Source organism: Clarias gariepinus, chromosome 15 (genome assembly GCF_024256425.1).
Source record: "Clarias gariepinus isolate MV-2021 ecotype Netherlands chromosome 15, CGAR_prim_01v2, whole genome shotgun sequence".
NCBI classification, from domain to species: Eukaryota; Metazoa; Chordata; class Actinopteri; order Siluriformes; family Clariidae; genus Clarias; species Clarias gariepinus.
In genome coordinates, this window is record NC_071114.1 from 13,350,442 (window position 1) to 13,494,620 (window position 144,179).

At 38.2% G+C, this 144,179-nt stretch overlaps 9 protein-coding genes across 13 annotated transcripts in view; 5 read left to right on the top strand and 4 right to left on the bottom strand.

Moving 5' to 3' along the window:
• Positions 1-238: 238 nt before the first annotated feature.
• On the bottom strand, positions 239-4,244 carry LOC128543244 (C2 calcium-dependent domain-containing protein 4C). Its single transcript, XM_053513608.1, has 2 exons — positions 4,156-4,244; positions 239-3,271 (listed from the first exon to the last, which is right to left on the bottom strand). The coding sequence occupies exon 2, from the start codon at positions 3,228-3,230 to the stop codon at positions 1,971-1,973; it is 1,260 nt and encodes a 419-aa protein (XP_053369583.1). The 5' UTR covers positions 3,231-3,271; positions 4,156-4,244; the 3' UTR covers positions 239-1,970.
• A 10,371-nt stretch (positions 4,245-14,615) lies between these two features.
• Positions 14,616-42,208, bottom strand: ap3d1 (adaptor related protein complex 3 subunit delta 1). Of its 2 annotated transcripts, XM_053513056.1 has the most exons (33): positions 41,888-42,208; positions 33,608-33,703; positions 33,337-33,417; positions 33,015-33,095; positions 32,135-32,242; positions 31,860-31,989; positions 31,399-31,538; positions 31,235-31,308; positions 30,786-30,835; positions 30,640-30,689; positions 30,335-30,383; positions 28,744-28,889; positions 28,222-28,370; positions 27,477-27,707; positions 27,159-27,390; positions 25,982-26,127; positions 25,564-25,705; positions 24,882-24,953; positions 24,694-24,769; positions 24,133-24,329; positions 23,975-24,048; positions 22,942-23,104; positions 22,521-22,664; positions 20,954-21,007; positions 20,267-20,368; positions 19,921-20,079; positions 19,541-19,588; positions 18,758-18,947; positions 18,059-18,147; positions 17,881-17,966; positions 17,665-17,786; positions 17,376-17,455; positions 14,616-17,112 (listed from the first exon to the last, which is right to left on the bottom strand). In XM_053513056.1, the coding sequence occupies exons 1-33, from the start codon at positions 41,981-41,983 to the stop codon at positions 17,017-17,019; spliced, it is 3,753 nt and encodes a 1,250-aa protein (XP_053369031.1). In that variant the 5' UTR covers positions 41,984-42,208; the 3' UTR covers positions 14,616-17,016. The 2 variants fall into 2 exon arrangements, with proteins under 2 accessions (XP_053369031.1, XP_053369032.1); XM_053513057.1 differs by lacking the exon at positions 20,954-21,007.
• A 320-nt stretch (positions 42,209-42,528) lies between these two features.
• Positions 42,529-53,271, bottom strand: hdgfl2 (HDGF like 2). Its single transcript, XM_053512497.1, has 16 exons — positions 53,050-53,271; positions 50,105-50,181; positions 49,554-49,692; positions 48,596-48,766; positions 48,101-48,223; positions 47,678-47,746; positions 47,421-47,601; positions 47,196-47,274; positions 46,586-46,886; positions 46,380-46,504; positions 46,228-46,295; positions 46,070-46,140; positions 45,453-45,554; positions 44,675-44,828; positions 44,262-44,388; positions 42,529-43,374 (listed from the first exon to the last, which is right to left on the bottom strand). Exons 1-16 carry the CDS (start codon positions 53,119-53,121, stop codon positions 43,278-43,280), a joined length of 1,956 nt encoding a protein of 651 aa, XP_053368472.1. The 5' UTR covers positions 53,122-53,271; the 3' UTR covers positions 42,529-43,277.
• Positions 53,272-56,321: 3,050 nt separating this feature from the next.
• ubxn6 (UBX domain protein 6) lies at positions 56,322-65,948 on the top strand. The gene is made up of 11 exons (XM_053513939.1): positions 56,322-56,500; positions 58,967-59,121; positions 59,758-59,822; positions 59,918-60,046; positions 60,123-60,220; positions 60,307-60,382; positions 60,863-60,947; positions 62,144-62,363; positions 62,500-62,630; positions 63,564-63,712; positions 63,819-65,948. The coding sequence occupies exons 1-11, from the start codon at positions 56,418-56,420 to the stop codon at positions 63,942-63,944; spliced, it is 1,317 nt and encodes a 438-aa protein (XP_053369914.1). The 5' UTR covers positions 56,322-56,417; the 3' UTR covers positions 63,945-65,948.
• Positions 65,949-66,407: 459 nt separating this feature from the next.
• Positions 66,408-86,204, bottom strand: chaf1a (chromatin assembly factor 1, subunit A (p150)). Of its 2 annotated transcripts, none has more exons than XM_053513941.1 (16): positions 86,116-86,204; positions 84,985-85,035; positions 83,507-84,126; positions 82,744-82,794; positions 82,363-82,607; positions 82,214-82,274; positions 80,653-80,721; positions 80,299-80,516; positions 79,765-79,936; positions 79,556-79,636; positions 78,390-78,485; positions 75,696-75,939; positions 72,521-72,662; positions 69,330-69,636; positions 69,118-69,202; positions 66,408-66,931 (listed from the first exon to the last, which is right to left on the bottom strand). In XM_053513941.1, exons 2-16 carry the CDS (start codon positions 85,031-85,033, stop codon positions 66,834-66,836), a joined length of 2,538 nt encoding a protein of 845 aa, XP_053369916.1. In that variant the 5' UTR covers positions 85,034-85,035; positions 86,116-86,204; the 3' UTR covers positions 66,408-66,833. The 2 variants fall into 2 exon arrangements, with proteins under 2 accessions (XP_053369916.1, XP_053369915.1); XM_053513940.1 differs by having other exon boundaries at positions 85,849-86,165.
• Positions 86,205-87,956: 1,752 nt separating this feature from the next.
• Positions 87,957-91,889, top strand: scamp4 (secretory carrier membrane protein 4). The gene is made up of 7 exons (XM_053512520.1): positions 87,957-88,034; positions 88,403-88,419; positions 88,746-88,874; positions 88,987-89,143; positions 89,231-89,332; positions 90,212-90,329; positions 91,184-91,889. The coding sequence occupies exons 2-7, from the start codon at positions 88,413-88,415 to the stop codon at positions 91,364-91,366; spliced, it is 696 nt and encodes a 231-aa protein (XP_053368495.1). The 5' UTR covers positions 87,957-88,034; positions 88,403-88,412; the 3' UTR covers positions 91,367-91,889.
• A 2,827-nt stretch (positions 91,890-94,716) lies between these two features.
• On the top strand, positions 94,717-104,999 carry pias4a (protein inhibitor of activated STAT, 4a). The gene is made up of 11 exons (XM_053513735.1): positions 94,717-94,820; positions 95,674-96,058; positions 96,161-96,245; positions 96,618-96,659; positions 97,246-97,336; positions 97,699-97,827; positions 98,304-98,409; positions 98,525-98,598; positions 99,130-99,290; positions 99,378-99,526; positions 101,864-104,999. Exons 1-11 carry the CDS (start codon positions 94,794-94,796, stop codon positions 102,133-102,135), a joined length of 1,521 nt encoding a protein of 506 aa, XP_053369710.1. The 5' UTR covers positions 94,717-94,793; the 3' UTR covers positions 102,136-104,999.
• Positions 105,000-108,429: 3,430 nt separating this feature from the next.
• On the top strand, positions 108,430-118,493 carry map2k2a (mitogen-activated protein kinase kinase 2a). Its single transcript, XM_053513243.1, has 11 exons — positions 108,430-109,076; positions 109,691-109,901; positions 109,985-110,131; positions 110,332-110,409; positions 111,105-111,156; positions 114,389-114,513; positions 114,696-114,909; positions 115,930-115,994; positions 116,118-116,179; positions 116,480-116,525; positions 116,787-118,493. Exons 1-11 carry the CDS (start codon positions 108,988-108,990, stop codon positions 116,895-116,897), a joined length of 1,200 nt encoding a protein of 399 aa, XP_053369218.1. The 5' UTR covers positions 108,430-108,987; the 3' UTR covers positions 116,898-118,493.
• A 5,468-nt stretch (positions 118,494-123,961) lies between these two features.
• zbtb7a (zinc finger and BTB domain containing 7a) overlaps positions 123,962-144,179 on the top strand; it is a 21,020-nt gene continuing 802 nt past the window's right edge. The window contains exons 1-4 of one of the 3 annotated variants that reach the window (XM_053513177.1): positions 123,962-124,100; positions 131,287-131,793; positions 132,170-132,999; positions 137,924-144,179. The exon at positions 137,924-144,179 is cut by the window's right edge and continues 802 nt beyond it. In XM_053513177.1, the coding sequence (XP_053369152.1) occupies positions 131,365-131,793; positions 132,170-132,999; positions 137,924-138,392 (1,728 nt within the window). In that variant the 5' untranslated portion in view covers positions 123,962-124,100; positions 131,287-131,364 and the 3' untranslated portion in view covers positions 138,393-144,179. The other 2 variants (XM_053513178.1, XM_053513179.1) reach the window with 2 other exon arrangements.

Consider the following 144,179-nt stretch of genomic DNA (forward strand, 5'->3'; position numbering starts at 1 on the left):
TATGATATTATCATGACACCTAGGTGTCGATTCAATCAGACGGTAATTAACATTCAAGAATGTACATCTAGAAACTTACCTGTTGTTACAATTGCATGGTAGCCATAGTCAAACATGCTGCTTAGTTTATTTTGAATGTACTGAACATCAGTTTTAATTAGCAAGGTGCTCTGAGACCCTTTTAATCACACATAACTTTATTTTACTTTATAACCAAAGTGTACAATTCATACCACAACCTGCAGTTTTCCATTGAATGCTTAGCAGCATATACATCAGTATGTTGTAGTATTCATGCAAAAATGTGGACAGCATGCCACATACAGTAGAAAGCACATCAAATTTTCCATTCTACATTTCACAGTTTAATCTACAGGTTTTTGGTCACAAAATCAATTCACATAAATTACAAACACAAAAAACTAGAATCCAGCATTAAACATGAAAACAATTTACACATCAAGTATATTGGATTGGCACTTAAAAACCTGTAATAACAGGAAGACTTGAATAGAAGAGAGACTCTCTGATCAAAACCTATTTATAACAAAAAGGATTAACATTAACTGAAAATATCAGCACTGTTTTAAAAACCACAATGGTTTTGAAACTGTTTTTTAATCACAAAAAGAAAAACTTGACAAGTTTCAGCTTGTTTAATTAAGCTGCCTTCCAGGAAATAATAACGGGATAATTTGCACACCAGTGTGCTCTGTTTGAGGAGATTTTAATGAAGGCTGTCACAACAACTGCTGAGCTACAGTCAAGGGTTTTCTTAATAATTTAATATTTTACCAAAACCCAGTCAAACAGTCTATCATTTACGTTAATAATTGTACTCCTATTTCCTGAGAGTTTAGTTAATGACAGTACCACCATATGTCAAATAATATATTTTTACTATGTGTCTTAAAAAACAGAAGTATTCATTACTTAAATTATGTTACCATTAGTTTTTTTTTTTTTTTAACTATAATGCTGCTTAAATTAACTTTCCTTAGTTCCCCATTGTCACTCTATCCATTAAATGTATTTTGTGCGCAGGAAAAAAAATCCATTTACAAAACGAATTTAAAAACAATCAATCTGTAATTTCATATTTTCTATATAACAACCAAAATTAGTCACAACAAATGAATAAAGTCATAGTCAGTATAACACAGTCCAAATAATTTTGGTGAAAACATGCAAATGTTCACCTCAATCATTAAGGCTTTTGGGTCTCACAAAACCGTTCAAAAGTGTTAAGCATACGACAGTGTCGGACAGGGTGATGCAATGTCCTCCAGGTTGTTTATTCATCCTGCAAATTAGCTGGATGATGCATCCAGGATCAAAGCTGACATTTGCACACTGCATCATTGTAGGAGTTCAAAGGCCCTGGCATTCATAGAAGATTTTTTTTTCCTATCAAGAGGCAAATGTTCTGTCTGCATCACTTTACACAACAAGCATAGAACAATAAAATAGCACTGCACATCTTTTAAACACCTGCAGTATATGCTTTTACACAGTTCACAATACCAAAATCTGTGTGAAAAATTGGTTGCTCTATGATCCCAATGAGACCCTAAATATTTTACTTTATGCTTTGATCAGAATGATATGGTTTTGTACTGTTCAATAAAAGTAATTTCTAACATACCTAAAGTCACTCATCCTTATTCAAACTTTCAAATATTTAAAATAGGTAAAATAAGTATGTTTTTTTAACACTTTTCACTGGCAGGGTTTGTTTTGGTATATGACATGCAAAGTTGAGACAATTTCTGTTCTATTTATACCAGATTCAGATTTATACATACACATTATTAAAGGCTGAGCTACAATGTAATTTGTAGTTATTAATAAACATGTCACTGTTAAATGAACTGCTGCTAATACTACACGGTAACAGGATTAGCTATTTACTTTAAGCTACATTAGTCATCCTTTCAAATCACTAAGCCCTCATGAGCTTTTATACAGGCTTAAAGACCAGACAACAGCTTCCCCAGAGGAACCTCTCTCTCTCCTACTAGGCTGTCCCTTTTCAGGCTAGTGCCCTTGTTCACCACTTTGATCTTCAGAGCTAGGCTTTTCACCTGAGCCGAGCTCACAGAATCAAAAAAGAAATCCTCGTTGAACACGGGATTGCGGCTGTTCTTGATTATAGTGCTTCTCTGCTTTTGCTGCTTGCCTGGGTTGAGGTAGAGTGACACACAGCAGTTAATGCTCTTTATGTCAAATGTCTGGTCGTAAAGGTCCTCGGCTGCAATGACGCGGATGCGCAAACGCGCCGTTCCTGGGTCATAATCAGCGCAGAGCCGGAGCACGCCTCCCTTGTGGAGGTTGATCAAGTGCTCCTTTTGTTGTCGGTCCTTCCCATGCTGATGTTCCAGAGGACCACCACCTGCAGGAGAGTGGAGCCTCCTAGGTACACTGGGGCTGGGTTCTGCGGAGCTGCACTCATCTGTGGAGAGTGAACTATGCCGAGCGAATGTTCTCTTTGCTTTGACCACTTTGGCCTGAGTCTCATGGGTGAAAATCTTGAGCAAGGAGGCAGAGCGGGACAGCAGGGGCGAGCTGAAAGGGGAGGACTCAGCCGAGGAGCATGTGTCACTCTCGCCCCCACTAAAGTAGCGATATGGGTTGATATGGGATGTGCTGCAATCGAGAGGGTTCAGATGGGTAACTTCAATGCTGGTCTTGCCTGCCGACTTTCGCTGGGTATTGGGGGAAGTGACAGGGCTTGTGTGGTCACAATGAAAGAGCGACTCTTTCCGGCGAGTGTGGGGACTCTCCATTAGTGTAGCAAATCCATAGGAAGTCTGAGTCTTTGGAATATATGACAAAGACATAGCTGTCTGAGACTGAGGGTCAGCATTGGTGTCTCCAGCAATGACATCATCCGCACTCTCGATCTGAATGATGTGGCGGTTGGCAGCCCTTAGCAGGTTTTTGGTGTCTCCAGCTAGTTTGCTAACCAGACGAGGACTTCGAGGGCTGCTGATTTTGTTGCCGATGGTCTGCTCGGAGGAGGAAGGCCGTAGACATTCCTTGGGCTTCACGTCTGGTGTTTCAGTATCTGGTGGGCAGCTCACCAGCTTCGGAGGGATGAAGAAGTCCGGGATCTTATCAGGCGTGAGAACATTGCTGTAGATGGGTGCTTTGTCCTGTTTGTCTCCAGTCTCACCTGGTCGGGGAGCATTGTTTTCCACTGAGCTCCGGATTTTCTCCAGAACCCACATGATTCCTCAGGATTTGACCACTGAAGGACAGGTGGGCGTTTCTGTCGGCAACATTAGGTAGATTTGCTTAACATATGGGAGCATATAATTCATTTCCAAAAGAAATCAGCTGGTAATAATTTTTTATGTGATATGCCGAGTCATTGAGTGTGTGCATATATATTTTTTCAAGTCTCAACTCAGTGGGTGCAGGGGAAGGTGAATAGAGACATGGTATGATTGCTAAATATTATTTTTCCCACATGTGTGGCAGGAAATCAATTCTTTAGAAAACATGAATATAAAATACATTACAATAATTACAATAAAGTGAAGAAAATTAGAGAAATAAAACAACTCTAATAAAATGTACATTTTTAAAACTGTATAGACATAAATATAACCGAATCATAATGTCATTAAAAAAAACTCACAGCTACGTTTAGGCGGTTTGTCTTTAGATTACTTAATACATTATTGGTGATGACTCAAGGAGGAATGTTATGTTTGTTAAATATATTCGTCAGCTATTTATTAAAATGCCATTATGTAAATATGGTTTCATCATGCACACAATACACATCATGAAAATAACTGATATGACTATTTTTGAGTGTAAAGATTGAATGTTATAAAAACAATGCAAACGTTTTGTCTCTAAGAAATCCACACATTAGTTCCAAACTATAATCAATAAGAATAATCAAATATATATATATATATATAAATTAGACGAGAATGTTGTGTTGTATTGAAAACTACTTTAAAATAAATGAGCTCTCTAATTTATTATGGACCTTAAAAACTGAGTATAACGTTACTAACATATTAAACAGAAGGTCAGGTCAAGTTTACCATGAAATAATATCCGACTAAAGTAAGGAGGTAAGCACAGTACACACCACAAGCCCCACAGACAGACACCTGTTGCGTTCCACAGACTTGCCTTACGGTACAGCTCTCTCTCTCTCTCTCTCTCCTCCCGCGGTGAAGCCCAGCTCACTACCGGCTCATCTCACTCCACCTGAGCGTCTCTCACTCCAGCACTTCGCGTTCGAAAAGTGACCGTTACCTTTTTATATCCCTGAGGCGGCCAATCAGAGAGCTCCCAATACATACGATCAACAGCCAATCAGCGTCAGGATCTGGTCGGACTGCGCGCGAGCAGCTGGAGCGCGGACCAGGCTGAAGTTGAGCGCGGTGCTGAGTCACACTGCATGCTGCGCTCAACATGTTGTTACTACACTTTACTGCAGTTATCACATTAGCCAGTATAGTTAGTATGATCATGATACAGAGCTCACTTAATGCTGTGGTTAACGCTATCAATGAAATGCATAAGGTTTATTTAATTATGAACAAGCTGAAGAACTTTATTGTTTTTTTTATTTTAATAAAACAAAAAAGAAATTGTGGTTAAAAGCCGACTTTAATTTAATGTCTGATTTTTACTTCCAAAATCCACATGCAAACTTACAAATTCTTTTAATGACATGTATTGCCTGTGTGAGGCTTCAAAAGTCATGGAGTCGGCCTTATTTCCTGAGCTAAACAACAAAAACAAACAACATTCATTTAACTTTTCTACCGTTTATTTTTATACAGGGTTGTGAGGGGCCTGAGGCAGGGTACTCCATGAATATGGTGCCAATCCATCACACAAAGGACAATTTTAGAATGCCAATTAACCTAATTAGCATATTTTAGGACTGTGGATGGAAACCAGAGTATTCTGAGGAAATCCAACGAGCATATAAAATACAAGCAAACTGCATTCACACTCGAGACCCGAGGTGGAAAGCCACAGTGCTAATCACCATGCCACCTTGCTGCACAACTACAGTTATTAAATGAATCTTAACCATGAGACAGAATTTTCTGGCAGAGGTTTTTTATGTGTTATTTATCCCAATTTCTCGCAGCCTAATATGGGCAATCAACCTACTTCTACCACTCTCTTCGCTCACTGGCAAAAAACAACACGTACACACATGAAATTATGCTTTAGCGCACATTTACTCTTTTTATGTGTTCATTTAAGCATAAATTTATCTTCTTTAACCTTTAAACCGTCTTCACTTTATTTTTCTTCACTAATGGATTTTACGTGCAACAACCACACGACATTGTGAATTGTTAACTGATCAGAATAAGTGCTGTCCTATACAGTAAGTCTTACAGTACATTGTTGATGGTAGGTAAAATCCTCTTATAACACTATTTTGGTGATTTCGGCAGGTACAAGCAAAAACCCAAAGTATATCACCATCACGACCAACAAACATTAGTATAGCATTAGCTATTAAGCAAAGATGAATCTTAAGAAAATTAATAAAATTAGATAGTTTCCCTGAACTGCATGAGAAAAAAGGAATAGTGGTCGAAAGTAAGAAATATATAATATTGAAATATTGAATATATTTATTAATACTGTATGTATATATTTATATAGTATATTTATGTAAATAAAAGAAGGTTTGTTATAAGGGTCAGAACTCATTCTTTCAATAATATATTTATGTTTCATACATTGGAGAATCAAAAACCAGTCTCTGTCTGTCTGTCTATATGTCTGGCCAGCGAAGTTTGTCACAGTATCACGCAAAACTGATAGAATTTAATAAAACTTTGCCAGTCCTTCTGTAACTGGCTGAATTTAAATCTGGGCCATAAATAAAAATGTTAAGTAGAAGGGAAGTAATGAGCAGTTTTGTGCCAGTTTACGTCACAGCATCTAGTACTGGGCGAATATAGTATTTTTTTTCGAGGTGGGTGTGGCTATACTCATTACTCAGCAGAGAGAATTAATTCAACGCTTTTTCCCCAAGGTAGGCATGCCAAGTGTGGTAGGCATCATATGTTCCGAAACCATGCCGCTAATAACAAGCAATCATGTGGAATGCCACTATGAGATTAAAAGGTTGTTAGAGAAAACATATCTGCAGCAGTCCAAGGTGAGGGCATGTAAACTACCCAAACTAAGAGTCCAGTGTTGTGTGTCAAAATCAAAATGTTAAGTTAATGTGATGTTATGAACAGTTATGTGCTGGATTTACTATTTACTGAATCTTTTTTTAAATAATTTCCTGATAAACTACTTACTCAATGTAAACAAACACCTGCTCCAATATAAAATGAATTGGAAAAGCTAAACTGAATATTTGCATTGGGATTACATAATTTCTTTACCTCTGAAATGGTATAAGTAAATTTTTACACGCTAGAGCCATTTTAAGACAAACCCTAATTTTTATCCAAACTATTTTTTCAATTTCTCATCTGTGACTCACCCTCCGATAAACGAACAGGAAGTGTATTTGGCTGGTGACGAAAACTTAGGGTAAACAAGGCATAAGAGACTCACCTTTACTAAATTTTATTTTTTTGTAATAATAAGTTAGACAGAGAGTTCTGCCATAGAGACAGGCAGATATGTACAGTACATGGGCTTCAACCTGAAATAATAACATCACTGATTATATTAAAGTTAATCAGCTTATTTTTAGCTTTAACCTTTCAACTATTTCTAAAACCCTTTTTCCTATCAACGACAGGTACTGTATTAACCCTAGTATGAAAATATCACAATCCTGACTATGATTGTGTTGATTATCCGGTCTACTTGTTTGAGATATGCAGAGTGAGTGTGATTAATTTACATGTAAACATGATGCAATTTAGTTATAAATTTAATGGCAAGGTTGGCACTGACAGGAAGAAATGACTAGAATGAAATTAATTTGATGAACTCATGTGTGGCAGGATAATGTAGAGTGTAAGGTCTTTGCCTTACATTGCCAGGGATCTGGTTTTGATCCTGAACATTCCATTTTTATTCCAGGGCTTTGACTATACATAATCAAGTCGGGTTGGCTGTATAAAAACAAACTATATTAATGCAGCTCAGTTCATTCACATAGAACCAATGTTCAGTGGAACCTCGGATCGCGAGTAACGTGGTTTGCGAGCGTTCCGCAAGACGAGCAAAGATTTTTAATACATTTTGACTTCGAACAAGTCTTGGTTTACGAGATCAGTTGTGATCACAGTGAGCCACTGCTGAATTGTGGGTAATTGTCTTCCATGCTGGGTCTCACTGATATAATAAACATCCGTAAACGTGAGTAATGTTTACTATAACACTGTGACGACGTGTGTGCGCCCATCATATATTAGATATTATACAGATGTGTCTGTAAGTGCGTGTGTATTGTTTCTTATAAATCTTATAATGTATTGCTTCTTACAGCAATGTTCCTTGCTAATTTTTTAGACAAAACTGTCTTTCCGTTAATTGTGTGTGTGTGTGTGTGTGTGTGTGAAAATCAAATAAGAGAGGAAAAAGGTTTACTGTGTAAGATGAGAAGGGGGAGACGGGAGAGGCTGATTCCTTCTTTCCTCTTACTTTAGATTTACACACAAACACACATACAGCACCTGCGCGCATAAATTGAAACACTTATCTATCAGGATTTATTAATTTTTTAAAGGTAAATGCAGGTTGATTTGTTTTATTTTTACTTTATATTTTGTATTCATTATTTTTATGTTTTTTTCTTTGGGCTGTGGAACGAATAATTTGAGTTTCCATTATTTCCATATTTTCTTACGGATGGGTTTTGATTTACGAGTGTTTTGGAATACGAGCCCGCTTCCAGAACGAATTATGCTTGTAATCCAAGGTTCCACTGTATAAATTTAAGTAAATTCAACATGTTTTTTTTTGGTATGTATATATTTACATTCATTAGATAGATATATTTATAATTCAAAGGATATTACACTTTATGGGGCCAGGAGTAGCTCAGTGGTTAAGGCATTGGACTATGGTTCAGAAGATCCCAGGTTCAAACCCCACAACCATCAAGTTGTGGGGTCATGGTTCAGCCCTTGAGCAAGGCCCTGAACCCTCAACTGCTCAGATGAGATTTAAAAAAAATGTAAGTCGCTCTGGATAGGAGTGTCTGCCTGGATAAGAGTGTCTGCCTAAATGTAAATGGCATCCTGATAGTAATTGTCTAAGTTTCTGATGAATCAGAATATACTGTACACTGATCAGTGATGACATTGATAGTGAAAGGTGACGTGAATAGCACTGGTTATCTCATTACAGAGGCACTCGTGAAGGGGTGGGATATATTAAGCCGCAAAAGAAACTGTCAGTTCACAAGGTTTGTGTTAAAAGCAGAAAAAATTAAATACATTGAAAAAGTTAACATTGGCCATAATAGAAAGGTATTAGAACACTTGGGTCATCGCAGCTTGCTACATATGGGGCTGTGTAACCATCTTTATAAGCACCTACAGTGGGCACATGATCAGGACATCACAGAGCAAAAGAAGGTGTTGGCCTGGTCTGATTAATAATTTTTTCTCTTACATCATGTCGATGGCTTTATTTACCTAAGGAAGAGATGGCACCAGCATTGGTAAAAGGAAGAAGACAAGCTGACAAAGGCAGTGTGATGTTTAGCTGGAAAACCTTGGATCATCTCATTCATGTGGATATAATTTTGACATATCCCATGCACCTAAACATTGTTGCAGACCAAATACAACCATTCATGGCAGTGTTCCTTAATGACAGTGTAAAAAAGAAAGTGCATAAAGTGACGCCCCATTATGCACTTTATAAGGTTCTGGAGGCAGTGTTACGATCACATCGGTCATCCCTAGGTTCAGCAATGCCATGTGACTATAAAATGAAGTCAGCTGATGACCTAAATATGCCATACGACCAGAGTATCACATCAAAGCAGCTTTAGGAGCATCAATAGATCCTAGATCCTTTTTACTGGTGAAGAACTTTTTATTTCATCAAAAAGAGTGAATCTAGTAGACCATCTTCCTGGACTTCCTCTCACAGACTACCGAGTTCAAATGACCCAAAAGAAAAAAAAAGTCAAGAAGTGTTATGTCTGGTTCTGTTATACTGTACGTTTTCCCGTTAGTTTTGAATAATGGGACCGCCCTGTAAATATTAATTTGCATGTCAAATTGCATGTGTGGATACGTCAATAAAACCTACTTCAGCGATCTGCACTTAGGAAATTTTGAGTTTTGTCAAACTTAATATGACCATTAAATTAACCCGAAACACACCAAGATCAGCACAGTCTTGATCCTGCTGCTAAATTATGATAGTATTGCATGCTGTAGGTGTAGGGTAGGTTTCTAAAATTTATCCCTTCTAGGATCGAAGCAAACAATTAAAACACAGTAATTTAAACTGTTTATCTGTTTATTTGTTATGTGCATTACTTTCTTTATTCATTCATATACTTAATTGTAAAATATGACTTCATTCATTTAGGGCAGACAGCATGAAATCATGAAATGCATTAAAAAAAAAAGGGGGGGGAGAGAGAGAGAGAGAGAGAGAGAGAGAGAGAGAGAGAGAGAGAGAACCTCATAGCAAAACAAATTTGGACTTGAAGCAGAACATCCAATCATTCTTCCCTGGTCATCAGTTGCCCTGGAGACCAGGTCATGTCTATAGCAACAAACAGATGTGTACAGGTAAAAAAACAGATCTATAAGAGTCTGAACCTGAGGTGGAAGTAATTTCAACAGTGTAGGTTCACACTCAAAACGTATAAATGAATACAATTATATATATATAATATAAGAAAGAGAGAGAAAGAAAGAGGAAGAGAAAGAAAGAGCTTCAAGTCTATATATTATTCTGTAAAAATAATGATAGAGTCAGCAAAGTGATTATGATACCCAGAAAAGAATGGGAAGATGAGCGGAGAGGTTAATGCCTTACTGTTACATAAGGTCACAGATACTCCAGGAATGCACAGTGATGAGGGGGGGAAAAAGTTACAAAAATGATGGGATGTGCTTTTATTAGAAATTATCAACCAAAGGGTGTTGACCTTACCACCTTAAGAAACTGTAGCATGCAGCGCCCTCAGGCTCAAAGACTTTAGAATGTCTGAAGTCTCAGAGGAACACCTTCACTCGTCATTCCTGTTCTGTAGTGTGCTGTTGTTAAAAAATAATAATAAAGCATAGACATTATGCACAATCAGAATAATGAATTTAACAGTTCTTTAAGCATTACACTGTATATAATATAAACACCATGTCCAAGTATATGTCCAGTGACATGACAATCCAGGTTACAGGGGATCTAGAGCCTATCTCTGGAGACTTCGGTGCATGCACCGGAGTACACCCGGGACATGGTGCCAATCCAATACAGGGCACACGCACACACACACGCACACACACGCACACACGCACACACACGCGCACACGCGCACACACGCGCACACACGCACACGCACACGCGCACACACACACACACACACACACACACACACGTTCATTCACACACTACAGGCATTAGCCTAATCATCATGTGGGAAGAAACCGGAGTACTCTGAGGAAACCCACCAAGCACGGGGAGAACAAGCGAACTCCATCCACACAGACTCCAGGTGGAAAACACACCCAGACCCTGTTGGTACATGGTGACAGTGCTAACCACTAAGCCACTGTGGTGCCAATCTTATACATAACATGAAAAACGTGTAATTAATCTGTGTAATAACATTTCAAGAATTATTACAACTACACAATAAAATAATGACCTTTTTGAAAAAAAAAGACTCCAAATCTTTCATTTAACAAACATTTTTTTGCTTTGCTTGTTTTTTTTATTTTTTCATTTCAAAAACAGAATCATCAAGACAAAAAAAAATAGATTTGCTTTTTTAATAAAAACACACTCTCGAACATGTCATGTAGTAGACGAGAATCAACAGGAGTCAAACCTGGTAAAAGGGTTACACGTGCAGAGAAGGAAATCAATGGCCTGATTCTTGGAAACAGTCTGTTTTGTTCGCTTTCTATAGGACCTTTTTTGTCAGAACTGTGAGTCACACAAAATGATTTAATAGCAGCTACTTTGAGATCAGCCAGGAATACACTGCGTGTTACAGTAAAGAGGGTTATTACGCAGTTCACTATGGAAGAATTAACCACCTATTCCATGAAGGAAAGGCGAACATCAAATGCACCTTCTCGCAGCGAAATGTCAAGAGTCTTCTCACTGTCACGCATAAGTCTGAAGCCCCTCGCACAAAAACCAAAACAGGACAACAAGAGCGGATGCTGGAGCAAATAAGCTTGACCTGCGGAAGTGATGGTGAGACACAGCGGGCACAGAGAGACATGTAAAAAAAGACCTGAAAATTCACAGTTCCTTTGAGTAATATGTGCAGCAAGAACTGGATCATGAACCTTCGAGAGCATGAATAAAATATCAAGAACATTTTACAGTTGGGTTTATTGTCTTGCTTCAGCGTTCATTAAACTGTCTGCTGGAACTGCTCATGCTTTGGACTTGACCAAAGACTTAAAGTTTGTCCCCAAGCCTAAATTAAGGTGCTTCAAGGCAATTCATAAAACCCCAATCTGTTAAACTAATTACGCTCACAGTGTGGCTGCTGAATCTTACTGCGATGCGGAAGTGCTGATCAGCGGAAGATTGCAAGTTCAAATCCTACAGTAGCACTAACAAGCTGGCTCCTTCACCAAGACTCTTAACTGTCATTTGCTCGGTTGTAATCCTCTCTCAACTATATGCCAAAATGTTTAACTAATCACAGGCTCTGACACGGAACGAGTTGTTTCCTTAAGGACGTTCATCAATGCACATGCATCTGTTGCTTCTGTAACATAGAAAACAAAACATATTGCCCAGTTTTCCATCAACTGAATGGAATTAAATTTGTATTTCTTTCATAGAATTTACCTAAAATCAGCTGTTTTTATACCAAAAATCATACATGTCCATGCATTGTCTCCGAGCTAGATATTGAGCTAGATATGCAACACATCATCCTAAAGATTAAGACTTGTTTGCAAACCATTTTTAATGACTTCTTCCTCCTGTGATGAATCCTCCTCCTCGCAATGGGATGAGGAATTTCCCCATCAGCTCACTTTAAGCTAAGAATTATGTGACAAAGCCTGGCCTCATGTCCACCCCAAAATGTCACATTGTCCTCTAAAAACAAGTAAAACATTTAGTTATTCATTAACAAATGCCGGTACCTTAATACACATGTTGCACAGCAACTTATTCACAGAAAAAGACTTCACTGACAAAAACAGAACAGTCACACTGAAGCGGTAAAAATAAGGACCAACACTGCCATCCTATGGCAAACTGCCTTATGTATGTTTTAAACAGACACAGTTCAGGTGACTTCATTTCACTGCCACATAACATTGCTGAGCCTATAGACCTGACCAACTGAAGTAACCCCAGATCATAATATTCAAAAAGCTTGTACAGTGGAAACGTGCACTGCATCATGCTCTTCCCTTCTTACCCTAATGCACCAATCACTCTGGAATGCTGGACTCATCTGATCACATGACAATGACAATGTTTATTATGATCTCATAAACAAGTGGTCTTCTTATGACCACTTAGCAGTTTCCTCCCGTTTACATTGTGTGGACATACCCTTACTCTTACTAGATCTACTGTTGATTTTTTTAAACATGCGACTTTATTAAGTGATCTCTGATCATGATCATTTTTTTCTAATGACTTAAGTTCTTTCATGAAGTTGACATTTGAACACTACCCTCCCAGGTTTAACAAAAATGTGTTGGACACTTCATAACCCAACTCTATTAATTTCAGCAATCTTAAAGGCTTTTAAGTGTTTATTTTTTTTAATACAAATGGCAAAATATTTTAGGCCAGGAAAAGTATATTATTTTGTATTTTTGTCCTTGAATAGACATGTACAGTAGCATAGTGAAGCTTGGTGAAACCAGGAGACAGACCCAAAACAAGAAGAAATACAACTGATTGCGTAGTTAAACCGGAGCATAAAGAAAAGAACACTAACAGGATGAAACTATTACACTACAAATTCCTGATGATTCCGGTTGCCACATTTAAAAAATGCCTCACCTGACATTTTGTGTAGGATTACGGCTCTCTTTTACAGCATCACTCTGAGGCTCATCCACTGGAGAGTGCAGACTGAAAATACACACACATACTAATCTCTATTTTAAATGTGCACAAAAACAGCCCTTCGTTTACACAGCTGCAACCAACAGAAAATAAAATGAAATGCACAAACAGGCAAATAGTAATGAGATGGTGATAATAAGCGAGCCAAACAAAAGAAAGAAGGTGGCACACATTAGTGTGCAGACAGAGAACAGGGCTTTCTTTGTAAAAAGTTGGAGTGCCACATGTGAGAAGACTGAAGGTAAGAGGCGAGTTAAGAGAGTCTGTAGGGAATCTGATACAGCTCTGTAAACACAGAATAGATTCAGTACAGAAAGGTCAAACTCAACAACACACCTGAAGATGACCAGATCAAATGATCAAACGACTGCTGTCTGTCTGATGAAAACTACTTCACAGTGACAGTGTTGTTTTAAAGCCATCGTAGCACCATGAGTAACAATGTGTGTATAGTAAATTTTGAAGGCATGAAGATCAAAGCTGGTGATTTCATTATCAGTGACAGATAAAAGATTCTAGGGTTCAACCCTAGATGAAGAAGAGCGGCTAATAGCTACATGCTATTTCTACAGAGAAGCTTCTGGGGCGAATTAGCAAATCAATTTCCAGTACAAGTCTACCTCACCCAAGATATTAGAAATACATCCCCAATTTTTTTTATTCACACCCAGAAACACTTGAACTATGAGATCTTTTTAAAACATGCAGTTCTAACATGGACATCATTGGCATAACTTTAGCTCTCCAGTACAACTGTACACACAAACCTGCTCAAGGTTGAAATGAGACCTGTTTAAGACAAATATGTAATTCAGACTGTTCAAGAAATTCATGATACAACATACACTACAAATTCAAAAACGTAGTTTACAGTACTGATTTAAACATGTACATAAAAGTGAAGTACGTGGTATAAGGAATAACAGAGATGATATTTTTACATATTGATGAAGCCTGAAATGTTACATATCCCTTACCTGAAATGGGATAAATGGCTTCAGGTTACAGTCTGGAGTAACAAACAAACAAATTATATACTCAAAAAATTTATCAGCAGCAAACTGTAAACTCATAATTAAATTAAATACAAGCATGTATTTATTATTAAGCCTGAAACAAATGTATTGACAAGGTATTTGGTGCTAACTTTTTGGATGGTGTTTCCCCTGGCAGCAGGTACAAATGCTTTCTGTAATTTGCACAAACTTAAACATTAAATAAATATAATGTTAACTATAATGGGCAAGTCACAATACTTGATTTACCAAACTAAACTGCATTATTTATACTTTTCCTACTGCCAATAATCAATCATCTCTAAAGCACACTTGTCTCACAAAAATATTTAATATTTCATCTTTTATCTAACGGCAAAAAGAATTAAAGAAAACAAATTGTTCAGAAGTGGGGAATTTATTGGTACACCACCTTCACACAACAAAAGAAAACTACAGCAGCCTACGTCTATGATAATTCTGCTGGGTAAACCTCTCAATTAAAGGGAATGTAAATAGCAAATCACTGGTCATTCTCATTTATTCTTGAAACATTATATTACATCATACAGTCAGAAAATACATAGTGGAAGGAGTCAGTACCTTCACAGAAAGAGCACTGAGAGTACATTGAGTGATACAAGCAAAATCCAGCAAGATTTGCGCTACAGTTGATCAGGAAAGATGGCGTTTGGGGAGTCGGGATGGGAGTGGGGGGGAAGCAGGTTGGTATCCAGTACATGGGCTGCTTTTATGAGCTGGTTACACCCTATCTCTGAGTCTTTAACATCAACAAAACCCTGACCTTCTAATATGATAATTTAATGCAAAACTTAAAATTTAAAAGCATTCCTTTTTTTCCCCTAAATTGTATGTACTCTTAACAAATAAAATACATTATACAATCCAAAGTGTGGTATGATGAAGCCCACTTACACTTAATATACTGTATATATTTATATATAAAAGAAAACTAAGAAGAGCAAAAAAAAAAAAAAAAAAAAAAGGAATGAATGCTAGGGATGGTTTATGGATGCATTTCCTTAGACACCGACAAAAAGAACAAAATCACAATTTCTACTCATGCAAGATTAATTTGAAATAAACTTTGCACAAAAAGTTTGTCTTCGTTTAAAAAAATAATTATAGATGCTTCTCTGTATGCCACGGTTTAGCCTGTGTTCATATAGATTACACTTTCCACTCAGACATATCCACCAAAAGTTGCATTCACATGCTGAAGATTAAGGAAATACAGATACTTTGGGACGGGGGACATGCCTTATTGGCTGGTCATTTACATGAACACAAGCTGGATCTTATCGGCCAACAGTTGCCCTTAACTAAGATTTTTGTCTAGCTATTTAAATGCTGAATAGCATTCGTCAGTCGAACAGAGCTGTGCAATAGTTCTTAGTTTGAGGGCTTTCAGAAGACAAAGTATCTGGTTTCAGCTGGATGTTAAATCAGTGTGCTACAGAGTGCTAGAGCAGGTCACCAGAACCAGGAAATACATTTGTGCAAGTTCTTTGATTAATCCGTACACTGGAGTGGGAAAAGGTTTATAATAGGGAAATTTGTGTGAAAAAAATGCAATTCAGCGCAATGGGCAAGTGAAAAACTGAAACAGGCATGATTCTGAACTTCGTTCGATTTTCAGTAAGTAAACAGTGATGCAGAAATAACTGAAACTAAGGGCATATCTCAAAAACAAGAAAGAGTGAGCGAGAGAGAAAGAGAGATAGAGAGAGACAGGTTACCGCTATGCACAATACTGACTGAAATGATTTCATCTGATACTTTTGGTTCAAGCACTGGGTTGTTTGGGTTTGAAATCCTTCATCATGTATTTGGAACCTTCTGATGGACATTTATCCGGTTTCCTGTTACGATGTTAAGCGACCAGCAGTAATGCCCTCAGTAAGTAATTCTCCCATGTGTTAGTTACACTGTTCATTATTTGCAAACCTCCACAGCATCTTTTAGTGTATAGTAAACTTGTAAAGCTGTGCATTTTACAATAATGTGGAAAACTCTTACTACCATAAGAGTAAGTGTTGTATTTGATTTATTCTGTCAGTGTAAACACAGACGAATCTGTAAAAGCCATTCTATTTTAAAAGAAGAAAAAAAAAGTTTATTGGTAACAAGTCTGAGTGAACTGAATGGTCCCAGAACTAACCAGACTTTCAAATCAAAAAGTGCATTAGGTGACATTTGGAACCATGTTTCCAGGGCGTGTATATTACAGGTACTTGGGCAGGAGAGTGATTAACTAAAATTTAGATTGGTAGATTGGAAAAATGTGGGCATTGCTTCAGGCATAAAACTTAGAGGCAAAAAAAAAAAAGTTTTGAATGCTCCCTGAAAATGGCATTCAACAGAGTGAAAGACAAATAGACTCACAGACACGCACATGTGCACAAACACACAGGCTGAAGGACAGAAACTCAAGTTTAAGTCGAAGATTAAACAAAGATGTAGCGACTGAAATGAAAGACTATACAAAAAAACTTAAAGAACAAATAAATCCAGTTAATAAACTAAGAGTCAGACTATTAAGACAATGGGAAAGCAGGATGGGGTGGGCGAGGTCAAACACCAGACTGACACACGAGAAGATTAGAAAAGACAGAAATAAAAGAGAAAAATAAAGCGAATCAAGAGTTCCAATAAATATAAGGTAGGTAGAGATGAGGGGAAACCAGCCTCAGTATTTTTAATACGATTCAGAGTGTCAGATTCAGCAAGAGGGTACAGGAGTGGGTGGGCAAGGGCACCATTGGTCTCTTAGACAAAATCAGCATTGCGAGAAGGTCTGCTTTATCTCTTCCAGCACGTTCCCCAGCAATGAGGGCTCATCACATTTAGCGTCAATGGAGACTGTCTGATCAGCCTAGGGCAAAGAGAGTTAAACTTTAGACTACGCTTACACATAAATGGATCTTTTTTAAATAGATTTTATTAAACACTATGGATGTTATGTCTGTACATTGTACATTCATTTTGACAAACATTAAAAACCTGATCAATTGGTGGTATTTAACTTACCTCTCCTCGTACAAAACACATTTTATTTACAATTCTGTAATAATGACAGGCATGCAACAATTCTTTTTATTTTTTTAAATAAAATGAAGGAAAGAATTGAGAACTTACAGTTTTAACCAACAGACATACATGGTGACCCTGGATTGACCTGCTATACATGGAGGCACAGGAGTCGATCCTCTCCACAACTGTTGCAAAATAATAATAATAATAATAATAATAGACATGAGAGGGTTAGAAAATCCTATGAGACTAGGATAAGGCTAAGAAATATTCAAACCTACAAAGTATTTAAACAACTTCTCCAGTATTATTAATCGGAATCATTATTTACCATCGACACATTAGATTTTGTGACCAAGAGTTTTATTTGATAAACAACTTTCGCAACACCTACCAGAGAAATGGTGATGGAAGCAGATTCTAGCCAACAGGTGGTGAAAAGGCATGTTTACTTCCTCCAGCTTCAGAGAGCTGCTCTTTAGGTCTCCGGACTCCAGCAGCTTAGCGTACGCATCACTGTTTATATAAATTAGATCCGTTAAATAAAATGCTGCCAGGTAAACAAAAATCAAGATTCGATTCTACTTAAACGTTTCTGCTCACTACTGACCTGTAGCATGGAGTTGTGATTAGGTATGATGTGCAGGTAAAGTGCAGTTTGAAGTCCAGTTTCTCATGAGTTGCGGAATCTTCCGACTGAGACAGGGAAACACAGACGAGTGATGTAGATTAGTGACGAGTGCCATCCTTGTGTAAATGCCTCTTGTGTGTGAAATGACAAGTTTTACCTTTACTATGAAGGTGAGGGTTCCTTTCAGTTTCTGTGGCATGACAATGCTCTTCACTGAGAACACGAAGCGGGCCTCATTTGATACTCCTGAAGAAAGAGGGGAAAAAAAAGCTTTGGCTATAATTTAAATAGTGAAAAACCTCATCTAATTTTTTGATACTTTGAGCATAATTTATACTTTATAATTTAGTCTTTTTTGTCTAAATTTGCAACGACGTGCGTTTTCATAACATTTACAATGTGTGTGTGTCGGTGCGTGCATTCTATAGAGCAGTGTCACATGAAGCAAAGCATAATGTGCAAAAAAATAAAAAAATAAAAAAATAAAAAGAGCCTAATGTTTCAATGCCCTACTCAGAACAATTAATAGGTTATCCTGTACAGGGTCGCAGGAGGCCAGGAGCCTATCCCAGGGGCCTATCCAATGGGACTCAGGGCACACCATGGACGGGGTGCCACTCTCTCAATATAACTAAATTATATTGTTTAAATGCTACTTCTTTAACACCATGCAAATATTTTGATTTAGTCTTAGCTGTTCCTAGCTATATTTAATCTGTCTATTTCTTTATTAAAAGGGAAAAGAATAATTTTTCTGTTTATACTATCAAGAAGTCTTTGAGTCAGAGAGTGGCCGTGGGAAAATGTATCTTGGTATGAAGTCGCATAGCAGGTCAAGTTTTGTTCTTGATCGTACCTGGTGGCAGTTGAAAGGGCACGACAAGCCCATCGTGGGGTCCAGCTCCATCTGGCCGCTGCAGTTTAGAGTTGAGGGAGTCTAGCACATTGAACTCCATGGACTTCAGGAAACTGTTGCATTTGTTTTCAAAGATGACAGACACCACAACCTGACTGCCATCCTGCAAATTTCCCTGAATATCATACACCTGGAAAAAAAGAACCACAGTGCACTTTCAGAATGAAGAAACGAGGTACTACATTTTTCACATTTCAGAACATCTTAAAAAAAAAAAAAAATCAGAAAAATCTAAGATTAAAATTCAGATTCATAAACCTAATCTAAAAGGAAAGGTAAATATTTTTTAAATAGTACAATCTGCTGGGAAAACACTGCTGTATTTAATATGAATGAAATGCACTATAAGCGTAATCAAGCACACAGTTCTGAAGCACTGCACACCAAACACTGCTCTTTACTGAAGCTGGAGTTTCTTATCTGCCAGTACCTGATCAGCATCCTCCTTCATCTTTAACAGGGAAGGGAGACAAGGAACAGGGCAAGATTTAAACGGCAGAATCCCATAACACGACAGGTCTATCTACCCACTAGCTTAGCAACGTGTTTCATTCATTATAAATAAGATCTTTAAGTCACCATAAACAAATACACATCTAGTCAGCAGGACTAACATCACATCACACTTCTAGGTTCCTAATTGACTGAATTCATTTCGAGGAATTGTAGTGTGGGTATGAATATGACTTTAAATCAGTTAACTCAATTCACTGATATACTTACCATTTTAATGTACGTGTTTTCAGCCAGGAGACAGTAGTTTGACATGGGCTGTAAATAGGGGGTGGGGAAACAATGTTAACACATGGAAGTAACAAAAAACAGGACAGCTAAGCAGCACATACAACATTTTCCTGACAGTAAAATTTAAATCCACTTGCAGATGCTAGATTTCTAATGTAAATCTGGACTACCTTGCCTTGTGTTTCTATGACACGTTCGGCACAATAGTCCTCAAATGCAAAAATACAATTGCCAATCTGTAACCAAACTGATTTAAAGAGAAATCTAATCTCCCTGCTTTCACACTTTAGTTCACTCTCACTACTGGTAGTGTGCATTTTAACACAGCAGTGCCAGAGGGGTGCTGGAAAGCAACTGACCGGCAGAGGCTCCTCCTCCTCCTCCATGGTGCCATTCTGTACCGAATCCCTCCCGTCTCCCTCACTGTGGTGGTGGTGATGGTGATGGCGCTTTTTCTTCTTTTTCTCCTTTTCATCCTTTTCCTTTTTTTGCTTTTTCTTCTTATGCTTAGATGATTTCTGAATGAGAAGCAAACAGATGAAAAGGTTACATGGATTACTGCCCATGTTCAATACATTTACCACCGTTTTATTCTCCTAAATCACAACACCGTGTACAGATAGTTTATGTGGTTTAACAGGTTATGTCTCCAATTCTCGGTCGTATCATTAGCTGTAACTAATAAAATTTGAAACTGTGACCCACCGTCTCTTCGGTTTCTTCATCTTTGGGCTCGTCTGATTCGGAATCTGGAGCTGCAGCTACGCTCGTCTCAGGTGCTGGGGTCGAGGGTGAAACTGCTACCTCCTGAAAAAACTCTTCAAATTAGCACATGTGACTAAAGAAGCCATTTAAAATACTAATAAAACGTATGCATTATGAATGATATAATGAACATGCACATTAAACATCTGCTCTTGCAGCAGTGTTCCTGCTTAATTGACTTAATACTGGTCTGGAAAATGATGCTGAGAAAAAGGGAGAAAGGACTTAAAATAGTAAGGAATAAAATGTCTCATAAATTTGTCTAACAAAATTTCACTGAAATACAAGTTATATCTGTTATCAGCAGAAATCAACAGCTGCTTACAACAGTCTGGATCAAGCAGAAACGCCAGCAACATTCCTGACTGCAAAAACATGGTTTACAGCAAAGCAAGACACAAGACAATGTTAATGAAAGCTGGTCAAACACGGACAATTACAGGAGTAACAAACGCACAGCCAGCACAGAAATTTACGACCAAGATCCCTGTAAATAATTGTTGAGGGACCAAAGACAGAGTGAGACCTTGGCACATTGACAAGGAGAGAGGATGGAATTACAAGGTTTTTGTTAGGAGGAACAAAGATAAACACCATGATGTGAATGAAAGGAGGGTGAAACCGGACCTTGGTAGGTGGGGGAACAGGAGCACTAGAGAGCCAGAAATCCAAATCGGAGGCCTAGAACAAAAAGGGCAAGATAGAGAATGAAGTTCAACCAAACAGCTCTAAGGTATATTAAAATACACCATTTCCACATTGTGTGGTTGGGTGTTGTTCTGATGTCACAGGAGAACTCTTATAAACAAAAAGTACTACTTTTTTTCCCCTCTTACAATTGTTCAGTAACGTTTAACACCATATTAATGAGAAATCCAAAAAAAAAAAAAAAAAAAGGAAAAGAGTAAAAAAAAAAAAAGTAAAAGAGTATGCAAGCGTTGGGACTCCAGACTGCACTGTAGAAAATTTTGTGTTAAATCAAAACTAGTTATTGAAAATCATATGTTAATGGTAAGCAGCAATATGACATTAAGAACGGAATTCCCTTTAAATGCAAAAACACCTCTGTGCCACATTTTATGAGATGCTTCTTTATGAAAATCTTTGCAGTATCAAAAACCTAATAACCTAATGCTTAACATAAACCTATAACCATGAAAAATTCAATATATTACAGAGATACTGGCACCAAATAAATCAGGCAACAAAAAAAAGAATTACAACACTAAGAAAAATTTCCTTAACTTCAAATAACCCAGGTAGGGTTTGATTGATTTTAGCACTTATTGCATAGACGCTGGAAATACTACTCAATATACAGTACTGTGAAAAAGTCTTTAGCATCACCCCCCTCCCCTTCATTTCTTCATAATTAGCTTCCAAGATCAATGTGTTCTTGTACTTTTTGAGGAAAAGTTATCAGGTCATCTTTAAGGATTTGTTTGTCATTTTGTTCTTATTTTTAGTCTAGCCCCTGTACCTGTTACAGTGGATTTTTTTTTTTATTGTTGGGCCAATGCTTGTTAAGTAGTGACCTACGAATCAAGCATTTAAAGAACAAAAAACATCTAACTCAAGCTATGAACCAGTGAGAAACAGGTAAAGATGATGAACGATGATTAGGCCTAGTGATTAGTCTACTAGAGATTCTGAAGGGAAATGGGGGGGAAATGAGGTTGTTGCTAAAGTTGTCTATGTCTAATTATGTCTATAATTTTTTTATCATTAGGCACTTAATTTCCTACTAATAACTTCATAATTTAATATGAAAAAATGAAGGGTGGCGCATGATCTTTGCACAGTACTGTAAACACATGTAAGGATAATTTCATCTTTATCACCACATACAATGATTTCCTAGAAGTTCTTATAATCTGTCTATTTAAAAAAAAGATGAGAAGGAAAAATATCCATATGCATGAAATTTATTTTTTTGTAAATCATTACTAGCTGTGGTCACTAATCAGTGGGTTTAGATTGGTGCGACAGTAATTAATTTAGAGTGATAATTAGTTGATTGTCAAAAAGGACATTAAATCTTGATAACTAGCGTATTACACAATTCTATTTATGTGATTATTAAAAAACAGGTTAAATTCTGCTAAACTCTGCAATGTGTTGGTATTTTTCCAATGGAACAGTTCTTCCCTAAAGTTAAACATAAAAAAAATCCTGAACTGCTGTAAAGTAGTACCTCGGCAGACGTGGAAGTAGGTGGGGCTGCCACAGCACTGGTGTCTTCTGATTGCACTGGATTTGAGTGAGGCTCCACTGGCTCTTCCTCCACATCATTTTTGTGTTTCTTCTTCTTTTTCTTTTTCTCTTCTTCTTTGCTCTTCTGTTACAACAAACCACAAGGTTGATTGCAGGTTTAGGGATAGATACATTAGCAATTGTAAATGTATGTTAAAAAATAAACACATCAGTAAAACATATAAACCTCCAATCTGACTTAAAGATTTTATTTCATAGAAATGTATAAAATTATTTATAGACATAACGCCTTCTAACCAATAAAAATAAATAAATAAATAAACCATGCTCTGCATAGCAATACATAGCAATTTTCTACATAGCAATAGCTTTCTGCTTTGTCTTAATCTATTAAGTCATACCTTCCTGTCCTTATCCTTGTCCTTCTTTTTCTCTTTCTTCTCCTTGCTGCTCCTCTTCTTAGGCTCCTGTTGGACATTTTCGCCATTATCATCTGCCCCAGGGCTCTTAAGAACCTCGGGACGGTGTGTCCTCACTGGCAACTTCTCACTGTCTGCCAGGGGCCTAGACACACACGCACACAGACACATCCCCTCAGTGTTCCATATTTAGAAGACTAACTTTTCTACACCAAGCGCTACAGGAATCAGTATTCTACATCTCAGTACTAAGCGGAAGCAAAATAAATGAACAAACTAAAATTGAAAGAGTTAGCTTTGATGAACACAGATAGGCAAGGATGTTGAGCAATCTTAACTAAGCAGTCATTTAGATGGAAATTTTGCTGGGACAAACTGTATTACAATAAAACAATTTCAAATTGCATTCATGAGTAATAACAGACTTTTACTGGAGTAGGAAACTGCACATCAACCCACTTACAAGCAGTAATTTCACTATAAAATTTACATCAATCCCAGCAACTAGTTTTCCAGCACAGATGATAAAACTAAATGAGTGCTTTCCTATAAGCAGCACAAAGACGTCCCCAGGTCGACTACTATTTCCAATACCGACAGCAATAATTTAGAAAAGTGGGGAAAAAAGCAGGAATTGGTAACTGGGTAGTCCATCAAACTAGCTTGTGGACCTAGCACTCACCTGCAGTTAGCACCAGAAAGCAGACTGGCAGGGAGACAAATGGGTGTGCACAGAAGTCAGAAAAAAGAAGCCAGATCAAAGTGTGTGTGTGTGTGTGTGAGAGAAAGTGGACATGCCAAGGGCTGCCTATACTGGTGCCCTTGACTGCATGACTGAGACTTGAGACCAACAGATGCACTAGCAAATAATTTAAAGAAAAAAATTAAAAATAACTGTAACAAAGAGATTAAAGAATAATGACGGAGTTTTAATGCCAGGTTTTAGTATTAACTGAGAAAGTGGGCTGGTAAAGGGCTGACTAGTTAACTTATGTTTATGATAGACGGCACATACTTGTCTAAATCGATGTCCAGGGCTTTGTGTGGATCATTGGGGTCTTTGTCATCATCATCACTTGGTAAGGCATTCTGCAAGAAGATCAGAAACATAATCAAAATGCAGGATTCTACCCTTTTAAAATTATAATAGTCTCAGCGTACTGTCTGCAGTACCTCTGGCATCTCCTCTGTGACGATGTCGACCTGGTGAGCAGGTCTGATATCTTCCTCACTCTCAGGGCCAGAGTCATCTCTCTTCCCTTTCCCATGCTTCTCTTTCCTTTTCTTTTTCTCCTTCTTCTTCTTCTCTGCCTTCTCCTTCTGTCGACGCTCCTCCTCCAGCTTCACGTATTGGTCAGACATGGGCATCCCTGAGAGAGGGAAGTGGACATCAAATGTATAGCCAACTATTTTAGTTTCCCTAAAGTACTTCTTTTAAAACCACAAAAACTAAAGATAAAAAAAAAATAAAAAAATAAAAAAATTATATATATATATATACATATATATATATATTCATATTTATGCTTGAGAGCATTGTGGTGCTTTTCCAGAAAGTGATTCACACACTAACTCAAAAAAAAAAAAAAAAGATTAATGAAGTAATAGTCAGTGACTTCCAGCTGTGTGATATGGAAGTTTTTTTTAAGGTTTTTTTATTATAAATATTCAAATACTTTTAAAAATATGTGCATCTTTAATGAGAGACAAGTGAATATTCACACACAAGCCTACCTGGGACTTTGAGTGGCACACTGAGGTCAATCTGTACCACTGGAATGTGCTCTACACCTGGCATGTCCTGATACACCTGCATGATCATACACACAAACGTTTGTTTTCGCGAGCATTAAAACTGAAGGCACCTAATCATATTATACAATACATTTAATCTGTCAGTCAGTTTCTTTACTCTGCTGTACCTTCTGAGTGGATGGAGAAGATTTAATGTAGAAGGGGTTGTTGGCTTGTTCCTGTTTCCTGGCTTCCCTTCTCTGTTTGGGTTGAAAGAGGCAGGAAAGAGATTAGTACAAAACCCCAGCACATTTACGGCGCAGATAACTGTGATGGTTTAAAGAAATGAGTTCATATTTAGGTAGGAACGAAAACTTAGTTTGCAATCTCAGTTCAGGACACCTTACAAACTCCTGCAACTCATTAAGTTAATCACTTGTGTTAAAAACAGACTTGTTAGTATGCTGAAGATTCAACAGAACAAAAATGGCATATTATTTAAAAACACTGCTACACACCATCATTGTAAAACATTCTTGTTTTGCTTTTCCCCCGTCTTAAAGTGGGGGCAACAGGGTAATAAGGTCAGCTGTGACGTTTTAATTGCAAAACAAAGCTGATTTGGTATAAAACTTTACCTAAACCATGATCATCTCTTATTTTGAGCTTTTCTGATTACCTTGGGATGTCTATTATTACCATATATGTTCATAAAACTTATTTTTGCATGTCTTTCAACAGTTTTTGTAAAATAAATTTTTACAGATTTCAAAAATCTTTCAAAAGGTGTTATCAAAACACATTTGAGACCCAGTTCAGCTTTGTTACAAGCTCTTATGGATAATCATACTACAGTTCAGGAATACACACCCGTGCTAGCTCTTTCTCGTCCACTTCAGTGTGCCGTGGTCGAGAGTGCTTTGCCTCTTCCTTAGCAAATAAAGTCTTGGGCTTCTCATCCTCAGACTCGCTCTCAGATGGAGGTTCATTGATCCAGGCATCCAGGTCTAGTCTGCAAAACCAAACACAGCATGTTGAATTAGTGGATGGCTTTTCAGTGGCCTTTGGATAATGCGATTCACTTATGGGTGGATATAACAAGAAAAAACTAAAAATAGAAATGTTTATGTACCCTGCTGGTAATAAGAAGGTAATAACTTCTCTCTGCCTACTATTGATTTCAGTATCTTTGACATGATTATATTTGCAAATAAATTAACAAAATTATATTTGATTACAGAATTTGACTTTAAAGTCATTGTGTGTGGCATCTCATTTGGAGACTCACCCTTCAGGCACAGGCACTTTCTTCTGAGCTTTAGGAGCCACAGGGTTGAGTTCCCCAGCAAATAGGGCAGATACCTCCTCAGAAACTTCTACATCCTTTTGCTGTAGCTTCTGAATATATTTCACCAGCTGTAGAATGCAGGATGCCTGGAACAAAACCAAGAAATCACATTATGTACCACCTTAACTGCCATAACATTAAAACTTTTACGATCTTGTTTAAATGGCACCTGTTAAGAGGTGGGATATGTTAGTCAGCAAGTAAACAATTTGGTCTCAAGGCTGATGGGTTAAAACTAGAAAAAAGGGGCAACTGCAAACCCTTGTTCAGACCGCCAGCCCAAATCCAATTTTGGCATATGCAGATTTGCAATCAGATTGCTTTTATGTAGTCTGAACAGTGGAGGAGGAAAAGAAAAACACATTGCATCTGATTTTTGTGGATCTAATTTAAACCACGTCCAGAGGCAATGTGACGTGGAAGTTCAAGTCCACACGATCTAGCGATATTCTACAACAATCCATGGCTACAAAACTAATGGGTAAACAATGGGGGAAATTAACATTTGTTTTCTTCACACCTGTGTGATGGAGCACATTTGCACACTGCTCATATGTTGCACATTTGTTTTACACATAAGGACTAACTTGCACTTTAGAACATAAACAAGAACACTGCTGACGTACACATTTCATTTCATACATCATATTCCACTCATACTGCTGCTGTCAGACCTACTTGCCATATTTTTAAACTCCATATTTTTATTATTTTTTCTACTTCAGTTTACAATTACACTTTCCAAATTCTGTGTATTTTATATTTTTTCATTTTAATGATATTTTATTTGTAACTTTGGTAAACCCGCAAATGTATATATTTATATATATGCCATGCAGTTTTTAATTTTAACTATCTTGAATTTGTGTTGTTTTAGGGCAATTTTCCATTGTACATTTTTAGGTAAGGGACAGTCATATAAGCATTTCCACTGTATATCATATTGTGTATGATTGTGTATGTGACAAATAAGAATTTTTTTATTTGACTAAAATGTAGAACAATAGTCCCTAAAATGTCTAGCTGATGATAGCATTTGGGGGATGCCTCAGTGCAGAAAAAAACTTGAGGGTCAATGAATGAATGAATGAAATAAAGAAGAAATTTCAGGCCTTACCCTTTCCTGCACTTCCAGGTTAGCACTCTGAACAAACAGAGGCAGTCTCTCTATTAGCAGCTGGCTAGCCTCCTGTGCAACCTGACTGTCTTCTGTCCCCTCATGTTTCTGCAGTAATGTTGCAAACAGCTTTGCAGCATTCTGCACATACACAGCCTGGATATGGCCTGGCAGGGTTGCCACTTTGGGCCTCAACATGGCTTCCAGTGTCTGCATTGGGTCCTCAAGGTGCCTAAGGAAATAACAAAAAAAATAATTGCTCTGAAATATTTTAAAATCCTAAACTCCACTCTCCAACCAATTTAAAATGTGACATACTCTGAGAACTCCCCACAGATCCATGCGGCAGCATAGAGAACCTCACAGATACCATTACGCTGCATGTTTCCTGTCAGCAGGTGTGCGTTATCCAACAGCATTGCCATCTGGGCCACAGCGAATACTCGGATGGCCTTCACACGGATAGCCACATCCAGCATCTGCGAGGCAATGAGATGACCATGCCGGGTGCCCTCAAGCCGTGTTAGCTCCACCAGAATGCTAATATACCTGAGAACACACACAAGCAGAAAATTAATGAGCCAGTTAAGGGACAAATGCTTAGATAGAGCCCTCAGATTAACTATCTGTAGTGTTGAAGGAACACAAGTCCTGGTCCGTACCCTAGACAAGTACCTGTGTGCGAGTCCCATAAAAAAAACTGTACTTATTAAAAAAAGAAAGCCCGTCAGCTGGTGAAAACATTTATGTGGCATTCTCTTAATAGTACACAACACTGAAGCAATTGTAGCAATTGTAGCAATTGTAGCAAGGTAACAAACTCACTGAGGCAAGAAGAAAAAAAATTGTTTTGAAGGGATCTTCTGGGGCCTCTTCAATCCTCTTGTGGGTGACATCAGATAGTGTGTCTTCTCTTTTACAAATGTACAGTGTATTATTAGGTCAAGGATGACAAGTGTATTAAATGAAATGCAAATAAAAAATTAGTTGCCTGTTGCAAATAGGTGACCAGGGTGTCGTCTGTTTAATCTCCAGGGCTCTGTTGTGTGTGCAGGGTCCTTACCACTCAAAGTTAGTGATGTACTGGTAGTTGCTCTGGCTGCAGATGTCGATGATCTTGGTTAGCAGCTCATCCCTATACGTGGTGCCTTCAGCCTTATCTACATGCAGCATCAACTTCTTTACAATTTCCATTAGGTTCTTTTTAGAGACCTGCAAACATATGACACATTGTACAGCATTGAGTAAAACAGAGAAACAGCACATGGGCAGTTCTGCACTTCATACTTTAAAACACACCAGTTTCTTGTAAAGAGCAGGGGGTTTGCCATAGAAATGTATTTCTCGAAAATATGAGGGAGACCCCTACAAACAATGAAACATTTACTTGTAGGATTAAGGTAATCAAGGTCTTATTATTGTAAAAGCCCAAGTCTATGCATTTAACTCTTTCTGTAACACCATGTAAAGTGTGTATCTTAAGCTAGTGAAAGAGTCAGCAGGTGCATTTTATCTGGTAACCTGCTTAGGTCTGAAACCAAAAACATTCAAAGCAATGAGAAACAAAAGAAAGAGGCTGCCATACCATGCCATAAAGAAGGTCCAGAGCCCTCAGGCGAATGGACTCGTCCTTGTCATCCAGACACTGCAGAATCAGGTCCTTGTGTGACTGCACAGACTTCGGGTGTGTCTTAAGGATCTTGGACATAGCCAGTAGACCCAAGTACTTCACTGTAATCAGAAGCACACTTAGCAAGGAATAAAAGAGATCTTGTGCAAAACTAGCTTTAGACATATCTACCTATTTAGGACTGCTCTCCTACAGTACATGTTTCTATTTTATGTATATACAGTATATTACATTAGTCACTGTCTTCCTGCATTAGAAATATGCTAATATTTTAATAGAAAGACAGAAATATGTGTACACTATATATGACTAGAAGCTATCAAATTTGACGAGATATACAGAAGCTATGAAAAGTTCAAATGCTTAAGGCCACACCATATTTAAACCCAAAGAAATACACAAACACATAAGATGAAGAGACACACACCACAACATATACACAGACACGAGACAAACACAACACAAAAATACGAGGACTTGAGGTTTTGTATGGAATTGTTTCACCACTGGCAAATGCTGAGTCATCAGACAGATCAAGGCTAGATGCAACTGGATCCCTTAATCAACTCAACACCAGTGAATAGTCTCAGCAACGTGCATCGTGTAATCCTGGAATATGGTTTAAAATTAATTTTTCATGGAGAAAAAAATGCATGCAAAAATAAATCGCAACTCACACTTGCGCAACACTTACTTGTTACATACTTCACATATTCACTACAGAGGGATAATCCTGTATTTTTAATAAAAAGCTTATTCATAAGATCACATTACTATTATTATCATTTTTATTATTAGCTATAGAAATAGCAGCAGAAGCAAGTGTGTATACTTGTTTTAACAAGTGTGAAGTCCACCTCAACAATTCAACAAATAGCTAAACTTTTAGCCTAACAATTATACTTAACCAGCTTCCATATCTTAAACTCCAGAAGATCTGATCCAGTTTCTCATTAGGTCAACTTAAATTAGCAAAATAGTTAAGTGAAATAATTAAAGCCTCCAAGTGTGACAATTAAATTACCTGAAGTCACTATCAGGAATCTATGCGGCCTATTTTAACTACCACCCCTATAACATCTGTTCTATTCACAGGCAAACGAGAGATAGTCTTCTTACATTCTCATGAATATATTCCTCATTGTCTCCAAATTTAGGAATGAGAAACTCTTGTAAGAGACTGCTGATAACCAAAACTACTCAGTCCAGGTATTGCATAGCTACTCTATTCACTTCACTCAGTGGGAGCCTGATAACTCAAACCCTTCAGGAGGTGCTATTGCTCTGATCTGAGAGATGCCGATTTATGAGAGATGCTGTATACACTCTCTATTAACCTACATCATCCAAACTAGAGAACTTTTTCCACGACAGGTGGAACTCATGAATTCTTCTTTTGCAGAGTCATAACTAAAGCACGAAGGCAGCTTTGAGTTATTCAGGATGGAGGTCTCCAGGTCCTCCACATGTTGGGCTTTGGGAGCTAACACACAAACACGCAGACAATGAGAAAATGACACACTGCAGGCATTGACAGAAGGCTCACAGTTCTGGTCCGAGTCTTCGATCAGGATTCGCAGTTTCTGCACACAGAGCTGTGAATGTGAGGAACAAATAAAAATCATCAGAACATAAAAGAGTCATTTATTAAAGCATATTAAAGCATTTTTCTTCTCATAAATACCCTTTAATTTTAATTCTAAGGTTACGAATTTGCTTAAAATCACTTTTTTGAAAATTCAAGCAATTTTGAATTATTATATTTAAAATACTTGGCTTTAGATGACTAAAGTGTATGGTATCTGATACGAAAGAACTCCATAAAAACACACCCAAAGACCTAAAACTCACCTGAATGCTAGCGCTGTGGTTGGGCATCCCAGAAGACAGAGAAATCAGCACTGCATACAAGAAAACAGTACAATAATACTGTAAATAACCGACATTAAACGTTCTTTATATTAGAATTATTTTGACTGTGGGGAGCATACACCAACCTGCTATTACGGTGTTTACACACTCGTACAGCAGTGACATGGCCGAGGTACTGAAAGAGAAGTGAAGAAAGGGCTACAGTCAGTAACAAGGAAAATGTGTATAGAATTTATATCTTAATTTATTCTCATCAAAATTAAAGACCTGTTATTTAACGCATAATGCTTTGTTTACCCATTAGGATAAAAATTTATATGAACTTAAAAATATATTTTCCATTCCGCTGATATGAAAAAAGAAAAATCTGGTTAACTAAATAAGCAAACCTGCACTTATTAAAGCACTTCGGATTCTCATGAGAATTCTTAATTCATTCATATAAATGAAACAGAATGCCTTTCAATGAAAAGTTCCCGAACCAGTGATTTGCATGTACTAAAAAATATATATAGCGATGTGCCTCATTCACCTGAAGTTAATTATACCGTATATGCCGCTCTGCTAAAGTTACCTGTGGATGAGGTTAGTTAAGGGCTCAATCAGCTTCTTTCCTAGACGAGGCTCCAGAGGTGTGAGGGCACCAAACTAAAACAAATTCACACACATGCATTTATGTTATGCCTCTCCAGATGCATACAAAAATACATTGAAAAAGAGCAGGCATCCTCGACATACCAGTTTGATGATCTTGATGAGGACCCAGTTGTTAGTGGAGGAGGTCATCAATTTAAAGAAAAGGGGGGCCAAGGACAGGTAGTTCTTGGGGTTTCTTCTTGCCAACTCACAGATGACATTAACTGCTGCTGACTGCACTCCTGGTATAAGGAGAAGCACATATTTCCATAAAGGAACCAGAACTGGATTACAGTATTGGAAAGATTAGCCTCAGGTTTTTCTTTTGTTTCTTAGTACACAAGAAAAGCTCTTCAAAAGCAAGTGTGTGTATGTAGCGTACATATGCAGTAAATAAGGATTAAGTTTAAAAAGAATTGGCTAAAATAATAATGTACTTTTCATGCATTGTGTGGCAAGAAATACTGTTTGTTGCATGCCTGCCTGCAGAACTGCAAAACTCCTCAAGCTTTAATACACAGGTGTGATGTGAATGAATGAAGCACTAAGAGAAACCTCCGCACCTGGGTCAGGGTCCTCCAGTTTCTCCTTGAGACGGGGAAAAGCAGGGCGCAGGGACTCAGGGTACTTCAGGAACACTTTATACATGATAAGCACTGCCTTCTTTCTGATGTATGGCTTAGTGTGGGACATCTGAGATGGGGGGAGAGAGAGAGAGAGAGAGAGGGAGAGAGAGGAAATTAGGAATTGGTCAGAGGAAATGTGCAAAACACTCATTTCAAGTATTAAGCAAATTAAGCAAATTTTATACTTTCAAAATATTAACAAAAAGCCACACCAAAGTCATAATGTCATTGGCCAGGTCACGAGCCAGGTCAGGGGTCACAAAGCAGGAGAGGCCAGTCAGAGCCACGCCAGTGTCATATTGATTTGGACTGCTAAGATCCTGGAGCAAGGAAGGAAAATAAACAAACAAAAGCATTTCACACACATGTAAAGTTAAGACACTTTGCCAAGAGAAGATTCCCATTTAGCCTTTTTTTTGGGTTTTGTTGTTGATTCCAAATCTGTTCCACACTTTTTAACGACAAATAATACAGCTCGACTTCAGGGGCTTGTAGACAACACCACATCACTGTCATGACAAGTAGACCAGCAACTCAATTTTTTTTTTTTTAACAGTATTGAACAACAGTGCTGGTGTAGTGAAGATTATGTTGAATAAATAAATTATGTTATTTTAAAACAAAAGGTAAAAAAAATAAATCAAATTGTCTGCTGTCAAAAAAACGTTATGAAAACAAAGCATTGTAAACTCCTCCACAGTTATAGTTACACTTAATTGTTAAATAATAATATAATAATTGTTTCTTACACAATAGTCTCATCTGTACAGCCTCCATTAATATTGGTCACATCTGACTGCATCATGGTACAGCCCTGCTAGAATTAATGGCTGATTCTTAAAATGGTTCACTGGTGACCTGAATGAGCTCCAGCACCTCGTCAGCATTAAAATGTTCTATGATTTTTATTCTGTTATCACGCAAGTAGCTCATACCTTGCTGATTCTGCCTGGGTGAGCTTGAAGGTGCACTGTTTAACGGAATCCTTCTGCTTGCCCAATAATAATACGACAACATGCTGAGCGTCCTTCACTGAGACTCTGTAGAACTCAACCTATGTAACAAAATAAGTGAAAGGACTGTATAGCTTACCTTGCGAATCTGATTTGTGGTCAGCATGATGACATCCGTGCCTTCATGAAAACATTGTGAGGCAGCCAAATACCCAATTCGCTGAGAATAAGAGTAGATAGAATTTTAAAATATATTAGGAAGCTCACTGGGTAAGTAAAACCCCCAGTGTACAAAATTAATAAGATTGTTTCCTAGTTAAAGTATTTTTATTAAAGACTAAAAAAAACAAAAGCATACATTCATTATTCACTTTTAACAAAGTTTCTCGAATAGCGTTTCTACATAGCCTAAATCTGACCCGAAAACCTGATATGTCTGTTCAGAATTTCTCTTTTCTTACCTTGTATGTGAATTTGGAAGAACTCATCACCTCGACAATGTTGAACGCAGCCCAGCTGACATCATATCCAAGCATCTGCAACTGTACAAAAAATAAAAAAAAAAAATAAAAAAAAAAATCACCCACACAACTAAAAATGTAGCCATACAAAATGCTTGTTCACAAAGACAGTGTTACTGGAAAACACAAATCCTGCACACAAGCTATGTAATGTTAAAGCTGTACAGCAGATGTTTATCAAGCATGCAAAGGACAGACTGGTGGGACTTACGTAGGTGAGCTTGCATACTGCATTGGCTTTGACAGCAATGTTGTCCTGTTTGAGTTCCTGCTTGATCTCGTCGATGCATGTGGAGATGTATTTGGCCTACGGACAGCAGAGAAAGTGATGCATTAATCTGGGTGATACTGATGGAGCACTTCCTTCTTATAGTGAGACTCAATAGTCTAGGAAAGCATTTTGCTTTTTATTGTTAATATACTGATTTAAAACTCATATGATAAAGCACAAGTAAATGTTTATTTAGCTGTAAGATTATTTAATTAATAGGAACCTAGTTCATTTTAGATGCAGAGGTCTCATTTGTGTTCTAAAGGGAGTATTATCAAGTCTTACCAAGGAAATGAAACTTAATGAAAGATTAGTAAAAAATTTAACTTTGAGAATAAATTAAGAACGGTAAACTTTAATAAAGCCTCACGATACTGTATGAAAATATATTAATATTATATACTGATATTTTGATAAATGTGACAATATGTCTTTGATTTATCATAGATATCATGATGTATTACAGGGATTCTAATTTGTTAAAATTGTCATTTTTCAATATATTTTTTTTAATTGTTCAAATTAATTATTAATTAATAATCAATAAATTGTATTTAACCAATTAAAAATGAATTAAAAAAATTATTTCTTCTTAGCTCACACTTCTTTTAAACTGTACACCACAAGATGGCGCACTTGCAGTTTAGGGGTGGTTAATCTTGGACAATTTATTTGCTTGTTTATAAAATATATAATTCAGTTGTAGCACATTTCCACCCATCACTATTAGAGCACTCTCACAACAAGGTGACTGATTTCGCAGAGTGGACATTGGTCTTGTTTTTGAATGAGGACTGAGAGACAAGCATTTTTTGACAGTCTTTTTGTATTTTCTTTATTTTCCTGCTTGTTTAAACTATTTCAGTTGTATTAATTTAACGCTCATAAATTTGTTGGGATTGTGCCACTAGAAGTGCTAAAATAAAAGAGGAAATGGTACTTGCATCTTACCATTACCATTATTAATCATTCATGTTTATTATTTATTGTTATCAGTTGACAAAAAAAAGTTATTTAACTACTTTTTAATAATTATAAACTGACAAAAGAAAGCTAAGACTATGTTTAATTGTTGCACTAATATTAAAAAAAAAAATGTTAAAATCTTTAAAAATTTCTCATTGATCATTTTTATTGATCATTTATATTTTATTCAGAAAAAAAATATTATAAAATTAAATAGACTTTTAATAAAGAATCGTCAACCTTTGTATATGCAGCAGGTTATGATTGGCATAAACACATTACACTTCAAAGAAATGTCTCTGAAAAACGTGCTTGGAGTAACTTAGATCTGAAGTACTGTACTAAACAGTATTACATACTGCAACAAGATCATGGGTCTACATCAATCTATAGCCTACAGTGTAAATGTTAGGTTGAGTATTAACTTCTTTAAAGAAAAAAAAGAAGGAAAAAAAAAAAAAAAACCTTTAGGGTCAGTTTTCTTAAAAATACACAATATAGATAAATTTGTAGACACCTTTTTTTTAAGCATGAGAATGCCCCATGAAGCGCAATGCAAACTTGTCCTTATTGTAAGTCACTCGTAGAACCCACAGCACCACAGTAGATATCTCATTCTACTAGGACATGAAGAAAAATGCATATATCATGATCAGCCGTCCATACACCTTTGGCCATGCAGGGTACAAGGGAAAAATTATTTTGTATTTTCTGGGCAACCTTGTGGTCGTTAATATTAATCATTAGCTGTTTCTTTTGTCCATTTTGCAAACCTAGTTGTAATGGTTTACTCATTATACTTATTTTGTAAAACATTTAAAATAAACAACATCTTATGAGGGCTTATAATATTCATGTCAGTGACATGGTTAAAAGAACATTTAAGCCATTGGGCCAATAAACAATGTGAGCTTGATTTTAAACCCGCAGCAGTAACACCATGACAAAACCTTCTGTCAGCACAGATGAAGACCTTGAACAACCCTCCCCTCTCTTTCTCTCCTTCTTCTTCCAGTCTGTCTGTTCGTCTCTCTCTCTCACACTCACACTCACACACACACACACACACACACACACACACACACACACTGTATGGAGTGAGGGTCATGCGTCTTAAGTCATGAGACAGCACACAGACAGAATGAGGAGAGAGAATGAGGCATTATGGGAATAACTGCAGTCGTGCACGAGTTCCCAGCTGCACATGAGTGGAAAAGAAAAGGCAAGGGTCCACAGCTGCTTCTCTCCAGCATCCCTGCTGTGTCCTTATTATAGTACTGTGCTTTCTATGTGACGAGATAAGAGTCCCCTAACTGTGAAAACAAACTCAAACACCTTATCAGCTACACAAGCTGAGTCTCTCAAGTAAACGAGTTGAACCCTTCTTTCACTCACAGTACAAACATCATAAAGTGGTGAGATTTTCAGAACACGTCAGACGCCTTGCATTTCCCACCTACTGTGGGGTGAAAAAGTAACACTCTGGCTATAAAAATCTGACTTCTCCAATGAACAGACAGTACTTATCTGGGAAAACAAACAGAAAGGGCTTGGCTCTACAAAAGCTAAACAAATGGACGTTCAAACACACCCACACAAGGAAAAGACCTGAGGTTTAATTTAGAAGGGGATGAATATTTTAAAGTTCTGTCCATGGTTGGCTAGGTAACGGACACTGTATCTAGGTGAGCTGGTACAGGTTACACAGGTGGAGTCTTTCATGACATCTGACTCCAAATGTCTCTGGATGAAGCAGAGCGAAGAGAGACACTACAGCCAAAGGCCTTGACGTGTAAAACAGACCATGTTTAAAACACATTACATTCTTAAATGTAATGTTTCTTTAATAAACAAAAAAGTTTAACAGTCCACAATGGATGTGAACATGCACACTATGTAGCGGTTTATGGACATCTGATCATAACAACCATATGTCAGCTTTCCTCAAACTGTTGCCAGAGTGTTGGATGCACACAATGAGTCTGTATGCAGTAACATCACAATTTTAAACTCCTTCCAGCATGACGATATCCCTGTGCACAAAGCAAGCTTTATAAAAGACACGCAGTGCCAGGACTGAAGTAGAGAAAATTGAGTGGTCTGCACAAACCCCTGATCTCAACCCCACTGAACTTCTTTGGGATGATCTGCAATGCTGACTGGGCACCAGGACTCCTCATCCACATCACTAAGGATGTTTTCACATTTGACATGATTGATTTTGTACCAAGGTTTGCTCTACTTTCCACCCTGCCTGCTGGCCAGCATTCACATTGTTGTTTAACACTCTCTGATACAGCAGCTGGCAGCATCCATGTACAGTACCTGGTTTGTGAGTTACCATTAAACATTAGAAAAGAAAAGAATGAGAAAATATATATATATTTTAAACTTTGGTTTATGCTTAATCCTCAGGTACTAAGTGGCTACTATATCTGATTCGATCTGTGCCCAAGTACGTATATTGTTTAAAACTACTTTTTCCAGAGGACTCGGATCATTGGAATCTCGGAATTGTGTTCTCATTAATTAAAATGAACCAGATTTTTTGATGTTGAGTGTTCTCGGAAACGATCCCTGTGCCCTACCGTGAAAATCACTAAATCAGCATTAAATCAACTCTCCAGGGTTAAGCCTATATGACAACCAAACGCCACGAATCAGGGATCCCAGTGGTCACCTTTAGGAAATGGTTATATGTATTGTAACTACAATGTGCAATTATAAGTATGTCTATGCTTAGCTGAGTTTCATAACCAAAATAAATAGATGAAAATGCCTGCTGATGTTGGAGTTTTGCATTCTGGGCGTCTAAACAACTCTTTAACAACCAACAATGCTGAATGATCGGTTATTTAAAGTGGGTTTGTGCACCAGATCTCTCGACTCCACAGTGAACCAAAGCTAAACTAGATCCTGAATAAAACACTTGAGACAAGCCCTTCATGTAAAATTATCAACAGTGGGGTTAATTAACAATTACTGGCAACATCTTTAAGCTGATCATTTTCCAATAATGTGTATACACAATATTTTATTCGTCTTGCAACAACTTTATTACTACATTCTTTATTCATTAAAAGTAGAATTTTTTTTTTATGATTTCATTTGAGGCTATAGTTAAATGGCACACCTACTGCACAATACCTTAGCAATACTATAGAACCTGTTTGAGCAAGTAAAAATAAAATAATTCTGCGATGTGCGTTGCAGCTGGAACTGCTGTCAGAGCCGTTTTACTGAAGCTAACCTAACCTTTTGACCAAGAACAGGACATTGTTTTTTTAACTACCGATACGTGCACGTCAGACTCAACACAGCGAATGTGAAAATCCTCCGAAAATTATGCTATATTAAATATCTGCAGCAGCTAAAGTAAAGAACAGAGAGCTAATTTTAACAACCACCATGACAAGAGTGGGTATTTGTAGAAGGGCGCAAACTGAGCTTAATTATCTGCATGTGGATTACAACTTTATGCCACAATATAAAAACATGAAATGTTTAAAATGGATATCATTCTGTCACACTGGCATAATAGGCCAGTTATGAATATTGGTTTTATACAAAATGCAAAAAAATGTGAACATAGCGTTAACGAGAGACATCAGTGTGGGAATAATGACTGGAATTGTCAAAATTAGCCAGGTAGATCCTGATTTTAAATCTGATGTATCTGAAAGCAAAATTATCTGAAATGATTCCTTCATAGCTACAGCCAGAAAGCGATCAGAAACCATTTCTGGGGCTTTTTTTTTTTTTTTTTTAATACAAGCAGCATTTTTCAATTACTGACCAACTTGGTGCTGTACTAACAGTTAACTATCTCTTTCATTTCTTTTTTAATAGGTTAATAAACATCCATCTTTTACATTTTCATACATATTGTTTGTTTGTATTTAGCTCTCCTAAATATCAGGTTAACATCGTGCATAGGAAGAACAATTGTTAAAATTTAATTTTCTGCCAAATCTCATGGCACGAGGCCTAGAGATACACAATACTTTAAAAATAAAAAAACTGATTTATTTATCCTTCTGTCATGGGTGGATGCACTGAGCGATGTTCGAAATAAGCAACGCTTAACATAACTGTCACTGAAAAACGAGCAGGAGCTTAAGAGCAAACGCTGAAAGCATTGCTTGGCTGCTGGAATAAAATGGATTAGTGCTTTATTGCATTAATATTGCTAAATTATGTAAATTAAGATGGATAGTTAACCGCCTAAACGACGCTTATTGTGACAGCCTGCAGCGCTGAAGGATGAGCGCTTCACCGTCACGTCACATCCTGCAATTTTGCCTCAGGCATGCGGCGCTCCTAATGAGGCTATAGTTGAACACGCGCTGGGGACAAATGAAGCAGTGCTGATACACATGCAGCTGAGCAGGCTGATAAAATTACAGGACAACCTGGCCTACATTACACACCGCACACCCAAAGCCAGATGCACTGTCGTTACACGGACATAGATGTGGAAGGACTGCATCGCTGTCAGCAAGGCACAGCTGAACGGTCATGTGATAAATAAATAAAAATCTTTAATGAAACCTTTTTACATAGCATTCAGCAGTATTTATATACAGAAATTTTTGATACAGGAATTTTCAGGAAATATACAGAATACAATTTTAAAGATCTAGCCTTGCATGACTGAGTCACATATTTGTCCTAAGACTTCACAGCTAATATTAAGGCAGGAAATGTAACCTTGTATCAGCCATTATTTAACAGTAATCTGATCGATTTAAAAATGAAGATAATTCTGTTCACCTGTAGGGTATTATACATGATAATTACTGATGTACACAGAAATCACATCTATAGATCTTCCTTCTATGTGTGAACAGCTGGGCCTGAATGTTAAAACAGACTCAAAGTGTGAAAAGGGCAGCATTACCAGAAAGTTTAGGGACTTAAAGGATGAGTCAGCGATTTTAATCCAAAATACGTTTTCTGTGAAATTCAGCAAATATCTCCTTGCAATTGGCTAATCTGTTGGATGTGCAGGCTAAAGAAGGAAAAAAAAAAAAAAACAAAGAAAGACCTGCTTTCTTTAAATGGGGAAAAAAAACAAAGCAAACACACAAAACTAGTCTATCCGATCAGCAACAGAAGGAACAGTAGGATGCTCAATGATTCCTATGGTTTTATATTAATATACATTCAGCTAGCCCGGTCATTGATGTCACTGCCTTAGCAATGCACATCACTTAATTTGGGAGGTGGAGTCTCTTAAGGTGTACTGAAGAAACAAGTGCATTTGTTCAGCATGAATTAAATGTCTTGTCGTTCATAGTCTGTGTATTTATTGTGTATTCTGCAATCGTCTCAGGTCACTTTGTGCAGTCCCATGTACTGTACAACTGTATTGTCGTGTGAAGAACCATGGGACTAAAGAAGTTACAAAGAGGAATAACAGTATCCCCATTTGACTTCTTTGTCCTTCATTTTAAACGTCTCAAAAAATAATAAAAATTTATAAGTTATTCCATCAGTAACCTTTCCTTTGCTAAGTGTAAACAGGTAAAGAGTCAGCTTGTGCCGCCGCCGTTCTATAAATTTGTCCTACCCACGCTCACTAAAAATATATCATGTTTCACTGCTTTAGCCCTCACCTATAAATCCATACTACTACTTCAAGTGACTTATGGGTTTATGTCAAGTAATACAAGTTTCTCTCTGTTTTTTATCATTTGTGCATTTTGTTTAATTTGCACAGTTACGTTAATGGTACAGTCGATTAGAGAATTGACAACGTTAAATCAACATGTCAAAAAATTCCTACTAGTGTTAAAGTGATAGAGATTATATCCGGATAACGATCAAACCATGTCACAAAGTGCTACCTTTGATAAAACTGTACTATATATTTTTCGCTACAACCGTTCAAAACTATACGGACAATACATGTTGGGAACATAGCGTGGATTGATGTTACTATAAATTTGTGCTACTGCGTGGAAATTCTGGCAGGGTAGGAGAGGAAAAAAAAGATCGAATTTTTTTACTTCCTTCTTTAAGAAATAAGATTTTATATATTATCTGTGTTTTTAGAAAACTCAGATTCTTCTTCTTTGTGGCGTTTCAAACCAAGAGGTTACATTACTGCCAACTGTAGGTCTAATTCTTCTTCATCTTCCCGGCATCTTAAAGCCAATTCTAATGCATCCTTCCCTAATCTTGTCTTGTTCGCTTTCTGCTTCAGAAAAATGATTTTTCGTGTATAACTTTTTAATAAGTGAAAGATTCTGACACCATCATGAATGTGCAAAAGATCATGTCATCTTCATGCGAATTCATGATGTTCACACCATGATCTCACTCAGCTATTTCAAGCGATTTCTTGAACAGAAATTTATTTGTTTCCCCTGAAATGGACAGGCGTCTTTACCGGCCTCAGCTGCTTAGTGTAATCTTTAGCAATATCAGAATTATGATCACACTATTTTTACGGTTAAACTGAGCTGCACAAAGAAATAAAAAGGTCAAAATCATTACCTTGAATAATTGAAAACATCTAACTTGAACTCTCTGTCCTAGGTGCTTTCCATTTTAAACCCATTTCCAATTTTACATTTCCATCCTGAGAATGCCACATACACTGATTTGCACACAGACAAGCCCAGTGACTGACTGGCTAACATTTCCGGATAATAACTGATTGATGTAAATGAACAGAACAGCTGTCAGGACAGTCAGCTGTGCTCAGGTTATCCCAGCTAGATGAGCTCACAGGCCAGCAGGCTACATCACCTGATCTAGGTGCTACCTATAGGCAGCTGTATCGGAGAAAGAAGGATCTGCTCGGGTATCAGTTATCTGGATGGACTACACTTTGTTCCCGTGTTCATTCAGAAACAGAGTTAGCTAATTCATTCAGCTAACGTTTACGTGCTCGTTTCATTCCACTGACTAAACTCCGATGCTAACCCCAGACGCAGATATCTTTCCTCTTATGTACCTCCGTCTCCCATTCATGTGTGCAAAATTTCCAAACATTTCAGTATGTCAGCATTAAGCGGCGGCGGTTTGTTTATTACTTCATATCCACCAACGGGAGGAAATCAGTAACCGAAACAGAGGAAGTTAGCAAGCTAGCGCAGGTAGCCGTCGCTAATAGGAACCGTTACGTTTAGTGCGTTAGCTCAACGGCTTTCCATTCTAGCTTAAAGCAAATGACACGTCCTCACTCAGACATATGGACAACTGCAATTTTTATTCACTATACATAATTAAAACCTAATACATTACCTCGTCTTCCTTGTGGTTCCTAATGCCACGTACTAAGTCCTGAAGGTTTTTGTCGAACATCCGATCGATGCTCCCTTTAACCATCTTCAAAGCCATGACTGCTACTGCTGCTGCTGCTGTCCGGGGAGACCAAGCGGTGTTTTCCGATCTGACAGGCCTCCTAGACAGGCTTTCATCCACCTGAGCACCGTCCTCACAGGAGAACACAATCAGCAGTTAATCCTTACCCGGAGAAGGCGAGGCCAGCTGGGACCGTCCTCCACCTGGAACTGCAAACTCACCGACTGGCAGCGGACCCGCGTAGGAAATGGCTGACAAAATGGCGCCCGGATCAGCTGACCAAGCACGCGGCTGAATCCCAAATACACACCCGTTCCCTACTCAAGCGCACTTCATATGCTCTGGGATTGTAGTTTGCTCAGTCTCAGTGATGCACTTATTGCGTCTAGGCAATAAGGTTTCGCTTGGGAATTCTAATCAATATCATTTTTTTTTTGATAAACTATCCGTAAATTTAATTAACTGCCAATTTTACTCGAGTGTATGCATTCATAAATCAGTAATATTTTTCTATTCTTACTTTCTTACTCAAGTCACAAACACACTAAAGTGTATATTTAGAACAAAAAAATATTAAACCATTATTAGGGCCACCATGCTGACGTTTATTTTAATTTCCATCAAGGATAAAAATGATCTGACCAATTTACATTTGCACTAAAAACATCTATATACGCAAGACAAGGCGTTGGACACAGAACTAATAATGAAAAGACTTGGACAGCAGGACTGCTCTACAGAATTTAGCATTAAGCCCCTGACCACTATAACCGCAAATCATACTTCACGTTGGTTAAAATTCTGGTGCACTAGTGTATGAAAATAGTTAATTAACGCCTGCTGTATGGCTCATTTTACATAAAGTTTTGGGTAACAAAAACATCTTTTTTCTATGATTTCTTTTTTTTTTATATACAAAAAAAAAAGAAAGAAAAAAGGAAATGGAGTATGGTTAACAAAAGGTGGCCTACTGCGTACCAAATGCACCGTTTTCACACATATCAGGGCCTGGGCATTTGTTTTAAATATCAGTGTTTTTAAATAACGTCGACTACAACCAAACATCATTTAGAGCAAGGTCGCTGCCACACTGAACAGAAACAAGGCTTTTGTTGACCTTGCTTAAACTGGGAATAGCTTTTGTATAATTTTTTATATACAACAATCATAACAGGTGTTTATAAATGGTGGACAAAACTGACACAAATGTAAGGAAAGAGTCAGAGTGTGTACACGTGTAAAAGAGCGATGTGGATCTTGAGTAAAGAATAAAGTCTTCACAGAATACACAAAGTTCTCAGTTCAGTTAAGAAAACAGCAGTCCGAGGCTTCAGCTTTGGAGTGGAGTCTCTATGTCTGCTGTTGAAGTGTGATCTGTTTCCTCAGCTGTCTGTGATTGCTGCTCAGCAGGGCTATCTGCTCCGCTCCTGAAATAAGGCACAACCACTCTCATTCATTGATAAGAGCACAGGGATGCAATCACATGAACACCCAAGGCATTAACTAGTACTAAGTCATGGTATTGTGGTAAATCACTGCTTACATCTGTTTGGGCAGTGTTTTTTTTTTTTTGCTTGCTTAATTTTCTATAATGGCAGCTTTGATAACAGCACTAACTAACTGTAATTCAAATGACAGATTTAAATTAATGCACATTCTAATAAACTATCATTCATATAATTGTTAATTTACAGAGTTAATGGTGGATAATGTAATATAGATAAGGTAATTAAACACATAATTATGTTATTTTATAAATAAAAGTGTCTAATTATGGATTAGTTTCTATAAAGAGTTTAAATAATAGTTAAAGATGCAGTTTCCAGTCTTCACATTTTGTATAGATCAGTACATTTTCCCTCATGGAAAAAAGAGGACATGTTAATCGAGATTGTGTGGCATGTCTTAACCAATAAGCAATAAGCACCACGTCCTTTGGCTCCAGCATCATCACACTGTAACTGTTAGTACATTTGCATGGAAGTCATAGGATTTTGAAGTTAATACAACAAAAGCAAACTGCAGGGACAGGGAAAAAAAAGAAAGCTGCTCACTTAAGATTTCATTCAATGCTCACTGCTTTAAAATAGGTCAGTCTGAACTCAAAATCAAGCCTTTTTTGCGATCTTTATAAGCACTGATATCCAATAAACAGTATAGATCTTTTGTTCTTTTTTTGCACTTTCATCCTTATGTTAAATTCACATGGGTTGTCTCACAGCTGTGTCTCAGGAGCATCTTTGCAAGAATGTAGTAAATCCACATAATACGTGTTCCACATACTACAGATAAATATTAAAACGTCATTATTTACCTGTCGTTGTTTTGTGACTTGTGGTCACTTTGCTCCTCCTGCTCCGCAGACTCTGGATCCTTAAATTCACTTTCAGAAAGAACATCCTTTTTCTCAGTTTCTGACTCTCCATTCACTGGTTTGGAATCTTGTGAAAAGGAGAGTGAAACACAACAAGGTAAATCCAAAAAAGACACGATCAGCGGGAGTACATTCAGAGCAAAAAGTTTCCTTCCATTCATTTTAAGAATGTCTTTCAATTTTCACCGGAGGTCTGACAGAGTGCTATATAATACAATACAATACAATAAAAGAGGGAATAATATTATCAGAATGAATAGGGGTTTACATTTTAGCAAGCTGCAAAGCCATAATATAGACTTTAATGAGACAATGCAGAGAACTAGACAACCAGAAAACAGGTTAAAATTTACCTGTGCTTGGTTCCTCCGTTTTATTTTCCTCTTCAACATTTTCTTGTGTTTTTGGTTTGTTTGTCTCCACCTTCCCAACAAATTGGAGTTTTAACTTGTTGTAGACCTCTGTAGCTTTTTCCATTACGGCAGTACTTGCCTTGTATCTTCGAATCTGTTGAATAGAGACCAAGATGAGTTAGCAGCAGACATTTCAAACTTTGCTGCATACAATCTAGAATTAGAATCAGCATCAGCTGATGCGTGGTAGCTCATGATACACTGATTTCAGCCTCAGTTCCATGGAAAGCTCTCCCAAACGGCATAAAAATGGTCCACATATGTTTTAGTTAAATGACAATTTGTACCAGTAACACATTCTGAAAAAGATATACTATAAATAAGTCTCATATGATTAAAGTTCTTTCAGTCATTAAACTTAGGTAAAGTCATTTGACTTGATTTCAGGACAAGTAAAAGAATCAAGTAAATTGGTTTGATCATAAACCTGTCATGAAAGGAATGATGTGCTAAGAAGTGTTAAGGTTTATTTAATATCCTTGGCTGCTATTTTTTTAAACTTATTTTCCAACTACATTGCTTTTAGCATTTAATGGTTTCCATTATGTTCCATGTAAATCTTTTTACCAATTGCTGTCAGTATATAATGCTTAAAAATCTGGTCTAGGTGCTCGAATGTAACATTAGCTTGCCAATATTTCAATAGGTGAAGAGTTCATTAAGGCATTTATTCTTTCTGTAACAACCAAAATATATGTTTGTGCCAAGTGCAGCAGACCTTTTTGAGTGTGGTGATGACATCAGAGTTCTTGTGTAAGATTTGACTGGTGACTGGTACAGCGCTCAGCTCCTCCAAGGCCTGTAAACATTTCTCAATGTCCTGAAACATAGAAAAATGAATTACTCATAGATAAAAAAATAAAAATAAAAATAAAAAAAAAACACCACAGTTTTCATTCTCAACTCTCAGGAACATTACAGAAAAACATAATTAAAAAGTCAATGCACACTTTGCAATATATAAACATGATGTGGGACTTCGTAACAGCCTGGTACACTTTCTAAGGTGCAATTAAGTGATATAACTTTGTCTACACAAGAATGTCACCAAATATATATTTTTTTTAAATCATATAAATTTCTTATGAATGCAAACATTTGGCGTGCTGTCTTTTAATTAAAAAAAAAATATTGTACTATAGAGACTATACCACATTGAGAGGCGATACAAACATATGGCTGCTACGGGAGAAAAGACTTTTTAAATATAAGTCATATAACTCTGTCAGTATGTCACAAAAAATAATAATAAAAAATAAAAATAAATAAATGAATAAATAAATAAATAATAATTCAAGCAGTCCCTTAAACTCAGCTGAGGTAATATAAACTTACAGGGTTGTCCACCTTCAGTGCAAACTTAATATCTGTGTGCAGCTTTTGGAGTTTCTCTTCTGGAGATGGCTCTGGAAAAATGCGACAGGATTAAAGTGAAAGTACGAGAAAAGCTTTACACACAATACAAGTTCATCTACAAAGTGTGCCATTCTAACCTTTTTTCTTCTCGACTCTCTTTTCAGGTGAACGCTCAGGTCGTCGTTTTGGCTTCTCAGGCTTAGACCTTATCAGAAAGAGCAGTCCCAATCAGAAAGAATCAACTCAACCAGTAACATGCGTATCTGCCAATATTTAGATTTTTTTTTACCTGGTTCTATGTTTTTCTTCAGACCGCTGCACATTCTTCTCTTTTCTCTCCCTTTTCTCTTTTACCACTTTTTCTTTCTTCTGTCTGCCTTTCTGGCTATCTTGACGTTTAGCTGCCTTTTTCACCTGAGAAGGAAAATCCAGTAAGTGGCGTTTTTATAATAATCCATAACCTGGAAACAGAATGCTTCATAAGCGTAATCTTGCCTCAGTGGGCGGTGGTGAATCAGAATCTGAAGGGGCAGGGATAGGAGGCGGCGGTGGCTTCTTGGACTTCTTAAGCGGGTGGTCGTCTACGCCTTCATCCGAGCTGCTGCTGCTGCTGCTGTCATCATCTTTCCGTCCTTTGTTCTGTTTTTCCTTCTTCTTTTTCTCCTCTTCTTCTTTCTCTCTTTCCCTTAACCGGCGAAGCTCTTCCGCCTCCTCCTTCTTCCTGCGCTCCTCCTGCTCCCGCCGGCGCTGCTCATCTCGTTTCTTCCAATCGCTGATTTGGTCCGATTCACTTTCACTATGAGAGCAAACACAAATCACAACATCGTCACACACTATGCGTTTAAGCACTCCTGGCATGTTTTAAATAGACATTCATCAACTACGAATTTTGACATTTCAGATCTCTGGTAACCAGAGTGTGTATAGAAAATACAAAATTATAACACTCGTATGTATGGATACAAATACAAGTGTATTATGAATGTCAGTGAATAAAAACCTATGGAGTTTACACTCAAGTCCTAGGTTCAAGGAAATCTGTCCTGTAAGACAAAAAAAAAAAACTTTTCAATTAACACTTTTGGTATGAACAAGCCTTGCCCACCTGTCACTATCTGAAGAGGAAGGAGCTCTTTCTGGTGCTGGTTTGGGCTTCCTTGCACGTGGCTTCTGTGGTGGCTTTTCTGAAAATATATAAAGGATACACTAATATTTTATGCTATCGTTCATCTTTCGCTTTTTTTTTTTAAAGGAGAGTCTTCTGTTGCCTTCTGTTGAAACTTAATTTATTAAGCTAAATAGTACAAATACTAAGATGTGCTGGTTTCACCTTTCTTGCGTGGCTGTGGCGCTTTTCTGGGTGGAGGATCAGATTCTGACTCTGACTTGGATCCAGACTGAGATTCGGATCCAGAGACAGCCGGCCGTGGCTTCACATCCTCAGAATCACTCCTGTCTCGCTTATGGTCTGACCGGGATCCTGAATCAGACTCAGAATCTGAGGACGCTTTCTAAAAAAGACATACATGGTGAGAGTCTATTTGAATGTTTCCTAGCTCGAAATGCAACGCTTGTTGTATTTCCCACCTTCCTCCTGCCTCTGCCCGCAGGCTTCCTGCCTCCCCGGCCGCTCGATTCCTTCTGTGGAGTGAAGTCCTAAGGAATTTGCAGATAAGTAAGGCTCAGTGAAAAAGTATATATAAAAAAAAAGTCACAGCTATAAGGATCAACAGTAAGGCAGATAGTAAAGAAAGCAGGCTAAAATATAATTTGTTAGTTTATTATAACAACGTTGAGAAAGGCCTTTTTGTTGTGGTTTACATTAGAAGAATTACATTTAAATAACTGCTAGAAAAACTTATACTTTGAAACATAGGCTGATTTCTGAATTACTGTAATACTGTATTACTCTTCCAAAGCTATGTCTACCCGCTGATCTGGTGATGGGGACGTTTAGGGGTGAAAACCTGACACTCACAAATGTAACGATAGTTTAGACAGAGAAGATACCTGATCACTGTTTTTGCCAGATTCTGACTCAGAGCTAGGGGAAGGCTCTGGCTCTGAGGGAGAGCCACTCTCCTCTTCATCTCGATCGCTGGACGATGCACGCCCTTTCTTTGCTGGTGGACGCTACCGCAGAGAAACCAAACAATGTGCCAGAATAAGTAACGTAAATCACTCTCAGACAGTGTTCTGAAGGTGTCAAATTAAACACATTACAGCTGAGGACTCTTTGCCTTTGTCTCCTTCTCCATCAATCTTAGATTTTGTTTATAGACGTAAACCAGATGCTAAACAGATGATTAGTGCTATATACTTAAAATATACTGTATAAACAAAAAAACAACACTATTTTTAATGCTTTTTTTTTTTTTTGTTATATACAATGCTTGCGAGCAAAAAATCTGTGATTCTAAAATATGTTAGTGAAAAATGCATTAAAAGATTTTTAGGATCCACCACAAATAACACAGTAAGTGATGTAGGTTAGCATTTAGCTACCTTCGGTGGAGGAGCTTTCCGTTTCACTGCTCCTCTGCCTTGATCTTCACTTCCAGAATCAGATTCCTCACTTCCTGATTCGGCTTTCCTCGGTACCGCCGCCTCTTCATCATCTTGCACATCACTTCCTGCTGCAGCTTCGTTGTCCTCACTCTCAGATGAGCTGGCAGGCTAATCATCAGAGAGTGTGATTAGTTATTCAAGCAAGAAGTTTTGACATGCTGAACATTATCCTTTTTGTGCTGAAGCCTTGAAAAGGTTATTTCATTGATTTGAGAGGAATGGAACCCTTGAACATGAGTTGCGTTAAAACAATACTGCGTGAGTCTCACCGGGTTGTTAGAAAAGGATATAAAATTTCTTTAAAAAAATAAAATAAAAATAGATGCGTGTCTAGTAACAAACTGTCCCCACACCCACACACCTCATTTACACATTGTCATTTCCCATTGCCTGCAACCTGAGTAGAAACATTAGATCCAATCTGGGATCACCCATATAAAAATACATGATGAATATAAAACAGGATAACATTTGTTCTCTGCAACTGCTTTCAGTGGTCCAAGGTTGGCAGTTTAGCCAGATGTAGAAAACCACAAGACAGTCCCAACAACATAAACTGCTTCTTAAACATCACATTGTAACAGATGGAAATCTTTAACGAAATGGAAAGTGACACATTCTGCAGAAACCATATACAAACAAAACAGAGAAGAACAAGCTGGCAAACAACTATAACAGGCGGATTTGCATATTATAATTATAACTTGACTTCAGCATGGCTAACCACAGATGCATCCAACAAGTGTTGGATGCATCTGTGAATCAATTGCATTTAGTTACATTTGCAGAAGAATACAACCAGATGTAAAGGAGGTTAGACCAAAAACTAGTGTGTAAAATAATGACACATTTAAAATGCACCTAAAGTTAACAATTCTTATTTCTTATAACTTACAGCAGGCGCAGTGTAAGATGCATGTGGATTGTTTTGAATTTCCCACAATCCTTCATTAAATCCTTTTCTTTTGTTTGGCTTCCCATATCGGTCCTGGTACTTCTCATAAGCAAAGAGGTCTTTTGGTGCAAGGAAGGCTCTACATTGTAGACAGAAAAAAAATGAATCATGGAGGACACCGTTTGCATAAATTAAGTGCAAATCAGTTCAACCACCACAACTTAAGTTAACAATAGAACACTAAAATTTCAGTTAAAATCAGAAAATAGAGCTGCTATAACCATTAAGGTGTCATATTATGCTTACACACAGCATTGTTTCAAAATACATCATTCTGTTTTACTTTACAGTACCCGCTCTTAGAAACAGGCCACACCTGGGCATGGAACTGCTCGTCAGCCACTGGTTCCATTATTCATGTATGTACAGAAATGGCTATAATTCCTGAATGGCCACACATGTGTCAAACCGTTTAAATTAAAGCTAAGAGTCATGACTTGTTAAACATGTTTCTACACATTAGTCACCACTGAGAATTTAAGAACACTTACGTTTCATGAGTCCCAAAGAAAAATATGGGAATTTTGTTAGGTGGCGGTTTCACAGCTCCTTCAGCCACATCTTCAATCTGGAACAGACAGAACAAAAAAAGGCATTGTATTAGAATGTATTCTCCCAATAAACAGCAACCAAAATAGTAAGGATTCAAAATGGCGTAAAAACAATCAGGAAGCGCCATCGAGACAAAAGTGATGAAAAAGTTCAGAAGAGAACGGCCAGACATATTTAAGCTTACAGGAAGTCAACCGAAAGTCAAACTACTTTTTACAACTATAATGAGCAATGAAAAAGCCTGACAAATAGGGATGAGCATGATCACTATACCTAGGTGGTGGTTCGATATGTATCACGATTTTATAAATATCCAGATTTAACATTATTTACAATCTGAAACAAACCAAGCAAATCATTTGCCGTGCTGCTTGCCAATAAGTGAATAGTTTAGAACATGCCATCTGTAGGATTTTAGAGGAACTGCAACTTTTGCCTCTTTAAATAAACAAATAATAAAGAAATTAATAATAATTTGGATTAGGCGGCATAGTGGGTACCTCCAGGGTCAGGGTTCGATTTTGCATATTTTCCTCTTGCATGGTGGGTTTGCAACAGGTACTCTGGTTTTCTCCCACAGTCCCAACACATGCAGATTAAGTTAATTAACGTTCCCAAATTGCTCATAGTGGTGAATGAGCATGTGAGTGTGTGTACATGCGTGCACTGCAATGGCATGGCACTCAAAAGGAATCATGACGCATTAACAAATTTGTACATGATCTATAATGTCAAACCTTGACGTGGATAAGCTACAACAGCAGAAGATCACATCAGGTTCATCTCCCATGAGACAAGAACAAGAATCTGATGCTCTTTAGGTACAGACTCAATGAAACTGGACAGCTCTTTTTACAATCCTCAATTGTCCCGGTTCAGTGACCCTGTATCCGATATAGTCTAAGAATTCTGTTCTGGCTGAGAAGAGTTGAACCCGATGTTGTCTTCTGCTGCTGTAGCTCATCTGTGTATCCCTGAAACCTTGTTCCTGAAGCCAACTTTACACAAATGAATGAATTAAGGAATGAATTAATGAATGAATGAAAATACAAGGCAAATGGAGACAAGTTAAAAAAAAAAATATATATATATATATATATATATATATATATATATATATATATATATATATTTATAAAACAAACATACATGAATATGAAACAATGAAGCAATTAATGAAAATCAACTACATCAACAGACTAATGCTGCATGATTTAATTTAAAAAATCCCTTTTTTATGTTGAAACATATTACGATTTGTGATAGGTAACTATTATATTTACCATTTTGTATACAACTGTGTTTATCTAGGACAAGGTTACTGAATTAAAATTTAAGAAGGTCCATTCAATAAAACTTCTTTGAGCCGAGGTCTGAATATCATGTTTGTATTAGGATTCAGATGTCTATATACGCAGTTATTGTAAGTCTATAAGAAATAAGCTATTTCCTTGTATTTGTATGGAACACAATCATTAATCAATCTTTAGTAAATCTTCATTTGCACGCTGTTGAAATGTATGCTGCAGTAAAATAATATGGAAGGTCTCTAGGTGCTCTGTCACACTGCGCTCTTAGTTCAGGTATTTTACATCCCCTCACCTCAGACTGCTGTGGATATGTTTGCTCTAACGACTGGTACTTTGTCTGTGGCCCTTCTTATTATTGCTCTCTGAAGGTTCATTTACCACAGTCGACGTTCCTTTGCATGGAATAAGCCATGCTTTGTAGCGTTTTTGGTTCTGTTTCTTTCGCACAGTTTATACACATATACACACTATATGTCTATATCTATGGCATCGATTGGGTTGGTTGAATGACGCGTATAGGCGTGCCTACCTCAAGGGAGGGGGGAAAAAAGCTAGATTTCTGGTATATTCATTATTGTCATTTAATTAAAAATGCTCTAGGATCCAGACAGAACCGTCACTAGATCCGGATCTGGACCACGGTCAGCCAATTGGTAATGCCTGATCCAAACAGCATAGATGTTTAGATCATACGACTTAGTCACTTTGCAAATAATAATAAAACAAAAACTAATACTTAAATTAATAATAACTGAATTATTGAAACTCCTGACTGTGTATAAACTGCCTGTAATAAATTGCAGTACTTTGCGAATAAATATTTACAGAGGTCCATATCGCGATTTAAATTTTTTTTTGATAAATTGTGCACCATAAGTGACATTATAAGTGAAAGAAGAGCCGCAGTAGTGTGTGGAAACGGATAGGACTGAGATAAAAAAAAAGAACCAAACAATAAGCAATTATTTGGTAAATTATTTATTATAATAATAATAATAATAATAATAATAATAATGTCGATTTAATGCTAAAGCTTACATGAGTTATTCTCGGCTGCTTGGCTATCAGGCTTGTGTGCACTGCAGTCAGGCAGTCGATCAAGCTTGTGAGCTCTCACATACAGGTAAGCTAACTGGTTAGCTTGTTACCTGTATTTATCTGCATTAATCATTTAATTAAAAGCCTTTAAAACATGCAACATGTTTATGCATGGTAAAATTCGCACCCCCTTAGGTGCAGCCATAACTGCGGGGAGGGGGGTCTAGCCGGGGGGGTGTGCACCAGAAGAAAGCTAATGCTATCGCCTCAATTCACTCAGCTTAGCGTACACTTTTCCTACCCGTATCCGACTAGCTCCGCCTCTAGCTCCCTGATTGGCACAGAATGCTGTACCCACGAGCCAATGAGCTAATAGTATCACGGTTCAAGCAACTAGCGAATCCTCACATGGAAAGCGGGATAACAGTAGCCAATCATAACCCAGGACGCGATGAGACTCGGAATACAGGTGCGCGAAAGAGGTACAAGAACCCCAAAACCTAAAATGTCCACTCAGTTTGTGTTCGCTTGCTTACCCGAGCCGGCCAGTGAGGGTAGCCCTTCATTTTAGCGAAGACAAGATCCCCGGGTCGGAAATTGTGCGGCATTTTGTCGCTTGTTTATGCTCCGTGGTGGTGTTTTCTTAGCTTAATCTCCGGTGTCGTGCTGTAGCCCGTCTTCAGCCAGACCATAGAAACCTCCACAGCGAGAAGCTAAGGCGGCTGGTCCCGGGACCAACTTCCGCTAACCGACAGCAACAGCCGGATGTCCCGCCTCTCTGACGGCGTTCATTGGCGACACCGCCTGTTGATCTTTTTCTGATCCAATTAAATTTTACAGTGTGTATTCACGGTGAAAGAGCTCGGATTATTATAATGAAGTGGAAACATTTCAAGCAGCGGAACAAAAGTGAGAGAATGCAGAGGAATACTTCGTTTTTAAAAATGTATTATATAAGACAAAAAGTTCAAAATACTGTTTAACAATGTGAAGCAAATAATATCTGATTAAAGATGTAACACTGGTATGTCTGCTCAGGGCCACGAGCTAGAATCAACAACAAAGGTTCAGAATGTGTAAAGCTCTATACATACATGCAAGTCATATCACATTATGAGAACAAAATAACGAGAGTATTTCTACCCCTTAAAATCCAGGCTATATTTTATCAAATATATTATTATTGTTACCCTGTATACCCCAGGCTACAGGTGCCTTACCGTAAACTCCCATATAATCAATAAATTACTGTCTTGGAGTTAGAATAGCAATATAGCCGGTATAATATATTATAAAAGAAATATTCTCTGTATAGATTTACCATAAAAAACTCATACTGCAATAGCAAAAGGCAATCTGTTCCCAAATGGTTATAAATTATTGTTAACAACTACTGTATCCATCCAGCTAAGCACCTCTGTAATCCAACTAACAGGGGTAGTTTAGGGGTATCAGGGGTGATTACCATTGTATCTATTGTCATTTTTGGACCTTGTTAAGACCTCCGGTCACACACTATGGGCAATTTAGGAATGCTAATTACTTTAACCTGCATGTATTTAGGAAACCCACAAGGCACAGGGGATGCACTCAACCTCCACACAAAGACCTGAGGTGGGAATCGTACCCTAGTCATTGGATGTGTGAGACCACAGTGCTAACCACTACGACACGGTGCCACCTTTAATTCTGTGTGTGTGTAGAGTTCTGCATGTTCTCCCTGTGCTTTGTCGGTTTCCTCCAGGTACTCTGGTTTCTTCCCACAGCCCAAAGACATGCAGATTAGGTTGATCAGTGTTCCCATGTAGTGCCCTGTAGTGTGTGAATAAGTGTGTGAGTGTGTGATGTGTGCATGTTTGCCCTGCGATGGATTGGCACACCGTGCAGGGTTTACCCCACCTTGTGTCTGGAGTTTTATGGGATGGGTTTAAGGATTCGTGTGACCCTGTATAGAATAAGAATAAATGATATAGAATATGAATGAATAAATGATAAGGAATCAGTTTTTACAGGCTCAGAAACAATCAGAAGTAGGTTACATATTTTTTTTTTATCATTAGGCTGAAAAATTAAAAGTTTTAAGTAAGGAGAAAGCACAAACTTTAGGAGTGGCCAAATCAACTATTTGGTCTAAGGCATACATTGGTAGGCATGTTATATGATGTTTGTTTAAACAGGCCTATAACTTAAATAAACACAACAACTTCCCACAATTGCAGTTCTTACTTTGAGAATCGCTGACGTCAGTCAGGCCAGAAAGCTCCTTAAATATTAGCCAAGCTTAATTTTAATTATTGGGTCTCTGTCTGATAATACACTTATTTTTTATATTGAAGAATTTGTTTAATGTGAACCTTTTTATGCTCTTATAAAACTACCAAAGTAATCTGTTTATATCAACAGGAGGAGGCGCCACACGCTCCACACTCTGGGCTGGGGAACAGTAAGTAAAATACTAGCGACCCTAGCGTACAGGATGTACAACAACACAGTATTTATAAAATTTCAAATGAAGTTGCCACATACACAGCCATACACAGTATGGTAAGCAGTGAAATGCTTCTACAGCTCCCTGTGACCTAAAAAGAAAAATATATTTGCAAAAAATGCATTGCACTGCAGACAACAATTAAATTAAAAAATCATATTCCGATAGATAAATAAGATAGTAAAAAAATATATATAAAGTTTAATCTGAATGTTTTAAAACAATATCTACAAGGTTGAATATTATTGTTGTTTATGTAACATAGACGCTAAGATGATGAAAGAGCAAGAAGAAGAAAAACAAGAAATATGTAGCTTATAGTCAATTCATATTCTACTATTATTATTATTATTATTGTTGTTGTTATTATTATTAATATTATTATTATTAATAATAATATTATTATTATTATCCAGATTGAACAAAAAGTAGAGGAAGAAGAAAAAGAACAAAAAATATGTAACCTAAAGCCAATTTATATTCAGCTAGTATTATCTCATCTCATTGTCCCAGCCGCTTTATTCTGTATACAGGCTCGCGGGAGGACTGAAGCCTATCCCACCAATCTCACACACACACACACACACACTTATTCACATAGTACAGGCAATTTAGCAACACCAATTACCCTAATCTGCAAGTCTTCAGACTGTGGGAGGAAACCAGAGTACCCGGAGGAAAATCACCAAGCACAGGGAGAACATGCAGATACCATGCACACAGAGACGGGAATCGAACCTGGCTGGGAATGGAACCCAAACCCTCGATTTGCAAGGCCACAGCGCTAACCACTAAGCCACTGCAATATAAAGGAATGATATAGCTTAAAATCAATTAATATTTCACGCTTCTTCTTCTGCTTATTATTATTATTATTATTATTATTGATGATGATCTCAGCACAGTATCTTTTTTTTGTTAACACTGCAGCCTGCACCTTCGTGTTCCACCCTTGCACACAGGACAAAGGTCACTTGTGCATGGAGTGTTTATGTCCTTCCTGTGTTTGGTGGGTTTCACCTGGGTAATCTGGTTTCTTTCCACAGTCCAAACACATGCAGAATAGCTTAATTAACGTTTCCAAGTTGCCTGTAGTGTGTGACTGGGTCTTTAATTGTGTGTGTGTGTCTGTCTGTCTGTCCTGCGATGGGTGTACCCCGCATTGTGCCCAGAACAGGTCACAGACGCCCATCACCCTGTATAAACGGACGAATGAATGAATGAATAAATGATCATGAGTTGTCGATGCAGTTAAACATCCCCGCCGATAGGGGTCGCCGCAAGCACGCGGTAATGAAACACCATTTCCTGTCCGGAGTGTGTCGCCCCCCCTCTTGTTCATGTAAACAGATTACTTTGCTGGTTTTCCCTGTTCAGTTAAATATCTCTCACGGTTTTAATATCACCGTAGTAACAATGAAAAAGTTTTTCGAAGACATTAAAAAGGATATCAAATTTAAATCCGCTGGTCCAGGAAAGAAGCTCACTGATGAGAGCAGGTGAGTTACACTCCGCTTGTGTGAGTGTGTGGTGTCTGACAGCCAGCCGCGGCTCCAGCCCTCATCAGTTAGGCTTAATCCCTAAACTCTGTACATCTGTATTTGCATTTACACCTGAACGCCCCCCATAACCACCCCGTGTCTAAATGCACGCAGTCATTGGGGGTTGATCATCTGATTAGCCAGCTAACTCACTGCTAACGTACACTACAGCGAGCTTCAGACATTCTGCTGATCTGTTCAGCTTTTTTATCTGCAATGAATTAAATAGCAACAATCATTTTAATTTATATAAGCATTTCTTTCGCACAAATAAGCATTTCTTTCGCACAAAGCATTTAACAATGCTGCCCCCACTGCTGGTTATTAAAAAAATATTTGAATTTGTAATAATAATAATAATAATGTATTGCCACACTGACTCAAAAAGATTAATTAATTAATTTATTTATTTATTTATTTGAGGTAGTAAAATATTGCAGTTCCTCAATGTTCCTACAGGAGGTGCTCTAAACTATTCGCATATTCCCAGCACTCTTGGTGGTAGGAGTGTAATATTTGCTTTGTTTGTTCAGGAAACTACTAAGTATATATACTCACTGTGTCCTTTAAACATCCTAACGGCAATAATAGCTCAACGAGATAAGGCTCTGGCTTTCTGATCAGAATGTCGGTGGTTTAAGTCCCAGCTTTATTTGGAGCCCTTGTGCCATGCCCTTTTCCATGTCTGCTCCAGAGATAAGCTCTATCATAGCTGCCCCTCCGCTCTGATCCCTATCCCCAAGCTGGGATGATTAAATAAATAATTTTTACTATTGCAAGTGAAGACTTCATATACAGAATTGCAACTGAAATCGAATCAGCATCTTAGAACTGAACTCTACATCAAGGTGCTTTCATGAGATTTTATCAGGTTGCATATTAACAAAGAACACGGTGATCCTCTATACCTGATGTTTAGTTGGATTTAAATAGGTTAACTGTATATTAGGTGCATCAGTGCGATATTGATAAGTTGAAATATTAACAAAGAGAATATCGTACATGACTATATTAGTGCAGTCAGGTGAAGGATCTGAAGAAGATGCTTTTGCACAATATTCATTACTTTTTGCACTAATCTTAATTCTTGCAGCTATGTTTTACTACCTTAACACCATATTTTATGTTCTGATATTATGTCGTTGTCGCACTGTCACTTTGTTGTTGCTCGTTTGCACATTTGCACGTGCACTTTATGTTGTCTGTTGTCTGTAAAACCTGTAGATAGTCTTTCTTAGTTAGTTAGTTTTAGTTAGTTTTTGTTAATTTATGTTGTAATTTATGTTAGGACTATCTGTCTTGTCTCTGCTAGCCAGCTAACCAGGCCTCTTAGTTAGCTAGTTTAGCTTCTCTGTTAATTTTTTGTTGTAAGTTTATGTTGCATGTAGCACCTTGGTCCTGGAGGAACGTTGTTTCGTTTCACTGTGTACTAACTGTATATGGTTGTAGTGACAATAAAGCCTACTTGAACTTGAACCATGATGTACTAACAGGTTTAATGATATGGCTAGAAAAACATGGGGAAAGAATCGCCACACAACCATATGTATAGTGATGTCACAGGAGATCTTTTCCTTACACAGGAGACGTACATGTAGTGTGCAATGGCAGTTGTTAGGAAAGACTTCCCATAATGTTCTTCGACACAGCAGAGAAGAATAATTGTCTTAATGAAAATGCTCTACTTTTGTGAAGTGAATCATGATCAATAGTTTATGCAACAGCATCCTTTCCACAACGCACTCCAGAGACCGAGTTACAGAGGTGGCCAAAAGTATCCAGACAAAAGTGAAATTCAGTTGTTGTTTTTTTTAAATAATGACAAGAATAATTTATTACTGTATATGGAATAAAATTGTATAAAATAAATATTTAATATCACGTCCTTTGTTCTTTAAAAATTGCCGAATCTGCCTGGATATGGACTCAAAAAGATGTCTGCAGTACTCTGGTGTCACTTGGTTAATCCATGCCTGCTTGATTACTTCCTGAAGATTATGTACAGAATTGTTTCACAGAAATTCCCAATTCACTTGAGAATTCTCTAGTTATAGGCTGTTTTTTTTGTATAGAGGTGGACACCCCAGCTTTAGAAAGTAACAGTCCTGCCGTGTATGTCTTTTGTCCAGTAACTTAACCAGTTGATTTTAATTAGTACAACTCTTCAGACAGTTCAGCTTGAATTAATTAGGATCATCACCTGTTTTGCACAGGGAGAAATTTAATACATAGAATGATGTTGTAATACTTTTTGGGCACCATTGTAGTTTTCCTAAATAGTTTGTTTAATTTCCTAAACTTTCCATTACCACCTCTTCTAGAATGAAAATGGTATTCCACTGTCCACTTGGACAATTTTAATGACTTTGTATTCCATAAAAATTCATTACTCCTAACCTAAACAATTTTATGATATATTTGTAGCGCTAAGCCTCCAGCAGGGCAGACCGTTAATCAGGCCAAGCCTCGTTCTGCACCTAATGAGAGCACACAGAGAGCTGGAGCTGCCGCGCTGGCCAGGATCGAGCAGCACCACAAACCCCGACCACACACGTCACAGGATGCCATCAGAAACCAGGGTGAGTCAGGAGTCTGTACTTGGAAATAAACATTTATGCTCAGTAAACATGTATACTATATATATTAATATAATTTTACTGCAATTCTAGTGTAATCAGAAGAGAGGTACAAAGATTTTTTTAGGCATTTTATATTTTTCTTTGGGCACAGGTTTGCTCAGGTTTCTCAACATATGATTCACCTAATCAGCTATTTAACTTTCATTCAAACATTATCCGCATTCCGGATGTAGATTTTATTTTAATTAACTTTTGGAAAAGACAAATACATAATTTTTGGCATAATCTAAATAAATTTTGTCCTGTCAACAAGGTTTCGTATTCCCTCATTAAAATATGTTTTAGGCTGAGGCATATATAGTGCTTTCAACATTGTTAGATTTGCAGAAGAACCACTTGTGGGTGTGATGGTCATGTGTCCACAAACTTTTGGCCATATAGGGTAACTGAATAAATAAAATTCTTCTTAATGAATACAAAAATGTAAAAATTTGCTAGATTAGACAAATATCCAATATTCTTTTCAGCACTATGTAATTTATTATTTTCCTGCAGAAGCATGCTCTGTCATGTTTTATTTAAATAAATATAGTGTTTCATTGTCATGTCTTCTTGTCATCATATTTTTTATTTTAGTGAAGAGGGAGCTTGAGGCGGAGGCTGCAGCCACAGCAGTAGAACATAAAAGCACAGATGTAGAGGCAAGAGACTGTTAATGATCAATGCATTAACTCCTGAGATACTGAGTTTTTTTTTTTTTTTAAGTATTGATCACCAGCGTATTATGTTCTTTCAGGGTTCCCATGTTCCAGTGAAGGAGGCCACTTGTTTTTCCGTGTCCGGAGTATACTTCACCTGCCCTCTGACTGGGGAAATGTTAAAGAAGAGCGAGAGAGAGACACACGTCAAGGAGGCCATTCTTATGGTAAGTTTATTTACACAAGCATTACCACTCAGACTGGACTGACTTGTTATATAGGAAACTTTTATTTTTTTGACAGAGATTTTCCGAGAATCCAGTGGAGGCTTCTATTATGATGATTCACACTTTCAACAAGGACAGAGAGAAAGTGAAAGGTGCCATCGACATCATCAGCAAGTGAGCATCGTAATGTATGTACTTTTCTTTACATTTTATAAAAAAACCCTGCATCTCACGACTTATTTCTCAATCTCTCATTGCAGATACATTGATAATATCAGTAACAATGCAACAGAAGAGAAGTACAGGAGGATTAAAGTCAAGAACAAAGTCTTCCAGGTGAGGAGATTGTAAAAACAAACAAAACAAAAAAAAATTAGGGTTGCTCCATCTGGAATCGGCCTATAATCACTTAAGTTTTACAGATTGATTCTCTTTCGACTGACCAAACCGATAAACCGATATTATTAAGATAAAGCAAAATACGTGAGTTAAGAACCACATCAACATGCCGTCACCACTCTGGGAATATCACCCACTTTAAAAGATGTTAAATTTGCAGTATGAAAAGTTTTTTCTAAAGCAAAACCAGGTAGGGCGAACGTTTGCCAAAAGTTTTAACAAAACAAACCTTATTCGCCACTTAAGAACGATGCAGCATGAATGATTTGAGTATGAAAAGTTATCCACAAAGACAGCAGATAAATCTTGTAAGTCGACCCCAACTCAACCACCTACAGCAAAAACCCTGATCGGAGTACTTCCAACATAAATAATCATTAATATATGTACATTCTTTACATTATTTTCCTCCATCAGGAGAAGGTGAGTGTGATCGAGGGCACTCGGGAATTCCTGCAGGCTCTGGGTTTTGAGAGCACTATGCTGCCAGTGGATGGGCAAGGTAGGCCAATTTAAACAGCTTCTTCATACTGCATCACATTACCCACATCATCTGTGTGACACTGGCCAGTTCCCACCCACTGCCTCCTCATACTTTGTTCAGATTTTTTCCTGAAGGGGAGCTGATAGTGATCAGGGCAAGAAAGGAGAAAAGATTAAAAGCTATTCTTGCACTTCTGTACTGAAACGTGGATGTGTGAATTAAGTAAACATAAGTGACATGAAAAAGGATGACATGGTGGCAGGGAAGAAAGACAATGAAAAGAAAAGCACCACGACACAAATTGCATACAAGAAGCCTCCAATCAAGGATACTTTATGAATCAACGTCCCGTGTTGTGTGTAAGGATGTGGCATAAAACAAATTGACATTTGTAAAAGACCTCAGGCGCAGCACAGTAACGAGACTCTTAGCCAAAATAAAATATTTGGAATGGTGCAAACATTTAAAGTTTGTACTTTCGTGAATGACAATCCCGCCTGAGGTGGCTTAGAGCCCACTGCCGTCTTTCACATGAAAATTCAGCAAGTGGAACGCCTCATCCTTGAAAAACGAAAGATAACTCCGCACCAGCTTGTGGAAAAGACTCTGCGACCTTCTGGGAACAATCATTCACAAACACCACTTGCATGAACTCGGCTGGGAGTTATTGCCACGTCCCGTGTACATTCCTGACCTCCATGTAAACCATTTCCACATATTTAGGCTATTAAAGGAGTTCATGGGAGGCCAGTGATTCATACATTTAAGCAGGCAGATTGATTATGGCTAAAGCATACATAGTAAATATTTTATCTTGATAGTATCCAAGCACTAGTGAAATGATGGATAAGTACATTAGTGTTGCAGGGGATTATATAGGGAAGTAAAAGTTGTTTTTACTCTCTCTATTATCACATAATACATAATTATTCTGCATAATCAAAAGTTACAATTTAACTCTTGTTCCTATGTGTGTGTGTGTGTGTGTATGTAAATGTATGAATGAAATATGGATATTTCCATATCCATATTTTTTATATAGATATTATATAATATCCATATTTCATGTGTGTTAATGTTTCGAAGTATCTTTTTGCCCTGTTAATTGTTGGACTTTGTTAACCAGAGCAGGTAAATCCATCATATTCTGCAGTTTCAGCATACAGTTTTGGCAATGTAATTTTTTGTCTTGAATTTGTCTTGACATTCTCCAGAGGACACAGAAGAGTTCTTGGTGTTGGCTGAGCAGGATGCTGCAGCTCTGGAGCAAATGAAGGAAAAGAAAGAGCAGCTGCAAAAGGGAGAACCCATCCGAGCCAAGCTCAACCGGCAGGCACAGGCCTTTAGACCTTCACAGCATGCAACACGCTTTGAGCTGCCACCGGACTTTTACAACCTGACTCCGGAGGAGCTGAAACGAGAGCAGCAGCTCAAGTAGGTTTCTCTCCAACCTGAATTTTAATCATTGTAAATCAAGCATGATTATCCACTGACTGATATCTAATAACAATATGTAAACAGATTTTAATTACCCGTCAGTGACTGTGAAAAAATATGTTCTGTATTTTAGAAGCGACTTAGTTGAAAGAAATGCCATGCTGCGAACAAAAGCCATGCGGGAAAAAGACGAGCAAAGGGAGAGAAGGAAATATAACTATGCCCTACTGAGAGTTCGGTTACCGGATGGAAATATACTGCAGGGTATGCAATCCTGTGTTTTACAAACAAACTTAAAAATGTACTTTTACTTATTTATACTATTACTACATTTAAATTTAAAGGACACATTAAGCATGCAAATAAACATAAAAAAAAACAAAAACAAAGGCTTGGTCCCAAGCCAAGATAAAATGGGAGGGTTGCCTCAGGAAGGGCATCTGGTGTAAAACCGGTCATTGTTGGTCTTTTAGCTGCTCTCGCTACAGCAGACCATCCACGCAACTTGGCACAGGTTTTACACCAGATGCCCTTCCTTCGGATTGCCCAAATTTTCATTTATTATTAAAAGAAATTATAGCTTGTTACAATGTTCTGAAAAGTAAAGCATCCCTTAGCAGGAAACCTGTGTGCTAAAAAATATTTTTTTTTTACCAACTGACTGTATAAATTCCTCTGCAATAATTTTCTAAAAATGACACCATATTGCAGTTGCATTAATATTGACCTGTAATTTGACTTTGAGCCAGCTCTACTGTCAGAGTCATGCTTGTCACTTACGCAGTATGGCAGCTGAGAGAGCCCCGAGTTAAACACAGTAGTGTAGTGTAGTACTGAATATCAGGATAGTTTTGATGAGGTCATAGGCATAAGTGGGCAGCCCAAGTAATTAACGGGTAAAAATGGTTTTACATTCCTCCCGGTACTTTGTAGCCCAAAGGTGAGGAGAATTGACCATGGTGGACAGTCGATGGATAGTCCTATAAATATAAATATTTTTCTCTTTATTTTTCCACTTAAGAATATTAGCCATGTTAACTTCATGGTTGTGGGGTTGAAGCACAAAATGTTGCAGTTCTTCGTTCAGCAATTACACCGGATATTTAAGTGTTTGCAGTTACTGTGGTTAGAAACAAATGTATAATTGTACATTAAATGTGTAATTATTATTTTTTGCTTATCATGGTATGCCAACAGGGACTTTCTCTGCATGGGAAAAGGTAGCAGTGTTGTACCAGTTTGTGCGTGACTCCCTGGAGAACGGCTGGCAGCCCTTCGAGCTCATGGCACCAGGAAACCAGAAACTCAAGGAAGATGAGGACATGGCAATAAATGAATGCAACCTTGTATGTTGTCACTAAAATAATCTATCTGAAAAATATTTTATAGCACACAGTAAACAAAACATTTTCCTATAAATCATTCATGACGGATGTTCATCTTCCGGTTTAGGCTCCGGCAGCTCTCTTGACCTTCTCCTGGGACGCTGCAGTGCAAGCGGACATTGCCGCAGCTGGAGGGCAGAGCAACTCCGTGCTGAAGCCGGAACTACTAAAAAACTTGCAGACCCTGAGCTGAACATCTACTGTAGCTTTACTGTAATCTGCTCACCCTGCCCATGCCTCCTGTTTTCACTCTGTTGTTCTAGCGGTTGTCTTTTTCTGCTGGAGTGCACACCACCCCGTGTTCACTCTATTATCAGAATGCTGATAGTGTTACAGGATTAGAGCGTTTGTGTTGTGGCAGTGCAGGATCAGCAACGGCTCATTTGGTCAGAAGAGCTAACATGACTGAGCAAAATGTTCATCCTATTCAATTCACAGTGATCATTTGAAATTAAATTTTGTGATGTAGTTTTCCATGTTGTAATATCCTAAGGAATGAAAATTTTTGTTGCACTGTGATGCTGTTAATATTAGTCACTGTCCATTACAAATTATCTTCTATAAGAGATAATACTCACACTTGACTTTATTTGCAACACACCTGCACATTCATGCAGTTTTCTAAGCAGCTAATCATGTTAGCAGCACAATTTTAAAAATCATCCAGCTTCTGTTAATGTTTGATTTACATCAGACAAAATAGGGATGTGTAATCCTAGTGTCTTTAACCCTGGCATGGTTGCAACAGTCCTTAATGTTTATGCAGAATCGTGGCCAAAAACCAGACACAATCGTTTAGCAATTTTCCTCCAAAGTTTAAATGACCTACCAAAAAGTTTAACATGACCCATATAATTAATCTTTATCATCACGGTGACCAGAAACACAGGTAGACTGGCACTCAAGAACTGGAGCAACTGAGGGGACAGAGTCCCCAAAACAACTACGGATTAGGAAATAAAAAGTTTTTCTAGTCTCTACCAGTTCAGTTTGGGTGAGTCTATGCCCTCAGACTAGTGTTAGTGGCTGACAGGAGTAGAAACTGATGTGGGAGATGCTCCTCTGCTCACAATGATATGTTTTTTGTTTCCATATATTCAGTTAGCTCAGCCCTGTCTGGTCATCATCTTCTGTTCTCGCTCAGCTACAAGGTGTTTTTTAGCCTGCAAATGCTTAACACATCGTATCCATTGTTTTTTTTTTTTTTCCTTTACACCATTTTGTGTAAAATCTAGATGCTGTTGTGGGTGAAATTCCCAAGACCATCAGCAGCATCTCAAATCATTATGTCCCCGAGTGGTTTGAGCACCAACCATTATGGCATAGTTAAAGTCAGAGATCATACTTTTTCCACATTTCGATGTGAACATGCACTGAAGATTTTGACCTGACGCGACACGATTGATTAGATAATTGCACGAATGTCCAGTTGTTCCTAGTGCATTGCACAGTGAGTACATATCTAAGCTTTACTACAGAGGGACCCATAAAAAGTACACACTTCTACAGTTATCTATGCTCTTTTATAAAACTTGAATTGAGCTATGGCAGCAATGTCTAGTATTACATTTCCTCTAAAGAAGTTAGTAGTAGCACCATAGTTGATGCCATCGTACGACATTGTTCTTTTTTTTGTGCATATATTTTTCAATGTTGACATGTGCATACATTTTTCTGGGTGCCTCTGTATTTTGAACTAGTTAATCACATGGAAAAGATTAAAGCACTTTTTTAGCCTACTTTATTTTTTTAAAAAGGTCTACAGCATCCTTCTTTTGATTAGGAATAATTGCACCTTTTTTTTTTTTTTTTTTTAAAGATGTCTAAAGAGTTCACAGTCAACATAAAGGAAAACCTTCATAAACATTGTAATCTGTTCAGACTCTTTCCAGAAGACAGGACAACAGCCTACCTCCATCATAACCAGTAAACCATTTTGTGAGAGATCCCTGAACACTAGAACATAAACTGCTTGCATAATTAGTCAGTAATGCATCTGTCTCTGCTTTCCAACTGCACTATGAAATGTGTTTTATTTCTATTAAAATATGATAATGTGATGGATAGAACAATGCCATGTTAATTTTTACATGCTACAACTGCATTGCCCTGTGTTGGTCTGCCTAATTAAATCTACCATTAAATTGAATCTATAATAAAGTTTAAAATATAATAAAGTTATCATTGGCAAAGATAAGTCTCATGAACAATGTGTTTTAAACATCTTGAACTCCATATTACACTTGTGCATCATCTTCTCTATGACCTGATATCGTACCATTTTCATTTACAACACCTTATGTTTAACAAAGACTTTTGTTTTTTAAATAATGCTTTATTTAAACAATCATTGTAAGAAACCCATCACAACAGCAAATAGATGTAGTTATTTTTTTTTTCCGAGTTTGAGAATCAAAACAAAACCTTTCTGGTTAATTTTTTGGCTCCCAGTTTTAGAACCTCTAAACCATTATTTAAAATGTTACACATTGTAAAGGTCTTAAATGTCATTTACACTGTGTATAGCAGCTTAGAGGACAATAGCGTGTGTAGGGTCTTTTCTTTCTTTGTACAAAAAAAAATCTAAAACAAGAAATCCACAGAAACACAGAAGCCAAAATGTGGATATTAATAGTAAAGACATAAAAGTGCGATACATTTTCCAAAAAACATTATTTTTAATGAGATAAACCAGTTCAAGTATTCTGGGGAAAAACAAATATATAGATTTATTTATATATATAGACTGCATGTATTTTTAAAATGGGGCTTTTACATTGAGCTGTGAGTTCAGAATCTTGTGCTGTGGCATTGAACCACTGTGGAACTTAAGAGTCTAGACAGTTTGTACACAACCACCATTTAATAAACCACAGATAGCTGCCTTTTGCTGAAAAGAGCCTTGTTAGACCTAAAGCCTGTCCAGTAGTAGACTCTTACAGCTAGCTATCAGACAACTCGTTTGACAAATAGCATGACTGCTCCTTTGATGGGCCGTTTAATACTGTGCATTACCTGTAACTGCAGATTAGGACTTTAGCCCCTCATGCACACAGTTAAGACACTGAACAGAAGTGGTGCCTCAGGCAGTAGCTGGTGTAGGGCAGGGAAGAGAGAGAAGAGTGTCCATCGCCTCTGTGGTTTCTGTTTGGGGGATTTGACTTTTCTGTTCAGAAGATCCTGGATAAATAAAATAAATAAAAGTTAACAAAAAACTGATCATTTATGAGCTTCTCTGTAGTGTAGATCTTTTCTTTTGATCTTTTATGTTCTTATGCATTTAATACTGATTCCTAATTAAAACAGCAGGGAAACTGATGCAATGCTTAGAATATATAAAAAAAAAAGACAGGCAAGATATTCAGACTGTATAAATGTTGAGTTGGTTTGATTTTTTTTTCCTCCCTGGCTACTAGAGCCGAGCAAACACTACAGTGCATGTATGGTAATCATTTAACATAGAACATTAATGCAAGTATAATCATGGAGCCAGGCAGCATGTTATCATGTTTAAAATAACAACAAATGTGTAATGGTTTGACAACCTGATTTTAGCAATAGGGGTTTAATAGTACAGTGGGGCAAAAAAAAAAATTCTTACTTAAAAAGATGAGAGAGGCCTTTAATTTTTATTATAGGTATCCCTCAACTATAAGAGACAAAAAAAATCCAGAAAAATCACATTGAGAGCAGAAATTTGCTTGTTCGTAGGTGATCAAATACTTATTTTTCACTATAATTTGCAAATAAATTCTTTAGAAATCCTGCAAAGACCTGTAACAACTTCTTTAAGAAGTCCTCTGTCCTCCACTTGTTACCTGTATTAATGGCATCTGTTATCAGTATAAAAGACACCTATCCACAACCTCAAACAGTCACACTCCAAACTACACTATGGCCAAGACCAAATAGCTGTTAAAGGAGACCAGAAACAAAATTGTAGAACTACACCAGGCTGGGAAGAAGGCTTAGTGTGAAGAAATCAACTGTGGGAGCAATTATTGGAGAATGGAAGACATACAAGACCACTCATACTGTAATCTCCCTTGATCTCACCCCATGGGGTCAAAAAGATCACAAGAACTGTAAGCAATAATCCAAGAACTACACATGGGGGACCTAGTAAATGACCTGCAAAGAGCTGGGACCAAAGTAACTAACTAAGTAACTTTCTTCCATCAGCAAGGGCATTGAAGATGAAACATGGCTGGGTCTTTCAGCATGACAATGATCCCAAACACACCACAGAGCAACGAAGGAATCATTCTAAGGTCCTGGAGTGGCCTAGCCAGTCTCCAGATCTCAACAGCATAGAAAATCTTTGGAGAGAGTTAAAAGTCTGTGTTGCCCAGCGACAGTCCCAAAGCATCACTGCTCTAGAGGAGATCTGTATGGAGGAATGGGCCAAAATACCAGCAACAGTGTGTGAAAACCTTGTGAAGACTTACAGAAAACTTTTGACCTCTGTCATTGCCAACAAATGGTATATAACAGTATTGAGATGAAACTTTGTTATTGACCAAATACTTATTTTCCACCATAATTTGCAAATTATTTCTTTTCTGAATCGAAATGTGATTTTCTGAATTTTTTTTTTCTTTTATTACAATAATTTTCTTATTACCTATGATGAAAATTACAGGCCTCTCTAATTTTTTTAAGTGGGAGAACTTGCACAACTGGTGGCTGACTAAATACTTTTTTGCCCCACTGTTTTTCTACCATATTGTTTGGTACAGCGCACGCTGTGATCTGGATGAAAATAGTTTCGATATAGTTGTACAGGCCAGTCAAGTTCTTCCACACCAAACTCGCTCATCCATGTCTTTATGGACCTTCCCTTGTGCACTGGCTATCCCCAAACGGCAACTTTCCCTCAGAATTAAGACTTTCAGTGAGGTTTCATTACCTCAACATGAGTAAGCAAATGAACTCATTTAAACCACAAACTAATCAAGTTCATTCTTCATCTATATTACAGTTTTCAAATTAATGTCAGTAGACAAGTAGTTAAAACAAAAAGCAGTAAAGACATTTTTATGCACTTTACGTGCATTCCTTATGTGAGGAAAAATAGTAGCCAGTTTGCCACTTTATAAAAGTTTTTACAAATCTATATGTTTAAAATGTACATGCAGAATATAAGAACAATTGAAATTATGTCTGTCACTTTACTAGATTAAAATCATACCAAACTATGACTTCAGAATTGAGATCTACCAAACCGTGACTTTCGCATATTATTATTCCGCGAATCTAATCAATACAACTATGGAGCCACTTGAGAAAAGGGGGTTAATTGATGTTCAGCACATTGCTCTGCCATTAAGTTCAGCAAGAATATGTGGTTTAAGGTTTACACTCACCGGACTGCTCGCACAAAATAATACAGTCGTCATCATCTTCATCCTCTGAGTCTGCCTGGAAGCCATCAGTTTCCATTGCTTCAGCCTATATGGTATACAGCAAGCTTCAGATTAGATGCGTTATTAAATATTATAATGATTATTATTGTTACGACTAATACTACATTACACTTTGCGCATGAAAGCAGAACGCAATAAACGAAGGACTCTACTTGTTTAGGTTCTCCACGTCTCTTCATGTACTTTCTGATGGACTGGTTACTGCCACTCTTCCTCTTGTTGGAAGGAGTGTTGGAGGTGGAATGTAATGCAGTGGGAGAGGAGCCTTGCGACCCCAGTGTAGATTCATCTCGTGCAGTGTGCGCTCCGGTTGTGAGGTAGGTCCACTGACAGGGCACTGGTAAAGCCTCCTGGCCAAAACGCGCTAGGACCTCGGGATGAACGTACCAGCAGCACCGCCTGCAAGTCGATCGTTTTTCATACACTGCATTTTCCTTCATGAGACGCTTTACTCGAATCCTGTGTGTAGGAGAGGAGCATTTTAAAAAATAAAATAAAAACTGAAAATCACTAGTAAACTAAAGAAATCTACATCATTAAAACATCTCTAATTTACTAAACACATGCACAGCATAATTAAGATTAGGGGTGCGCCGATCAGGATTTTTGGGAGCAAACACTGATCTCCGATCACTAGAAGCTGTATTAAAGAGTTCTTTAACTTTAGGCTAAAAACTGCAACAAAAAAAGCTATAGTCTAAATTTTGTTTCAAGTCAGTTTTCCAAAGTAGGTACCCAGTTTTTCTAATTTACATTAAGGAACACAGGTAATAAATTGCACAACAAAAATAAACAAAAAAAAAATACAAAAAACTTCTCTCATAACAAACCATTGCAAGTTCACATCTATTGGGAAGTCAAGAAAGGCAGTTAACTAATAGAATCACAACTGAACTCTCATGAGTCAAGCTCAGACAGATTTTGTGGGCATTTAGAGAGGTAGAGAGAGGGCCAGAGAGAGCAAGAGTGAGCTAGAGAATGAGATAGGGTGGTTAAAGATTTGTAGCTTACTTCTTAAGCATCAAGGACAGATAAATATAAGCATCTCCTGCAGGGCTCGAAATTGCGACCATTTTGGTCGCATATGCTCCCGAAATTTCATCTATGCGACCTCAAAATATATTTGGAAGCATTGGTGCGAGTGCATATAATTGTTGCCGTGCGACCTGTTTTAATTTCTCTACAAATTAAACAGATTAATACGATAACAGTATGTGTGTGTTCTGTGCGCTGAATGCTGATACGATGACGTTCTGCCGTTGAGATTTTAAATTGGTTAATAATACAGTAGCTGTCAATCATTCAGTCAGGTAAAGGTGCTAACTACAGCGGGGAAATTTCAATTTAAAGAGGTGAAGAAGAGGGAAAATGAAAAGAACACTGACTGATTTATTTTGCAAACCACATAACGTTACAAATAATGGCGCTGGTGATAGTGATGTAGTGAATGTTGATTCACCAGCCGAAAAGGTGGTGTACAGTTTTCGGAGGGAATGGCTGAAAGACTTAGAGTGGCTCCGCTATGAAAATGGCTCTATGCACTGCATTCACTATAAAACCTGTGGGACGGAGTTTGCAGGTAACACAGCGTTCACCACTGAATCTACGCACTTTAAGCTCGAGAGCTTGGTCAAACACGGTGAGAGTGTCAAACACAAGAATTGTAGGGACAAGTGTGTAGCAAAAAGTTTAGTTTCAACAGGTTCGATCGTTGAGGCTTTTAATCGTCAGGATACTGCCAGCCGTTCCGCGCAGTTGGCAGAACTGATTTAACACGGCATACACTATCGCCAAAAAAAGAGCTCGCCTTTACTAAATTTAAACCCTTGTTGCATGAAAAGAACGTTATTGCCAGGGGTGTAGATTTAGGGTGGACGGAGGGGATGTGTCCCCACCAATATCCTCCGACCAATAATTTAATCCACTTAAAAAAAAATCTTGCTGTTTACATTAACCTAGACACGCTAAAAGGGATACATCACGTTCTCACCTTGAGTCCTCCCGCCCCCAAAACACATATGAACATTTTGATTGGCTGTGCCTTTCCCTGCTCTCATGTGAGAGCCTATGGCTGCGTTCAGATACAAGCAGCGCTAAATGAAGTGCACTTTTTTTCCTTGCAAGAAGGTGTGTTGGGTCACGTACATGTGAGGATGGCGGCAGCAAAAAAAAAAAAAAAAAAAAAAAAAAAAAAAGCTGGACATAAGGAGCTTTTTTTAAAAAGAAAAGTGTAAGTCACTTTAAGTTCGCTAGTGAATCTACCAAAGTCCATCAAAGTAACGACAACAGTTAACGTTAATGCTAGTTTTATTTATTTATTTTACCGCTTTGACGCACATTCATTATAGCAGGGCAGGCTATAGTCTGTGAATACGGACTTAAAAATAACAGCAGATTAAACAGCTAAATGTAAAAGTATAAATATGATCCCTGTCAGTTCTCCTAATCTAATAACGACTATTTGTCAGAAATCAGTCTTGTGAAAGAAATTGATGTGCTACATAGTAATATTGCCATGGCTAGAATATTGTTGACAGTTCGCCAATAGACAATCCGCTTCGCACAAATAATTTTTAAAATGCATTCACTGACTTGGCAAACATTAATGATTTGATTCGAGATTTGCACACTAAGACTCAGAAAATGTGAAATAAAATGATTGCTGTTTAAATGGCATGTGTTTATCCTGTTTTGTCAGGAGACAGAACCTAAACAACTGTGCTTTATATCAAACAGCGATCTTTTTGGCTCCTTCATATAGGAGCAATAGGTATCACACAACAGCTCAATTCCTAACAGTAGTTCATGTTTAGATTCAAATTAAAGAAATCTGTTAATATACAATTTATAGTTGTGGTGCTCATTAATTTTTGGTGGGTGCTCCTAAATTTTTGCTGGTGCTCCTAACTTTTTGAAGTTGGGAGCACCAGTGCTACCAAATAAAGTTAATTTCGATCCCTGTCCTGCAACCTGTCTGACAGCTTGTTGTGCTTCTCATCTATATTTCCTGCTGTGCTTAAAAAGTCTCTCACTGTATTGTCTTTCAGACAACACATAGAATTGCCAGACCAGTGAAGCCATTTTAGCAGCGCGCAAAAAAAATGACTCGCGAGTTTTGCGAGATCTGATCGGCTTTTCTGTATCGGCCATTATAAAGACTGTAGATCAAACTTCCCAAAGCAATTATCGGCGACCCCTAAGATTTAAAGTATAATTAAACCCCTCCACCTTGCTGTACATCAGCAAGGTATTTATTTTTATTTTTTTACAAAACACAAGATGACAATCTAAACTCTTATCCCTACTGTACAGCACACATACCGCGCAGTGCTGCGTGACTCACCTAGGGGGAACGTTGTCTGCAGAGCTCTGTGGGCTGCCGGCTGGCGAGGACGTCTGCTGGCGACAGAACTCCTGGAACTCTGTGATGATCACCTTACTGCTGTTCACATTGCCATGCAGCAAGGGCAACAGCTGAGAAAGCCCTAAAATGCAAGCACAGAAATCCCATTAACAGATGAAATGTCAAAGAGTATCACAAGAGAGGGAGTGCTGTTGTACTGAATATCAAGCTTTATACAACAGTTCCACACACAACAGTTATGTTTTGTTTGTTTACTTAACCAGTTATTTGGCTCTGCCAACACACAACCTTCTGCAAGTGGCGAAACTAGCGCTGAGCAACAGTAATTTATGATTATTAGAAGACTTGCGAAGTAGAGTAATACATATAGCAGTTATAGTCTCCTAAGACTCATGGAACAGTAAGCACTCGTCTAATAAAATAACCTGGTTGCTACTAACTGTTGAATCACTACAGTATGTACAGTAATGCACTCAATTCCTTAGCAACCGAGAGAGCAATTCGATGGAGGAATTTTCCTGTGCAGCAACACCTTCAGTTTTGTATTGTATCTTTAATCTGTTTAAATGACTTTGTAACAATTACAATTCCATAACACAAAAATATCATCTTTATTAAACTTTATATAAAAACATTAATCCTTCTTGCTGACATTTTAAGGCCACTGTGATGTCAGGTAATCAGTAGGCCTTGCCCAGGACTATATTCAATTTAAGATATAATTATTCATCACAAAGAAATTATTTTCACACAGCCTAGCGAAGAAGCTGGGGTCAGAGTGCGGGGTCACCCTAGATACAGCACCTCTGGAGCAGGTAAGGTTAAGGGCCTCGCTCAAGGCCCCAGCAGTGGGGGTCTCAAACCACTGGCCTTCCAATCAGTAACGCAAAGCCTTAACTGTTTGAGATACTACTGTTCACCCTATGTGTAAGATTACTAAATTTTTTTTAAAATGAATATTACTTTTTCCTAATGCCCAAGCTTAATAGAATGTGGAATTAATTTATTGTTTCATGATTGATAACAGCTGGCAAAGTCATTAGTTTGGTTAACTCAATTTAACTAATATCTGATGTTCGTTTTTAACCAACACACTTGCATTACTTTATAAGGGACCATTTTGTGTATATTTATTTATTTGCATAATGTGGATAGGTATAAGTAGGGATGCACTGATGCTACTTTCCGTACAGATACAAGTACAAGGCATTGTACGAGAACTTCTAAAAGGCAAGAAAGAATATTTTAGAAGACTGCAACCTTGGTACAGTAATACTGCAAGTGTGTGACCCAAGCTTTTGTTTGTGCACATGCATATAAACTCAGGATTACACATAACGCCGTTATCTTTTATAACTCCGCTACTGTTAATTTTATCAAATAGAATAAAAAGTTGCATTTCATGCACGCTTTTGTCAGGCACAAAGCGATTAAAAAAAAAAAAAAAAAAAAAATCTAGAGGTGGCTGGCAAGAAAGCAAGACACCAATAGCTTAATTAGTAAGACAAACTAGAGTGTGTTAATATTTCCATTATTTTTTGACATTACTGACGAGTTGACTTGAATGCTGTTCACTCTCATGGTACCTGCACTGGCATGACAGAGGAGGACGGGCCCTGGGTAATTTGAAGGGACGAACAACTTTTGCACTGATTGTCCGGCTCTGCTGTAACTCAGTATCAGGTGCAGTTGTGTCAATGTAGCTTGTACAAGTACATGAGCAAAGTATCTGACCGATACGCGATACTGGTGTTAGTGCCTCCCAAGCACAGTGGAACCTCGGATTACGAGCATAATTCGATCTGGAAGTGGGCTCATATTCCAAAACACTCGTAAACCAAATTTAATTTTCCTATAAGAAATAATGGACTTAAATTATTCGGCCCCTCCTGTCTTCCCCTTCTCAACTTACACATTAAAACTTTCTCCTCTCGTTTAAACACACTCGCACACACCAACGGAAAGACTGTTGTTCTCCTCTGAATTATTAAAGCTTCTCCGCTTTTTTTTATGTTGCTCGCGACAGCGTAACAGCTCGTTAATTTATGCTCGTGTAATGATGAGAAGGACAAACTGCTCGATGTCCCCGTTCTTTTATTTTCTGCATTGTCAGGTTATAGTTCAAACTTTCGGGTGGATCCTGCGCTTAAATCCAACAAAAAAAACAAAAAAAAAAACTGAAGAACAAACTCAGGCTCTATATCCTTAAATCTTGCATTCGCGTTCACACACACCGGACTTCATTACCCACAATGCATCTCCCGCACTGGACTACACTTCCGTGAACAACAGTCATAAATCAACGTCTCTCCCCAGCTATACTGTTTCATCTAAAAAAAAAAACAATTTTAATGAAAAAAAAAGCAATAAACATCGCTAAAGACACTTGTGTGAGCGCAAACTAACAGAATCACTGCTGTAAAGTAAAACAAACAAATGACCCAGCACCTTACCTCTGCTCTCCGAAATCTGCTTCGCAAATCTTTTCAGAGTGTGTGTCTCTTGCCTTCATTTCTGTGAACATTTCGCACGTGTTTTTGTGAATGAGGGTTTCACACACAGGCGGCACAGTGTCTAATTACGCTCGCGCACAAACACACACACACCGCGATGAGGAAGAAAATAGATTTTTAACCTCTGTAGTATTAAAAATTTCTTTTGCCTTACTCGCGCGCACACACGTGTTATAAGAAACAGCAGATGCGCGGTACACACGCGCTTCCGAGCACATAAAATATGTTTCTCACACACACGTTGTGCCAGTGTTATAGTAAACAGTACACGCGTGCACAGATGTTGATTATTCCAGTAAGAGACGAGCACTAAGACTCAGCAGGGGAGACGATTCCGCAGCGCAAGAGAGAGAAAAACCGTTGGCTCAGTTGTGATCACGTGACGCTCTGCGGCAAAACAAGGAGCGCATGCATGAAACATGATACTCGTAAAACAAGGAAATGCTCGTTTTTCAAGTTAAATTTTATTAAAAATCTTTGCTTGTCTTGCGGAACTCGTAATCCGAGGTTCCACTGTATAGGTTATTAAAGAAGTCAGAGCGTTAGGACACACTTTAGTGGCAGTTAGTTTAAAAAAAAAAAAATGAATCAGTAAACCTTTTGATTGCAGAAACTGAAGCAGACACACTTTGTAAACTCACACTGGTCATATCGCTGTTGGCGAGAGGCGATTTCTTCAGGTGTGTTGGGTTCCTCTGTGTTCAGAGGCTCTATCATACAGACTGCGTAGGGCTGCAGCACATCTGATGGTGGATCCTCTCCCTCCCACATGCAGCCCTTTACCACGGCCTCCAGCACTTTCAGCTTACTCTTAGCCATCAGCTCATCCCACTCCCGAGCCTTCAGCTTCTGACGTACCTTCTGCTTCTCAGGGTCACCACCCTCCTACACACAAATGTTATAAAATACTTTTGCAAATATATATATTTTTTTTACACATTACAAAAGCAACACATGCGAAAACTAGGGCTGCAACTAAAAATTATTTTGATAATCGATTAGTTGGGCGAATATTTTTTCTCTCTCGATGAATCGGATAAAAACTAACCGCTTCTTTATTTTGATGTTCTGCTTATAACTATTTAAAAAAACATAAATCAGGGTATTATTTATGTATAAAAATAAACTTTTAAAAATGCAAAAGCCACATATAGAGTTTAATGATCGTTAATTTTGACATTTTAAACCTTAAATGAAATGTAGTACATAAAATATATACACACACACACACATTATATATGTTTAAAAAAAAAAAAAAACATACACTGACATTCAGTTAAGATATAAACAGCTAAGATAATGTAATTTTGTATAATAAAATGTATGCACAAGTAAAACTGCAGAAATGCAAAAAGCTAAGTCACAAATGTACTGTTATTTGCATTCACTGAAAACCACAATCACTAAATGTAATATTCTACTGTTATTCGCACCATGTAATTTAAGCTAATCTAAAGTAGCGCCATTTAACTAATCACTATTGCTCATGAGGTGATTGCACAATGTGATGCTAGCGAGTAGCACGTGAACAGATCTACTTTTACACGATGAAGAGATACAGTTTTTACCTGCTGATATTTCGCCACCCGTAACACCAACATGTTTTCTTTTTAAGTGTTCGTGAATGACATGCCACAAAAGCTCGGTCTTGCATAGCGTGCAGGTTACCGTCTTCTTAGAGGCGTTTAATGTAAATTGCTCTCATACCTTGGAGGACTCGGGGCGCGCACTTTTTTCCTGCAGACGCTTCTGTAACCTCTATTGCGCGAGCGGCTATGTATCTGTGTATCTTTGTGTATTTGTGCATCTTGTGGTCGCGCTCCTCAGTGACGTGAGCAGCCCAACTAATCGATAATGGCATTCGTTGACAATGAATTTCATTATCGATTTTACCGATTAGTTGTTGCAGCCCTAGCGAAAACATAAGGATTTCTGTCCACAAAACTTTAATATGTTAGGACTTTTTTTTACTCAGAAATGGAAGTGTATAATTCCTACACAACATGCAGCTTGCACCTGCAACAAGAGCCAGGAACTTTATTCTGCTTTCACATTGTTTTGACGTATGCAGCAGCAATGATGGCTAACCCCAAAATCACACCGCCACATGGATTCTCACAGCTGCCTTAAAAGCACCTATTAATACACACCGCACATAGCACAAGATAGTGACATAAGGGAATCTTTCAATTGTGTTATTAATAACTTAAGTAGCAAGAATCGTGGTCAAGACCTTAGTCATCATTCTACTTAAGAAATAAAAAACTGAAAGATTTCTATTACGTGCTTACCGATTTTCGGCCTGGCTGCTTATTAGGATCGATATTAGAGATGGTTGGGGGAAAAAAATTTATCGCAACTCGTGTGATTTTATGCATCGCCACACTGACTCCAAGATTAAAAATATTTTTCAATTTATAATAGAGATGAACAAGTCGATCGGCCATGTGCCTTGGATTAGCTGGTTTTCAGTTTAATTGGCGGTAACCGAATCAGTCTCAGTTATAAGCCATTTGTACCACGCACAGAAGCTTCCAAAGGGCACAACACCAGAAACACATTTTATGATGTTACATTATTAAAAATCACAGGTCAAAAGTCTCTGATCTGCCTTTTTGACTAAACTTTAAATCAAGAATAGCCGGTGTTAGAAGCCTTACATGCCCATATGCTCACCGTCAAGTTAGAAATTAGGATTTAACCTGTGGTGAATAAAGGGGACTAGCAAAGTGAAGTCTGAAGGGCCGGATAGTGAGGTAAGTAAGAAAAGAACATACTTGAAGAGGACATAGCTAATATGCAAGTTGTGCGTGTGTGAGAGAAAACTATTAATGTACTTCCATGCACTAAGAGCAATAATGTTTACTTAAACCTAATTTTTACAATTAAATTTAAAAAGGTTAATTGACACAATCAATAATTATGAATGTTCTCTTCATGTGTGAATCCTTTCCCCACTTACCTGACTCTTGCATCCCTAACAAAGTGGCCACGCCCCCACCAGCACCAAGTTTTTCCCTGTGATTCTAGCAACTGTTTTTCTCAAATTAAAAGTGAAACAAGCACACATTAAGTAGATTTTTGTTCGTAAAGGTGTTTGACCATCTCACTATTAGTCAGTTTACTCAGGTAAGCCCAAAACCCCCATGTCAAAGCGTATACCGTCTGTGCAAGAATCAAGCACAATGACATCATGGACAATTACATTGTTGTTGACTATTTTTTGTTGTTGACTTTTTCCTGAAAATGAAAGGCAGGTATACACGAAGACAGAACTGAAACTACTAAAAATATCACAATACTGTGTATATACAATATATTTTAGGCAAGTGTACCTCATCTTCAAGTGCTCCTTCCCCGTCTGAAAGATAACCATGGGGCACAAAGAAGCCATCATCTTCATCGTCATCATCACCTTCTTCATCATCATCCTGTAAAGAAAGTATAAAATTCATGCAACAATTCACCATTACTTTAATTTCAAAGTGCCGATACCTGCACAGATTGGGTGTCTGTTGGTAAAATCCGCCTTGAATATAACCAATTCTATACCGAATGCAGAAGCTTATAAGTGGCGCAATAGACATGTATTTTTATGGCATTACCTTTTCACAAACTTAAGTCTCAAAACACCACGAGTGCCAGTTAGTCGAAAATTGCATGGGTTAGGAGCACCCCGTGCCAGTGTGAGAAGCCACACACATCCACTTAACTGGTGCACTCACTGTCAAGTTTTGAGCCTTGAGGCATTTAATGCGGCAAAACGGCATTCTATATATCTAATCTACACGTAGCGCATCCTGAAATATTTACCCATCTTCAACCTGTGTGGTAGAAGTAAAGAGCAGACTGATACAGAGAGAAAACAGATTTTTAACCTGTCTAATGACACTTGCTTTTGCTTTGTCCATCACTCGCGCTGTACACACACGCATTCAGTGTTATAGTAAACAGTACACGCGTGCACGGATGTTGATTATACCAGTGAGAGACGCGCCCCCAAACCCAGCAGGAGAGCTGATTACCCGCAATTCCGCATACCCACGAAACAGTTGGCTCAGTTGTGATCACGTGACGCCCAGCGTCAAAACAAGAAGCGCCTGCGTGATACACGATACTCGTAAACCAAGACTTGTTCGTTTTCCAAGTTCATTTAAAATCTTTGCTCGTCTTGAGAAACACTTGCAAACCATGTTACTCGCAATCTGAGGTTTCACTGTATTTAAGAACCCACTCCTAGTTCACACCGAATTAAGAATAGATTCAATAATTTGAAAAGTTGTGGACAATATAACACTAGCAACAACTTAGTGCTTAAATTACCTATTAACACAATTAAAACCATCTGCCTGGAGCTACCTAAATATATTGTACATCTTACAGCAGAGCCTTGTAACATGACCCAAAAAAAAAGTACAACAAAAAAAGTAAATAGCTGAATATAAAATTAGCTTTAAATTAAAAAACATTTTTATTAAAAATTAAAATACAAGTGCCTCACCCCTTCACTGTGTGACAGCGACTCTCCAGGCTCCTCCTCCTCCCATTCTTCATCACTGTCCACTTCATAGTCAAGCAAATCCTGACGACACAATTTTAAAATGTAAACATCAACCTTTTCCCCCATAAAATCTGTTCTGATGCAATAATGTCCAACTGCACACATATTTGTGTAATGACTATTAGGAAACATAATCCAGAGGTTTTTACCTTGTCGAGCTTGAAAGGGCAGCGAGGAGAAATATGTTTACTTTTTTTGCTCCAAGTGCCCCAGTATGCAGGACGATAGTTTTCCCGAAACTGAAGCAGCTTCATGCGTCCATAACGTTTGTGGTCAGGAACACCTTCTCTTTTCTGAGAATCATCAACCACTACACAGTCTCTGTTCAAAAAGCAGATAAAAATTTTCACTGGGATGTAAAAAAAACACATCAACAAAATGATGCCTAAAATAGCAAAATTGAAAATTTGCATTAGCTAACCAGCTAGGGGGAAAAAAAAGATTTTTAACTGGAAGGTTGCAAAAACAGACTGAAAACAAAAACCTAAAACAGACCTTCAGACAAACTTTTATTTTTGCTATATTAAGAATGCACGATATTTTAATTTTCTGTACCGCACACCCAGAGCGGGATTTATTTATTTTATTTTTATACCATGACTAACATTGCTTTGCTGACACTTATTTTGCACAACACTGGAGTTACTTCTTCCATTTAATGCCAAAAGTGCCTGTGGACTAACCTGGGTGTGTCTGTTTGTTTGGGTTTGGTTGGTCCAGACTTGCGAGGTTTATGGTCTATCCAGTCTTTTAAGCAGTTGATTGTTCCATCTGGTTCTGTGAGGTATCGATCCAGATCCTCTAGAACTGACTCTTCACACTGCACTCGGGTAAGTGGTGCCAAAGCCATATGTTCTTTGATTTCAAATGGCGCAAACTTCCCACAGACAGACGCAAGAGTCTGAAACACACACAAGACATTTAAGAGTAACTGAAAATATTTGCAAGAGAATGGTAAAAATAATAATAATAATAATAAAATAAATAAATAAATAAATAATATCCACAGATACATAAAGTCATGTTTTGGTTTTTACCTTTGGTGCTAACTGAGGCTTGGGTTTTTGCAGGAATCGAGTGATCACAGCCTTTTCTGCTTTGATTCTCTGAAAAGAGGTAACGGAAAGACTGAGCTATTTAAACTACAACTACTGAGTAAAGAATTAAAACCATGATATTAGGAGCACACCAAGGTTCAGGACTAAATAAAACGTTTGCAGTTGACATCAGAGCTTGGTCATGATCCACTTCAGGCACTTCAGTCTGTTCTCCCTGCCATTTCATTAATTTAATAAATTTTATCACTACCTTTGTGTCTGTAAAAAAAAAAAGTCAATGTTGCACATACGAATGTTCCCAGCAGTAAAATATAAATAAAAAATATATTAGTAAAGAATCCCTGTTAATTCTGAAGTGGACCAGAGATTCAGGTGGACAGCAGCCAGAAGATAATGCCATCATGACCCACTTTCTAGCTGTAAATCTCTCAAGGCATGAGAGCATATCTGACTTTGCAAAAAATATATATTTCAGTTATGTAATTTCCGTAGACATTATAAACAGCTTATTCATGAAAAATCTGCATCACAAAATATACCATCAATTAAATGTTATGATTGAATAATACAATATTGAACACAGTGCAAATAGCACAACCACATTTTATATTCAATCTGAGCTAATTAACAACTGTATATGTTTTTGAATTAATAAATGCATTGCCATGGTTACATCTGACAATCATTGGATTTCAGGCTGATAAACACCACTGTTGCTGTTTGGATTAATATCCCTGTTTCTGAACAGATTTCAGTTTTAAGAAAGATGTTAAATTTATCCCTAGTTCTATCGCAAGAATCCTGATGGTTAGACAAGCTGGACCATCAGTGCAGGGGAATGGCAAGATCATGTTATGTGACTCCAAACAGTCTATACAGCTAATTCTCCTTTCACATTACCAGCCTGAAGTGACTCAACTGATTTTTATTTTTTTTTCACCTAATGTGACACAGATCGCATTTTTAAGGGCTGTTTGAACATACAAATCTGAGGCTTTTTTTCAGATTGGATCTCAGTCACTTTGATATGACGTCCTAGATCAAATACATATCCGAAACATGGTCATGTGACTTGAATGAGAATGGGCAAATCAGAATTCACGTGACTTTTTTTTTTTGCCTATGCACACATGTAGGGCACCCACTGATATCAGCAGGATTTCATAGCGTTGCTCGTAATAGCTGTTAAAACAGCTAAAGTGAGGCACCTGTCTTTCTTCCTTCTTCTGGACATAAACAAATACAGCTGACTAACTGTTTGCCGTCCTCCAGAGCAAAATCCCAAGTACATTTTATATCCATATTTTACATTAGAAATTGCATCCATTAGTTTAAGTAGATGAGTGGTTGCACAAACTCCTGAAACGTTTTAGCGTGAGCAAAGACGCATCACCGTGTGTGTGCCGTTTCGGAGGACAGACGTATCCACATTCGTCAGATAACAGTCACTTGCAATTAGAAATATATGGCTTGTAATGTGAAAAACCCTAAAAGTAACAATTAGGTTGTGGTGGGAAAAAAAAACAAAAAACACAATTACCTCTTTTTCTTCCTTCAACCGTTTTTCCTCTTCTTTCTTTCTCTTCTCTTCAAGTTTAGCCCTAAAGAAAATAAATCACAACACAAAGTGGGTAAGTGAATGTCATTTTTAAGAGTACAATTAATAAAACAAGACTATACTAGACTCACTCAATCTTCACTTTACGCTGCTCTTCCTTTGCCTGCTGTCTCTCTGCCTTTTCTTTGTCATGCTTTTCCCTTTTCTCTCGCCGTTCCTTTTCCTCCTTCTCTTTCTTCTCTTGTTTTTCTTTCTTCATATCTTCTTTCAGCTTCCGTGCTTCCTCTCTTTTCTTCTCTTTAGCAGCTTTGGCCTCCAGTTTCTGCCGCTCTTTTTCCTCTCGTTGTCGCAGCTTCTCTTCCAGATCCTCAGAACTCTGTGGGAAGCAGAATAAAATATATTGGTTGAAACAAAGTGGGGTTTTTTCTGACAGGCCTTGCTTACAAATACATAAATTTTATCTTTTATTTTTTTTAAAAGCCAGGATAGTTTTAAATAAAGAAAAGTTTTACCTTAAGAGAACGTCTTTTTAATTGTTTCTGCTCAGAGTTCATCCTTGGCACCTATGGAGAAAAACATTTTTGTTTTATTTATTTATCCACAAAAGTGAAGCAGACTAGTGCAGAAGGAGTAGAGCTAAATTGGCTTTTGAAAAAAGTCTATGTAATTATGTCTAGAAATAAATTTATCATTGGAAACAGCATACAGGAGAAATATGCATAGCTGGAGGGCATAATTAAGGTTATTTTTGTTGATACTAACATCATGATTCTTTAATATGATAACTTGTATACTATGGAATATCTTGCATATCATAAGTGGATTTTATTGACCTTAAATATGATTTCCCTGCTAAACAAAGGGAAAAAAAATACCACAGCTTTTCTAAGACTTTTTTGGTCTTTCAGTGTAGGGTGAAAGTGCAATATTGTTTAATAACAATTAAAAAAAAATAAAATAAAAAATAAAAGGAATGCAAAAAAATAATTGATTCCATTGGTTTTTTTATACAATTGGAGGCCAATTACTCAATTGAAATTAAATTAATTTCCCACAAGGCTGCATGTTTTGTTATCACAGATCTAATAAATGATAGTGTAAAAAGTTAATTTGTAATGTTTATGTACAAGTATCACACAGGAGCATACGTTATCAAGACTCTTTATATATTAATAAATACATTCAAATCTACATAAAATATTTATCAATACACGTTTCTATTTAAGGAGGTTTGTCATGACTGTTTTGAAGTTGTCCATGCATCTGTGTACTCACTGTTGCCGGAGTGGTGGGGGTGCTCTTGCTGGGCTCTGGTGAACTCTCAACCAGTGACACAGAGCTGGTGGACAAGAGAGATTCATTTTCTTGACTCTCTTCAGTCTCTTCTTGCTGTTTCTGATCCTCTTCTGTCTCCGTTTCAGACTCCAAAGTGCTGTCCAACTGGGGGAGAGCAACACTGTCTTCTGCTTCATCTGTTTCCATAGTTTCTTCTGACAACAGAGGAACAGCAAAGGCCGCTTCTGGCTCTTTTGTCTCTGCGACATTTTGAGTATTTTTTACAGCCTCACCTGTAGGAGGACACAATGCATCCACGGGAGCAGAAGGTTGTCTTTTGACATCAGTGGAGTCTGAGTCCTCAGTCAAGTCGATGACTACAGCCGAAGCCGAACTAACTGGAGAACACTTGGTCCGCCTCATAAAACCATCAAGAGGCCCACGGCCATTTTTCAGGGCGGGTCTTGGTTGAAAGGGTGCAGCGGTAGCCTCGACTTCATTCTCTCCATCAGAAGCACTGGGACAATGTGTAGGAGGAGCTGGAGATGCTGCTCTGGTTCTTTTGGTCTGTTCAGTTGTTTCCTTAGGCACTGGGTTAAGTCGCTTAAAGGGAAGGCGTGCTGGAACACAGCAGAATGCATTGAAATGTGTAAATGTACTTAAATAAATGGTGTTAAAGATTTTGCAGATCAAAATGGCCCTGTGCTGTAGGGTTTCATTTTAAATTAACACGTTTAACCCTCCCAGTAACTTTAAATTTACTAATGTCTTTTATCCTTGGGTTAATCTGACCCCAACAATTTCAACCTACAGAAAATTATCATAAATAAAATTGTTACCCAAGTTTATGTATGAAAGTAACTGAACATAAAGCAAAATTATTCATTTAGTTCAACTTTTAACATTGAATGGGGTCAAATTGACCCCAAAGATAATAGGAGAAAATGCATTGATATACATATAAATCCTGGACTTGCAGATTAATTACCACTTAGCACTGTAGTGACATCATATTAAATCTAAATTTACTATACATGTACACATGTCAGTTTGGGGAAATGTTTAATCCTAAAGCAGAGAATTAAATAGAACTGGTTGAATTATGTTTAAAAAAACAGAAACAAGAACATAATTCTCTTACTAAACATTACCGGCTAAATGAAAAATGTTGGTTGGAAATTACAAGGGGTTGGGTGGAAGACAAGCTCTAACCTTACAGCTGACATTTGAAGAGTTCAGACCAAAAGCAATCAGTTCAAACAGAACATCTCATCTCTTTACAGTTCAGACTGCTTGAACAGGTAGAACACAGATTTTATCTTAGTTTGACCTGCTTGAGTTATTAAGGTTATTGAACTTGAATGCTCTCAACATAGTTAAAAAAAAGAGTTTCAAATCTTTTAAATGCTCCCTGTCAGTTTTTACTCATTTCTACTGTCTGCTTTAAACCCTATCTAAGAGGTAGAGATTTCAGTTACCTTGGACGAGCTTTTTGTTGGCAGTGCTGGCTTTGTTCACGCAATCCATACCTGTTTTAGAAAAGAGGGGGAAAAAACCCGGATTGAACCAGTACCATTTTAATAGACCAGAAGTTTATGTCTATAGTACAGAAGTTACAAATTAGACTCACAAAATATCAGTAAATGACTAATAAACACTAAGAAATAAACTTATGTTTTAACCACAGTTTTTTTTTATTATTATTCTGTACCGAGCCCTGGTTTGAACAAAGAGCTGAGCAGCTCTGCCCTGCTGACTCTCTCAGAGAGAAAAGACTGATTACGGCTCCTGCTTAGCTTTAGCTAACCTTACTAAACTGCCATTTAGGAAATAATAACGATGGTAGTTATAACAATTGGTATTATTATTATTATTATTATTTCCTGAACTGTTTACTGAAAACAGTAAATGCACCGGTATATATTTAACAATCCCACGCTCAGGTAAGAGAACGAGCTCACAGTAAAAACGCTAATAAAATGTTTGCTGTTGCTCTCCCGCCATTGAGCGGAGCCGAGCCCGGCGGTGTGAGCCCAGGGCCTGCACTCTGACTAAACACAAAACAGGGCTAAAACACCCAGAGACAAAAGCTGTTCAGCAGAAAAAAAAAATCTGAACTAACATCACACAACTAACTGCTGGACAAAAAGCCGAACGGTTGCTAATCCACCAAGCTAACCGAAAGTTTAAACAGAGCTAAAGCTAGCAACTCGGCAAGCTAACTAAATGTCAAGTTACTTAAGTAGGCTCAAATCATCAAAAAAAAACATTAACATGATAATAATGATGTAAATGATACAAAACACATATAGATATGTCAGTAAATCATCTCGCACTCGGACCTCTCCGGGGCGTGCAGGCTACAGGCCCGGCCGCAGAAGGCTCTCCGCCCGCGAGCATCACCACCATCATTCGGTCCGTTACCGAGGACAACTCACGAGAGAAGGAAAAACACTTCAAGTGTCAATAAACAGAGAGCGGCGAAGCTATTCACGTCCAGCGAACATCCGAAACTTTCTTTGGCTCTACACTTGCAGAGGGAGAACAAAATTGCCGCGTGTCGTTATATCGTGTTTTTGATAACAATAACTTATTTTTCTTGGACTGACTTTTATCTTCGCCTGCCGCAGCTCCCCGCTGAACTCCCTCGCGCTCAACTCAGAATTGGCGGGAGCTCATGCGCGAGCGTCTGTTCGCGCGGCTGATTGGCTGCTGTTAGCGGAAACGGAAATACAGTACTTTCGGGATTTCCTATAGGAGTTTGGCCACGCCTCCATCCCCACACTTATTCGTACTTTTGAATATCACACATATTCTAAGCCTCCTTTACATTACACAAGCATCCCCAAACAAATGAGGCCTTTTTCATTAATACCAGTATAAACATATTCAATTATTCATTTATCGCTTATAACGCTTTATCCTGTAAACAGGGTCGCAGGGAGGCCTGAAGTTTATCCCAGAAGACTTAGGGCACGAGGAGAGTTACACCATGGACAGGGTGCCAATCCATCGCATGAATAATTTAATACAACCACACTATAGACATTTTGTAAACGCCAAATAATCTAATCTGCATGTCTTTGGACTGTGGGAGGAAACCAGAATACCCTGAGGAAACCCACCAAACACAGGAATAACATCCAAACTTCATGCACAGATCAAACCCTTAACCGTGCAGGCGCAAGGCCATAGTGCTAACCTCTATGCCACCGTTATAAACACAGGGCATTTAAAAACTGATGAAGCCCATCATAACAAGTTTAAAACCTTATTAAAATGTTACTGTTGTTATACTTTCAGCTGCTCCCATCGAGGGCTCGCCACAGCAGACCATCCGATCTGCACAACAACCTGGCACAGGTTTTACACTGGATGATGCCCTTTCTGGTGCAACACAGCCATTTTATCCAGGCTTGAGACCAGCACTGGATAACACATTGTCTAGGGTTTGGGCATTGGGTGGGAACTGAACCTGCATGGCAGGCAGGAAATCTACCACTGAGCCACTAATCATAAAAGGTTATTAACAAAAATGTTGAATCTAATCTAATCTATTGTATGGTGAATATTGGACTGTTTGACACTGACCATCACATATACAAAATAATATTAATCAATTTATATCTCAAGCAGTTCCAATGCAATGCAAATTATCATTACTGAAACCAATAATACTACTATAAATACAAAAAGAAAACTATATACAAGAAATCATGTAGCATATTGTAAGGGCATTGTGTAAGGACAATACATTTTTTATTTAAAAAAATTTAATGTCAAATTTAAAATTTTTGTTGTGTCTTTTAGATAATCACTGAACGGCCAGTCAGTGGCATGATGGTGCAGCAGCTTGCCTTTCCTTCCCTTTTAGTTTCCCTGGGCCATTCCCCAATTCCCACGTCTATGTCACTATTTTTATGATGTTTCTGTGGATATTTTACCAATTGTTCCATGCTTTGTATATCCATTTTTCACACTTCCCCAAACGATGCCACTAGGTTGCTTTGGGGTGGTGTAAGGAAATCAGTAAACCTGGGGGAAAATGCATTAAAAGTACTGGCAATTAATTCATGGATTCCCTGGGTCCTTCATGGAGTCCACTGCTCCTGATAATGGCTCTGGGTCCATCATGCAGAATAAAACAGGTATTAAACAAACAAAACAAATTGTATATCTTTTAAATATATTTTAAAAATTGTTTCATGACAGGGGCAATTCTGGCGTTTAATTTCATCCTGCTTATTTTTTTTTGGAGATGGAGATAGTTTATTTGAACTACACACAAAACTTTTATAATAGAAAAAAACTTACTAGTTCCTAGGTAGTCACGCGCTCTGGACACCCTTTTTTATCGTCGTTTGGGAGTTGTAGTTCTCTGTAGTCCGTTTTGGGTAAACACAGTCTCCCCAGGACCTCTATAAGAACTACATTTTCCAGCATTGCCGCTCAGCCGTTTCCCGTTATTCTCAAGACCGCCAGCAATTCACACTACAGTATATTCTTATCAAAGTTAATATTCCCACAGGTAGGTGTTTATCTGTTCAGCTTTAACAAGACGTTACAACGTTAAGAAGTGTGTGTCTGGTGATTAATTTGGACGCACAGCTGTGTTAGGAGTGTCGGAGTTAGCCACATATTTAAACACGCACACTCATACATAACACCCTCATACACAGCAGACACACCAGAGTTTGATTATGCTTAGGTTTCTATCTTTTGCGGTAGTTAGTGTGGTGTACACAAACCTTACCACTGTTTACTGTAAAGTTCACACATTAGAATAGCTGAAAGTAAAGTTGTGGATTTCTGCTGCAGTGTTGTTTGAAATTGTATTAATGTTTGCTCTCTCTCTCTCTCTCTCTCTCTCTCTCTCTCACACACACACACACACAGAGACCTGACAATGACAGGTGGGTAATATACAAGGTTAAATTGTTGATGAGTGAGTAAATATCACTTCTGAGGAAAAGAGAAAAATCATTCTTGCTTTACAGTATCGTAAAGCAGTTAGTGTATTTTGACTGTGTGTTTATTGAACCTTTTTTCCCCCTGAATTATATTAATTATACTATAGAAATTAGAAGTTTCTCAAGTTTGCATTTTTGTGCAAGGCCATTTCTGTCTGTGGTCATGCACTTTAGTACACCATCATTCTGATGTCCTGATTCAAAAGGAAATACTTCCAACATAGAGTCAAGAATTTCAGAATTAATCAAAAATCCATTTCTATATTTAGAGCAAGTCAACAACTTCCCACCTCTGCCCAAGATTTTGCGTATCAAGCCGTGTTTCTACCAGAATATTGATGGGGAAATACCCCTGCCTTACCGCCAGATTGTTCACAGAGTGTACAAGCTTTGGATCTGTAAGTAGCAGTTTCACACAATTCAAACAATCCACCGGGTCTATGTAGATGGATGGAGAGTTTTGTATCTGTATAAAAATATTCCTGACGATCGAACATTTTGTCTTCATAGTGTACTCGATTACACTGTGCGTCAACTTGGTGTCATGCATAGCCTGGGTGGCAGGTGGAGGCAGGCCAGTGAATCTTGGACTTGGTATCTTATGGCTCGTGCTGTTCAGTCCTTGCTCATACACCTGCTGGTTCAGGCCGCTTTACAAGGCATTTAGGTAAAGGCGCTTTAAAGAAAAGATATAATATTAATGTTTGAAAATACAATGAGTATTTCAAACAGGTTTATTGATCTTTTTCCACAGGGCTGACAGCTCATTTAACTTCATGACGTTCTTCTTCATTTTCTTCCTTCAATGTGTTCTTGCCCTCATTCAGGCTCTGGGAATAAACAACTGGGGTGCATGGTAAGCGTCATCCTACCACATTAAGGAAGCAATTATTTATTTTTTTAACAAAGCCGTGACTGAACAAACATCTTGGTTGTTCTTGTTGTTTGTTTTATTTTTTAGAGGAAGTATTAAAGAACAAGTGGTGTTGCTTTTTACTATATTGCACTGGTTGATTTTGCCTCGATAAATGTGTTTAAATAAAAAGAAAAAATGTATAGGCAGTGTGAAACTGTAGCTGTAATATTAGTTTCGTAGTTAGGTGTCTAAAGTGTTGACGGTAACCCAACTGCAGGTCAAGAACATCATGAGTACAGCAGCCCCTGCATGACACATGATATAAATTTGACATTCTTATTTTTTAGCACTCTCAACCCAACATGCTGAAAGATACCTTGCATTACTTAAACCCTCCTTACTCAAAAAAATCTTTGCAAGATGCATAAACCAGATTAAAAAGAAAAATATTTTTACATCTAATTGGAAAAATATGTTTATGTGGAATTCATCCACAGTGAAATTGAACAGATCTAGTATTTGCAAGACCGACATAGATATTAGCTATGCGATACCATCTCAGTCTCTTCCTCAGGTGAATTTTGACATAGAATAAAAGCAAAAGAATAAAAAACTTTATTGTATATATTTATGTATAGGTGAATAGAATACACCTTGGAGGAAATCTTATGGGGCTGGACACTTTTATTTATCTCACATTGCGTTTTATTAATAAACTACAAAGTCATTACTGGAGCTCAAAGCATATAAAGCAGCCTGCGTGACAGAACTGTGAACTTCGATAGTCATAATCACATGATTCTCTGTGGAGTTCCTAAGAAAGACAATTCATGGTATTTGCTAACTCTGTCTTCTTTTTCCTTCCTCATAAAAAACTAGTGGCTGGATAGCTACAGTGATGTTTTTCAGCACTAACCTGGGCTCTGCTGTGTTTATGCTGTTCTCTGCATTGCTCTTCACGGTAGACACCCTGCTTATGGGACTGGTCCTGATCAGGGTGAGCATGACACACATTTTACACCAGTTTAACAATTCCTATATTTCGGTACCAGTATGGGAATTCCAAAAGGATCTGATGTTTCTCCTACATATTTGACAGTATAAAGAGATAACATTTTTATTAATAGATTACTGACGGAGAGGTCATTGTGCACTGCCAAGCTTCCATTGGCAGAACCATGATTGGGTCCCTTAATCTACAACTGCTTAGTTGTATTCTGTGTCAATCTTAAGAGTATTTTTGATGCATTAATTGTGTATATTTAGGATTTACACACATAATGTCTTTTAACAGAACAAGTATACATTCATAAGCATAAACAAAGATTTGCTAAAAAATAAAATTAAAGAAATGCTGTGTAATATCTCAAGTTTTAATCATGATAAAGGTGAAAAAGCTGCCCAAAGCTCTTCACAAAATGATTAACAGTCAAATGGACAAAGCTACAGAGCCATAACAAATACCTTAAACACTCCTGCCAAGAGAGAGGCCATAAGAAAGTTGGGGAGTGAGTAAGGACGATTCCACAGAAGTCCCAGAAAAGTCCCAGAAAAATGCAATAGCAATTGTAAAGGGTTGACTTTGTTAGTGTTGGGGGCCCAGTATGTTAAGCTTTTAAGGGGCCTAGAATCTGTGGTGGTGCCCATGGCTGCCATGACAGTAGTTTGATAATATGCAGTACAAGTATAACTACTTTTTTTACAATGCACTCTCAAACTATTCTCATAAAATCAGCTTTGTGTAACTGAAATATTACATACATCACTTAAATACACTGGTTTATGGCTTAGTTATGTGAGGTAGAAAGTAAAATTACATTGAAAATTACACATTCGTCCTACTTGTTTCAGATTCACAGGTTATACCGAGGCGGTGGAGGCAGTCTTCAGCGCGCCCAGGAAGAATGGAGCACAGGTGTGTGGAAAAATGCTCCTGTGAGAGAAGCAGCCTTCAATGCCATATCGGAGACTGGCCCGAGTCTCCCCCAGTACCCTGCTTCTGTACCCAGCTACCCAGAAAACAGACCATGGTGATAGATCACAGTGGACTTCAGATGGATCCAGGATGTTCAATTCTCTCTGCGCATTATTCATCTCAATCATTTTATGCTTCTGTGTGAACAGCATCCCTGTGAAATGCTGATAAAGGACTAAAAAAAATTCCTCGTATACTGGTATACAGACTGGATCACGAAAGTGGCCATGTACGAAACATCTCCGTTACATTCCTTTTGATGTACTTGTACATTACTATATAAACACTATCGATTTGATTGATGCTGTTCACACTGAAGTAGTGGCAGCTTTTCTAGAGCCTTTACTTCAAATATGTGAAATTTAATACTTTAAATCACAACAATTATATTTATTTTGCCAAATGATGCCTTACATAACAAAATTCCCACATTGCAGCCCCCATGAATTGTTTTCAATTTTTTAAAAAGTATTTTGTTTGAATCTGTCAATTTTTTTAATTTGTCTAGCCTTTAAATTCAATTTAGATGTGCATAGGAGTTGCGTGATTTTCAGCTTGCCAATAACATTTTTTCCCATCTAAGTGCAGTTTTCTTTCCCCTATTTTACTCTCAGCTGGTCAGAATTTCTGCCTTAGCTCTTCAGTTTCTCTATTATATCTAGCATGTATGTTTCTCTATTATATTTTGCATGTGTACTAATATATGTATTTACAGTTGCCAAAAGTTTGGCAAGTTTGGAAGTTGATATCCAGTCAGGCCAAGCAGTTCCTACTGTCTGTTTTCAGATAACCACTGCTTTTAATTTCCGTGCACTGATCATCAGACATCCATTCCTTTAGCTGGCATTGCAGCTGACTATTCTCCTCAATTTTGTAATGTTCCTTTTGGGAGCAATATGTTTACAGAGTGGCCATAGGAACCTTGGTGCAAAACTTTATTCTTACTTGATTAACATGATTAATAACATTTAACTTTCGTTGAATAAGATTGTGACTGTGTAAATGTGTAACAAAGATGAATAACTGGGGACAATTTAATAAAAAAGAAGATTTGGTCATTTAATTTGACAGCAAAATAAAGAGTTATTGCGTAAACTGATGTGATTAAAAAAAAAAGTATATAGTTGCTTGTTAGTACGTTAGTTACACATATTAATGGCCAACTGCTCAATGGTAAGCCGCTTCGGCGAAAAATGTTGGACAAATGAATGGATGTAAAATACATATCTTCATTGTATCATGATAGTAATGTCACTTTATTAAGCTACTAGGTCCCTTAAGATAAGTATAATGAAGTAATAAATTAGAGTCAGAATTGGGTTTTATTCGCCAAGTATATTGACACAAGGAATTTGATTCTGGCTGTTTGTGGCACTCAAAATACAGACAAACATAAAACAAATAATAGTAATGTATAGATGGGTGTAAAAAGCATTTATATTTATAGTTTAGAGTATATTTATTTATAGTTAGTGCATATAGTCCAGTTCAACTGTTTATAAGGATGATTGCCTGCGGAGAAAAACTGTCTGTTCCTGTCAACTAATAGTCTAATGAGATACTAGACAGATTATAAGTCTCTAAGGTGTACATGCTTAACTTTCTTTTTTTAAGCTAAAATTCATATTAAAGAATAACCCAAACCATTCAAGTGTAAAACTCTGAACGTAAATGTGCTCAGTAAACAATAGTAATCCTAAGTAGGACTGAGCTTTGCTCTCGACAATTTTAATTTTTTATAGCATGGATTCCACAATTTCTTGAAAACATTAATATGAGATGCTGGTCTGTGTTGACATGATTTCATTCAAAATGTATTCTATTGGATTCAGATTCTCTGTGTTTATGAAACCAGTTTGACATGGCTCCTGCTTAGTGGCATGATGGATTAACATGCTGGAAGTAGCTATTAGAAAATGGGTAAATTATGCCCTACTAAGTGATGCACATGGTCAGCAACAATACTAAGATAGGTTGTGGGATTGGAATGATGACTGGTGTTAACAGACCCAAGGTGTGCCAAAAATATTCCCGGGCCTTTCTACACCTCCTTCACCAGTCTGGACAGTTGACACAAGACTGGATGGGTCCATGACTTTGTGCTGTTGTTTACTGTCCACTGCAGGTTCATCTTTCTGTTCTTGGCTGACAGAAATGGACCTTTCTGCTGTTGTAGCCCATTTGCGCCAAAGATTGATATATTGCGCATTCTGCAATGTTTTTCTTCTCATCACAATTGTAAAGTGCTTATTTGAGCTACTGTAGCCTTTCTGTTAGCTCGAACCAGTCTGAGCATTCTTGAAAAAAGTACTGAGCTGCTGCACACAGATTTTCCAATATACTGTATATACTGTACTCTCTCATACATATTCTGCAATTAGTGCTGTGTACTGTACAGCCTGCATTACTTTTGTGAATCACAGCGCAGCAGCTCCCCCTAGTGTTGTGTTAAAAAAAGAAACAGTTCCTGAAGGAGACGCTGTCAATCATTAATTATCTCGACAAAGCCACAAAAGCAATCCTACATAGCTACTAATATAAACTTCACCACACACAAAACATCAGTGTTTAAGAACATTTACAGTCTTTGAACATGTAAAACGGTTTTAGCAAAAACATTTTCAACATGTCAGTGAACAATCCTATATTGTAAATCTTGTTGCATAGATGTATCACAGATTATCTTTATTATTATTATGAATATTATTAATCATATTATTATATCGAAATATTGTATTAATGTAGAACCCTGTTTCTTTCACACAAATGTCCTGTGCAGTTCCCAGTCCTCCCATCCCCCATCACATTCACCAGACAAGTAAAACATGGCATGGAGTCGAATGAAGAGGAATGGACTAAATTGATTTTTCACAAGGTGTTGTTTTTTCGGTTTTATTTCGAGGGAACATCGTTTCTTTGGTTATTTCTGATCAAATAGTGCGAAAAAGGCATGTTCTATGCACGATTATGTCACTGGACATATAAATGTCGTCATGTAAAATATCGAAAGGAGATAAAAACTAAAACAAAAGCATTGTATGACTTTAGGCTCGGGTTTGTATAACTTATGAAATGGATTTCTGTGCAGCGGAGCGGACTTGCCGGGGCCACGCGCTCTTTCCCACTTCAAGCGTAATGCCCGGTAGTCATGGTGACGTCTGAATTGAAAATACACCGGATTTCGTCGTGAAACAAGACTATTAAACCCGGGTAGGTAAGACCATGAGGTTCAGACATCAGTGGATATATTTAGGAGAACGAGAGGCCTGGTAAGAAGGATAGCCCTAACTGGAATCGCTCTTTTTTTTCCAAGTGTACTGTCGTTTTAAATCTTCGCAGCCCGCCTGTTTCTCATTGGCACCGCCCTCTTCGGCACAGACGAGCGCGCTGATTGGATGTCCGGCGCTCTTACTCAATAGCTCCTGCGCGTTCCATTGGTGCGCTGTCGCCTTTCCCTTCAGGCTCTCGCGGGGCTGCTTTGTGAAGATGGCGGCCGAACTAGTGGAAGCGATGGTAAGTAGATGGAGCTATTTTTTAGTGCCAAAAAATAAAAGCTCCCTGACACCAAGAGAGACCGGTTATCATTTTTTTGAATGTGTCAAGAAGTGATTCAGAGCGCGGCGCTGAGTTGAGGTCATTTCTCAGATTTGGGAGTCCATAAACTGCGTTTGGCTCTGATGTCTGGACGGAGCTGGGGTTAGCCGCTAGTGGCTAACGTTAGTTGAAATGAATGATGGGACTATTAAAAACACCAGCTCACAAAGTAGGCGCAACACAGAGGAAACCAGGGTGACGCTTCTTATTTTAAATCAATTCCCGCATTAAAAAGAAAAGAAGAAAAAAAACAGAACATCCAGCATTGTCACGTAATCCACATTTTGACGTCAGGAGCAGGAGTAAAGCTAATAAATGAGTAAGGTGTTGAGATGTTGAGCTGAGCCGGTGTCTCCCAGCACTGGTGCCCATGATCTCCTATTGTGCATTATACAGCCAGTGTTAATCATATTCGTGATATTTGGATAACTAGCTCAAATTATGTAAGAGCATTTGTTTTTAGAAAACTATATAGTTAAACTCGTGTGTGTGTGTGTGTTGAGTGAGTGTGAGATGCCTACATGTGGACACTTGACAGTTTTCAGTTCTGATTTGAGGGTCAATTATGTGGCGGAGTTTTACTTGTTTATATCTAGGATAAAGTTGCTTTATTATAAATATATGCACCATTCATGTAAAAACTATGTGGTAAAATGTAAAATTATGAACTTTTGTCATGAAATCAGTTTATTAGCTGATGGCTAACTTTTGAGGAATCAACATGTTTGTAAACAGCCTTTTTAACACTGTTTTCTCTCTTCTGCACTCCTAGAACATGGTGAAGAGTTTTCGGGTGTCTGACCTGCAGACGCTGCTGGCCTCTATGGGGCGCAGTAAAAGTGGGTTAAAGCAGGACCTTGTGGGGCGAGCTTTGAGACTGGTGCAGACGGAATACAGCCCGGAGCTGCTGAAGAATGTCCGACAGCTCTACGAAACGCGCTTTCCCAAAGCACCTGTATGGGTGGCTGCACGTCGCCCGGAGGGGATACCACCAGTGTCCTATCCAACGATCAACTCATCCCCACGAAGCACAGCCCAGGGCACAGACTACCTCAATGGCATGCCCAAGCTGGCTGCTCCACCAGCAGCTGAAGTTAAACTAGTGCCCTTGCCGTTTTATCACAACTTAGAAACGTTGTTGCCACCAACAGAGCTAGGTACGCCGAGTTTATTCACAAACGTCAAACTAGCTCGTATTATTTGGCTTTTAATTATCAAAGGTCAAAAAGGTTAATTCACTTCTCTGTCATACATTGCAGTTGCACAGAATAGTGAGAAACTACAGGATAGTCAGTGTGTTTTTGAGCTAACACAGAGCCAGATAGACCAGATCCGAAACTCCAGGTGAGTAGATGGTGTGAATTTCACAGATTCTTCATGTTTCTAAACAACATTTTGTGCTCAACATCCTGTCTATTGTAATTTGGGTTTAAATATTGGCACACTTGGTTTGGTATGACTCTATCAGATGATACTAAACTAACACCAAATAACACACTATCATGCATTTCTTGATGGCACTTCTTTAAAAAAAATATACTGTATGACAAAATGAAACTAAATCTTATGTATGGGTAAAACTGCAAACACGCTTATTTTCCTTTCATGTGTAATTTGTTTATATAATAATCACCCTCTGTTTACACATTCATAGTTTACTTTATTAATGCGAAAAGTGGACTAACAGCAAATTATTCTCCACATTTGTGTTCTTAGTGAACTTCGCCCAGGAGTAAAATCAGTCCAGGTGGTTCTTAGGTAAGTATGTTGGACTGTTAAAAGGGATGTTGGGTAAATTATTTTTAAACATATCTGAGCCATAATCCTGTTTATCTGTTGTTTAGTTTATCCGTAGTAATGTTTTGGGCCACCGTGAGCTGTCAGAACACCTTGGTGATTGATATGTTATGGTGATTGAGAGTGATGTCTAACACAGGCTCAGATGTAATTGGGATTAGATCTGTTTACAATACAGTCCTTAGTATATGATTTATATCAGTATTACCCTCACCAGATTATTCAGTGAGCACTCCTCCTCTAGATTGGGACAGAGTTGTACTAGTAGAGAAGCACTCTGTTTTGATCTCTAAGGGGGCAGCTAAACCCAAACTCTGTCAGCTTATTCTTTTTTCTTTTTCTTTTTCTTTTTTTTTTGTCATCATTTGTTCATTCCTGCTTCATGCCCTGCACAGACAAATTCAGTGTCCATATTAAATTGTCGACAGTCCTATTTGGCTAACTTAACGATTCGCATAGAATAAATGTGCTGTGCTGATAAGAGACTGAGATTTATTTTGCTAAGCAGATTTGATAGTTCAGACTTGTGTCTCTCTCCTCTTTCCAGAATCTGTTACACCGACTCCATTGGTGTCCAGGAGGATCAGTACCCTCCCAATATTGCTGTCAAAGTGAATCAGTCATACTGTCATGTTCCCGTAAGTAGGTTTCTATCAAATCTATGAATAGTTGCTTGGCTTTTGGAGTATTAGATATCAATCACCTGCCTAGCTATTGGTTTTGGAAACAGCTGAAAGACTAACAACAATTACTGTAGTAAATAATACCTGTGGTAGGATAAATTTTTAAATTTTGGCTTTTTGACACTTCAGTTAGGATTCCTAGATTCAATACAGGTTCTTATTTAATCCTCTTAAAGGTCTTTTTTTATATGAAGGGCACCATATTTATTTGCTGTGTTTGGAGCATTTTTTTTTTTTTCAGATATATTGTGCACGGTTATTATTCTTTAACATTTGGCTAATTTCCTCTCTATTGCTTCATCCTTTATCGATTCTAGGGTTATTATCCTTCCAATAAACCAGGTGTGGAGCCTCGTCGTCCCTGTCGCCCTATAAACATCACCCCGTGGCTTCATCTCTCGACAGCCACCAACAGAGTCACTATCACATGGGGCAACTTTGGAAAGGTATAATGTGAAGACAATAAAAAAAAAAAAGGCAAAATAAGAGTAATAAATGTAGTCTTGTACAAAACAGAGTATTTTAGTTAATCGTCAAGAGTGTTCCTTTAAGAATAAAAATAATTGGAAATTTGCTGTTGATTAAGACGTTTGGCCTAGAAACCATGAACTTTTCAAATTAAAAAATTGCCCCGGCAGCCTTCTAATGTTCAGAGTGGTCGAGACTTCCCTGTCATTATTTTTAAGTATTAGTCAGTTTTTATTGTGTATATAATGTGCGTACATTTTATTTTTGAAGGTTATATATTCAAACTTTGCATTCACTAAACACAGATTTTACAGTACAGTATGTACAGATTGTGGCTATTTAAAACTTGCATGTAAAAAAAAAAAGTTACATGTTAATTGTTACATGATGGCTGTAACTCATTGTTAAATGTTAAACATTACTGTATGCACAATGACTTGTGTCCTGCTTGCAGCGGTATTCTGTGGCTGTGTACCTGGTGAGGGTCTTCACATCTGCAGAGCTCTTCAACCAACTTAAGCACTGCTCAGTCGAGAGCGCCGAGCGATGTCGTGAACGCAGTACGAAACCATAAACCAGAAGCTTTATTAACCTATAAATGCTTCAAATTGTGTTGTTTACCTCTGACTAAGATAAATAAAATATCTTCTAAATTGAACTCTCCTTTGTTTGCAGTTCAAGACAAGCTACGTTTCGATCCAGAGAGCGAGATTGCCACTACAGGACTGAGGGTGTCTTTGATCTGTCCAGTATGTACTTGTTCTTTATTCATTTGGTATTTCTTTTCATTTCATCGTTAAAATGTCATGAATTAAACTGGAGCAAACATGGCTCAATGCTAGGACAATATTTTATCCACATGAGAAAAATGTCTTAATTACAGATTTAATTGCCCTTCGTGTTGTTTCTGGAAGTTGTAATAATCATGTAGTTAAAAAAAAATAATTCCATGCAGTGAAACTGGCTTATTATTTTTTTTCCCTAAAAACAGTTATTAAGAGAAAAGAAGAATGTCATCCACATTACACGCAGCAAAAGATTGTAGTTAGAAATTATTCATTTAAATGTACTTATTTATAAATAATTGGTAATAAAATACTTATTTTCTCAGTGTACATTTTTAGGAAGTCTTTATTTAGTCAGACGTTTAGGATGTGTGGCTCAACCATATGAATAAATGCTTTTAAGAAAAGTGAGCCATCTTTTAAGACTGTTGTTTTCCAAAAAAATTAGTTTTTGAAAAAGTATACATAATGGCCACCGTTCCTATATCTCATCAGCTGGTAAAGATGCGTTTGGGAGTGCCATGCCGGGCACTCACCTGCGCTCACTTGCAGTGTTTCGATGCCGTCTTCTTCTTGCAAATGAACGAGAAGAAGCCCACATGGACGTGCCCTGTGTGTGACAAACCTGCTCCATTTGAGCTGCTCACCATTGATGGGTAAGCTTAGGGTGTTGGTGAGTTTTCTTACAGTACAAGCTGAGACATAAAAAAAAAAAAAAACATTTTAAACGCTTTTTTTTCCAGATTGCTTTCTGAAATCCTGAAGGAGACTGAAGATGTGGAGGAGATTGAGTATTTGACTGATGGCTCATGGAGACCAATCAGAGACGACAAGGAAAAGGATAGGGAGCGGGAAAATAACCACACTCCAGAGTATCCGGTTGTGGATATATGTAAGATTTTCCTTTGTGCCTAAAAAAAGGACTTGGTAGCTATGAAGAAACTAGAAAAAATTATTATTATTTTTTTTACATTTTTGTTTTATTCTTTTGGTAGGCAATATAATCCAAATTCACATCTAAATCAGTTTATGGCTAAAGGGTCTTGCAGAATGGTGGCTTCTGCCACAGCAGTCCGATGGTCTCAGCAGTCCGATCACAAGAGCAGAACGTTAATTACTGAGCACTGTCTGCCTTGCACATGTATATTCTTTTTGTTTTTCACGTTTCACCTATAGCAGAAGAAAATCTAGCTCTCCATGCATCTGTAGTTTAAACAGGAGGGGTAGGGTAAGCCACTTGTATGACAGGAGAAAAATGCCAGGAAAGGTATTGCTGCAGTTTATTTATTAGTTAATTTATTATCAATTCAGTTGTAGTTTTCCTCACCGGCATCAGTGGATAGGGGTGCCCTTCTGGCAGGTGATGAAGATCGTACCAGTACTGGATCCTCCTCCCAACTTGAACTGGCGTTCTATTACTTTTTTTTTTTTTTTTGGGGTTTCCCACAATTCCCGTTTTTCCGATTTAACACTTTGCAGGCATTTCTACCTCGATTCTGCTCACTTGGCACAAAACTTGTACAAAGTGAAAAAATGTTCACAGTATCTTTTGAGCACTATGGGATGAAGTAAACCGCCACACAAAATCCACCATCTTTTTATTCACCTAGCCCTCAGGATTTCGGTCTGATCAGAAAACAAGATGTCATGTCAAATGGCTCAATATCTCTGCTATTTTGGAAAATATCATGTTAATCAAATTTAATTAACCTTTATAAATATAAACCCAAACTCCAGACATATCCACAGAGAATAAACTGCATTTTACAGATGAGAGGCAGTGAATCAGCAAAATTGACCTCCATCTCTCCCTCTCGCGCTGATGCTTGCTCAAGTTTGCACTAACCCAAATCGGGGAGCTGGGTCATCTACCTTGTTTAATCTTTAAATGGACAAGATTGCTTGAATGAGTTATAAAGGTTTGTTTGGGACCTGATGGCAACTGGATTTTTACATCAATTAATTTTGCACTGTGGCTGATCTAATGGTTTTTTCGATCACAAAAATGCCACCCCCGCCCCAGTTATTGAATTACACTCACAAAACTAAACATCCAGCAAGTTTAAAGCCTTTTCTCAGCAACCATCCAAGAAACAAACCTAGCTTCTATGATTCCTGAGCTATATGAGACTCATAGGACTGTGTTGCCATTTAGTTAATGTAAGATATCAGGTTACATTTGCTCTGTTTGTGAGTTTGCTGGCCATGCCCCTAAAGTCACTCACACTTTCTGGTGCTCGTATGAAATGTTTCTGTAAGAATGTATCTTTTTGACCAATATTCACAATTTCTTCAGGAGTTCTATCTAGTTTAATTTCTTTTACATGGTGTAGTCGGCATTTTGAAGTTGGTGCCATACTCCTGAATATTAAAATCAGTCAATCATGCAGATACCCGTCAAGTGTTTCACTTTGTTAACATTAAACATCAAAAATCATTAAACATTTTTTAGATGGTAACATTCTTCCAGACGTCCACTCATACCCCATCCCCTACACTACAATCTTAGTATTCCTGTTCGCTTTACTGGTACTGTAAGAGATCCTGCAAGGCATCATTGTCTATTAGCTGGATTTCCATTTACAGTACTCCATATAATCTTGCAAGATCTCATCCCCTTCATCACAGCCATCAACAGTGGCTCTATAATGTCTAGTGTTTTAAAAGATCAAGGGTTACTGCCATCCTATAGGATCCCGCTCTGGATCCATCAGGTGTAAGCAACCCCTGACCAATATCACTTCTATCTTTCTAAAATCGTCAGATCACCACAAAAATCCTTCCCCAACAGTGTTTTAGACTAATAGTGTTTTAACAAATTTGTGACTAAAAGTACAATTTGGCTGTATTTATTGATGGAGACTTCAAGTACTTCTGTAAGTCGCTCTGGCTGGATGCATCTGCCAAATGCTCTAAATGTAAACTTGTGATCCTTTGTGACTAGCACAGCATGGTTGTTAGTGTAAAATGGGCTCCTGCATTTTCCTCTGACCCCTCTTATCAAACACTTTGTTGATAAGGGGATCAGAGAAAAATGTCCAGATTGGTTCAGCTAATAAACGTATCTGAAGCTATCATGGGCACCAGAGATCAGCAGTTCTAGAAATAATCAAACTGGCACCATCAGTTATTTATCATGGTCAAAAACACTGATTCTAATGGTTGATATGAACATTACCTGAAGCTGATGGCCCATAAATTAAGATATTTTTCACTTCTCTCATTTCAGGTGTTCCTGAGACGAATGGCCACTCCCCAGCACACAGCAGTACAAGCCAGACAGGACGATCTGCATCGGGCGCCTCGGCAGCAGGCACAGGTGGTGCCAGTGCACCTTCAGGTGGAGGGGCAGTAGTGGACCTTACGCTGGATGACTCCTCAGATGAGGAAGAGGGTGGAGGGGGGGCTGGGGACAGCGAGGACACAGAGGACAGCCAGGACAGCCCAGCACCTAAGAGGGGCCGATACGATTATGACAAAGATCTTGTCACTGCATACTGAAACGGGCTGCAGATTACGGACAGTGGGAGAGGGGATATGGGTTCATTTCTCTCCTAAAACACATTTTCCCAAAATACTCAAACATAAGAACATGTGCACAAACTGTTGACCTCTGGAGCAGGTGGGCATCCTCATGACACCACTGGAAATCCTTAGATGCCCACCAAAGCCATCCTCTTGTCTTCTCCACAACATCTTAATACTGTTTTTTCCCTTTAAATAACTATGGAGGAGTTATAAACCACCTTTGATTCTTTCTCTTCCGTCTCCCATACACTTTGTATTTCCAGCCCAAACCACTTAGCCTCATAGTCACTATAGGCATTTTAGCTTTCACCATAGACAAGCTCTGTGAGGAGATGCTTAAAAAGATTTATTGTCAGCAATAGAAGGTCAAAACCAGTAGTGACTTATACAAACTGCAAGTTAGATTAAAAAGAAACCTTAAATATGAATAAAAAATTCACAGCCTATAATTAATACTAAGGCATTTCCATTGGGTTTAGATGTATTGTGGAGCAGCTGTTATCCAAAAGCCAAAATAAATATCAGCTGGTTCTGTAATTATGCATGGTTTGGTCAGATTTGGAAGGTAAGGGTTTGTTCATTTATTTATTTTTCTCCCCTTTATTTGCTTGTTTCATGGAAATTGACAACCTACCTCAGTCTAAAGGCAAACTTGACCACAACTTGAAAGGCTAGACAACATGACTTGATTTATTATTATTATTTTTTAAATACTCAGTAACACTGGAAAGAAAAATCATTCATACTTCATTCTGTGCCCCTAGAATTCTCACTAAAACAGCCCTGGACTTTTCTCATAAGCGATGGATTTCCAATATTGCTCACAGACATGTGTGCTGCGCCTTGTCATCTAGCTGAAATAAAGTATGCTGTCTCATCATCAGTCAACACTTGGAACTGAGAACTTTTGAATTTGATGTTCCAGCGGGTAAATATTGTACAGTAGGAGCTAATGAGTATGTATCTGAACTTAAACAAATGATTGCAAGTCTCGGAGTCTCACATTTTGGCTTTGCTAACTAAGACTGTGAAGTATATGCAGCTGCTCTAATGAGAACTTAACCTTGTGGAAGGCAGGTGGAGGAGTTGGAGCTGAAAAGAAGCCCAGACAATGCCAAGAAATCAAACGGCCATTTAAATCACTTGTAAACGTAAATTCAGTGACTGCAAAAACTAAGATAGGGGGATAAAAAGCATTTAACCTAATTGTGCAATTGTTTTTTTCCTAAAGCCAATCATAAGTTTTCCCCTTAATTGGGCCTTTTGGTTTGAAATTGATAGGAGACTTTGTTTCCACTGTGAGTCCTGTGAATCAGACATTGCTATTGGATGTCATTTATTTTTGTTGTGAGATGGGTATTTTGGCTTAATCACCTGATATAGAATCGGTGTAACATGCAACTTTTTTTTTAGCATTTGAAAATCTGTATTTATTGTTTTATCATTTGTCTGAACAGCATTCTGTATTATTTGTACATATTGAGGCATTTGAGAAGAGTACAGTGCTATTGAAAGTGCTAGTTTTTGGAAGCAAAGAAATGCAGTTAGGGGGCTTGTTCTGATTTACCAGGTTGGTAAGATGGCATATTTTGCCGCATCCAGAAGTCTGTAATCCACTCGCATGTGAGCTAGTCATGTGACACTACACATGGGCATATTATGAGGAACTAGTTTGATCTGATTATATTCATAAAATTCTTGCTCTGGGTTAGGTTTCAAGCTTCATTTAGAGTTGGTGTGGAACTGGTGTTACTGGAGGAGGAGATGGAGGCTGACCACTTGAAAGTGGATTCAAGGTTTTGGTCTAGAGTCTGTCTCATATCTTCAAGTCATTTGATTAGCAAGCCATAAAACTCGAGTAGCAGGTACAATGTTAGCATGAAAAGGCTCAAAGCTTGCAAATTCTTTTCAGTGAGTAGGAAGAGAAACCACTGCATAATGTACACTGCTCCAAGTGACAGGCATGCGTTAATCCAATCCCCCCCAAAGCATCTTAAACTAACTTGAAAACAGTGTCAGTACTGTAATTTATCTGTGCAAGGGATGTCTTAACTGAAAACCCCTCACAGTGAAGAAAGCTGATTTTCATTTTGATGTGCGTGTCCACACATGGTCTTCCACATATTGTCCACAATATGCCCAGCATCAGGTTTTAGTAGAGAAGCAAAAGTGCTCACATTGGCATATTCTGTTCTCTGTTTTAGTCCCCATTTTTTGTTTTTTGTCCTCCAACTGGACCACATTTTGAGTGATTTATTTTTTTGTTGTTGTTTGTAGGACCTTCTGGAATAATTTCCATTCTTTGCTTATTACATTCATTAGAAGAGAATTGGGTAGATAAAGGTTCATTTGTATGAAGTAAAGTGACATTGAGCATCTCAATGGTGACGAAATGTGAGTCTCAGTGATTATAAAATCTGGGGTTGGATCTGAAGTGGTTCTTGGGATTGGAGGTGAATTTTGGCAGTGACATCCCTTCTTATTACAGTGCTTAAGATAGCATGGGCAGTGGCTTGCAATGTAATTGTTTTTTTTTTTGTTGTTGTTGTTGTGTCTTTTTACATGTTATTAAAAGCCAATAAAAAAATAAATATTTTATCAATTTTCGGATTGCCTCGAATTTGCTCCAGTGGTTTTTGGATAAAATGTTAATGGTTTGTTTTTGCCATCTTCAGCAGAGATAATAAATTGGTAAAATTGTCATGTCCTCTACAATGGGTTTGGCTGTGGAATTGAAGATTGGGTGGTCCCTGTTTAAATGGAAAAAACATGTAAAAAGTACAAGGACATCATACTGTCATTTATGTGTGCAATTAATTAAACTGATTTTAAAACAATGTTTGTCTTTCAAGTGCCTTTTTAAAAAAAACAACAACAATGTGACAGTGATTCCCAGTTCGATCCTGAGCTCATGTTACTGTCAGTGCAGAGTTTCTGTGCATGGTCTACTCTAATTCATGTAGATTTTCTTTGGGTTCTTTGGTTTATCATCTCCCAAAAACATGCAAGTAGGTGGAGCATTAACTTAAAATTACTCTAATTAAGTGTGTTAATGGGTATGTATTCATAATAATGTGTAGTGTACTGAGTGAAATTTCTGCCTGTTCGCAGGATAGCCTCTGAATCCACCACCACCCTAACCAGGCCAAAGTGGTTGCCAAAGATAAATTAACATTATTTACCATAATAAGCTAATTCGGGTAAACAAAAGCGGATGGATGGATGGATAGCTGCATGCCCTACTGAGGTTATGATAAAAAGTCACAACAATTTTACAACAATGACTGCATTTTTCCACTAGATGTCATACTTGGTACACAATAACAAATTACTAAAGCCAATTTCTAAATTATTTGATTAGAAAGTCTGTTTACTTGTTTCTTATGAATTAATACAACAATTTATTTTTTAAGCAATTGTATTTTTTTTTTTACTTGTGGCTTTTCTGATTAGTGCATCTTCTACTACCATCGCTTTGAAGGTAAATGTGATACCTACCTTTAAGTACAACTCATTCCAGAAACATTTAACCAATCGATAGCATCATCCATGTGTGCCTCCAAGTTCTCCCTCGCCTGAGCAGCTTAAAATTTCCTCCAGATGCACCAGTCAGCTTTCAGACAAGAAAGCTATTGTGTAGCCCTGGATTGCAGTTTTAAAAATGCTGAAAACAAACTTACTAGCAAACTAACTGTTTTATCTAGCTTAGAAGGCTGGGTAGCTACAAATTACAATCTGTCTTTATCTAAAATGGCAATAAAAATACAGTTTCAATGTTTTCAATTAAATTATGCAAACAAGTTTTCAGCAAGAGGCCATTTAGAATAGTTAATCTACCTATTTGAGGTCTTTTTGGAGGTGAGAGGAAACCCCAGAACCAGGTGGAAACCCAAACACACATTCTTCTATTAAATTAACACAGGAGTTGAAATGGGGCTTCTGCTGAGATGGCAAAACTATCCCCTGCACCAGAAGAGACCAATTGCAGTACATTAGTTACAAATGTATACATAAATAATAAATAAATACCTAATAAATTAAAAAACATAGTATTTTCAAATTGTGGGGAAAATGTCACTGAATTAGTTTTGTTGTGTTGTTTTATGAAACAGTGTTAAAGTTTAGGGTTAGTATTAGTATTCAACAGGACAGTGTTACTGGGCCATTCACACACACACACACACACATATATATGCATGCAGACCAGTAACACCAGTTTGTAGGTGTTGTAGTGTGTACTGTTGTAGTGATTTCAGTCTCTGGAAACATAAAACAATTAAATTTGTGACATCCTGTTTGGGCTGTTTGAAAGCAGTTTCCTACCTAACAATGATGCACAGACAATACACCATAAGTGTAAGCACCTGTTCTCCAACCCTTATGGAATATCTTTTTATTGATAAATGCAAAAAAGTAAACTAATACTGTTTTTATTTATTTATTATTGCTATTTAATTAATTTATTTATTACAGAAAGCCTTCTTGAAGAAGTGGTGATATAAATGGCTGGCTCTTAAATGCATTATGTTGGTTATTTTAATAACATTTAATGACATAATGACAATGTTCACTTCAACATGTAACCCACAGAAAGACACTTAATGATATTTATTTGTATATTTTGGTTATTTTTCACAACTCAAATAAATAGAAATTGTAGGAATGCCTTTGAAAAACATCATAAATTTAACATCATAAGTCTTTGACTGTTTTGCATAACACAGACTGTTATCTCTCAAATAATTTTACTTTGCAGTGTGTAAATGTGAAGCAACAGTGTGTTGTAGAATTATTTTGATGTATCGTATGAGTTTGACCTTCACAACACATGAAATTACATTAAAGTTAACAGTTGCAGCTCCATTTCTGAAAAGATACAGAGCTTTCAAAAAAAAATTTAATTTTAAAAAGACACCTTTGTTTGTTTTTAATTAACTGCAGTTAAAATGAGGTAAAACATTTTTTATATAAATTTTATACCCTACTACTCCCTGAGCTATCACACCTTCACAGTACATTGCAGTACATTCACAACCCCATTTTTTTGTTCTTGTTTCGCTAGTGTGAAACTGAAATTGTGAAACAGTGTTTGCCTCAGACACACCAGAACAAACATGTGCTCTGAGAGTGTATAATGAAATAATCCTGTGTCCCTATGATGAGCTAAGCTCACAGTGAGAAACATGGAGCTGCAGACAGGTTTTGGAAAGCCTTTTTTAAATTGTTAAGCAATAACCCAGGTAACAATGTGATGCTTACACAACACCTATTTTGGGTGGCTCTCTCTATTGGCCTTTTCATTTATGTAGGGTCAAGAGTATTTTTAATACAACTATTCCCATGGTGGGCAAAAATTGGCAAAGGATAACATCATAACCACTTACTTTAGGCCAACATTAGATGGACCTAAAGGTGCCAGAAAGTCTTCTGGCAGGGTCATACAACATTGACCTAATGGACAAAATGACTTTGGCCCAAAAGCCTGACCAGGGGAAATACTGAATGAAATAGCTAACCTACAGCCTACGGCACATTACACTGAAGCTACTTTATCAAACAGCTACTTATTTAAAAAAAAATAAAATAAAATAAATAAATAAATAAACTCATTTCTATACTGCTATATCCTGTATAGAGGATTACAGGGGCCTATCCCAGGAGACTTAAGGCATGAGGCAGGTACACCCTGGACAGGGAACCAATCCATCGCACTGCACACACAATGGGCGGTTTAAGTACACCAATTAACCTCATCGGACTGTGGGAGGAAAGCAGAGGACCAGGAGGAAACCCGCCAAGCACAGGGGAGATCATGCACAGTCCACACACACACACACACACACCCCTGAGGCAGGAATTGAACCCAGATCCTAGAGGTGCAAGGTGACAGTGCTAACCGCTACACCACATTGCCGCCTTGTTTGAATAAATAATAATGTGAAAAGGAAAAAAAAGCATTGTGTTGTACTACATAAACAAGTAGTGGTATACGTTGTTTTTATTTTAACATTACTGGAGTTGCTTTGGTAGTAATGAACTACCTCTTAGCAAAAATGGCGTTTTAAAAACAGAATTAAAACGCTCTCCTTGTCGGCTACATGAACTATTAATCAGAGAAGGACGATAAATAGTATAGATATGTTCATTTCTTTTCCCTACATACACATTGTTTAAACACCAGATTTGGTATAAAATATGCTTCGGCGCAGCCTGAGCTACGCCGCCTGGTCTTATCGCGATACTAGCAAATCTCGCGAGACACAGAAAGCTTCCTCCTGGTTGGAGAGCTGCTTCCTGTACCGGATTTTTTTAACACCCCCTGCAAAATTTCTCAAAGTCTTTTCACGGAATTTTGAGCACAAGTCACGCATCGACAGGACAGCCCCTGGGATGATTTGTTGCTGCAATCCCTCAGTGAAAAGCGGCATCGGCTGTGCTAGGACGGAGGCCTAAAAGCTGTCATCTGTCTGAAGGCGCTTCGTACAGGAGCCACAGGGCCGTGCCGAGTCAGGCTCCAGTCTCTGCCGGGAGAGCTCCGACAGTCATGACTTCGTCTCAAACCGTGTTCCAGCTCACAGACTAGACCATTTGGCTGTGAACGGGATTTTTTCTGAGCGACCAATGCTTACCTGTCTGTGCTGCAGCAACTTCTCTTGCCCTCTTGTCATCTGCCTGTTTGCCGACTGTGACAGAACTCCGTGAGGCATGACGGACTCGAACAACTAAACCTTCTCAACAGCAAGTCCATTCTATAGTGTAGAGAAATTACAGTGGCGGTAACTCGTTGTCGTTGCATATCTTGATTATATAATTTAGTACTCAGTCATGGCCCCGAAGAAACCGCGACCAGTCCCGCTGAACCTGCCGTCTACAGGAGAGGGACAGCCGTCCATCAACGCTGATGCTGCCTCAGAGTGAGTATTTAACATCAAACGCGTGTTTAAAGCCAAAATCACCACCACCACCATCATTCCGGCTCATTCAGGAGAACCTGGTTATGGACAGTTTAGTGAAGTTTCTAACTTGAGTGATGTGTTTGGGAAAGCTCTATTAACAAAGATGACAGGTTTCCTATTTTTCAGTACCTGTGCTTGGAAATAAATTGGGCAATACTTTAAGAAACGTGCCTTTATATATTGCTGTCCTCTCACATGTTGGAATAGTCAAGATCATGCAGTGTTAAATACATACACAGCCGGGCCCAAAAAAAAAAAGAATATATATATATATATATGCACACTTCAACAGTTATTTTTTCCTTTTTTTTTTTTTTTAAACCTAAATTGAATTATGGCAGCAGTGCGTGTACTATTATCTTTTCTTTAAAGATGTCAGTAGTTGCACCATCGTTAATGCTATGATGTGACTGTGATTTGAAGTGTATATAAATTTTTTGGGCCCCTCTGTATTCATCAGCGGCTCCAGTGCCCATCCAGCCTTTTGCACCAGCCTGATAAATACTTTTTGTCCTTCTGTGGAAGTGTGCATGACAGATTAATGCCTACTGTTGATTTTCCCTGGTGGTTAGAGCTAATCTGGAGGCCTTGCAGAAGAAGCTAGGGGAGCTGGACCTAGATGAGCAGCAGCGGAAGCGTCTTGAAGCCTTCCTCACCCAGAAAGCTCAAGTGGGAGAGCTGAAAGATGACGACTTTGAGCCCATCTGTGAGCTGGGTGCCGGGAATGGTGGAGTGGTCCATAAAGTGCGCCACAAGCCCTCCAGGCTGGTCATGGCCCGAAAGGTAATGTATGTGTTCAACATGTGTTCTTTTTACTGCCGTCGGCTGAACAAAACAACTGATCATGTTCTCCTTTTTTACTGCAGCTTATTCATTTGGAAATCAAACCAGCAATCAGGAACCAGATTATTCGGGAGCTGCAGGTGCTGCATGAGTGTAACTCACCCTACATAGTGGGCTTCTATGGTGCTTTCTATAGTGATGGGGAGATCAGTATCTGTATGGAGCATATGGTGAGTGAGTTAAATGAAGGTAATTGTGCTGGAAGGATGTTGCTATAAATGTTTATTGTTGTTAAAAATTATCAGACCCTTTCAGCCTGGAGTGTTGGAGGGCTACAAATCTTTTTTTGCTAGACTTGAAGAAATAGTAGTATACTATTAAACTGCAACAAACCAGGGTGAATAAAATATAATTATTGATCTTTTTTCAGGATGGAGGCTCACTGGATCAGGTGCTAAAAGAAGCTAGAAGAATTCCAGAGGAAATTCTGGGTAAAGTTAGTATTGCAGTGAGTATCTCTTTTCTGCATATTGTAAATCACACCAATCATAACATATTCATAAGAATTGCTCCAATTACTTGCTTAAACTCATATAAGGTAATAGTTATAATGAATTTCTGTAAATTTCTTATGAGGTAAAAAGCTGAAGCATTATTTGAATAAACTGGAATCTGAGATGGATCATGATTCTATTTTTATTCATACAGAAATTGTAATAATTCAACATATATAATATACATATTACATATATCTATGTATATGTAAACCCATTTTTGGTTATAAATTTCCACAATAATTAAACGTTTTGATGAAATATGAAATACATCAAGTTTAACAGTCTTTTAACATGGATTACACTGACAGTGATAACAGTGTGTTTTAAAAGTGGCAGTTGAATATAAACTACATTTTTCACTATAGAAATAAAAACAAAGCATTAAACTGTATACAAATTTGATTTATAATCCTCATGTGGATCAACAACTAATCATTTGTTTTAGATTTTTTCCTCTAATTCAAAGCACTGATTCCTGCTGTTTAAGCTAGTTTAATGCAGTGTGTCTCATCCATGAAATCTTTTATTCATTAGAAAATATCTTGTTAATAAAGACTTGCTTTATTTGGTTCAGACAACAAAAAAAGTTAGACTACAGTGAATTAGTGGATCCTATGTAAAATGGATTTATGTATTTGTTCCACAGGTACTTAGAGGACTTGCTTATCTACGGGAGAAGCACCAAATTATGCACCGAGGTATTTTTGGAGGAACATTCCAAAGAAATGTTTGTGAATCTGCATGCATGTACATGTGCAAGTTGATACTCGATAGCTCAGGCAGGAAATGAGCATATTGATACACATCACTTAGATATAATTTAATCATTTCAGTTATCTGAGTATATTCTTTGATATAACACGTTTAACAGAATATATAAACTTTATAATCTGGGTAAGTTTTAATATTTATATTGAATTATATTGCATGTAAATATTTAAATCTACAAGCAGGGTATGGATTTAAAAATTGGTAAGGTTTGGACAATTTCTAACAAAACAGAACTTTTCTTTATATATGCAAGTACATTTGCATTTAAAGCAACTCTAAACTAGGCCTCCAACACAATATATTTTTATAATGGTAAAAAAGTATAATCATGTATGCCAAAGTATTAGCTCTGAATCTAGTAATTGGGAACTTGGTCACTCTATAACAGGCTCATTTTAAACAGTTTTATCTGGACAGAAGAAATTTATACGCGTTTTGCATTTTGCAACCAATTAATTGATATTTTACGAAGTGACAGTATCATGGTACTTCAGGCACTGAATTTGTCAAATTTCCATAGCGACATATTTGATTAAGTTTAATTATGCATTGATAGTCAAACCAATTGGGGTAGCATTTGGAAAATGGAATTGGAATATTGGACAGTAATTGCAGTACCACTGTGCCTCCGGAGGAAGGGGGGATAGCAAAACTCACACACTGATATACTATCATACGTCATTGTAATTTGGTTTCAGCAAGCAACTACCCACCAAACTGACCTTTTGAGCTGCATTGAAACTGTCATCAAGAAGTATGAAGGAATGGGACAAGATGTGGGCAGAATAATACAAGAGAGATCCAAAAAACTGTCTGCATCTTAAAGGTCATTTCCTTAAGGGACAGAAACAAATCCAGTCAAATGCTTTTTTGGCATCTGTCACCTGGCACCAAAGTCATTGTGAGAAATCGTCTTACAAGAAATGGTCCTAAAGGGTGTGTTGTAGAAAGTTGAAGAAGAACATAATGTAGTACATTAAATGCCCAAAGTATAGCATGGGAGGAAAAAAAACTAAAAAAAGGTTTATTTAGAAAAGAAAAAATCCAGAGAAGTATTACTTGTATGTATATTCGTACATTAGATGCCAGTATACAAAAAAAAAAAAAAAACAAGCAAGCAAAAACTTAGAAATCCCTGTATGATTGCTTGTGAAACGTGGAGGTGATTTGCTCATGGTCTGGGTGCATTTTATCCAAAGGATCTGTTCCAAAACAATAGATATTAAAGCATACTATAATGAGTTTGCAAACACAATTAAGACATTTTTCGAGTGGACGTCCAATGGGACACTTACAGTATTAAGTCAGCCACCTCAAAACACTGACCTCAACATAACTCAAGCTGCGTGGGAGCCTTTGGACAGGAAAGAGCAGCCAAAACCATTATAAAAGTTGGAAGACCGTAGTACAGCACTACTTTGATATATATTCTAAAAAGTTGCTTAATAATTTCATGTAAAATCATAAAGAAAACATTTGCTATTAAAACAAATTACAGTTATAAATGTCTTAGATGGCACAGACATCTAAGACATGAATTGTTATTTAAAAGATTGTTATTTAAAAGATTGTTTCATTATAACATTATAAATTGGAGTTTGTTCTGATTGGTTCTTTAGTCTTGGGTAAGAATCACTTTTTATGTAGATGTCCGTCACATAGCTGGTTTAGTAATCTGCAAATTAGTTTTTCTCTTGCCTTTTGATTGCCAGCTATAGCTGTAGATCTAGTATCAGTGTAAACAAGATTGCAACCATTTACAGACAGTAAAAAAAGTTTGGCTTGTATGTTGAAATACTCAAAATGCTCATACTACAGATGTTGTGGGTTTTTACTGCAATGTTGTGGCAATACAAGTCATTAGCCAACTTGCATTTCACACATAAAGGGTGCCCAAAGTTTTTATTTATCACACTCAATTTTATCCTCATCATACTTTTGTTCTGTTTTTGTACTATTTTTACTGTTGATATAACAGGGTCTTTTTTGACTATAAATCCTGGCCTGCTAACATGTTATCATATCCATGATGTCTTGCTTTTGTCCTCACACAAATATGCTGATTTTATTTATTATATTGGTTTATTATGTTTCATCCAAAGTTTTACAAGGACAAACACTTTTTTCTATCACAGTGATGTTTGTCTTCACATTCTATGATTCATCACCATCTTCTGCATAAGAATTAGAAATACAGTTGGTGACTATGAAATGTTAGTAAGGCGACAAATATTTTCAAAGGTTATCCAGTTGATAAATAATAATAAAAAACATTTTTCTTTAAATGGCTGTGAAGTGCCCTACTCTAGTAGCTAATGTTTAATGCTTTGCCTTATTTGAGTGACACTCTGAAACAAGAATATAAATTTACTCAAAATGGCTGACTGGACGTTGCTGAGGCTGTGTAAGGGTTTGGAGAAGCCAGGTTAGAGCTGAACAAGCTCATGAGGGACACATAGGTCTGTAGCTGTGCTCTTGTGACACAAAGAGTCAGCAAGTGAGCAGGGAACTGTCTGGGAGCCTGGCTGGTAATTATGGTTTTGCAGATGTGATTATATGGCCGCCGCGCCCTGCAACCCCCTCTATTCTTATTTTTGCATCACCTCTCTTTCCCACTTGTTGAAAGTCCCTTTGATCTTTTCCTTTGGAATGCTAAGCTTGAAGAGGGGCTTTTGGAGGACCTACAAGAGGCTATACTTTAGTATAGAACATAACTATTGGCTGCAAAAGTTGTCAGAATACTTGATTGTTATTACTGTGTAGGGACGTACAAATTTAGTCTAATTACAATTACTGATTTCTGTTAAAATGTCTTAGGGCAAAGATATCTTCTCTGTGTCACTAAAACATATTGTTTATTTCTCCTGTCAGGGCAGTAGGAAGGTGGAAATGTAGCAATGCATGTTTGCCATCAGAGGCAGCTTGCATTTTGTGAGCTATACATGCCTGCTTATGCAGGGCTGCTTGTGAAATGTTTTTTTTTTTTTTCTGGTTGAATACTTGGCACAGGCTAGGATGCCTGGAGTGAAGCTGGAGGAAAAGGGCCAGGTGGTGGGATTTGAGCCTTGGCACTCTTTGCCTCCCTACTTATGCCTTATGCCTTTTCATCCTTCCATTTCACCTACATTCGCTCTCTATGTTGCGCTTTGGCTCCTGCAGACGTGAAGCCCTCCAACATCCTGGTGAACTCGCGCGGTGAAATCAAGCTGTGCGACTTTGGCGTGAGCGGCCAGCTCATCGACTCCATGGCCAATTCCTTTGTGGGAACACGCTCATACATGTCGGTGAGTCAGTCTTCTCTCTCTTCCCCCACCCTCCCAATCCTGCCCCTGCCCTTGCCAGAAACCAAGCCTATGCCCAGCAACGCAGTATGGGGTGCGGAGGCAGCCACTGCTAGCTCGGCCCAGTCCTGCATTTTTGACGCTATTTTGACTGTTTGTAATTTTACTTTTTCCTGCCTTGACAGCCGGAGAGGCTCCAGGGCACTCACTATTCGGTGCAGTCGGATGTGTGGAGCATGGGCCTGTCACTAGTAGAGTTGGCCATCGGCCGCTACCCCATCCCACCACCTGACGCAAAGGAATTGGAAGCCATCTTTGGGCGACCCGTGCTGGATGGGGCAGGGATGGAGGGACACAGCATGTCTCCAAAACCCAGACCTACAGGTCGCCCCATTAGTGGTAAGAGTACTGTTGAGTTATCTGGAAATTTGCACATCAACTTCAAACTCGAAAAAGGCCATCAGCCAACTACAGGGGACATAAGGATTAACTCTGGAATCACTTTTTAATTCCTGTGCTTGACAGCTTTGCAGGTTACACAACAATTGTTCAAAGTGGATTCAACTAAGTGGTTGATAACCTTAAATGAAAAACCACAAAAAAGGTACATTCGACTATTTCTGATAAATAACAGTTAAATCACTACTTCTAATAAGTAACAGTTAAATAACTACTTCTAATAAATATTAGTTAAATAAAATGTAAACAAATACAACAAAATTATTTAACTAAGCTTAACACATACTATTCCATACACTGTTTAGGAAATATGTAATCATTGTAATCAAATATCAAGTAACTCAGATTCAAGTGATCAGTCCTTTGTATAAGTAAAGAGTGGTATTATCATACCATCATTGTTCCTGAGATGACCAGCAGCCGATGCGCTTCCCTGTCTCACATGTTACTGACTGCAGTCTCTTACACACAGGTTTTTATAAACAGATCCTATACTGTTACATCTTAGTAGAAACTGTGAGGTGGCGATTCTCTGTCACAGATGGTTTCTTGTCGTATGATTTCAGCTTCATCATTTCACTTATTTTAGCTTTACAAGTACACTTCTGTCTTCCATTGTCCCATTACTAAAGTAAATTACATCTTAATTAATTCCACCTATTTGGTAATTTCCCTTATCCTAATTATTATGCCATAATTTTATGCCATCCGGCATAAAACCTGTGCTAAGTTGTAGTGTGAACTGGGTATTCCGCTGTGGCGACCCCTTGCCGAAAGACCAACAACAACATTATATATTTCTTATGTTTTTTTTTTTATTGTTTGATCTCTGTAGTAAAACAAATACTTTCGTCCATGGCATCTCAGAGACACCTTATAGAAATATAAACCTATAGAGATAATGAAGCCATAAAATATAAGGCAATTTAGTTGACTCATGTGAAATGCTTTTTCCCAAAGGACATGGAATGGACAGCAGGCCGGCCATGGCTATATTTGAGCTACTGGACTACATTGTCAATGAGGTCAGAGAAACTGCCCAGTGCACAACTTTTTTCCTGCTGTTTTTTCATATTTTTTTCTTTTTTGCACTGCTCCTCAATATCACCTTCTTTTTGCTTTTCTTTCCATCTCTCCATTTTCCACAGCCCCCACCTAAGCTACCACATGGTGTATTTACCTCAGACTTCCAGGACTTTGTGACAAAATGGTAAGTTCCACTTGTTTGGTCTTGTGTCTGAATTGGCATTTTTGGATATGTACATTTTCCAAGGATGAATGTTGCATAAAATGGTTGTACACAGCCTGAACTATATAGAATGTTTATCTGATCCTTTATCTTTATTGTGATTCCGTAGTCTTATGCATTGACCTGGATTTTCGGATTTGAAAGAGCACAGCGCAGTCATTTTTTTGTCCTCTATTTTTACAATAATAAAAGCCTGTAGTTTTGTGATCACATTGCTCCCTACCCAGGGGGATTTCATTTTGACTCTTTGTTGTTTTACAGCCTCATCAAGAACCCTGCTGACAGAGCTGACCTGAAGATGTTGATGGTGCTTGTTGTCTTCTTTCCTTTTCTGGTGGCTATAGATAATGAGATGATTCAAAGCAATCCATGTATTTTAAACACAAGAGATTAAATTGACGTACTGAATGCTATCACACCTATCATAATTTACTCTATAGTTAAACACCTGATTTTGGGTCATAGAAATAGTGACATTTTTATGTTTTTGAAAAGTTGACTTCATCACATTATTTTTTAATATATAAGATTGTGCTTCTTAATGCCTCCATCTTTTTTGGTGTTGCAGGGCCACACATTTATCAAGCGTGCAGAAGTGGATGAGGTGGACTTTGCTGGCTGGTTGTGCCGAACCATGGGTCTGAATCAGCCGAGCACTCCCACTCGCACCTCTGAATAACCTCCACCCCAGCCCTGCACACCATCCCCATCACCCTCTGCACTTTCCGCATCACCCCTCTGTTATTTTTCCCTGCTTGTTAGGCCTGATCAGGCCAACTCACTCCCCCTTTGTTCCTCCTCACTTACTTATTTGTTGCCACAGGGCTTTCTGCAGGTACTGATTTATAAGACATTGTGTTTCTCATTGGTACAACTGTCCATTCAATTGAACCATAAGTTCGAACATGTCTTGCATTGCATTAACAGCATATTTAAGATCTCGAACCCGTTATTCTGGAATGTTTCAGGTATGGCGTTACAGCACTGGTTGTATAAAATATAATACATATTTTTACTTTGATTTTTCAGGTGTCATATTTTGCACTCTGGTTTAAATGCTAAAGAGTAGTTGTGTAATAGTGTCACTGCAAAAGAACAGCAGTTTAGTCAGGTGTTTAGTTTCCGATGATACATTTCTATTCTGCTACATCTTGTGTTGAACAGTTTTAAACCAAAGAAAGCCACGGCAGATCACATGGAGGATGACTTTCTGGTAGTCTATGAGCTGGGTATGTCTATAAAGATGAATGAGTTCATGGAACTGCTTCTCCTACAATACATGCATCTATGTAGGTATACAGTTCACAGAAACTCTGAGGCATTGCGAGACCAGGTAACATATCAGTCATTGGTATCAATTTGGAGATTTAAACAGATTTCGGCATTTTGTCTTTAAGTCGTTAATTTCAAAGAAAATAAAGTACAATATGGTTTTAATATTCCAAATTAAGAAATTCTACCCATCTGTATTTTCTCACAGAAAGAAACTTGTCTTTCTATCTGCCGTAAGACATGTAATGCATTTTCTGTCAAACTCTGTTTTTGTATGATACAGAAGGCATTTTAAGACACTGAAATAATAATTTTCATGGCCCTATCTGATGCCGAGGTTTGTCATCTGAAAATTTTGTTCAATGCTGTAACTTTTTTCACCATTGGGTATTTTGGGGAAAAAATTTTTTTTTAAGTGTTGATGTTGTGTTTTTTGCTTTTTTGCCAACTACACATAAAGACTAAGATTTTTTTTTTGTTCTATAGATAAATCCGGATTGCACTCCACATTAGAGCTGACAATCTGCAGACCTTTGCGTTGGAATGCACAATGACTGAACAACAGCAAGCTCTGTTTAAAATGAGTTAATAAAGAATTTCCATAGTACATAACTCACAAAGTTGTGATGCATGTGAGGTACTATGCAAGCAATTAGAAATTATTATAAATGCATGGAGTTATTAGGTTGTAAGGTAGGCCAATTGTCTGCTGTGATGCTTGGCTGTTTGTCTTTACCTTCGTCTTCAACGTTCAGTTGAATTCAAAACAAAATGAGGCATAGTGGAGGCATAGAACAAGCATCACATTCATTTGAAAAGGACTATAAAAAATAAAAAGTCCTTACTGATTCAGTCTTAAAAAATAACCTCCTTTGGTTGTTTTTTTTCTTCTTCTCTCTTTCAGTTTTTTAATTGGCGTGGGGAAAAATGGAAAGAGTCATTTTATTATCATATTAAAATTGTTGAATACAATTATAAGACATAAATAAAATCTTATTTGCGAGTCAGTGTTTCCACTACTTATTAATTGGCTATTATATAATTTTTTTTTCACAGTGCGTCACTTTCATTTCTTTTCATCAATTACTTATTAATGAGCATGTGTTCTATAAAGAAGGGAGAGTCATTGCCAGACTACATTTTTGTCCTGTTTCAACTACCAAAAACCACACCTGATAACCACACACACATTATATCATTGCTGCCTAACATGTTGGTAGATGGAGTTGCTCAATCAGACAGATTGGCTTTTAAGCAACCTAAACCACTGATGTAGAATATTAACATCATTATTTTACATTTCTGTTTATTTATACTTATTTTCTAAATTGTTTCCTTTGTTTCATTTAATGCCTTTTAAATGTGTCTTTCAAATAAGAAGTTCCCTTCTCTAGTTATGTACGCTTTAAATCTAAAATATTTTAAAGAAATACTTAAGTACTTTCACAACACAAGTTTTATCCACTACATCTCACACGCACATACAGTAAGGTCAATAAGTATTTAATCACCCTGTGATTTTGCAAGTTCTCTTACTTAAAAATCATGGAGGGGTCTACAATTTTAGCATAGGTGCATTCCCACTGTGAGACACAAAATCTAAAAAGAAAAATCTGGTAATCACATTGTATAATTTTTTAACAATTTATTTGTGAATTACTGTGTCAAATAAGTATTTGATCACTTGCTTATCAGACAGATTTCTGACCCTTAAAGACCTGTTATTTTGCTTTGAAATAGTCCAGCTACACTCTGCTCATGATTTTAAATAGTGCCTGTTTGAGGTCGTTGGCTGTCATAAAGACACCTGTGCACCCCACAGTCAACCAAAGTCTAAGTAGATACATGGGGTATCAGTGATTCTAAGAATGGTGAAGAATCAGCCCAGAACTACACGGGCGGAGCTGGTCATACCGTGAAAAGAGCTGGGACCATCGTTTCCAAGGCTACTATCAGTAATACACTAAGATGTCATGGTTTAAAATCTTGCATTGCGCGGAAGGTTCCCCTGCTTAAATCAGCCCATGTCCAGGCCTGTATGAAGTTTGCCAGGGACCATCTGGATGATCCAGAGGAGTCATGGGAGAAAGTCCTGTGGTCAGATAAGACCAAAGTAGAACTTTTTGGTCTTAACTCCATTCGCCTAATGATACCATACCTACAGTGAAGCATGGGGCTGGAAGCATCATGCCCTGGGGGTGTTTTTCTACACAGGGGACAGGACGACTGCACTGTTTTAAGGAGAGAATGAACGGGGCTATGTATTGTGACATATTGGGCAAAAACCCCCTTCCCTCAGTCAGAGCATTAAAGATGGGTCGTGGCTGGGTCTTCCAACATGACAATGACCCAAAGCACACAGCTAGGAAAATCAAGGAGTGGCTCCGTAAGAAGCATATGGACTATTTAAAAGCAAAATAACAGGTCTTTAGGGGTCAGAAATCTGGCTGATAATGTCAAATACTAATTTGACACAGTAATTCACAAATTGTTAAAAAAATAATACAATGTGAGTTCTGGATTTTTCTTTTTAGATTCTGTCTCTCACAGTGGAAATGCACCTGTGCTGAAAATTGTAGATCCCTCCATGATTTCTAAGTAAGACAACTTGCAAAGTCACAGGGTGATCAAATACTTATTGACCTCACTGTATATGTGTGATTTCATAGAAATATGTAAGGTATTGCCCACCCTAAAAAAATTAAGAACAACATCTTTATGCAACATCAGTTGTTCTGCTACTTACTTAAATGTTCCTAATAGCTCAGTGTATTGATGTGATCAGACAAAACTCAGCCTTGTCTTTGTATTTCTAGATTGGTAACCCATAACACGCATCATACATGTAACTATGGTTCTCTGAATCCCAGATAAATGCCAGGGGCAGTAAGGATAACCAGCCAATCTTTTTTTGTGATGAACACCTGGATAATTGCCATAGTGCCATGAGGAACCGACCCATCTTCTGACTTACCGTATTTACTTATTTATTTCATATCTGCTTCATACCACTAGGAAGTGAAAAGTTAACCTAGCACAACCTGTACGTAGAAGGTTTATTGTTTCCCAAGTAGCAGCACCTTTCTGTAATGTCCATTAAAAGGGCACTCCTCATATAGTAGACTAAGATGACATCCTTTACGAGTAGGCAAGTCTCAGCTTAGACTAGGAGTCCACTCATATCTCTACTCGATGGCAGACAAACAGGACTGGGTGGCCATTGTTTAGTCTAAGTAGAGTATGCACTGGGCTCAACAAAAATGCTCTGTGGGTCTAGCTTCACAAAACACTGTAAGGTTTACCAAAACGGCAGTTTCTTAGAGACACCTCCATCTGGCTGGCTCCTTCAAAACATCCGAAGATGGTTTATTTGATGATATTGGCACTTGCTGTTTAAGTTCAAGTTCAAGTAGGCTTTATTGTCTTTACAACCATATACAGTTAGTACACAGTGAAACGAAACAACGTTCCTCCAGGACCAAGGTGCTACATGCAACATAAATTTACAAAATAAATTAACATAGACACTAAACTAGCTAACCAAGAGGCCTAGTTAGCTGGCTAGCAGAGACAGGTGCTGCTGCTTTATATTTTTGGAAATTGTGCAGTTCAATTGATCAAATGAATGCTACCTGGTTAAAAGCTTCTACCTAAGAACAGAACAGGCATGTGTACTGGGCTGGGGATTGTTGATGATCAGATCAAGCTTTACCCCAAGGGGCGAAACCAACAGGCACAGGTGATCTTGCAAAATTTGCAAAATATTTTGATATGTTTTGGAGAGTAGGTTTGCTCAGGGCAGAGCAGATCTGTATATTATGAACCATAAATAAAATAATGTAAGTTACTTGATAAATGTGACAAGTTCACAGCAAAAAAAAAAAAAAAAGTATGCAGTCAGTGGCAGGGGGATCAGTGGGCTATCGCCTCCTGTCCCAGAGGGATGTTCAGGGCCACCTTGACATCACTTGTGCCCTGCGTCACTAGGACATCACGTTTGCAGGTAACACTCTCCTGGACATATGTGTCAACCATTATAGGGTCCATTTAGGTGAGTTATTAATCATGGACAGGCCCATGTAAGGAGCTTTCATTAGAGTCAAATTAACCATTTTAGGTTTGTGGTCCCTTTATCATTGATGTATCTGTGCCAGCATTTGCACATGCAGACATGCTCAAACGATACTGAGGCTGAAATTAAGCATATAAGTTCAATTCCTGAGTCATTATCAGCCTGGAAACAACTTCCAGACTTGCCTTTGAGGGTCATAATATGGCCAGTGACTGGACTACATCGAGGTCTCTGTATAATCTATTTCAGCTGAGCCGCTGAGGCATGGCTACTGCTAGGTTGCCCATTTACCTAAAAACTGATTAAGGTTGTTTATCAGCTTCTTCAAATCAGTAATACCTGCATGTGACATTGTTTACTTTGCAGCGTCTGGACCAGATTCAGATCAAGATTCTGTCAACTGAGCATGCTGTTTAAGATGGTCAAGGAAACACTTTCTATGATTACATGTTAACAGCCCAGCAGCTGAAACAGACTCAGTAGTGAACGGCTTGCTGTATAGGTAGCCAGGGAATCAACTTGACCTTGCTAGCTGAGTCCAACTTGCTTTGCAGGCTAAGGAAGACCACATGGTATTAGGAGCATGACCGATTCTATCACACTAAAAGCATATACAGACAGACCTGATGGCAGGAGGATATAAATACTCAGAGGAGATAGTGCTGAAGGAATTATCCCTGGAAAGATGAGAAGTGACTACTACCACCGCACAGAGTTATGGGATTCATGTGGCATGTAACAGGCTAACCAGAAAGCCTTAAAATTGTGTTATTGGGCGTTCTTCATAAAGGGCATTACAGGACGTTTATCGCCATCTTTGGAGCATACAGAACCCAAAGCTCTAATGGCAACCACAATCTATTATGCAGATAGTATAGAAAGAAGATAGAAAGAAGGAAAGAAAATATGGCTGTGTCACAAATCCTAAATCAGTCTGTAATGTTAGAAGATCTAGACATTTATGCCTACAATCACATGTAGGGTTTGAAAGGGAGAAATAGACCTACAAAAAATCTCATACTTTTTAAAGAAGAGATTATTCAGATCTGAGATTTGCACTTATTAGGCACATTACAAAAAATTTAATACAGTAAGTGCTTATTGAAATTATTTGATAAATTCCACTTAAATATTAGTTTGGCATAAACAGGTTTTCTCTTCATTTATCATTATAGAAAATGCTTCCAGTTTTTTTTTATGTGCCAGTTGTGCATATGTTACTAATGTGGTAGGGGTATTCCTGTATTTTAAAAACATTCTTCTTTTTTTTTTATGAAAACAGTTTTAAATATGTTTAAATCTAAAATTACTATTAAAAACACTAATATGTTTAAAAACTAAATTATCCCTGCATTATGAATCTGCTGTTTAGGGAGCTGGACAAAAAGCAGGGGCTTTTTCCTGTGGTTGTTATTTTGCTGTTGTTTGGCTTGTTATATTCCATTGAAAGAAAGCATTTTGAACCATATGGAAAGCCACAGTATCTTATTAGTACTTCGTGGGAATGCTTCTGCTTCCCGCGGGTCTGTTGGCAGTGCCCTCTGTGGCCAAAGTTTGTTGATTGGTTTTTCTGGGTCCCCATCCCGCTAGTAACAAGTTGTTGTATTCAACTTTTTGCCTAATGAAGGAGGTCTTATCCATACATTAGCAATATTCTGTGCATAAAGTAACTTTTCCAACTATTTTAAATTTGAACTGGTACAGTTTAATTGCATTTCAGATAATTCGACTCTTTTTGTTCACTTGACCTTAAGGGAATTGATATGATTCTGGTAGAAGATTTCAGTTTGTCATATGCAGAGCTATATAAATTCTGGTTGTTACTTGAAGTGTTGCGGTATTAACCTATAAAATTAGTAACAAATTGGCACTCATGGTATACATGGGAGATAGGCAGCAACTTCAATTAGGGATTATTGAGGATCAGCATGTTGTGTGCTGCATAAGTGAAAGAAATTTGTGTGTGGTTGGGGGGGGTGTTGCTGGCAGACCCTGAGTGTTTTGGAATGTGCCAAGGCTTGTTTCTGGGGTGGGACTCCATGACCTCAGGCTGTGGGATGGGTGGGTGTGCCTATAACACACATTCAAAGCCACTCCAGTAAGAAAATGACGGTTGCAATCATGATTATCCTGCACATGCTCAGTCACTGTAAATATCACTTTATGTTTCGAACCAGTTTAAATTCATGTCATATGTTTACTTTTACCCTGTGTTACCTGCTCCCACGTGATCGTTGCTCCTGTTACACAGTAATATAATTTTGCTGTATTCCCTAGAGAGGTGAAGAGGACACCAGCAAGGGAGAATGCTGTTTCTTTAAGAGAGAGAGGGAGAGAGGGAGTGAGAGAAAGGGAGGGACCTCTTTGCCCTCCAGAAACCAGGAAGGGAATTGAGTTGATCTACTGCTGCCTGTTTAGCGCATACGGGGCTTTGAGAAGCAGGGACAGCTAAAGAGAGAGCGAGTGAGAGACAGAGCTCCAGAGAGGAGGAGAGGAGGGACAAGCAAACCCACAAAAACAGCACCACGGCCATCACAGGTGAGCTGAACCCCTGCGCTCCCCCTCCTGGTTCCCCTGCCATCTCTTCCAGGGCCTGTCGTCAGGAAAGAAAAAGGAATGAAGAAGGGAGGCAGAGAGGGCAAAAGGGGTTGGAAGGGGATTGCCACTGAAACTAATTTGCCCTATCTTATATTTATTGCTGTTGTTTTTGGAACTTTATTTCAGTTTTTTTAAGCACTCTTAGTTTGGTCGAGTATGTTTCTGTGTGTGTTGGGGGCGGGGGGTCGAAAGAGAAAGACTGGGGCAGTCTGTAAGGAAGGAGGAACCAAAAATAATGCTGTCATACAAGGTAGAGTGGCATGTGACAGCCTTACTTTTAAGTTGTCAGATGCAATAAATTGTGATGGACTACAGATTTCATCTTTTTGTTTGTCTGGATTATTTTTGTCAGTTTTTTTACCGTTAGGTTTTTATATTTAATTGTTGTTTTAAAAAAGTCCTAGGTCAAGAGTGGTAAGTCTTATATTATTTAGGTGTAATCGACACATTATAGAATTGTGTTGCTTGCATTTGCTTCAGTGAGTTCCTTAATTTTGTCTCCAGCCTGGCACTGCTTGCTGGCTGGTCTCTGTACTTTTAATACCTGGCATCCTGCTAGCAACACACCGTAGCATATAATTCAGCTCACAATGCTTACGTTGAACCAGGACTCAGAGCTGTAGGGTTGGTGAGAGTGGACAGCTTGGGACTTGTAGTCCAATGCAGTGGCCTAGAAGCAGTCAGAGAAACTATAGAACTCCACATCCCAGACAGCCTTGCCCTTGGCCATACAGGAAAGGGAACAGCCGGTAGCCTATCCCAGTGGGGAGGTGTGGTGAGTGAACAGCTGTCAAGCCAATCGCATACAGGGAAGTAAAGCCAAAGCAGTGGGCTGAAAAAAGAGGGCTGGGGGTGGGAGGAGAAAGGGGAGAGTTAGAGTTAGTAGGTGTCTGCCTGTGTGTGGGATCAGGCAAGGGCTTGCCTGTGTAACTAGGGCCACTCGGAAGTTTGCCGACTGCAGTTACTCCACGGCACGATCCTGCCCAGGCAAAGAGACAGGCAGGGAATACTGAGCTGGCCCACAAAGAGAAACACATTTCTGCCCGGCTGGTAAGATTCTTCCTAATGCAGTCTCACTCTTGATGCTGCCTGGAGTGGAGAAGACAGAATAGCAGTGGGATCTTTAGGAGAGAGAGATATATAGATAGAGGGGCAGTAGGCTTAGCAGAGCTGAGAGCACTTGACCCAGTTGTAGATGGAGTAGAGACGGAGGCCTGCTGCATTAAGGTATGGTTAAAGAAGTTATATTTAGCTGACTTTAAGTTGACATGGAATTAAAGTTTTTTCCAAATATTTTCAATGGGGTTTCACGATTAATCTAATTAAAATGTGACAATGATTTTTATACACTGAAGAAAGCTGTCTATAAGTTATACTTACAAATTACACAGTATTAGATTATTAACATGCTCTTCAAGTAGACACATCTGGCATACATGAAGAAATGTGGCACCCCTAGTGGACTGATAAACTGTTTAATGTTAAATGTATGAGATTTTCTGCAAATAAAACCATTGACTTTTTTGCTTATTTTGTTGGCAGACATGACGTTTGTTGTATTTGTTTAAACCCTTCCTCATTTTTTTTTTTAAAGCTCAAGCTCAACCTTTCCAAACCAAAACCACAAACCCCCACAGTTGCTTGTTACCAAGGGTCTTTTGGTTGTGTCTCATGACTTCAGCTTGGTCAGCAGTCTGCCATGGGAGTCTTGTGCATGAAATGTCTTCTCTCTTTCTCTTTCTGTCTTTTTTATTCAAGGATGTATGTAGATAATTTTCAACCCATACTGGCTTAACTCGTTTTGGCTGGTGCGGGTACAGGGAGGGCGCGGGGGTATTTTTATTCACTGATGACGCCCAGTGTCTGAACAATACACAGAAAAGGCGCCTTGTCTTGTCAGGGGTGAGGCCTGTCTTTATTGTCTCTTAGTTGCTGTGTGAATGACACACATATTTGAGCCCACTTTAAGTAACTGTACTTTGTATATGGGTATATCATGTCATGGGGTCAATTAGAGTCATGGCACCCACCTAAGCCTTCAAAGAAACTTGGCAAGTACATGTGTGTGTGAGCGTTTGGGAACACTAAGATCACCACCCATAAAGTAAACATCAATGTTGCCTTTCTTTTATATAAAATAAATGGAGGATTGCTGGTAATAGTTTCTCACTGCTGGATCTCAGTTTGCTGGATTACTAAAATAAAGTGTAAAGTGTCACACCTGTCCTGTCTACATAATATAGACATTTGTTGTGGTATGTGTACAATGAAGTCCATTTCCATTTTACAGTTTTGTGTTTCTACAACTTCAACTATATATTTAGAGTGTGAATTATCTAAATTGTGTAAATTAAAATAAAAAAAAAATCTTCATATTTAGAAAACATGTAGCAACATCATATATATTTTACATTTATGATATACGAGTTAGAGACATGAAGTTGAACATTTATGCAAGTCTTTGTCCAAGGAGCAGTTCCAGCAGGTAGCCAGGGCTCTGCATATAGTTTAAAACCAGGGGCAATCGACTGGGTGGGCTGTTTTTAAGCATTTTTAAAATAATCAAATTAGAGACGGTTATGCTGGGAGATGGGCTGCAGTGAGCTAACCTTGCTATCGGTAATCAGAGAACTCATCTCATTATGCTCTCATTGCACTCTTTAAAGGGCCTTCTTCCACTTGTGCTTATCTGCAGTGGGTCTGTCGACAAGTCGGCAAGGCCTACTTCTTAGTTTCCTTTACAGTAATGTGGAATCCGATTGCTGTAAGGTTATTCTCTCTCTCCCGCCCCCATTCGCCATTATGGAGCTCGGCCTCCGGCGAGTGGAGGAGAGTCCTTGACACACTTACCTTTGCGTAATCGTTGTGAGATCTGTGGATAATAAAACGGCAGTGGGTGGGAGGTGCATTTTTGCCTCCTCAGCAGAGGCAGAAAAGGAGGAAGTGGAAGCTGTGGTGGGCTGGCGACGGACGAGCGCAGTGCAGAGTCTGGGAGAGCTGGTCATCTGATAACAGAGTGGGTTCTGTTACACCATCACCAGAGTCACACAGGAAGTCATCTTCCGTCCATTCTGCCTGGCCTTTGCAGCAGAGATGGAGACATGTCGAAACAAGGGTACTGGAAACAGCAGAGCTGCATTCTGAGGCTCTTCTGCTGGTATAGGTGAGAGGATCATGTTGTTTGGTCTCTCTTCACTGGTTTCCTGTAAGCTTGGCCACAGTGTCCGAAAGACTCATAAAAATTGAAGCCAGTCAGCTGCCAGCTGGAGGGAATCAGGCCTGGAAAACTTTGGTCAAACTCTGAGGGGGCGTCTGACATTTGCACACTTGGGTCTAACCTCCAGATAAAGCCACAACTAGTTCAGGAGTATCCTAAACATGCTGTCACCTATTCATAAGGAGATCTTTCAACATTCCACTTCAAATTCTATTCCTAATGAACAATGTGTTGGACTTGTATGTTGGACAATGTATGTGAGATGTGAGATAAATTGTTTAAATAAAACAATTTAGACTTAACTACTTTTTAAGTCTGTCTAAGTGAGTTGGTCTTCGATAGCAACTCAAGCATATGTTGATTTTTTTAAATGGCTTCACCCACTACCTTCAAGGGGGTATTGTGAACCTGAATTTTTGGCAAGCTACTGACATGCCAGAAGTGAAGCAGCCCAACCTCATAACTCCAGTTTTATCAGTTGTTCGCCCACTTCCTGCTTGCACTCTGCACAACCAATCAGGCTTCCCTAACTACTGCTGGCAGGAGTGACTCATGAGCAAGGCCTTGCTCAAAATCCTGTTCTTCTTGGAACCAGACACCCTCTCTGCAAAGCATTTCCGATTATCCACTAAATATCAGTTCTTTCAGCCATGACCTCAAAATTTTCTAACTTGCGTTTAGAGAATTCAGCCTAGCAGATGACTGCTACTGGTCATCCACTGATCAGACAGACTGGTCAAACTATGCCTCTCCACACCCTCGTGCACTCTTTAGAGGACTTGGAGCTAATATCGACTGTGTGACCGATTGATAGGCTATAATAAAACATCCCCAAGCTTGTGTTGGTGACTGGTAGAAGATGACTTGTTGAATTTAGATGAAAAAAAAAGAAGTGAAATGTGCCAATGAAGGAACTCAAGTGATATGCCTTATTCTCAGAAATACCTATGGCTGTTTTGGTTTATATCACACATCCAGTGTGCTTTCCTGGAATGTATGGTATGCGTTTAGCTTTGACATTTCACTTTGAGTTTACAGTTGGTTAAATATATGATCTGACCTGGCATGTGCATCGTGCAGAGTCATTTAAGGTTAACAGTATCAGCCTACTAACAAAATAATCACTGAAGCCCTTAAACAGTTTTATATATAGTTTCTCATTCATGAGCTTTACACCTAGAAGATATATCAGACATGAATTCCATGTAACAGCATTGTAATAACAGTTTGATCATCCTTTATTAAGAACATACATTATATACTTTTTAAGAGTGGGAAATTAATTTAATTTCTGACACAAAACACTGTGTATCACATATATCAAATTTTAATCACAGGTTTATAATTACTTAAAGTAATAATGAGTGTTTGCTTTTAGCAATGCTTTTAAAAAAGTATTCCAACAGTCGATTCTGATAACTGCTCTGCGTGCTGGCCACGGCAGGCGAGCCTGGGCTACAGTGGGGGGTGGGATGGCTACTTGCAGCGAATTGTGGTTTGACTTGCAAAGCAGCGGCGGGCTGTGCGTGCGGCTGCTGGCTGTAAGGCCTGCAAGCTAGTCACTGGGTCCAAGGCACAGCCCCCTTCACCTGCAGCCATGAATTAATGATGAGGAATGTTTGGAGCCATGAGAAGGTGTCAGGATCAGGTTTGTTTGCAGTGTTTCTTCTTTCTTTCGGCTCAAGTAGGGTTTATTCTAGGACAGGGACTGATACTTTGATTGTTCACCTTCTAGCTGAAGCAAATAGGGCTTCTGACATCTCTTTAAGGAATGTGTTCTGCACAGAAATCTGTCTCTTTCGATACTTAACTGCTGTCTTTTAACACTGAAGGTATTCTCTGTAAAATTAGGTGGTCTAGCTCAATTCACCCCCACTACTCCCCTTTCTGGGTAAAATGTGCTAGGCATTTGTCCGTTACTCCCAGCCTTTAGGCTGATCTTTACCCTAGTCTATTCAAATGAGCTATTTGAGAGATAGTGAAATGAGCGTCGGTCAGCCAGGCTTTATCAGGGCTCAAAGAGAAAACAAAGAGCAAGCTTTGGTGTCAGGGCTAAGCATGCAGGTGCCCATTGCTGTGTCACAACTAAGAAAGAAAGACAGATCAGCCGGCAGGCATTCCTGTTGAGCTTGAACCAGCCAGGATGTAAGAATTTAACTAATAGAGTGTACCTATTATTAGAAGAGCACCCCTAAGGTATACTATATAGCTGTATATTCATGGCACAACCATATGTGCCCTAGATCATTATTGTGATTCATAGTACTTAGAAGCTAAAAAAGGTAATATTAACGTAGCGCTTATATACTGTGTGAAACGTTGCCTAGGGTGGAATGGGCTGAGCAGACAGGTTTGTTTAGAGCATTAGGGTTGTGCTTTACCTAAGAGTGACCTCTGCAGTGTGATGACATTGTGCCAGGTGAGGTAGGAAGCAGTTTTTTTCAAGAGGGTGTGTGGAAAGGAGAGGGCGGGGTTCCCAGGTTAAGTAGGAATTTCTTTTGAATGTACTGCTCCTATAGAGAATAATCCCCCAGTCAGACTCACCCCATGCTGGATTGCTTTCCTCCTTTTCAGCAGGAGGAGGGGCTTGGCTTTCGTTTGTGTGTGCATTTGAAAAGACAAATCAAGAAGGGTTACCTTGCAAAACCCCTCTTCACCTCCCTCCCATTCCTACCAAGCCACATTTGATCATTTTAATCTCCCCTCAACACGTGAGCAAGGGGACAGGCCTTTCCTGAAACTTGGCACACACTGCAGGGTGGGGTAACCGGCTTAGACCGGATTGACAAACTCCCTATTTAATACCATTCCCTCACAGCCGTGCATGTGTCCTACTCCTCCTCTAGTGTGTTTTTTTCCACTTTGGCCTATCCTCGGCAGTCCCTTGTCCCCCCTCCCTCTGTGTGCACTACTGAGTGCACACACCGCACAGTTTGGCCCTGCTCTGCCCTGAACATACTCGCTTCTCTTTTCTTTTTGTGTCTTCTCCATCTGCCTATGCAGACAGCAGACCTTCTCCCCTCTCACTCTCAACTAGCTATGATTTAAGCTATACAAAACTCATCACAGTCAACATTGAGATACCGTAGCACGACACCCCATATATTTCAGTGTAGTATCATGTAATAAGGTAGCTTACATCATGTATAAGTTAAAGTATAGCATATTATTTCCAGATAATAACTGAAGCAAACTTCTACACTGTTGAGTTTATATATATATACTATTTACACAATTCTGACATTATGATCTTAGTGTCTTGTCCTTGAACTAGAGTATATTATATATTATTATTACAATATTATTATTGTATAATATAATAATATATTATTACATTAATAACCCTATTTAACGTAAGCTTCTATTGTTTTGAACTGCCGATGTAATTTCAGTCGGTGGTCTTTTGACTTAATGTATATTTAAAAAAACGACCGTTAGACCACTGTCTGCTTGCTTCTCTTTGTCTGTGTCACATTTGCATTAGCAACTTGACGATAATAACTCAAAGGCTGGTTTGCCTCAAAAGGAAGTGAGATTTTAGAAAGAAACAGGTCTGAAGTAAGAAAAACTGCCAGCAGAAGAGGAACAAGAAACTGCAGTTACTCCATTCTCAGAATTTGCATGATGCTATCTCAATAGACTACTGAGGTGTTGCTGACCTATCATAGATTAGTCTCATTCTTATACTAGTCTTCATAAGTATTTTTCTGTTCATGATGCACAAACTCGGCCATCTTACATATCTGCAAAGGCTCTCAAACCGAAAATTGTAAAATACATTTTCCTTTACAGACCAGCAAAGACAGTTGACTGACCAATCATAGCTTATATTTTTCTGACAGAAGACAGATCCAAATGTCTCCAAACCCCCACCTTAGACTGAAGCCACATCGTGTTTTTCCTTCACAGACAGGCAGACGGATAGACGGCAGGACGGAGACCCGGGTGGCGGCTGCGATTGGCGGCTCGACGGCAGGCTGGTGGAAGATGTCGTCGGGCGCCGGTGGGCGGGCATGTGAGGCAGAAGAGGGCCCTGTGGGCATTCCTTTTCCTGAACACAGCGCTGACCTGCTAGAAGGCTTGAACCGGCAGCGGCTCAGCGGCCTGCTGTGTGATGTGCTGCTGGTGGTACAGGAGCGTGAGTTCCCTGCTCACCGCTCGGTTCTAGCTTCCTGCAGCTCCTACTTCCACAAACTCTTTACCTCAGGCCTGGCTGCCGAGCGCCAGAGTGTTTACGCACTGGACTTTGTGCGTGCTGAGGCGCTTGCAGCACTGCTGGACTTCGCCTACACAGCCACACTCACCGTAAGCCGAAGCAGTGTAGGTGACATCCTGAGTGCTGCCCGTCTGCTTGAGATCTCACCTGTCCAAGATGTCTGCACACACCTGCTTGACACCAAAGTGCTCTCCCTACCGGTTGGTCAACTTTTTTTTGAATAAAGAGATGCCATGTTGGAGTAGAGATATTATCTTTTAGAAGATTCTTTCTTTAAATGGATATATTTTATAGACTTAGAGCTTAATTTACATCTGTGTGGTTTTAGAATTCAGTTTTTGTTTGGATAAATTTTTTATTACTACCTCAACAACTAGCCTTAGACTTTCATTACAAAAGAATTTTGAGTCAATTTTGGATATACACGGAAATGTAACAACATTTTTGTCTGTGGAGCAAATATCATATCATTTGGGTGTACATTTCGATTTTGTCATTTGTAAGTACTTTTTTAGCTTCTACAAAAAGCACGGCTGTTATTAATTGTAACATTATGGACCTGCTTTCTGTTCTCAGTCGGGCAGCGAGCGAAAAGATGATGAGCTGGAAGAGGATGGAGAGTGTGGACAGAGCAGCCGAGAGCAGGGCAACCGGCTACGCGCTCGCGAGTACCTGGAATTCTTCCAGCGAGGGGCACACTGGAGCAGCAGCTGCAGTACGCCAGAGCTCAGGGACTTGCCCGCACACCTGCACTTTAGCCATCGCAACGGCGCTGACAGCAATGGCACGCCGTCTAACTACTTCCCTCCCCCAGGCCCAGGGCTGGCGATTCACCCTCCACCGGACCCAGAGGATGACCATGATGAGCAGCAGGACACCAAGGACATGCTGATCTGGACTCGAGGGAATGGCACTGAAGCGCTTTCACGCTTCTATGCCCCATCATCACAGAATGGACACTTCTACCTCCATCAAACCGAACCCAAGGCAGAGCGGGAAGCAGAGGCAGACCGCGAGGTGGAAAGAGGGCCTGCCAGCGCTCTCCTGCAGCAGATGATGGACTCTATAGAACGGCAGAAAGAGCGGCCAGCGGGGGCTGAAAACGAGGGTGCTGATGGAGATGAGCATGACGTGGAGTTTTACTTGAAGTACTTTAACAGCATGCAGCGTGAGGAGACAGCGGTTCCACTGTGGGCTTCAGTGCGTGGTGGAGAAGGTAGAGGCACTGGAGGTCAACCCAGCACAGGGAACGCTGGTGGTGAGAGAAAAATGCGCTCCAAGGCCTTTCAGAAGTGCCCTATTTGCTCCAAGGTCATCCAGGGTGCTGGCAAGCTACCCCGCCATATCCGCACGCACACTGGAGAGAAGCCCTATGAGTGTGCCATCTGCAAAGTGCGCTTCACCAGGTGAGTTAACCAACAACTTATTTAACAGTAAGAGTTATCAGAGGTTTATCCTTCCATTTAAACAAGTGTCTTAGTGGAGACACATACTTTGGAAATGGGGACAAGCCAGTTCACAATTCACTTTCTAAAGCAAAGAATCGCCACGGTAGTATCATTCCTTTTTAAACAAAATGCCTTTATAAAGAAACAGCTTAAGTAGCTAAGTGCCATATTTCCCTTTGGTGATTGGTTGTAGTTTTCTCTTTTAAGGCAACACAATAGAGTTATTTCTTATTGAGTCACCCTACAAAACACAACTCTTTATGTGTTTGTATTTCTACATTTTGGTCTAATGTCACACCTTTTTATTAAAATCAATATATTCTAGGTAGCGCTGTCAATAGATACATTTTAATGCATTAATCACTATGCTGTTGCCGAATTAACATGGTAATACATACCTTGACGTAAGTATCATCAAAATGCCTTTTTTTTCATTTTCAGTGGTTAATACAAATACATATGTCAATCCTGATTGATGGAATGTGCTGCTATACCCAGGTACTTACTCATGATTGAAGTTCTTGACATGATCATAAGGTGGGTCACCTGTGGCAGTCCTGATAACATCTCGAAGTTGTAGATTAGCAAATGGAGCAAGTTCTAAGAGCAGCGTTAGAATCTGGGAATTCTGGTCCTAGAATTCGTCTAATTTAAATTTACCCTTTGGTAGTTAAAGTAATTTAAAGGGATGTTATTTGTTTAATGTGTTGGATTTTTTATAAATTTTTAATAATTTAATTAAGTGCTAGTTTGGCAGTAGTGGCTCGAACAGTGCTATCTGCCCAGGGACGCTGTGTCCAAGTTGACCATGCATTCTGACCCCAGGTTCTTAACTGGAATATGCAAAATAAAAATTATTTTACTGTGCTATAAGGTACATCTGAAAAATAACTTAATCTTAATGATTACTGTTGACAGCTCTATATATTTTTAAATCAGATAAAAATACTATATTTTCATGAAAAAAAGAAGAATTTTTAAACATTATTAGAAAAAAAAAAAAAAACTTTTTTTTCCTTCGCCTGAGTGATTAAGAACACTTAAGCAATAGTTCAAGTCTTTCTGTTTTACTATAGAATAAATATGGGGTGACAAAAAGGCTTTTAGTCATTCATCAACATTGGGGAAGATTAGAGAATACACAAATGAAACGAGATAAAGTGTCTCTAAATCCACAATTAGATACCATCTCCAAAGCATACCAGAAGAAACCCACAAACATAACTGTCTGGTTCAATAAACACTACGAAAACTCTGACTGAAACCAGTTCTATATACTGTATAAGGATCTTGAAATACCTATAATGTTGGTTAACTATGATCTAGGTTATTTTTTATATAAAAATTAAACAATGATCAAATAATCAAGCAGGGGCCCAATTATTGGCCTGCATCAAGTAAAGATAACATTTCAATTACTAAAATTTGCTTAAAATTATTTGATCCATTAATAAAACCAGGGAGGATAGTGGTGCTCCATCAACTTCATGAAAAAATGACTAATGACAGGGTTCACAGATCACTTAGATGCTTGGTGAAGTTGCATTACAAAAAACGGCTACAGTACAAATCACAGCTATGTGTAACGGTAAGAGTAAGAGCCTTTTCAAACAATATGAGGACTCACAGGACTAGAACTAAAAAGCTGTGTTGCCATAAGAACAACATTCACTAGTGAGACTTAAATTTGCTAGGAAGCATAAAGACTGGACTTTGGAGCAATGCATAAAAGTAATGTGGTGTGAGGTGTCCAGATTAACCCTATTCCATCACAATTGGTGCATCAGCGTAAGAAGGGATGTGCAATAAGAAGAAGAATATTCAATTATTTGTCACATGTATTTTACAGCACAGTGAAATGTCTTCTTCGCATATCCCAATTAGGAAACTGGGGTCAGAGCGCAGGGTCAGCCAGCTTACAGCGCCCCTGGAGCATATAGGGTTAAGGGCCTTGCTCAAGGGCTCCACAGTGGCAACTTGGCGATGCTGGGGCTCGAACCCCCGACCTTCCGATCAGTAACCCAGTAACCCACAGCCTTAACCAACTGAGCCAACACTGCCCCAATAAGCGCATCATGCAGAGTGGCCACTGTGCAGGCCTCTGGTGTTATGATCTGGGGTTGCTTTAATTGGGCAGGTCTAGGCTCAGCAACATTATGTTTCAATAAAATTATATCAGCTGACTATATGAATGTACTAAATGACCAGGTTATCACATCAGTGAATTTTTTTAAATTCCCTGAATGCAAGTAGGTAATATTCCAGGACATAAATTGCAAAAAAGGGAGTAGTCATTTTCACACATGAATTTACACCCACAGTGCTTCCTGAAAGCAAATCTAAAGGGGGTTGTACAAAATATTATGTGTGCGACTGATTTTTAAGGTACTTAATAAAGATTTGTTATATGACATCCAGTAAACTTAATTATCCATTTTGAGAAAGCCTTTTTGATTAGTTGTGCAAAGTCTTCAAAATATTATAAAGTCTAGTTTCAGCCAACAACCTCATATTTTGTTTTTTTCTACATCTTTAAGAGGGCCATAGGTTTGATGTATACAGTTTAATATCCATAACCTTGATTCCACAAGCATAGCTTAAAAAGAATTTCCATTATCCTGTAGTAGTGTCCTTCTGTCACCACCAAAATACCAACCAACTACAGAGCTGGGATTTCCCCATTTTTCATTTGATGGCTAAAACTGAATTTATTAATATTCAGAAAAATCTAAAATCATGTCACCATCACCTAACCCATCTTGCAACTGCCAACAAGGAAGTGGGTAGATATTCTGTATTCTGGTCAGGGGGCAGGCAGCTATAAAACAACCTTTTATAGAGATAGGCAGCCTGCATGACAAAGTCCCGGAATTTTAACAAGGGGGATCCAATAAAAAGTAGACTACGTTGGCATGGCTGTGCTGTCTCTTATCAGAGATGAGGCCACTATAAACTGCTCCATGTCGATATTGAATGAAATTACAGATTGGAGCCATATCTCTGCCAGTGAGTTATTTGAACCTGTGATCTTGGGTGTTATATTGATTATTGCCCCCTGTACACATGACCCTTTTTACTGAGTACTCAGTTGCTACCATGGCGTGTAGTGTTACCTAAGGGCGTTAGGTCAGTCATGAAACTGTCCCCTTAATAAATTAATTAGGGATCTTGCATTTGAAATAGATGCTGTACTGAAAATAATCAGGGCTCTATTTGTATTGGCTAGGACTAAATGCAGCAGGCAGTGGGAATGGGGTATACTCTTAACCCTGTTTGATCAGGGCTTTTTCCTCATACCGTAATAAATCAATCCTGTCCTTTAAATAATTTAGTCCTGTCAGTGAGCCACTTTATTACACTGTCCCATGGGTTTGTATGGTGTCTCCCTGTGCGTGCCAGTATGTAGGTTACAGTGAGTTTGCATACGTGTAAGATTTAGACGGTAGGAATGCGTGTTTATGGGTTTCAGGGCAACAGTGTGTGTATATGTGTGTTTATGTGTGTGTTTATGTGTGGTTTTGTGTGTGTATGTCTTTGACTATGGGTCTGTGTTTTTGTGTTTATATACACAAGTGTGTGTGTGCGCGTGTCTGTGCGTGTGTTTGTACAGTAAGCCTCCACAGTTCCGGGCTGCCCAGCCACAGTAGTTTATTTAGCTGTACTCTGCCCTGGTCAGAAACAAAGGGGGTGTGGGGGGGATATAATTTGCGTAAAGAAGATTGTAGAGGTCCCTTTGACATAAGACCTTGCACTTAATCTCACAACATAGCCCTTTTAGTGGTGGGAATCTGTCTTAATTTCACAGTGTGTCACTACCTGTTGGGCACAAACTGTCCCTCCTTCGTATATTCTTGACTTAATCTGTGTTTAAATATTTTAGACAAATTGAGTCGTCTCAGATGACAACCAATGCTTTTAATCTTTAGATTTAACTGAAATCCCATTCTACATTACTAACTTCAATTACAGATTGTAAAATTCTAAAATGGTTATGTATTTTATGGAAATTGATGTGTGTGTATGCGTTGACTTGATTTCTGATCTTCTTTTTTCAGTGGAGCAATCTCATATCAGCCCCTATAAATCTGCATTTTACTATGCGATAAAATATCACCCCTTGTCAAACTGCTTTAGGAGTATCCAAGCTCAAACAGTGAACACTGAGTACTTCTCATTGCCTCACAGAGAAATTAGAGATAAAGATTCTAGCTTTATGGCTCTCGTCCCCAGATGACCCGGTGCCTCCTGGGAGCAAACATATGTTGCAAGATCAACAACCAAACCTTCATTATTCTTTAAAAGGGTCTGATTAGAGAAGATAGGTTAGAGCTCCTTATTATTTAATGAAGGTAGAATGTATGAAAAAGCAGTGATTAAAAAAGGATAAAGTCACAACATTTGCATTCACTTTAGTTAAACATTTATGAAAGTTCCCTCCCATTGTAATTGTATAGATCCCTCTTTGTAGTTTTATTTAAATTTCTGGTATTGTAATTAAACATTAACTATTATCAAGGGTCTATTATCTGTTATTATGGTTAGATGTATTATTGTACTGACTTGAATAATTAAACAGGTTATAATAATCTGAATAATCTCAACTACAATAAAATAAAAAACTAGTTAAAGTCAAGGTACTATATCACAAGGTAACTGGGTTTTCTAAGAAAAAACACTGATGTTTTTATAGTTTCATCAGCCAATTGAGTGGTTCAGCAAGTTTTGTTTAAAATGTATTTATTCAATTAATGGTGCCTGCTATACCTATTGCAACAACGGTACAAAAATTAACTATTTATTGTTAAGTATTCATCAGATATGAATTAATTGCCAATTAAATTCTATTTTTGACACCAAATTGTCGTTCTATTATTTTTTTTAGACAGGACAAGCTCAAGGTTCACATGCGGAAGCACACAGGAGAGAAGCCTTACCTGTGCACACAGTGTGGTGCCGCCTTTGCTCACAACTATGACCTGAAGAATCACATGCGTGTACACACAGGCTTACGACCCTATCAGTGCTCCAGCTGCTTTAAGACTTTTGTGCGCTCAGATCATCTCCATCGCCACTTGAAGAAGGATGGCTGCAATGGCATCCCGTCTCGCCGTGGGCGTAAGCCTCGCGTACGAGAACCAGATGTGCTTGAAGCTCCTTTGGAGCCGACCGGTGCAGGGCCGAGATCAGCCAGGGGCCAACTGCATCCAGAGGAAGAGGATGAGGAGGATGAAGATGGCATCGGTGTGGTGGTTATGGAGGACGCTCCAGAGAGCCGCACACACAGCCCACTGGCTGACAAAGAGGCTAGAGGAGACGCAACTGCAAGGCAAAGAGACGCCACAATGCCATAAAATACACACTGCTGGTGCTGGTGTTGCACAGAAATCAGAGAAAAAAGAAAATCAGTTGAGAGAAAAAAAAGCTACAACTCCATGCTTCTCTTTAAAAACCAAATCAGGGTGTCCCAAAAATGTAATCTCTTAATTTACAAATTTCTATTTTTTTCCCCTTTAACATTCAGCATAGAGACCTATTGAAAGAGTGAAGAGCACTTGACATCACTCACCTGTGCTGTCTCTGTCTTTCTGGGTGTTTATTTTTTATTTTGTGTTTTTAATTTAACTTTGGCTAATCGCTTGTCCATATGCATACGAGACAATGGAGCTACTATGCAGTTAAAACAGGTTCCTCATCTCTGGGTTGTGTCCACAGGGCTTTGTCTTAAACAAGTGAGGTGTCAAACACCTGGCTGACCATGGCTGCTAATGCAACAGGTAAACAAAGAGTGATCCAAGATGTGGGAGAAGCAACAAATGAATCTTTTTTTCTAATGCAGTGAAAAATATGTACATATAATGTATAGAAAAGGTTCTATTGTCTCAGATCAATATGGCAATATTATGCAATTCTGATGCAGCACCTTCTTTATAAATGTTCCAGAAAGAATCAGACAGGGGTTTGATTTTAAGTGTTACTTTCTCTCTAAAAAAAAAAACAAAGTTATATCTTTTTAAAAGGTTAACATTTTGAGTCAAATCATATTAGGCCATGGGAGGAAGAGATGGGATGAGGTTCGGTGTTTCTGAAGCACTACCGTCATCAGTCTGCCACTGAGCAAAACCATGTTGAATCTTTTACCTCTCACAAGCCTGTTTTTCCTTCTTTTAGAATTCTTGGGTTTCTTTTTTTTCTTGTCTTATTTTTTATCATTGTTGATGTTTTCATTTGAATTGGCTGTTTTTTGGGGTACTTGACACTTTACATTGTATACATGTGTGTATATATTAGGTGATAATGATATTGGTCCCTAAAAGTTTATTACAGATTGTTAGGGTTATATCTTCCTTCAGCTTCACTCCAGGTTAGATCCTATGTGAAGCTTACAAAGGGTGAAAGGCTGTTTGAATGTACGAGAACATTTGAGGAACCCATTTTGACTTAAACTCAGCACTTGACGGAACCAGAAAGTTCCATCCCAAAGCATGAACCGTGATCTGTGTGTGTGTATGTAAGTGCGTGAGAGAGAAAGATAGAGAGAGGGAGAGAGGGAGCAACGTTGAGTGAATCTGCCAAGGTTTGCCAGCTCAGTGATAGAGAGGGCGCTGTTTTACAGCCAGCTGGTGCACAAAGGCTGAGAATGTTTTCTCTTTTCATGCATGGGAAAAAAGGAAAGAGAGATGAGCACCTTTTATGCATTTGCACAGCTTTACTAAAGATTTAATCCCAATGGAGAAAGAACGAGAGAGATTTCCATTTAAGAGAGAGAAGGGAAGCTAGAAGTACTTGTTCCAACATTCTGCCCAAGGGACCACAAATCCATGAGATGAGTTGAGCAATAAATACTTGTTTGGGTTAGGAGGCCAAATTGGGAAGGAAAGGGGGTCGACGTTTCGTTAATTTTGTGAGTGTTGAATTCTAGAAGGGTGCAACACTTTGGACACGTCCTAAGCCACGTGACTCAATCCCCGGGGCTGGGAGCGTCAGCATGTCAGGTTTGTGGGCACGTCCAAACATGCTTCACTCTAAAATCTGGCATTGTGACTGCAGTTATGGTTGCCTCAATTTTTATTAGCGAGAGGGGTTATCATAGCTAAATTTTATTATTCCAAAAGTGCTTGATGGACTTTACAGACCTCACATAGAGTTGCCTCATTTGGAGGAAAATCTCGGTGTAATTGCTGGTGGCATTGAGTAGAGAAGAAAGATTTTAATACAGTTTGCGAGGCAGATATCATCACCCACTTTGCCATTTCTGCAGCTGCAGCGCTGTGCCCAACGTTTCAGTCCTTTGCACCTTAATGGGAGCAGCAGGTTTTGATTGCACTTTGTTACTGAGAAGGGCACTTTTTTGTCAAAATAAACGGGTACTTTGAAACAAGAGAGAATGTGCTAAAAAAAAAAAAAAACAACCATCAATGTCACGATGCTTAGCTTGGTTCTTTGTTGTGGTTTTAGTTTTTGATGACTGGCTGCCAAAATACAGTACAGTCTGTACAGTCAAATGTTGCAGGGTTATCATGTTGAGTTTCCGAAATGGTGTGTGACCTTGGTTAGAAAACAAGCAGACTTTTAAAAAGACACCCTAAAAAGAAGATATTGCCCTTATATCTGATTGCACTTGAAGTTTTCATTTGTTGTACAAATTTGTTTCTTTATATATGTCTTAATGCAGAATGGGGTCATTGAGGGGGTGGCTACATGCTTGTGTGTATGAGTGTGCGAGTGTGTGTGAAAGGGAGAGAATGTGTGTTTGGGTGCCTGCATTTCTGCACGGGTCTTCCAGTAATTCTTAATACATATATTCCATTTTTGTCAGTTGACCAGTTTGTTAATCTGGTTTATGTCATTATGTGCAGAGAACAGTCTGCCTGTTATGGTCTAACTCCAATTTTCACTCAAGGACAACCTCTGTAGGGTTTGTAATAAAAGGGATGTTTGGTTAGGGTTGCTATTGCAAGGCCACACCCTAAGCAGTGCTCACTCCAAAGTGAGCTTAGTTTGTCCTGACCCACATTATGTGACCAGCCTGTCCAAAAATTCCAAGGTTTTTTTAATGCACTTTGGGTTGATTACGGGGAGCATGGCTTCTGGCTGTCCATGAACCTAACCCTACACTAAAACATTCTGTGACTCTGGTCAATCAATAGGTCGAGTGAAGTTGCGTGTGAAGAAAATTATCCACACCCCAAAACCATGCCCCCTTAGTACTTAAACAAGTTGAGTAGAAATCATTTAGGAAAGAAAATTTACTTGAGTTCTTTCTTTAATTATAACTGTTCTTTTTGTGATTTGTTGCTGCCTGTCTACTAGAAGAAATTAGCCTTTTCTTTTTACCCTGCAAGGGTTTTTGCTACACTTACCTTTAAGTTAATGGCTCTTTTTTTGAGTTGATGTGTGTGTAGGGCAGGGAGGGGGTTTGAACGTATATCGTGGAGATAGATGATTGTTTTTGGTGGCTCAGCTGGGGGTGATATGTAGCCTGATAGCACTGAATATGGTGCTTTAGCTGAAACAGCAAGACTTTTTGCACTAAAAGTCCTTAAGAAGGACTGGTTAACTGGTCAAGGCCTTTGAGTTTCCATGAACGCAGAGTTTAAGCCTAGTTCAAGCCTGCTTGACCTCCCTTTTTTACCTTCCTTATTATTAATGTTATTGTTATTTTTAATCATTATAAATCCAAAGTGGGTAAACGCCTGGATTACTTGAAATTTTTAACTCATATCTGAATAAGCTTGCTGTCTCTTTCTTACTTAATCGAATGATTGCATTAGATAAAATTCCCAAATAACGGCAATGTTATTGAGCAATATGAGTTGTTTAAAAAGTAATGTGGTTAAAAAAAAATCCAAAGCACATTTTACATGTCAGCAAAACCACAACACAAGACACATGATGGTAGAGCACTTATGTAATTGTCTGCCTTTAAACACAAACTGTTAACTGGATAAAACTCTAAATACCTGATTCACATCTGTCTCACTAAGCAGTGACACGTCTGTAGGTTCATAGCAGCTCACTGGCCTTGTCTGGGGCGTAAACATTCAATAAAATGGTCCACAAGGAGTCTGGGGGATGCTGTGTGTAAACATGACTAAGCGGAGGGGGAGCTGTGCCTTAACATAGGGAGATATCAAGACCATTCTTGTTCATTTCTGTAAACAGCCACACCAGAACATGTGAAGCTGTTCATATGAGGCAACACTAGGATAGCGCTTATAAAAAGTAGGGTTGGGCGATATGACCATATAACATAAATATTGGAAAAAATTACATCAGATACAAATAGGCACTTTTATGAGATACCCCAGGCATTGTCAGTACTTATACCACTGACTGATTCTATTGTTACACACAGTACCATCTAGCTGATCGGTTGATTTCTTCTGGTTTATTTTTATTCATTAAATCATTATGTGTCAAGATATAAAATAAATCAAATTATTTTAAGCCATGTTTTATGTAGGCTTTCATGTAAATGTGGCATACCTGTTTTGCTGGCAAGGCCTAAATACCACAATATATGTATAAAAATATTCTAAATTATTGTGACATGTTTTTGTCATTTCGCCCAGTCTTAGTAAAAAGCTCTGGTCTTTACTTATTTTCATATGAGGTTAATTCTCAGCTCCCTTTTATGACTCCTTAGATAGATTTTTACACTAAGTTGGTGTATCTATTTGAAAGAAATTGTGACTTTTAATATCCAAATAGTACTTTGTCTTTGTTTTATTTATTCGGCGAGTTCTGGACAAGAATTAAAAAAGCATGCAATGACAGTGATTACTGTAACAATCATCGAATGACAGGTGACAAGTGAGGGTCAAAAATGGTCACATCTGAGCTATAAATCAGCATCCCAAGGGTTGATTTCTGGCTAGGTATACGCAAGCTACAGAAACATGTTTGTTGTAGATCTGTGCATCCATGAAGAGACTGCTGTCTGTTGTTTACAGGCACTTTGCACTAGGAGTACTTTGTGGGTGTGGGAACTGGTGGTTTGCACAGAATAGGGAGGGCGGGTATCATTTTGTACAAAGACAGGTAGTTTTTGGTTTATGTTCAGGAATTAATGATGCCTCCCTAAGTGTGTGACAGCTTCACATGTTGTCCTTTACCAGTCATTGAAATGATGCTGAGTAGCAGGGCATGGTGTGTTTGTGTGTTATTGTGTGGTAGAACACAAGTCACTGCTGTGGAGATTATGGGTAATCATCTATTTTTTAAGTCAGTTGCTTCTCAGGTTGAAAAACACTGCAGACCATTGGTTTGGTACCACCCCATAGTTTTTGCCTAGCATCTAATCAAAGCTTTATTGTACAATTTCTGTCCATGTCAAGATTTTATGTATCAAATAGACCTATGCACCCATAGTCCTTCTCAATACTCTGCCTATCATGTGCATTCTAAGGTTCTCAAGTAAAAGAGAATCATGTAGTAAGTTTATTAGACAAAAACATCAAACTGCAGGGTTACCATCTTCTTTCCCTGAGTTTACAGCTTGAGCTGGCTACATTCCAGCCTCTGGGCCACAGAATATCCAGAGTAGAGAAAGTAGTTTGTGTCAGAGAGACTATTTGTTGATTTTGTAATTTTTTCTTTTATGCCACCAATTAATCAAGGATGCATTCCGAAACTACAAAATTCCGACTTTTTTGACAAACAATGGCAGGAGAGTAATAATATTTAGAATTGAGGGAAGGAAAGAAATGTGTTTCTTTCCTTTTGACTTCCTTCTGTCGTGAGTTTAGAAAGTAGGCAGCAAGGTGGGCTTCTCAAACCCATCATGTTGTTTGCAGTTTGGCAATTGTAAAAAGAAAAAAAAAGCACTTTCATGTGCTTTCTCCATTGGTTTTTACTGTTAATGTTTTCATTGCTGTTTTCTTCTCTTTTGTTAATATGTTTAGGTTTTTTTATATCTTGTTGTGGATATGATGATTTATTTAAATGCAAAAAAAAAAAAACTACATGGAAAGTAAAACTTGAACGTGCTAATATTTGGGTTGAAGTCCTCTTGAACTGCCGCCCCACTAAACAACATGCATTTTGTAGACAGACACAACAAAGCAAGGAACAACAGCAGCAGTACGTCAAACAGGACATGCTTTCTAATGCAAAATTCTTAATGGGAAAGACAAGAC

Bases quoted from the DNA above. Each gene is read 5' to 3' on its own strand.
- LOC128543244 (XM_053513608.1), bottom strand. From the start codon at position 3,230: ATGTGGGTTCTGGAGAAAATCCGGAGCTCAGTGGAAAACAATGCTCCC.
- ap3d1 (XM_053513056.1), bottom strand. From the start codon at position 41,983: ATGGCTTTGAAGATGGTTAAAGGGAGCATCGATCGGATGTTCGACAAA. The intron at 18,948-19,540 runs GTAAGTATATCA...CTTTTTTTCCAG, and splicing joins AAAACACGTACATTAAAATG to GTGTATGATATTCAGGGAAA. The intron at 18,148-18,757 runs GTACGATCAAGA...CTCTTTCTTCAG, and splicing joins GCCCTTTCAACTGCCACCAG to GAGTATCAAATGAGGCCCGC.
- hdgfl2 (XM_053512497.1), bottom strand. From the start codon at position 53,121: ATGCCGCACAATTTCCGACCCGGGGATCTTGTCTTCGCTAAAATGAAG. The intron at 48,767-49,553 runs GTAAGTTATAAG...TCTGATGATTAG, and splicing joins CATCTTACACTGCGCCTGCT to CCTGCCAGCTCATCTGAGAG. The intron at 46,141-46,227 runs GTTAGAATGGCA...GCATTTTTCCAG, and splicing joins GAGAGTCGAGAAGAAAAAAG to AGCCATCTCCAGAAGAGAAA.
- ubxn6 (XM_053513939.1), top strand. From the start codon at position 56,418: ATGAAAAAGTTTTTCGAAGACATTAAAAAGGATATCAAATTTAAATCC. The intron at 59,823-59,917 runs GCAAGAGACTGT...ATGTTCTTTCAG, and splicing joins ATAAAAGCACAGATGTAGAG to GGTTCCCATGTTCCAGTGAA. The intron at 63,713-63,818 runs GTATGTTGTCAC...CTTCCGGTTTAG, and splicing joins CAATAAATGAATGCAACCTT to GCTCCGGCAGCTCTCTTGAC.
- chaf1a (XM_053513940.1), bottom strand. From the start codon at position 85,918: ATGATGGTGGTGATGCTCGCGGGCGGAGAGCCTTCTGCGGCCGGGCCT. The intron at 72,663-75,695 runs GTGAGTTTACAA...CTTGCATTTTAG, and splicing joins CCAACAGCGATATGACCAGT to GGCTTTCTCAGCTGTTGCCC. The intron at 69,637-72,520 runs GTGAGTCACGCA...TCCTACACACAG, and splicing joins GCAGACAACGTTCCCCCTAG to GATTCGAGTAAAGCGTCTCA.
- scamp4 (XM_053512520.1), top strand. The intron at 89,144-89,230 runs GTAAAGGCGCTT...CTTTTTCCACAG, and splicing joins CCGCTTTACAAGGCATTTAG to GGCTGACAGCTCATTTAACT. The intron at 89,333-90,211 runs GTAAGCGTCATC...ATAAAAAACTAG, and splicing joins ATAAACAACTGGGGTGCATG to TGGCTGGATAGCTACAGTGA.
- pias4a (XM_053513735.1), top strand. From the start codon at position 94,794: ATGGCGGCCGAACTAGTGGAAGCGATG. The intron at 96,246-96,617 runs GTGAGTAGATGG...TTGTGTTCTTAG, and splicing joins GACCAGATCCGAAACTCCAG to TGAACTTCGCCCAGGAGTAA. The intron at 99,291-99,377 runs GTAAGCTTAGGG...TTTTTTTTCCAG, and splicing joins GAGCTGCTCACCATTGATGG to ATTGCTTTCTGAAATCCTGA.
- map2k2a (XM_053513243.1), top strand. From the start codon at position 108,988: ATGGCCCCGAAGAAACCGCGACCAGTCCCGCTGAACCTGCCGTCTACA. The intron at 109,902-109,984 runs GTAATGTATGTG...TTTTTACTGCAG, and splicing joins GGCTGGTCATGGCCCGAAAG to CTTATTCATTTGGAAATCAA. The intron at 116,180-116,479 runs GTAAGTTCCACT...GTTGTTTTACAG, and splicing joins CAGGACTTTGTGACAAAATG to CCTCATCAAGAACCCTGCTG.